The sequence below is a fragment of the Amblyraja radiata genome, chromosome 4 (assembly GCF_010909765.2).
Source record: "Amblyraja radiata isolate CabotCenter1 chromosome 4, sAmbRad1.1.pri, whole genome shotgun sequence".
Classification (NCBI taxonomy): Eukaryota; Metazoa; Chordata; class Chondrichthyes; order Rajiformes; family Rajidae; genus Amblyraja; species Amblyraja radiata.
This window is the reverse complement of record NC_045959.1, coordinates 58174611-58290657: the sequence shown is the minus strand read 5'-3', so window position 1 is coordinate 58290657 and position 116047 is coordinate 58174611. Positions and strand designations below refer to the sequence as shown.

General features: G+C 44.8%; 3 protein-coding genes across 3 annotated transcripts; 2 read left to right on the top strand and 1 right to left on the bottom strand.

The window, feature by feature from the left end:
• The first annotated feature begins 3912 nt into the window (after positions 1-3912).
• On the top strand, positions 3913-26501 carry riok3 (RIO kinase 3). The gene is made up of 13 exons (XM_033019536.1): positions 3913-4235; positions 7056-7177; positions 8864-9006; positions 9648-9755; positions 12726-12835; positions 15952-16095; positions 17390-17517; positions 17754-17936; positions 19205-19364; positions 21021-21101; positions 23103-23192; positions 24752-24859; positions 26134-26501. The coding sequence occupies exons 1-13, from the start codon at positions 4191-4193 to the stop codon at positions 26224-26226; spliced, it is 1515 nt and encodes a 504-aa protein (XP_032875427.1). The 5' UTR covers positions 3913-4190; the 3' UTR covers positions 26227-26501.
• A 2114-nt stretch (positions 26502-28615) lies between these two features.
• rmc1 (regulator of MON1-CCZ1) lies at positions 28616-70238 on the top strand. Its single transcript, XM_033019535.1, has 20 exons — positions 28616-28763; positions 37062-37138; positions 42319-42403; positions 42497-42553; positions 43657-43743; positions 45380-45520; positions 46860-46963; positions 48296-48385; positions 48937-49042; positions 49993-50104; positions 51454-51498; positions 52981-53034; positions 54767-54895; positions 55891-55997; positions 57149-57268; positions 61779-61859; positions 61942-62046; positions 64042-64110; positions 67060-67285; positions 70088-70238. The coding sequence occupies exons 1-20, from the start codon at positions 28665-28667 to the stop codon at positions 70165-70167; spliced, it is 1974 nt and encodes a 657-aa protein (XP_032875426.1). The 5' UTR covers positions 28616-28664; the 3' UTR covers positions 70168-70238.
• LOC116972149 (NPC intracellular cholesterol transporter 1-like) lies at positions 70189-107182 on the bottom strand. Its single transcript, XM_033019534.1, has 25 exons — positions 107013-107182; positions 101960-102091; positions 100466-100572; positions 98773-98933; positions 97691-97858; positions 94556-94805; positions 93089-93168; positions 91834-92204; positions 90819-91045; positions 89428-89528; positions 86957-87059; positions 86663-86852; positions 85774-85956; positions 84557-84671; positions 83106-83233; positions 82406-82540; positions 81234-81323; positions 80958-81148; positions 78104-78219; positions 77112-77241; positions 75500-75700; positions 74589-74820; positions 73829-73942; positions 72938-73100; positions 70189-70618 (listed from the first exon to the last, which is right to left on the bottom strand). Exons 1-25 carry the CDS (start codon positions 107076-107078, stop codon positions 70539-70541), a joined length of 3834 nt encoding a protein of 1277 aa, XP_032875425.1. The 5' UTR covers positions 107079-107182; the 3' UTR covers positions 70189-70538.
• Positions 107183-116047: the final 8865 nt, after the last annotated feature.

The following is a 116047-nucleotide window of genomic DNA, read 5'->3' as shown; positions in this document are numbered from 1 at the left end:
CAGCCATGATCACATCAAATGGAGGTGCTGGCTCGAAGGGCTGAATGGCCTACTGCTGCACCTATTGTCTATTGACCTTTCTCAAGTCTAGTATTTGTTGCTTAATCCATGCACCTACCAATAGAACCATCACTTGCCAGATTTTGACCCACTTTTGCAGCTCTCTCCCCCTCGACCATCAGTCTGAAGAAGAGTCTGGACCAGAAATGCAATCTCTCCATTCCCTTTACAGATGTTCCCTGACCTGCTGAGTTCCTCAGCACTTTATTTTGCTCAAGATTCCAGCATCTCTGGTTGCCAGTGCCTCCTTTTTAGTTTTAAGTACCCTTCCCTTTATAACACATGTTTCTCAAACCACAAGCTGTTTAGACACAAAGTGCAGGGGCAACGCAACGCAACGCAACAGGGCAGAAAGTATCTCTAGAGAACATGGATAGATGACTTTTCCGGTCGAATCCCTTCTTCAGACCGTTTGCAGGGCAGCAAAGAAAGTTGGAATAGGGGAGGGACAGGACAAGGCCTGGCAGGTAATAGATGATAGAAGTTAGGAATGATTTTGATAGGCAGATGGTTGGATAAAGGAGACATGAAAAGACAGAAAATATGAGACAAGGATTGAAGAATTGGAAATTAAGCTCAAGGAAGGAATAGAGGGGGAGGTGAGAAGTAGGTGCGAGCTCAGGTGGGGTCTATCAATGTGCTCCAGAGATGTTGCCTGACCCGATGTGTTACTCCAGCATTTTGTGTCTGTTGTTAACCAGCATCTGCAGTTGTTTGTTTCTACCTGTCCCCACTGACGGTCGGTCCCCCAACATGGTAGCCAACACCCCATCAGCCACTGCATACAGCACATAATCCTCCAACATTTTCATCACCTCCGACGGGATACCACCACTAGACACATCTTCCCATCTCCACCGCTTTCCGCAGAGACCGTTTCCTCCGCAACTCCCTGGTTAACTCATCCATTCCCACCCAAATCATTCCATCCCAAGGTACTTTCCCCGGCAACTGCAGGAGATGCAATACCTGTCCATATAGCTACTCCCCCGACTCCGTCCAAGGACCCCGACAGTCCTTACAGGTGAGGCAGAGGTTCACTTGCACCTCCTCCAACCTCATCTACTGTATTCGCTGTTCCAGTGTAGACTTTTATGTATTGGCAAGACCATGAATAGAATCAGTGATTGCTTCGCTGAACACCTCCGCTCAGTCCGCCTTGGCCTACGGGATCTCCTGGTTGCAAAAGTTTTATATTCCCTCCCATTTCTACACTGACCCTTCTGTCCTGGGCCTCCTCCATTGTAAGAATGAGGCCCAACACAAATTGGAGGAACAGCATCACATATTTTGCTTTGGCAGCTTACAAGCATCTAGTTCACGACTAGATTCACTGTCAAAGTGTTTAAGAAGGAACTGCAGATGCTGGAAAATCGAAGGTACACAAAAATGCTGGAGAAACTCAGCGGGTGCAGCAGCATCTATGGAGTCTGAAGAAGGGTTTCGGCCCGAAACGTTGCCTATTTCCTTCGCTCCATAGATGCTGCTGCACCCGCTGAGTTGCTTCAGCATTTTTGTGTACCTTAGATTCACTGTCATCTTGATTCATTTTACTGATTGTATGCCTCGTTGTCACCTTCCCCACAGCTAAAGAGCAGCCTACCAGAGGACTGGGAGAAATTCAGAGTCCAGCAGAGGAGGACAAAGGGCTTAATTAGGATAGGGAAAATAGATTATGAAAGAAAACTGGCAGGGAACATAAAAACTGACTGCAAAAGCTTTTATAGATATGTGAAGAGGAAAAGATTAGTTAAAACAAATGTAGGTCCCTTGCGGTCAGAAACAGGTGAATTGATCATGGGGAACAAGGACATGGCAGACCAATTGAATAACTACGTTGGTTCTGTCTTCACTAAGGAAGACATAAATAATCTGCCGGAAATAGCAGGGGACCAGGGGTCAAATGAGATGGAGGAACTGAGTGAAATCCAGGTTAGACGGGAAGTGGTGTTAGGTAAATTGAATGGATTAAAGGCCGATAAATCCCCAGGGCCAGATAGGCTGCATCCCAGAGTACTTAAGGAAGTAGCCCCAGAAATAGTGGATGCATTAGTGATAATTTTTCAAAACTCTTTAGATTCTGGAGTAGTTCCTGAGGATTGGAGGGTAGCTAATGTAACCCCACTTTTTAAAAAGGGAGGGAGACAGAAAACGGGGAATTATGGACCAGTTAGTCTAACGTCGGTAGTGGGGAAACTGCTAGAATCAGTTATTAAAGATGGGATAGCAGCACATTTGGAAAGTGGTGAATTCATTGGACAAAGTCAGCATGGATTTATGAAAGGTAAATCATGTCTGACGAATCTTATAGAATTTTTCGAGGATGTAACTAGTAGAGTGTATAAGGGAGAACCAGTGGATGTGTTATATCTGGACTTTCAGAAGGCTTTCGACAAGGTCCCACATAAGAGATTAGTATACACACTTAAAGCACACGGATTGGGGGTTCAGTATTGATGTGGATAGAGAACTGGCTGGCAGACAGGAAGCAAAGAGTAGGAGTAAACGGGTCCTTTTCACAATGGCAGGCAGTGACTAGTGGGGTACCGCAAGGCTGAGTGCTGGGACCCCAGCTATTTACGATATATATTAATGATTGGGACGAGGGAATTGAATGCAACATCTCCAAGTTTGCGGATGACACGAAGCTGGGGGGCAGTGTTAGCTGTGAGGAGGATGCTAGGAGACGGCAAGGTGACTTGGATAGGCTGGGTGAGTGGGCAAATCTAGCGAGTACAAACCATGGCAGATGCAGTATAATGTGGATAAATGTGAGGTTATCCACTTTGGTGGCAAAAACAGGAAAGTAGACTGTTATCTGAATGGTGGCCGATTAGGAAAGGGGGAGATGCAACGTGACCTGGGTGTCATGGTACACCAGTCATTAAAAGTAGGCATGCAGGTGCAGCAGGCAGTGAAGAAGGCGAACGGTATGTTAGCATTCATAGCAAAAGGATTTGAGTATAGGAGCAGGGAGGTTCTACTGCAGTTGTACAGGGTCTTGGCGAGACCACACCTGGAGTATTGCGTACAGTTTTGGTCTCCTAATCTGAGGAAAGACATTCTTGCCATAGAGGGAGTACAGAGAAGGTTCACCAGACTGATTCCTGGGATGTCAGGACTTTCATATGAAGAAAGACTGGATAGACTCGGTTTGTACTCGCTAGAATTTAGAAGATTGAGGGGGGATCTTATAGAAACTTACAAAATTCTTAAGGGGTTGGACTGGCTAGATGCAGGAAGATTGTTTCCGATGTTGGGGAAGTCCAGAACAAGGGGTCACAGTTTAAGGATAAGGGGGAAATCTTTTAGGACAGAGATGAGGAAAACATTTTTCACACAGAGTGGTGAATCTCTGGAATTCTCTGCCACAGAAGGTAGTTGAGGCCAGTTCGTTGGCTATATTTAAGAGGGAGTTAGATGTGGCCCTTGTGGCTAAAGGGATCAGGGGGTATGGAGAGAAGGCAGGTTCAGAATACTGAGTTGGATGATCAGCCATGATCATATTGAATGGTGGTGCAGGCTCGAAGGGCCGAATGGCCTACTCCTGCACCTATTTTCTATGTTTCTGACAATGAACCATTCTACCTTTCCTTATGTGTAGGAAGGAGCTGGTTTAAAACGAAGACAGACACAAAAAGCTGGAGTAACTCAGCGGGTCAAGCAGCATCTCTGGAGAGAAGGGTCTCGACCCGAAACGTCACCGATTATTTTTATTTCCCCAGAGGTGCTGCCTGACCCGCTGAGTTACACCAGCTTTGTGTGTGTGTGTGTGTGTATGGCGGCTTCCAGGGCCGCCTGTGACGTCACGGGAAAGCCCTCTATGCAGAACGATGCGGAGTGTGACCTGTGACCTGGGCGGGGACCAGCAGCCGGTCGTGTTTAGTCGTCACCGCATCGCGGCGCTTTGCCCGGACCTGTCCCGTCCCCGTCCCCGTCCCGGGCCTGTCCCATCACAGCCCCCGTCCAGCCCCGGCAGCAGACCGGGAGCCCAGGCCGCGCCCCCTCCAGTCACAGCCCCAGGCGAGTCCCGGCAAAGCCCGGGCCCGGCTCCAGACCCAGCCCGCGGTCCAGGACCATCTCCTCGGCCCTGAGCGCAGCATTAAGTTTCACCCGTCCCGCCGTGGAGGATGGAGCCCGCTGTGGCGGCGCCTTCACCGCCATGGATAGAGAAGGTACTGAGGGAGCGCCGCACTGTGGGAGTGGCGATACAGAGGGAGCGCCGCACTGAGGGCGGGGTGGTACTGGGTGCCCGGAGAGCGCTGCCAGGGGTTGTGGAGGCAGATACCATGGTGGTATTTAAGAGACTTTTAAATAGGTGCATGGATAGGGAGGGATATGGGTAATGTATAGGTAGATATGATCAGTTTAAGTTAGCATGTTCGGCACAGACATAGTGGTCCGAAGGGCCTGTTCCTCTGCTGTACTGTTCTATGTAGTACAAGGCTGATTAGGAATGTTAAGTAAATTCTAGCATTGCCATCGTGCCCAGATCCCCACAAAATGATTAAATTGATCATCTTCTGTTTTTCAGTGTTAGACAAAGTAGTTGTTTTCCTGTTCCTAAACAGATTTTAATGAGTTCCAGCGTAATACTGTATCTTAATTGTTTAGCATTGGCCTGGAAGAATGAGCTAAATGAGCAGAGAAGGAAAATTGTTAAACTTGTTGTGACAAGATGTCTTGCATATCTGCACAGCCAAGGAATTAATTGCCTTTGTAAAGTTGTCAGTCGTGGCAAATTATCAGCCATGTTCCCAAAGATGGTGGTGCTCAACAGTGAGCTATTTGATTACAGTCTGAGAAATATTTATCCCTGGAGCAGCGTGGGATTTCCCCAACTTTCACTCTGTACCCACGGCCCCAAGTGTAATCTGCTGAATCTGCCAACATGTTATTCATAGTCACGCAGCACGGTAACAGGCCCTTTGGCCCAAATCGTCCACACCGACTAAGATGCCCCATCTGCACTAGTCCCACCTGCATATCCATCTAAACTTTTGCTATCCATGTACTTGTCCAAGTATCTATTAAATGTTGTTATTGTACATGCATCAACTACGTCCTCCAGCTGCTCGTTCCATGTACCCACAACCCTCTGAATGCAAATGTTTTCTCCCCCGGGTTACTATTAAAGATATTATGGTATAATATTCCTGGAATTATGTCTTTTACAAGAGTACTATGACCACATTTCTGTTGTGCTGCTTGTCAATAAGAATTAGGGTTAAATAAAACACTCTTGATGACTCTCCACCTGTTACTCTTCCTGAGGATTGTCCAACAGGGGTCCATAAAACATAAAACATAAAACATTCAACCTCATTATTCCACTTTGGTCTTGATTCTCGTGCTGTAACTGTGGCCGTGGAATCCAGCAGAGCTCCCGCGGCCTCACTAAACTAATCACGCCGGTGTGGGTTTGTGTATAAAATCATGTCCACATGGCCTATACAACCCAACGAAAACCTGAGAGTTCATCTGATAATTACCATTGTTCCTATTTGCTGATTCCCTTGTTCCATTTGTGAACTCGACTGGCCCTTGAACTAGTATTTGAGATTTCTCTCAGTGGTGCAGCGGTGAGTGCTGTTGCCTCAAAGCGCCAGACACCCAGGTTCGATCCTGACCTCAGGTACTGTCTGTGGAGTTTGCATGTTCTCCCTGTGACTGCGTGGGTTTCCTCCGGGTGTTCCGATTTACTCACACATCTCAAAGATGTGCAGGTTTGTCGGTTAATTGGCCTCAGTAAATTTCCCCTAGTGTGTAGAGAGTGGATGGGAAACTGAGATAACATAGTACTTGTGTGAACGGGCGAGCGATGGTCGGCGTGGACTTGATTTCCACGTTCTTTCTCTAAACTAAACCTTTTTTTTGTGTTTCTCCAACCTCTGACTGTATGCAATGTTGCTTGGCTGCATAACAACTCTGAACACTGCTTCCCTCCCACTGATTTCCTTGTATTTCATCCTCGCTCTGCACCTTTCCTGTGTGTCTGTGCCATTTCTTGCCTGAGTGTTTTAATTTGCCTGAAGATTTTTGAGAGCTCTGGATAAAGTTCTGATGAAGGCCTTGTGAGTACAGCAGGCACTGCATTCTAAAGGAAGGTCCTGACCCAGAACCTTGCAGGTACTGTGCAGGTGCTGGTTTATCAAGGATAGATACAAAATACTGGAGTAACCCAGTGGGTCATCTCTGGAGAATATGGATAGGTGATGTTTCAGGTTGAGACCCTCCTTCAGACCGATGAGGGTTCCGTCTGCAGAAGGGTCACCTTTCAATGTTCTCCAGAGATATTGCTTGACCCGTTGAGTTACTCCAGCAATTTGTGTCTTAACCTTGAATACTACCCAGCTACGAGCATTAGAAATTGGTCTGATTAACACACAGGGTGATTCAAGCAGTCTTTGTATCTTCCGCAAAAGGCATGCAAGTAAACAAAATAAAATACAACATGTGTCTCCATAACAACCTTTGTGTTGCGGCGAGCCCTTTCATTGTTCAGACAGCAGGGAATACAAGGCAAAGGTAGTGATATGTTCAGGCAAGGCCATTGTGTGGCTCCGAAAAAGGAGCTGGTGTTAATCATACTATTTCACCTGCTTTATTTTAGAGATCCAGCACAGAAACAGGCCCTTCATCCCACGGAGTCCAAGCCAACCATTGATCATCCATTCATACTAATTGTATATTATCCCACTTTCGCTTCCACTCCCTCCACACAGGCCAGTTAACCTACAAACCTGTTTACAGAGGCCAATTAACCTACAAACCTGTACATCTTTGGAATGTGGGAGGAAACTGGAGCACCTGGAGGAAACTCACTCGGTCACAGGAAGAACGTGCAAACCCCACACAGACAACACCCATAGCCAGGATCGAACCTGGTTCTCTGGCACTGTAAGGCAGCAACTCTACCATCTGCGCCACTGTGCCTCCCTTTTGATTGAAACTTCCAAGGTACCCGTTTTGACACTTCCGGTCTTTTTTTGTAGTGTCCGTGGGGAGCATCTCCTCTGGCGCGAACGCCCTGCTCCCTCACCGAGGTGATGAGTGAAGAGCTAGCTAAGGAGTTGCAGCAACAGGAAGAGAATGCAGTTTTCCCTCATGTTAGCGGGTGAGTCACAGGGCATTTTGAAACATCGGTAAAAGATGACCGTTCTGTCCTGGCCTTTCCATTGCCAGAGTGAAACCACACACTAACTGGAGGAACAGCACCTTGTATTTCACTTGGGTAGCTTACAACCCAATGGCATGAACGTTGAATTCTCCAATTTCAGGTCAGTTCTATACACACCTCCCACCTAGGGTGGGAGAGCCAGTCTGCAGTTAAGAGCTGTGATTAATGGCAGATGGAGTTTAACCTGAGCAAGTGTGAGGTGTTGCACTTTGGGTGGTCAATGGTATGACCCTTAAAGCATTGACTTACAGAGGGACCTTGGGTTCCAAGTGCAGTAAGATATCTGCATCCTTTACTAAAATCTCCTTATGATAAAGGCCATTGTACGACTTGCCATTGTAGCTCCTTGCTGCACCCATTTGTTAACTTTCAGTTATTAGTTTATTATTATCACGTGTTGTAAAATATAGTGATATAGCTCTGTTTTATGTGGTACCTAATCAAATCATGCCATTAAAAAATGCTCACCGCCCAAGAGTAACTCAATGGGTCAGGCAACATCTCTGGAGATCATGGATAGACAACGTTTCAGACTGAAGAAGAGTCCTGACCTGAAATGTCACCAATCCATTGATAGGATGAGTTACTCCAAAACTTTGTATCTGTTTTTGTAAACCAGCATCCGCAGTTCCTTATTTCTGCAAATACCATACATGAGTACATCAGGTAGTGCAAATGAGAAAAATATAGCATTAATGCTACAGAGAAAGCACAGATATTGCCCCTGAATCCTCCACAGACACATCACTGTTTATTTAAGGTGCATTAAGTAAATGTCGTTGTTTGCCAGTGGGAAAACTCGAGGGTGGCACAGTGGCGCAGAGGTAGACCTGCTGCCTTTCAGCCTCAGGGACCTGGGTTCGATTCTGACCACGGTTGCTGTATGTACAGAATTTGCATGTTCTCCCTCTGACCACGTGGGTTTACCCAGGTGCTCTGGTTTCCCTCCACCCTCTAAAGACACAGGTTTGTAGGTTAATTGGCTTTGCTAAAAATTGTAAATTGTCCTTGGTGTATAGGATAGTGTTAGTGTACGGGGTGATCGCTGGTCGGAATGGACTCGGTCGGCTAAAGGGTCTGTTTTCGTGTTGTATCTCCAAACGAAATTAAGCTAAATTCAGTCGCTCTTGCAGTGATGTGGAGCATTCACACAGCCGCTCTCATTCAGCTCTGATGTGGACGCCTCGGCAAGACCTAGCGGGGTGGACCAGGCGACCGCATCACCGAACTAGCCCTCGGTCCGTAAAGGCCTGCTGAATCTCCGGTTGCTAACCATTTTAACTCCCCTTCCTGTTCCCATTCCCACATTGACCTTTCTGTCGTGGGCCTCCTACATTGCCAGCGTGAGACCACACTCAAAGTGAAGTGACAGCTCCTCATATTATGCTTGGGTACCTTACAACCTAACAGTATGATAATTGAATCCTCTGATTTCATGTAACACTCCAGCCCCTTATCTCCCCAGTATGATAACAGATAACTGTTCCTGAGAATCTTTTTCCTGACTGTCAATCTTTGTCGGGTAACACTGAGGCGCAAGGGGTATTACTGTCTGCTCACGGTGCAGCAATTGCGTGCGGTCGTTTGTCTACGGGGAAGCTCATGAGCTCCTGTGATGTGCAGCATCGACAAGGCCATTCTCATCGGGGAGGGTACGGAGACCTCCAGCGACCTGCTCTTGGCTCAGATGCTGCAGATGGAGTTTGACCGGGAGTACGACGCACAACTTCGCCGGGAAGAAATCAAGTTGAACGGTGACAGCAAAGGTAGGAGTAAAGGCCCCAGCACATCTATTGCAATCGGAGTCTTACAGCGCATGCCCAACTCGTCCAAAGCCAAAGTATTCCATATACACTAGTCCCACATGCCCGATCCTGGCCCATACCTCTCTTAACCTTTCCCATCCATAGCCCTGTCCAAATGCTCTTAAATATCATGGTACCTGCTGTAACTACCTCTTCTGGCAGCTCATTTCATATACCAACCTCTGTTTGAAAACGTGCCTATTAAATCTTTCCCCTCTCACCTTAATCCCATGGCCGCTACTTCTTTATTTCCCAGCTCTGGGGGAAATACTCTGTGCTTTCACAGAGTCTGAAGTCGGAGTCAATGTGAAGAAGAGTCTCGACCCAAAACTTCACCTATTCCTTTTTTCCAGAGAAGCTGCTTCACCCACTGAGTTACCAAGGCATTTTGTGTCTATCTTCTGTGCATTTACCCTATCTATTACCCTCGTGTTTTCATCCTTATCCGGTGATGGATTAAATTGCACGGAATTGAGGTTGGACCTGCAGTACTGTGCTCCGCAACACACAGAAGTTGGTTCTGACATACATTAATCCTCTCTTCCAATCTGATTCACTGTGAATTATTTAGATAATTTCTTTCCTTCTGTTTTTCCACTCAGTTTCCATCTCTTTTGAGAATTACCGAATGGTGCATCCGTATGAAGACAGCGAGAGCTCAGAAGATGAAGTGGATTGGCAGGACACGCGACACGATCCTTACAAACCCGGTAACGCCCAGACACGTCTAGCCCCGCATCGCACAGACGCGTCCGGCCCAGCCCCACATCGCACAGACGCGTCTGGCCCAGCCCCGCATCGCCCAGACGCGTCTGGCCCAGCCCCGCATCACCCAGACCTGTCTGGCCCAGCCCCGCATCGCACAGACGCGTCTGGCCCAGCCCCGCATCGCACAGACGCGTCTGGCCCCGCCCCGCATCGCACAGACGCGTCTGGCCCAGCCCCGCATCGCACAGACGCGACTGGCCCAGCCCCGCATCTCACAGACGCGACTGGCCCAGCCCCGCATCGCACAGACGCGTCTGGCCCAGCCCCGCATCGCACAGAGTCTGCACACACACGTCCCTGAACTCCTGGCTGTTTGTGCTTTCTGCTGTGAGGTGACTTTATCGTAAAGCTACTGTAGTAGACGTCCCCACTTTAGTTTAATATCGCATGTACTGAGATACAGTGAAAAGATTTTGTTATGTGCTAACCAGTCATGATGCATGATAAAGAGAATAATATTTAGTGCAAGGTAAAGTCTGATGATAGATAGTCCGATGGTCTCCAATGAGGTAGATAGTAGTTCAGGACTGCTCAATAGTTGTTGGTTGGATGGTTCAGTTGCTTGATAATGGCCAGTGTCTTGACATGCCAGTGGCAGGCTTGTTTACGTTTAGTATTGTCACATGTTGGGGTGCACAATGGCACTGCAGTAGAGTTGCTGTCTTACAGCACCAGAGATCCTGGTTCGATCCTGACTATGGGTGCTGTCTGTACGGAGTTTGTATGATCTTCATGTGACCGCATGGGTTTTCTCCGGGTGCTCCAGTTTCCTCCCACACTCCAAAGACGTGCAGGCTAATTGTAGCAATGTTACAAAATTTTGAGATTTAAAAAATCAAGTCTGTAATTTATCCCATCAGATAAAGCATAAAAATAAGTTTAATTCGACACCTAATTCACTTTCATATCTCAAGTATTTAAAAAGTTATGGCCATTTTCATACTCGGAAATTAGCATCTTGTTCCCTATTGATTTTCTATGGACATAACAAAAAAGCTGTGATCGTGGACAGTCAAAAGCCCATAGCCTTCTTAAAAATTAAGAGAACTGAATGAAAATTTCAGTTATCGTGGGACTTATCATCGCCCGCCTGGGGCTTGGACATCGGGAGAGACATGGAGAACAGGGGAGAGAAAAGACTTTGCCTTCCATCACAGTAGGTTCACTGTGATGGATGTTTGTGTGAACTAAATTGTGTGTATGTCTATGAATTGTCTTTGTTTGTATGGCTGTGGAAACGGAATTTCGTTTGAGCCTCACTGAGGCTCAAATGACAATAAATTGTATTGTATTGTATTGTAAGTGTAGCTAATTTCAAATTTCAATTACTAGATCTAAACATCTATCCATTTCTTAATAAATGATTAACATTTTTAAATAGCCTAAGTGTCCAAATAATATTCATAAATAATTCACAATAAAACATGATTTTTAAATCTCATTTACATTAATTTATAGGCCAAATGGAAGGAATTTATTGTTTAATTGCTGTAAATTAAAGTCCATTTTAAATCAGCTTTCTAGTGGGATCCTGTGAACGCGCTGGTTTAGAACGTTCACATTGCGCTAGATTTGTGCCCTCAAATGCCCAGAAAAATACTGCGGCATATAATGGGCCCAAAATGAGCTACTCGCAATATTAAACTTTGTATAAAGGGATCTTAAGAAGCCCTTTTTAATGTAAAAATAAGCAGCCTTTCTTCAGTTATTTGCTCTATGCGACCCTGACAGCTGCCGGTGGTCGCGGGTTTAGAGATTGATTTTTAAACTACTATAACTATTATACGAGGCCTTTAAAACTAATAATAGCTTTTGCGACGGGGTCTTCCAGCGATTTTTCGTTAATAATTAACTAGGCTGAACATCTTCGATTTGAACAGCCTATAGAAAATCGCGTTTTAAACCCGCCCCCCTCTAAATGGCGCCAAAATCGCGCACACCCGCAGCGACAGATTTTCAACGACGCTTCAGGTAGGCTTTGCAACATACCTACTAATTGGTTTCTGTAAATTGTCCTTATGATGTGTACGACCGAAGGGCCTGTTTCGACGCTTTATCTCTAAACTAAACTAAATGTAACAAGGTACAGTGAAAAGGTTTGTTTTGCATGCTATCCAAACAGATCAGATACACCAGGCATAAATACAATCGAGTCGAATGAGTATAATAGTGCAAAGAAGAAGATACAGAGTGCAGAATATAGTTCTCAGCATTGTAGTGCTTCAGTTCCAGAGATAAAGTCCACAATGGGGTAGAGGTGAATCGTACCTTGCCCATGCTGACCAACATGCCCCATCGACACTAGTTCCACCTGCCTGCATTTGGCCCATATTCCTCTAAACCTGTCCTATCCATCTACCTGTCCAAATGTTTCTTAAACGTTGCAATAGTATCTTCTTCCTCAGGCAACTCATTCCAATCACCCACCACCTTTTGTGTAAAAGAAAAGTTATCCCCTCGGGTTCCTATTAAATCTTTCTCGCTCACCTTAAATCTATTATCTCTGGTTCTCGATTCACCCACTCTGGGCAAATGACTGTGTGTTTTCCCCACTTATCCCTTGTATGATTTTGTACACATCATGTACACAACTGTGCTACTTCCAACAGTTCTATGTTCAGGAATCAAATGTCTGGAAGTGATGGTGATTAGGAAGGAGCAAGAAAAGTAGAATTAGAATGATAATGTTTGATGGTCCCATGTGAGAATGTTTGGCACAGAATGGATGAGTGAGTTCAGGACCATGAATAAGCCTCGGCTAACGCAACCCAAATGTCAGATCCCACAAAGAAGTCTTGTTTTTTATTATTAAACTGAGTAAGAACATTGTATTTCCCTTCAATGTGTCCTGAAGGTTTTCTATTCAGTATTTGTAAAACTAAATTCCTCAAACACCTTTGCTCTGCCGGTAGATAAGCCATCAACAAATCCAAAACGTGGATTTGCAGGAAAGGGGAAAGAGATTACCACCAAGCACGACGAGGTGACGTGTGGCAGGAGGAACACCGCGCGAATGGAAAACGTAAGCATTGGCCGACCATTGGTAATGTTCTACATCTCAGGCAGTGAAGGTGTTGTCAAGAATTGCAGCTGGGAACATTTAATCAGCTGGGCAAGGGGCTGAGGAATGGCAAATTGAGTTTAATGCAGATAAGTGTAATGTGTGTAGGAAGGAACTGTAGATGCTGCTTCATACTGTAGATAAACACAAAGTGTTGGGAGTAACAGCGTGTCAGGCAGTATCTCTGGAGAAAAGGGATGGGTGGCATTTCGGTTCGGAATCCTTCTTCAGACAGAAAGTAGGTGGGGGGGGGGGGGGGAACCAGAGGTAGGAAAAGGCCAGAATAAATAAGGGCCAGCAGCAGATGACCAAAGAGATGAGCATGTGAGCACTGTTTGCATCCCTATATCCATTGGTTATCACCACTTCCCAGCCAACGATGGGTCATTGTGAGCTCCACCTTTCCTTGGTCATCTATTGCCGACCCTTATTCATAATCACATAATCAGTTGCCATAATCAGACCAACCTTGAAAAAACCTGGGATAGACAAAAATACTGGAGAAACTCAGGATCTGGGGTGACGGAGGAACTGAAGGAAATCCACATTAGGCAGGAAATGGTGTTGGATAGACTGATGGGACTAAGGCTGATAAATCCCCAGGGCCTGATGGTCTGCATCCCAGGGTACTTAAGGAAGTGGCTCTAGAAATTGTGGATGCATTGGTGATAATTTTCCAATGTTCTATAGACTCAAGATCAGTTCCTGTGGATTGGAGGGTAGCTAAAGTTGTCCTACTTTTTAAGAAAGGCGGGAGAGAGAAAACGGAATTATAGACCAGTTAGCCTGACATCGGTGGTGGGAAAGATGCAGGAATCAATTAAAAAGATAAGATAGCCGAACATTTGGATAGCAGTAACAGGATCGGTCCGAGTCAGCATGGATTTACGAAGGGGAAATCATGCTTGACTAATCTTCTGGAATTTTTTGAAGATGTGATAATGAAAATGGACAAGGGAGAGCCTATGGATGTAGTGTATCTGGACTTTCAGAAAGCATTTGATAAGGTCCCACATAGGAGATTAGTGGGCAAAATTAGGGCACGTGGTATTGGGGGTAGAGTGCTGACATGGATAGAGAAGTGGTTGGCAGACAGTAAACAAAGAGTAGGGATTAACGGGTCCCTTTCAGAATGGCAGGCAGTGACTAGTGGGGTACCGCAAGGCTCGATGCTGGGACCGCAGCTATTTACAATATGCATCAATGATTTGGATAAAGGGATTCAAAGTAACATTAGCAAATTTGCAGATGACACAAAGCTGGGTGGCAGTGTGAACTGTGAGGAGGATGCTAAGAGAATGCAGGGCGACTTGGACAGGTTGGGGGAGTGGGCAGATGCATGGCAGATGAAGTTTAATGTGGATAAATGTGAGGTTATCCACTTTGGTAGCAAAAACAGGAAGGCAGATTACTTATCTAAATGGCGTAAAGTTGGGAAAAGGGGAAGTATAACGGGATCTGGGCCTCCTTGTACATCAGTCTATGAGAGTAAGCATGCAGGTACAGCAGGCAGTGAGGAAAGCGAATGTTGGCCTTTATAACAAGAGGAATCGAATATTGGAGCAAAGAGGTCTTTCTGTAGTTGTATGGGACCCTGGTGAGGCCACACCTGGAGTATTGAGTGCAGTTTTGGTCCCCTAATTTGAGGAAGGACATTCTTGCTATTGAGGGACTTCAGCGTAGGTTTACAAGGTTAATTCCCGGGATGACGGGACTGTCATATGCCGAGAGAATTGGGCAGCTGGGCTTGTACACTCTGGAGTTTAGAAGGATGAGAGGGGATCTCATTGAAACATATCAGATTGTTAAGGGTTTGGACACGCTAGAGGCAGGAAACATGTTCCCGATGTTGGGGGAGTCCAGAACCAGGGGCCACAGTTTAAGAATAGGGAGTAAGCCATTTAGAACGGAGACGAGGAAACACTTTTTCTCACAGAGTGTAGTGAGTTTGTGGAATTCTCTGCCTCATAGGGCGGTGGAGGCAGGTTCTCTGGATGCTTTCAAGAGAGAGCTAGATAGGGCTTAAAAATAGCGGAGTCAGGGGATATGGGGAGAAGGCAGGAACGGGGTACTGATTGGGGATGATCAGCCATGATCACATTGAATTGCGGTGCTGGCCCAAAGGGCCGAATGGCCTACTCGTACACTTATTGTCTATTATTCTGGCCTTTTGCTACCTCTAGTTTCTCCCCTCCCACCCCCATCTATTTTCAATTTGAAGAAGATGGAGTCACCCATTCTTTTTCTCCAGAGATGCTGCCTGACCCGCTGAGCTACTCCAGCACTTTGTGTCTATCTAAGTGTCATTTGCTGTATTTTGTGAAGTCAAACCAAGGCAAGACCTTCACATTGGCCTATAGGGCCCTGGGGAGTGTTGTAGAACTGATGGGATCTAAGAGTACAGGTATATAGCTCCCTGAAAGTGACATAGCAGGTGTGCAGGGTGGTGAAGAAGGCTTTTGGAACTCAGGAAATTGAGTTTAGACATTATGTTTCATTTGCACAGGACATTGGCGAGGCTGCATTTAGAATATTGTGTTTAGTTTGGTCACCATGCTATAGGAAAGATGTAATTAAGCTGGAAAGAGTGCAGAGAAGATTTATGAGGATGTAGCCAGGGGGCATCTTATTCACACAGGGTGATGGGTTTCTGAAGCTGCCAGAGAAGGTAGTTGAGGAGTAAAACATATAAAATACATTTGGAGAGATTCATGGATGGAAAACACAGGCACGTGTTATTGATTGGGGATGATCAGCCATGATCACAACGAATGGCGGTGCTGGCTCAAAGCTGTGTGTCTTGTGATAAATGTGAAGTTTCTGAGTGGGGTGCCTAGGGTTAGGGATGTTGGTCAGTATAGTCGTCAATGCACATATATCTAATGCAATATGTAAAAACAAAACAGATACTGAACTAACCACGGAGGTGTAGTGTAAAAACTAACGGAAGATTTGCAGTTGCCCAAGTTTAATGAGGAAGGAAGTTTCTGTTTGCTAAACCGTGGAGTCAGACTCTGTCCTATGGCACTGCCCTTGGTGGTGCTGCATAATAATCCAATACACCTTTTCCATTTCAGTTTGCTCCAGAGTTCCAGGTTGGCGATGGGATTGGAATGGATTTGAAGCTGTCCAACCGGGTTTTCAATGAACTGAAGCAGCATTCGTACTCGGAGCAGCGCCGCAGCGCCAGGATCCACGAGAAGAAAGAACACTCCACTTCCGTATGTCTCCCTGGCAGCGATTACTAACTACATCTCACCTTTGTCCTCACCTCACCTCAGTCCCAACCGTGGGCATAGGTTTATGGTTTGGCATTGTGGTGCAGCGGCAGAGTTGCTGCCTTACAGCGCCAGAGACCCAGGTTAGATCCTGTCTGTCTGATGCTGTCAGATGCTGTCTGCACAGAGTTTGTACGTTCTCCCTGTGACCTGCGTGGGTTTTCTCCAAGTGCTCCAGTTTCCTCCCACATTTCAAAGACGTACAGGTTGTAGGCTAATTGTCTCTAGTGTGTAGGATAATGCTAGTGCACAGGGTGATCGCTGGTCGGCACGCACTCGCTGGGCCAAAGAGCCTGTTTCCGCGCTGTATCTCTGAACTAAACTAAACTTGTGGTGGACTCTCAGTGTAAATAGATGATGACGATGATGATCCTTTATTGTCACGTGCCTATGAACCAAGTGAACATCTTTGTTTTGCATACAATCCAGTAAAATCATGCTGTAGATAAGCACAATCATAGATAAGTACAAAAGCGCAACGATTGTAGTGTAATAGTGGACTTCACCGAGACAGTACGCAAAGAGTCGCCACGTTTAGGAACATGAATAGATGATGTTTCGGGTCGTGACCCTTCAACGTGCAAACTCCACAGAGATAACATCCTACGTCAGGACTGAACCCCGATCTCTGGCGCTGTGAGGCAGCAGCTCTATGCTGTGCCACTGAAATGTTGACTTGAATTGTAATGTGCAGGCTTTTTCCAGTCAAACCTGTCCTGCCAGGATAAGTTCATTAGTCATAGGAGCAGAATTAGGCCATTCAGCCCATTGAGTTTACTGTGCCATTTAATCATGGCTGATCTATCTTTCCCTCTCAACCCCATTCTCCTGCCTTCTCCCCATAAACCCTGACAACCTTACTAATCAGGCAACTGAGCCATCCTATCAACAACTAGATAGCAGTCCTGAGCTAGTATCTATCTCATTGGAGACGCTTGGATTATCTTTAATCGGACTCTACTGGACTTAATCTTGCACTAAACGTTATTCCCTTTATCCTGTATCTGTACATTGTGGACGGCTCTATTGTAATCATGTATAGACTTTCTGTTGACTGGTTAGTACGCAACAAAATCTTTTCACTTTACCTTGGTACACATGTCAATAAACTAAACTAATCAAGAACCAGTCAATCTCCGCTTTAAAAATACCCAAAGATTTAGCCTCCTGCCATCTGTGGCAATCTGTTCCACTGATTCGACGCCTTCTGACTAAATAAATGTCTCCATTCCTCCAGGATCAAGCGGTGGATTCGAAAACCCGCCTGCTGCTATACAAGATGGTGAACTCTGGGCTACTGGAAAGCATCAATGGCTGCATCAGCACGGGCAAGGAGTCTGTGGTGTTCCACGCTAATGGGGGCAGGTACGTACGTCCAGAAACAAACCACCGTGTACCTGTCCACAAAGTCCGAACGAATGCACCTCTTTGTTGGAAAAGGCGGCTGAGGGACGTGGGTGGGAAGTGAACAAGAGTTAATGTATCAACTTGAACTCTTTCAGCGATTTGTTTTTCTTTCTTTTTTTTTTTCCCCCCCCATCATTTAAAGCAGGTCAATAATTTTCCCAAATTTGATATTGTGTTTGCTGCTCCCTGAACAGCTTGGGTGACAAAATGGTTCCCGCAGAGTGTGCCATCAAGGTTTTCAAGACTACTCTGAACGAGTTCAAGAACCGAGACAAGTACATCAAGGACGATTACAGGTTCAAGGATCGCTTCAGTAAGCTGAACCCACGCAAGATCATTCGCATGTGGGCCGAGAAAGAAATGCACAACTTGACCAGGTGGGCGGGAAGCAGATTTGCCCTGATATTCTGTAACCGTGCTCCTTCACTTGATTTTGTTTATTTTATTGTCATGTGTACCAAGGTACAGTGAAAAGCTTTTGTTGCGTGCTGTTTAGTCAGCAGAAAGACTAGACATGATTACAATCGAGCATCCACAGTGTAGAGATACAGGGTAAAGGGAATAACGTTTAGTGCAAGGTAAAGTCCAGTAAAGTCTGATTAAAGATAGACTGAGGGTCTCCAATGAGGTAGATGGTAGCTCAGGACCGCTTTCTAGTTGGTGATAGGATGGTTCAGTTGCCTGATGACAGCTGGAAAGAAACTGTCCCTGAATCTGGAGGTGAGCGTTTTCACACTTCTGTACCTCTTGCCTGATGGGAGAGGAGAGAAGAGGGAGTGAGACTGGTTCTCGATTATGCTGGCGGCCTTGCCGAGGCAGCGTGAAGTGTAGATAGAGTCAATGGAAAGGAGGCTGTTTTGTGTGATGGTCTGGGCTGTGCACAATTCTCTGCAATTTCTTGGGGTCCTGCATATAGCTGTTCCCATTGATCGGTGTCCCATTGACCGGTAGTGAAGACGTTATTGCCACAGTTTGTGATGCAATAATCACCAATATTGCTCAAGAACGGCTGATATCATTTCACTTTATTGCTTGACATAGTTGCCTCTGTTGTTTCCACTCTCCTATGAAAGAGGGAGGCCATTCAGCCCATTGAGTACTGGTGTGCAGAGCAAACCATTTGCCCTATCCCATCTATATCTCTCTCCTACGTAACCTTTTCTCTCCATGTTCCAGAAGCTGATATATTACAGATATATATCTGTATATACATTGGTGCTGTTAAGTGTCTTGCCATTAACTGCATACTTTCCCCTTACATTTGATTCCCAAAGTGTAGCATATCTTACATGTTTGGATTAAACTTCATCTGCCATTTCTCTGTCCATATTGTAGCTCATCTGTATCCCCTGTATCCTTTGACAGCCTTCCTCACGGTCCACAACTCCACCAATTTTGGCAACACATGTAATTGGAGATGGAATATGGGCAAAACAAAGTAGTGGAGGAACTCAGCGGGTCAGGTAGCATCTGAAGAAGGGTCCGGACCTGTTGTTTCTCCATCTGATACTGCCTGATCCACTGAGTTACTCTGGCACTCTGTGTTTTGCTACCATTTTTGGTATGCTTCTTTTTCCTTACATAAATTCATAAATTGCATTAATGCAGATGATTGAACATTTTGTTTTCCAATTTTCTTCCCCAGAATGCAGAAAGTTGGAATTTCCTGTCCATCGGTGGTTCTTCTCAAGAAGCACATTCTGGTGATGTCCTTCATTGGCCAGGATCATGTGGCTGCTCCCAAATTAAAGGATGTTCAACTAAGCAACGAGGATATGAAGCAAGCCTACCACCAGGCTTTGCATGTAAGCTCACTCCCTAACTCTCCCTCCTTCCCCCCCCACCCCCCTCCTCTCCCCTGTGTCCCACACCCCTCACCGTCCACTTCCACCTTCATTCCTTCCTCTAGCTTCACAATTTGCAACTCTTCGATCCTTTTGTCTCACACCTTCTGTCTTTTCATCGCTGACCTTTGTCCAACCATCTGCCCATCATCTGTCTCTGACATGATCCAAAAGAATTAGGTTGTACATGGACCTGAACAGTGTTACAAAACACAGAGATCTGGAAGTAGAGGTGCATGGTTCCCTGAAAGTGGCGAGGGATAGACGGGCTGGTTAAGGTGATATAAGGAACTGTGGATACAGGAATTTTAAGCAAACCGCAAGGTGTTGGAATAACTCAGCGGATCAGGTAGCATAAATGGAGGGAATGGACATCCTTCAATTGTTGGTGAAGAAGGTGTTTGGCACGCTTTCCTTCCTTGTAAGGGTATTGAGTATAGAAGTTGGGATATCATGATGCAGCTGTACAAGTCGTTGGTGAGACCACATTTGGAGTACTGTGTGTAGTTCTGATCGCCCAGCTACCAGGAAAGATGTCATTAAGATGAAAAAGGTGCAGAAGAGATTCACCGGGATGTTACCTGGGCTTGTGGGCTTGAGTTATAAGGAGAGGTTGGGTAGGAGGGTCTTTGTATTTTGGAGCATCGAAGGCTGAGGGGTGACCTTTATTTCGGTGTACAAGATTATGAGGGACATGGATAAAGTGAATGCTCCTCCAATGATAGAGGATTCTAAAACTAGAGGGCATAGGCTTAAGGTGAGAGGGGAGAAATTTAAGAGATACCTCAGTGGCAACTTTTTCACTCAGAGGTTAGTCTGTGTCTGGATTGAGCTGCCAGAGGAAGTAGGTACCTTAACAACATTTGGACATATATATGAATAGGAAAGGCTATGAGCTGAATGCAGGAAAATGGGACGCCCAGTATACTAACTTGGTTGGCAAGGACAAGGTGGGCTGAGGGGCCTGTTTCTGTGCTGTACTGCACTCTTTGAGCAGCTTTGGGCCTCATATCTGAGGAAAGATGTGCTGATTTTGGAGAGGGTCCAGATGAGGTTTACCAGAATGATCCCAGGAATGATTGGATTAACATATGAGGATAATTTGACGGCACTGGGCCTGTAAAGGCTGGAGTTTAGAAGAATGAGGCGGGGACGTCATTGAAACTTGCCGAATAGTGAAAGGCTTGGATAATGTGGATTTGGAGAGAATGTTTCCACAGAGTCTGTGACCAGAGACCATAGTCTCAGAATTAAAGATGAGGAGGAATTTCTTTAGCAGAGGATGCTGAATCTGTGGAATTCATTGCCACTGACGGCTGTGGAGGCTGGCAATGGATATTTCTAAGGTGGATATTGACAAATTCTGGATTAGTAAGTGTGTTGGGTTATGGGGAGAAGGCACGAGAATGGGGTTAGAGCGAAAGATAGATCAGCCAAGATTGAACGTCAGAGTAGACCTAATGGGCCGAATGGCCTAATACTGCTCTATAACATATGAACTTGACTATAAATGCCTCCACACTTGCAAGTCTTGATGATTTTAAGTACATGGTTTACTGTGGACCTGCTTGTCAATTGTCCTCAGTGTTGTGTTTGATGGTCTACTTTACCTTACAGATGATGCAGCAGCTCTACACTGAATGCAACCTCGTTCATGCTGACCTGAGTGCCTACAACATGCTGTGGCACATGGGGAAGGTAAGGATGCAGAACCTGGCTCTTCTGCCCATCGAGTCAGTGCCAGCCACCAACTGTGACTAGTGGGGTACCGCAAGGCTCGGTGCTGGGACCGCAGCTATTTACAATGTACATTAATGATTTAGATGAAGGGATTAAAAGTAACATTTGCAAATTTGCAGATGACACAAAGCTGGGTGGTGGAGTGAACTGTGAGGAGGATGCTAAGAGGATGTAGGGTGACTTGAACAGGTTGGGTGAGTGGGCAGATGCATGGCAGGTGCAGTTTAATGTGGATAAATGTGAGATTATCCACTTTGGTGGCAAGAACAGGAAGGCCGATTATTATCTGAATGGTGTCAGATTAGGAAGGGGAAGTGCAGCGAGACCTGGGCGTTCTTGTACATCAGTCACTGAAAGGAAGCATGCAGGTACTACAGGCAGTGAAGAAAGCTAATGGCATATTGGCCTTCATAACGAGAGGAATTGTGTATAGGAGCAAAGAGGTCCTTCTGCAGTTGTACAGGGCCCTGGTGAGATCACACCTGGTGTATTGTGTGCAGTTTTGGTCTCCAAAGTTGAGGAAGGCCATTCCTGCTATTGAGGGAGTGCAGCGTAGGTTCACGAGGTTAATTCCCGGGATGGCTGGACTGTCATATGTTGAAAGAATTGAGCGACTGGGCTTGTATACACTGTAATTTAGAAGGAAGAGAGCGGATCATATTGAAACATATAAGATTATTAAGGGATTGGACACGCTACAGGCAGGATACATGTTCCCGATGTTGGGGAAGTGCAGAACCAGGGGCCACAGTTTAAGAATAAGGGGTAGGCCATTTAGAATGGAGATGAGGAAAAATGTTTTCACCCTGAGAGTTGTGAATCTGGATTCTCTGCCTCAGAAGGCAGTGGAGGCCAATTCTCTGGATGCTTTCAAGACTGAGTTAGAGCTCTTAAAGATAGCGGAGTCAAGGGATATGGGGAGAAGGCAGGAACGGGGTACTGATTGTGGATGATCAGCCATGATCACAGCGAATGGCGGTGCTGGCTCGAAGGACCGAATGGTCTACTCCTGCATCTATTGTCTATTGCTGACTACCCATGAGGAAAACACGCAGTGCTGGAGGAACTTGGCGGCTCAGGCAGTGAGTGACCAGTCCAGATGGAGGGTCCCAACCTGAAACGTTGCCTGTCCATTCCCTATACTGATGCTGTCTAACCCACTGAGTTCCTCCAGCACTTTGTGTTTTGCTCCAGATTCCAGCTACTGCAGTCTCTTGTGTCTCCACTAGGTTGAGGTGTATTATTGTCAGGTCTGGGCAGAAGTGTTCCCAAACCAAGCTGTGATTCCATCCACCAGGTTTCTTCCTATGGTGACCTGTAGAAGTTTAAGAGTCACTGAAGACCTGCCGGATATCCTCAGTCCCGTCAGGAAGTAGAGGCATGGCTGTTGCTTCAATGTGGTCAGACCATGACAGATGGATCAGTGGTAATAATGGGCCTGTTTCCGTGCTGTTTCACTCTGACTAGTTTAGTTTAGAGATACAGCCCCTTCGGCCCATCGAGTCCATGCTGACCAGCAATCCCCATGCACTAACACTATCGTACACACACTAGGAACAATTTACAATTATACCAAGCTAATTAGTCTACAAATCTGTACGTCTTTGACGTGTGGGAGGAAATTAGAGCGCCCGGTGAAAACCCACGCAGGTCACAGGGATAACGTACAAACTCCATACAGGCAGCACCCATAGTCGGGATCGAAAGCAGGTGTCTGGCGCTGTGAGGCAGGAACTCTACTGCTGCGCCACCGTGCTGACTCTGAGAGGTTGTTGCCCTGACACCATGTCACTAAGTTCTCTACCTCCTCCCTGTACTCCCTGAATGAAAAGGTCAGTTTGGGACCGGCAGTCCTGCTGACCTTGCTCGTGACGTCCCATCTTGCGGTGACAGATCTTGGGTTGTATTTATGTGGGGGTAACCTGCAGGAGCCTGCCCATACTCTATATTCTCTTCCAGATCTGGTTGATTGACGTTAGTCAGTCTGTGGAGCCCACTCATCCACACGGCCTCGAGTTTCTCTTCAGGGACTGTAGAAATGTCTCTCAGGTAATGCAGTAAATTGCTTTTTATTGTCATCCATCCATGATAACTTGCTTCGATAACCGTGAATTCGAAATTAGCTGCTCAGAACGGGCCGTACGGCCCAATGAAAGTCACTTTCCCCATGAGCTGTTTACACCTTTCATTCAATCGGTCATTCTGCTAATCAAGTCTACTCCGCCATTCAATCTATTTACCCTCCCAACCTCATTCTCCTGCCCTCTTCCTTTAACCCCGAACACCGTACTAATCAATTCCAAACACAGGAATGCCACCTCATATTCTGCTTGGGTAGCTTACAATCCAATGGTATGAATGTTGTATTCTGCAATTTTAGGTAACCCCAACAAGTTCCCTTTCTCCCCACTTGAACTCACACCCCCTCCCCCTCCTACATTCTTTCCTCAGGCTTAACAATTCGAATCTCTTCAAACCTTGTCTCATGCGTTTGATTTTAATCTCTGGCCCCTGTTCCGAATATCTGCCTATCAACTGCCTCCATCACCTGTGCCTACCTATTACCTGCCACTCTTTCTCCTGCCTCGCCTCTCCCAGCCTCCTTCCCCCCTCCCCCCCACAATCAGTCTGAAGAAGGGTCTCGACCCGAAATGTCACCTATCCATGTTCTCCAGAGATGCTACCTTACCTGTTGAGTTACTCCAGCACTTTGTGTCTATCTCCAATATCTACAGTTCAGCTTTAGTTTATTTTGTTTAGTTTAGAGATACAGCCACTGAGTCCACGCCGATCAGCGATCCCTGCACACTATCGCTATCTGACACGCAAAGACAAGGAGAAGTTGGAGAAGCCTGCATCTTTACGTCTTTAGAGTGTGGGAGGAAACCGGAGCACCCGGAAAAACCCACGCGGTCACAGGGAGAACGTACAAATTCATAGAGAGAGCTCCCGTAGTCAGGATGGAATCTGGGTCTCTAGCGCTGTGAGGTAGCAATTCTACCGCTGCACCAATGTGCAGCAACTATGTGCAGCAACTATTCCTTCCACTATGCTCATCAGAATTGCTTCTACTATCAGATGCCACTGCAGTGAACTCCAATGATCTGGTACATTCAGCTGTGCCAGATTATTGGACTATTGGATTATTCCTACCAGTACCCCACCGTCACCTTTATAAGATCTTGCACAGTATAATATATTTTCCAGTGAACTCCCAGTTTGAAGAGGGTGGGAGATGGGGCCCTGGTGATTTAAAGGGAGCTTTGATGTGTGCCCTAGGGATGTTAAACGGGCCTCTGGTGTGTTTAAAGGTGGTTGGAAAGTGGTCCTTGGGAAGCAACTCTACCACTGGGCCACCCAAACATTGACGAGACTGTTTCATAGTCAGTCATACAGCGTGCTATAGACCTTGGCTCAACTTGTCTACACCGACAAACATGCCCCATCTACATCAGTTCGACGTGCCTGCATTTGGCCCATATCCCTCTATACCTTTCCTATCCATGTACCTGTTCAAATTATTTTTAAAGTGTGATAGTAAACGGCGCCATCAGACATTGTGTGTAGTTCTCCTCTCTGGGCCTGACATGCTCTTCTCCTTGTTGCAGTTCTTCCAGAAGGCAGGTGTTATGGATGCAATGAGTGAACGGGAGCTTTTTAACGCCGTCTCCAGTTTGGACATTACTGCCGACAATGAGGGGGACTTCCTTGCTGAAGTATGCCCATTTATTGACATATATAGGGTGTTCTTAAATTCAGCAATGTAACTGTGAAATGTTTCATCCTGTTATTAAATGCTACATAAAGTCACTGTGGGAACAAACTTGAGATTTCAGGTCAAAAATCTTTTTCAGAACAGGAAAGGAGACAAAAAGATGCTGCAGGGAGGGTTGGGGGATGGAGTATCACCAAGTAAAGTGGGTGTGATTGTGAGGTTAAGCTATAAACAAGGTATTGTTGTTGGCTTATTATTGTCACGTTACGGAGATACAATGGAAAACGGTTTGCCTGCTTCCTGGTCAATTCATACTGTACATGAGTACAATTGAGCAATACATAGGTAGTGCAATGAGAAATATACCTGAGTGCAGAATATAGCGTTAGTTACAGAGAAACTGCAGATTAAAAAAGTATAAGGTCTGCATTGAGGTAGATTGGAAGATCAGGGCGACAGCCTAGCTTACGGGAGGACTGTTTTGTAGCCTGATAACAGCGGATTCCAAGCTTTTTTTATCTTCTGTCCTACTGGAGAGAGGGACCGTTTCTACAGAAGTGCCATTGAAAGCATTCTATCGGGATGCATCAAAGTTTGGTTTGGCAATCGCTCTGCCCAAGACCGCAAGAAATTGTAGAGTTATGGATGTAGCCCAGTCCATTACACAGACCAGACTCCCCACATTCAAATTAATCTGCACTTCACGCTGCCTCGGGAGAGCAGCCAACATAATCAGGAACATTCACACCCCGATCATTCCTTCCTCTCCCTGTTCCCGTCGGGCAGAAGATACAAAAACTTGAAAGCAAGTACCACCACATTCAGGAATGGCTTCTTCCCTACTATTATCAGAGTCTTGAATGGACCTTTCATAAGCTAAACATCTCCCAAGCTACTTTATTGCATCTCTTGCACGTTTTTTATAAATGGTCTACACTTTCTCTGGAGCTGTAATACTCTTTTCTGCACACTTTGTTTATGGTCTAATCTACCTAGTAAGGCAGGTTTTCATAGTATCTCGGTACATGTGACAATAATAAACCAATACCTTAGTGGTTTCGTGGAAGTGTTCAGAGCTCCGAAGTGAATAAATTATTACCGGTGGGTCAAGAGTAATAATTTCTTGATAATCCTTCAGTACTCCAGTCACCTGGTAACTTATCTAGTATGTACAGATTTCAAAGCTAAACGTCCAGACTACTGTGATAATTTTAGCTCATGGTCCCTGGTAGAGTGAAGTACTTGCTTAATTTTGGTGTGTTTATTTATCTGCAGATCGAAGCTCTGGAAAAGATAAATGAGGATCACGTGCAGCGGCATGGGAAACGTGTTGAGTATGATTCTGACGAAAGTCCAGTGGATGATTAAAGGAGGAAAGGATTTTAAAGTAAAGGTTTGATGTAGCTGGCTGTTTGCGAGAGGGATCAGTAACCTGGAAAACTGGGATTCAACGGAGCTGGAAACGCTGATTAATCTGAATTAAAATTTAAAATGAGTGCCGGTAGATTTGTGTGATTTATATTTATTCCGTCAGAAACAGTCAAGCTACAGTTCGCTACACCCTTCACTGGTGTGATCCCTGTGTGACAATTAAATGCTGTGAGGTGTTAAAAACAAAATCTAAGTAAACTACAACAACAATATGTGTGATTTGTGTGTTGATGCATCTTAATGTTATCTCAGGTACGGATTGCTGCCCAATGTGGCATTGAAATGGAGTGAAGCCTGTGATCACTGTGAACATTACCTTGAATTCCACTGAGTAGCTTACATCCCAACGGTATGAACATTAAATTGTCCAGTTCCAAGTAATAACCCCCTATGGACCTCTTTTCCTGTCCATCCCTCTCGTGGTCACAGGTTGACCAAGCGGGTAGGGAGAGTGTTGTGTACTCAGCTTGTTTGCTTATCTGCCATCCACCACCCACACCAGCTGAAAACAGCGGACTTGAGATTGGTGCAGCATGTAGAGCTGCTGCCTCACAGCACCAGAAACCCAGGTTCGATCCTGACCTCAGGTGCTGCCTGGGTGGAGTTTGTACGTTCTCCCCTGTGACCGTGTGGGTTTTCTCCAGGTGCTCCAGTTTCCTCCCACATCACAAAGATGTGGGGGTTTGTAGGTTAATTGGCCTCTGTTGCCCGTAGTGCGTAGAGTATGGATGAGAAAGTGGGATAACATAGAACTAGTGTGAACGGGTGATCGATTAATTTGCCAAGTCATAAAAACATAAAATACATGAAACATGTAAATAAAGTGATGAGTGGTAAAGGGCCTGTGTGTCCCACTTGCCGATTTATTTCGGTGACCGCCGGCATCATATCAGTGTCGCCAAAAGATTTTGAACATTTTTGAACATTTCAAAATCTAGCGGCGCCAAAAAAAATGTTGCGACACTTGAAAAAACACCGCGAGTCATACGTCATCACGCCGCAAATTTTTCGGTGGCCTGATACGTCAGTCAATAATGCTGGCAGTCGCTGAAAAAATCGGCTAGTGGGACAGGCCCTTAAGGCTTTGGGGATGTGCAAAGATTGAGGAGATGGGGGGGGGGGGGGGTTGTCAGTCTCAGTCTACCTCAAGGAGGGGGGGAGAGAATTGTAAAGTTTGATAGCCATAGGGAAGAAGGATCTCCTGTGGCGTTCTGTCCTGCATCTTGATGGAACCAGTCTGTTGCTGAAGGTACTCCTCAGGTTGACAAGTGTGTCATGGAGGGAGTGAGCTGTATTGTCCAGGATGTTCCGCAGTTTGAGGAGCATCCTCCCCTCCAAGACCAGCTCACGTGAATCCATCTCCGCCCCCAGGATGGAGCCAGCCTTCCCGATAATGGCAGCAACTCTACTGCTGTGCGCCAAAGGGCTTGTGGGCCTGTTTCCGGGCTGCACCTTTCAATTAATTGATGATAGGGCTGGGCTATCCTTTCACGGGCTTGTGTAGGTTCTCTGTATGACAGAGCATAGGGTCTTAGAATGAAGCAGGAAGGCCACGCCGCCCATTGCGATTAACTTCCTTACCACCGATTCGACATGCAAATTAACTTTTTCAGAATCCTGCACCAGCACGCCCAATTCTCCTTGCACCTCTAAATTCTCTACCCATTTAGAAAATAGTCTACGCCTTTATTCCTACTGCCAAAATGCATGACTCCACACTTTGCCACACTGTATTCCATCTGACATTTCTATGCCCAATCTCCCAATCTGTCCAAGTCCTTCTGCAGAGTCCCTGCTTTCTCTGCACTATATGCCCCTCCACCTATCTTAGTATCATCTGCCAACTTAGCCACAAAGCCTTCAATCCCCTCATCCAAATCATTGATATATCCCGTTCTAGGGCCGGAACCCTTCGTCAGACTGAATATAGAAGAGGGGAATAAGTTGGTAAGAGAGGTGGTTGGCCTAGTAAGCCTTCTTCTTGCATATGGCATGCACAGCCTAAAGTTGTAGGTCAAGGGTAGACATCCAGGCCAGGTCAGCATCAGTTGCTGGGTGGATCCAATCCAATCCAATCCAACTTTATTTGTTAAGCACTTAAGTCTGAAGAAGGGTTTCGGCCCGAAACGTCGCCTATTTCCTTCGCTCCATAGATGCTGCTGCACCCGCTGAGTTTCCCCAGCAATTTTGTGTACCTTAGGCCGAAGGGCCTGTTGTTTTTTACTCCTTGACTGAGTTGGGCTGGGTGTGGCGTGGAGTGCGCCTGCGTGATGCCGGCGGGTGTAACAGCGAGTGCGCAGCGCCGGCAGTGTGAATGCGCCTGCGCGGTGCCGGCCGTAGCGCCTGCGTAGTGGGTGTGAAGCCGGCGGTCGGAGATGGCGCACGGACATCACCTCGCGCTGTGCCGCAGCCCCGTCACCTTCGAGAAGGTGTCCGCCCTCAACAGCGTCTTCTTCGATGAGACCAACAAACAGGTGGGGGCCCCGTCCTCACACCCACCCCTCACTCCCCACACCCACTCCTCACACCCCACACCCACTCCTCACACCCACCCGTCGCTCCCCACCCCTCACTCCCCACCTCTCACACCCACTCCTCACACCCACCTTCTCCCAACACCCTCCCCATCACCACGCCTCCTTCAGCCCATCCCCACCCTCCCTACTCGCCCCTCCTATCCCCTTTCACCCCTCCTCCTTCCTCCATCCCCACTCCCCCTCCATCCCACCTTACTCCTCCCCTCTCCCTCCTTCCCCCTCTCTCTGTTCGGCGAAACGATCGCCAAGCCTGCGCTTGGTCTCACCGATGTAGATCAGCTGACATCTAGAGCAGCGGATGCAATAGATATGGATAGGTGATGTTTTGATAAGTGATAGGACAGAATTTGATAAGTGACAGAAGCAGACCTTATAAAGCCTCAGCATTACATATAACATATAACAATTACAGCACGGAAACAGGCCATCTCGGCCCTACAAGTCCGTGCCGAACAACTTTTTTCCCTTAGTCCCACCTGCCTGCACTCATACCATAACCCTCCATTCCCTTCTCATCCATATGCCTATCCAATTTATTTTTAAATGATACCAACGAACCTGCCGCCACCACTTCCACTGGAAGCTCATTCCACACCGCTACCACTCTCTGAGTAAAGAAGTTCCCCCTCATGTTACCCCTAAACTTCTGTCCCTTAATTCTGAAGTCATGTCATCTTGTTTGAATCTTCCCTATTCTCAAAGGGAAAAGCTTGATCACATCAACTCTGTCTATCCCTCTCATCATTTTAAAGACCTCTATCAAGTCCCCCCTTAACCTTCTGCGCTCCAGAGAATAAAGACCTAACTTATTCAACCTATCTCTGTAACTTAGTTGTTGAAACCCAGGCAACATTCTAGTAAATCTCCTCTGTACTCTCTCTATTTTGTTGACATCCTTCCTATAATTGGGCGACCAAAATTGTACACCATACTCCAGATTTGGTCTCACCAATGCCTTGTACAAATTTAACAATTACATCCCTGTTTTTGTATTCTAGTCCTCTCGAAACAAATGCTACCATTGCGATTAACTTCCTTACCACCGATTCGACATGCAAATTAACTTTTTCAGAATCCTGCACCAGCACGCCCAATTCTCCTTGCACCTCTAAATTCTCTACCCATTTAGAAAATAGTCTACGCCTTTATTCCTACTGCCAAAATGCATGACTCCACACTTTGCCACACTGTATTCCATCTGACATTTCTATGCCCAATCTCCCAATCTGTCCAAGTCCTTCTGCAGAGTCCCTGCTTTCTCTGCACTATATGCCCCTCCACCTATCTTAGTATCATCTGCCAACTTAGCCACAAAGCCTTCAATCCCCTCATCCAAATCATTGATATATCCTGTTCTAGGGCCGGAACCCTTCGTCAGACTGAATATAGAAGAGGGGAAAAAGTTGGTAAGAGAGGTGGTTGGCCTAGTAAGCCTTCTTCTTGCATATGGCATGCACAGCCTAAAGTTGTAGGTCAAGGGTAGACATCCAGGCCAGGTCAGCATCAGTTGCTGGGTGGATCCAATCCAATCCAATCCAACTTTATTTGTTAAGCACTTTAAAACAACCAATGTTGACCAAAGTGCTGTACATAAGACATCATAAACAGACAACATAACAGAACATAACATAACAGCTCACATAAGGCGCAAAAATTACATATGAAATGCAACAATAAATTAAAAGACATAAAACATGAGTAAAAATAATAGGCACGCAGTAAAAGCAATCAAAATAAGAAATTAAATCAAGTAAATAAAGTCGACATCTTACTGGGTATCAAAGGCCACGGAGAAGAGATGGGTTTTAAGAAGTGATTTAAAAACAGACAGAGAAGAGGCCTGTTTAATGTGGAGAGGCAGATCGTTCCATAATTTGGGTGCCGACACAGCAAAGGATGGATGACTTTGATGCCACCAGGGAAAAGCATCAGTGAGCAGTCATTCATAATGTGTGGGATGGTCTGCTCTGGATGTCCGCAGTCGCAAGCAGGGCAGTCTGTCATCCCCCACATGCAGGTGATGGGCTGTTCTTGCATGGCGGGTTCGGATTCTGTTCAGTGTTAGCCATTGCTTGCGATGGAGGTCAAATCCCGGAGGTTTCACTGTGGGGTCTGTGATGACCTCTCCGTTGTTGGTGTTGGTATATTTCCAGGCTCTGCGCTATTCAGTCTTGGAGTCAAAGTCTTCCAGGAATTTGACTGAAGACCAGAAGGGTTTGCGGGACTTCAGGCGCATGTTGGGCAGATGGTTCAAGTCAGCATGGATGGGAAGGGACTTTCAACGTCCTCTCCCTTCTGTATATGCTGGGAGGGGCTATATGAGAGAGGACAGGGAGCCACTGCAAAGGTGTTGACTTAAGCGTCCCTGTGATTACCCGCATTATATAGTTAAGGACGGTCAACTCGTTTGGTGTGGCAGCTATTAGACCAAGCTACCACCCTCATCAGGTGTTCACGATAGGCGAGGGTGTGATCCAGGATGACTCCGAGGTTGGGGAATTTTTCATTCTTTACTGGCTTATCACAATAGGACACTCGGAGCTTGGCATTGACGAGCCGATTGCAGAGGTGAAAGGCAGTGACAGTTCTCTTAGATGGGTTGGGGCAAAGTCGCCAGAAGGTGAAGTACTCCTCCATCCCCTTCATGGGGGGCGTCATCCGGTATGGTATGGCTGCCCAGCCTGCAGCTGTCCGTTTTTTCAACTCTTCTTTACTTTTAGTGAGTTTTAGTGTTTTGTTTCTGGAGCTCTAGTCATTTTTATGTGGGGGGGGGGGGGGGGGGGGGGGAGCGGGGGGGGGGGGGGAGCGGGGGAGGGGGAAACTGCTTTCAGGGTCCCTACCTGGTCGGAGAGGCAGCTTTTCTCCGGGCAGCACCTTCGACCCGTCCTCACGGCCTACCAGCGAGCCTGGAGCGGCGTTTCCCGAGGGGACCGGCCAGACCTCGGCTTTGGCGGCGGCACAGCACTGGAGCGCTATCGCAGAGCGGGCGATGCCTTGCCCGGTTCGCCGCGCTGGGACTCCGGTTTGCTGGGACCGCCGATGAAACATCACGGAGCTGCGGGTCCGTGGAGTGGCCAGCTGCGGGCGGTGGCGCTGAACTTTACATCGGGAGCCTGGGATCTCTCGCTGAGATCGCCAGTGGTGGAGCTCCATCCAGCGTGGCCTGTCGGCTTCAGAAGCCGCGATCTCCGGTAAGGAAGCGGCCGTTCCAGGTTTCCCATGCCGCTGTGAGGATTCTCCCGATGCCGGAGCACCATCATCCGGCGAGAAGGGCCTGGAACACCGGGCCTCCGTAAAGGCGACTGCGGAGGTCATAATAGGCCCGACTATGGGTGGACATGGGACATTGTGCCTTCCCTCATAATGGGAACCATTGTGGGGGGATGTTTTTTATGTTTAAATCTCTTTATTATTGTTGTGTCTGTATTCTTTTTTATGTGCTGCATTGGCAATAAGCATTTCACTACACCTATGGTGTATGTGACTAATAAATAACCTTTGAAGTCTTGGGTTAGCGAAGGAGAATTTGGGTAATAATAATAATAATAATAATAATATCTTTTATTGTCATTGATCATAAGCGCAACGAGATTTGGTATGCAGCTTCCATCCGATGTCATAACATAAATAACTAATAAAATTTAGATTTAGATATCCCCAGAACATGGATTGTAAAGAGAACAGTAAAATAGTCAAAACAGTTCATACAGACTAAAGTGCAGATGTGTCTGTGCGACGTGACCATCCGAGGTATGTGCCCCACCTGGGTTTTCACCCATTACTCCTTCACCCTATCCTCACCCCCACCTCCCCCCATCCCTGCCTGATCCACTGAGTTACTCCAGCACTTTTTTTTGCTCAAGATGTTAGCTCCGGCAGTTCCCTGTGTTCTCTTCCCCCACCCTCCTGTGGCCTGTAACGTTGGTGTAGTAGTGACACCAGGCATCGGAGATTTAATAGCCTCACCATGGCTGAATCTCCCATCATCAGTGCTCAGCGGTCACCACTTGGAATACAGCGCAGAAACAGACCCTTCGGCCCAACTCGTCCATACCAACCAAGATGCCCCATCTAAACTAGTCAAGAGTGTTTAATTGTCATATGAACAGAACAATGAAATTCTTGCTTGCAGCAGCTTAACTGGCCTTTCACACCAATAATATATAATAATTATTGGCTACCTCGAATGGCCGAATGGACTACTGCACCCATTGTCTATAATCACCAGTTAAAAAAATTGATGGCCCCAACACGAATGATTCCAGGAATGAGTGGGTTAGCAAATGATGAGCGTTTGACAGCACTGGGCCTCTACTCGCTAGAGTTTAGAATGCTTAGGGGGGACCTCATTGAAACTTACAGAATAATGAAAAGCATAGATAGAGTGGATGTGGAATGGATGTTTCCACAGGTAGGAGTTTAGGACCAGAGGTCATAGCCGCTAAATTAAAAGGTTATCTTTTAGAAAGGAAGTGAAGAGGAACTTCTTCAGTCAGAGGGTAGCTAATCAGTGAACATTGCCATAGAGGGCTGTGGAGGCCAAGTCAGTGGATATTTTTAAGGCAGAGATAGACAAATTCTTGATTAGAACGTGTGTCAAGGGTTATGGGGACAAGGCAGGAAACTGGGATTAGGAGGCAGAGATCAGCTATGAGTGAATGGCGGTGCTGGCTCGAAGGGCCGAATGGCCTACTCCTGCACCTATTGTCTATTGTCTAATTCTACTCCTATAACGTGAACACGGGTGCCAAAGTCCTTAGTGCAACCAAAAACAGTCTACAGTTCAGTCTTAACTGGTTATGCCAAAAGTTGCTCCATATACCTGCCTATTGTACCTGTGTTTGAACTGATTGTACCTGATCTGTGTGCAGTGCATGTAAAACAAAACCTGTCTGCAAAACAAAACTTTACACCTCGGTACATGTGCCACTAATAAATCCTCTGTTGTAACAGCATCAAGAGATAAGTAGACCCAAGCGCAGAGAAGAGATGGGGAGTAAGAGAAGGAGTAAGTTAAACTCAAAAAGGGTTTGTCTAGAATCCTGATAAACAGGAGTAAGACACAGCATGAGAACATCCAAAACTGAACAAAGACAGAGACAAACATCTGCATTTAAATAGGGAACTCAATAAGGGACACAAATGTTAATGACACAGAGCTGAAAATACTTAAATATAATTGAACAAAAGAACAACAGAACACAGGTACACAAAATTGCTGGAGGAACTCAGCGGGTGCAGCAGCATCTATGGAGCGAAGGAAATAGGCGACGTTTCGGGCCGAAACGTCTGATGAAGGGTTTCGGCCCGAAACGTCGCCTATTTCCTTCGCTCCATAGATGCTGCTGCACCCGCTGAGTTCCTCCAGCAATTTTGTGTACCTTCGATATTCCAGCATCTGCAGTTCCCTTTTGAACAGAACACAGTCTGTTCCGCTCTCAGTGACCAGCAGAGGGATCAACAGGCACAGTGACATTCGTGTGTGTGTGTAAAAAAAACACTGACAATTCAGACGGAACAGTGGTGCAGCTGGTAGAGCCGCTGCCTCAAAGCGCCAGAGACCTGGGCTCGATCCTGACCTCGTGGTGCTGTCTATGTATGGAGTTTGCATGTTCTCCCTGTGACCACGTGGGTTTCCTCCTGGGCTCTGGTTTCCTCCCACATCCAAAATACGATAAGTTACAATACGATAGAACTTTATTATCGCAGGAGGGAAATTGATCCACTAGGGGTGTCGCATTGATCCATTAGGGGCGCCACCTCTGCCTACAGTCTGTCTGTTTTTCTATTTTTTTAATTTTTAGCCAGTTTTAAAGTTTGTTTTGGAGATTTCTTTAGCTTTTCTATGTGGGGGAGGGGGGTAGGGTAAGGGTGATACCGTTTCCCAGTCACTTCCTGGCGAGGACGCGACTATTCTTCGAGTCGCGTCCTCGCCCCCCTCCTCGCGGCCTACCACCTGGATTAGAATGGCCTTTCCTGCCGGGGACCGGACCAGAGCTTCAGCAGCAGCGGCGCAGCGCTGGATACATCGCGGAGTGGGCGATTGCTTACCTGGATCGCCGTTGAAGCTCCGGAGTGCTGAGCCTGCTGCTTCAACATCGGAACTGTGGTTTGCAGAGCTTCCAGCGTGGCTGGCGCTGACTTCAACATCGCGAAGTCCTGGGGCCCTTTGCTGAGAGCCGTGAGCGTTGAATCTCCGCCCAGCGCGGCCTGTGGACTTCGGGAGCCGCGGACTCCGGTAGGAGGTGGCCGATTCGGATGTCCAAGCCGCTGAGGATGTCCTCCAGTCCCGACGTCGGACTTCCATCACCCCGGCGAGCGGGCCTGAACCTCGGGCTGCCCGTAGCGGCGATAGCGGGGGGTTCTGGGGGCCCCCGACCACTGGAGGACACCAGAGGAGGATGACAAAATTTGGAGCCTTCCCTCACGGTGGGAAACTTTGATCCCGCTGTGTGGGGATGTCTGTGTTAAGACTATCGTGTTCTGTGCTCTATTATTCGTATGGCTGTATGGCGACCACACATTTCACTGGACCAATTGGTACATGTGACAAATAAATGTATCTTGTATCTTGATCTGCCAACAGTCATAAAACACAAAATACATGAAACATGAAATTAAAGTGACGAGTGGAAAGGATTGGGGATGTGCAAAGATTGGGGGGGGGGGGAAGAGTCGGTCTCAGTCTACCTCATGACAGAAGGGGGAGGAGTTATACAGTTTGATAGCCACAGGGAAGAAGGATCTCAGTGCAGGTTTGTAGGTTGATTGCCCCAGTGTGTTGGGAGTGGATGAGAAAGTGGGATAACATGGAACAAGTGATCGATGGTCGGCATGGGCCGAAGGGCCTGTTTCCATGCTGTATTTATAAAACTAAAAAACAATGTACGTTTATTCCAGTCAGAAATGTGGCAATTTGCAAAGGGGAACAATGAAATGGCAAAACATTTTTTAAAAAAGCCTGGTATCTGTCTTCACAGAATATACTTCGGGGAACTTGCTAGAATTGATAGGGAACTAAGAGTTTAACGGGAAGGAGGAATTAAAGAAAATTGATATTCATTTAAGAAAATACACCCTTGAATACTTAGTCATGAAATTAGTGGAAACATGTTGTTGTCATCCAAAACCCAGTGGATTATTGATTAATTCGAGCAGATTGGAGAATGACCTTTGTACCCTCACTATTGAACAGTTGAGGGAGGGGGAAGGGGAAACTCAGACCTGCAGGGAAAATGCTAGGGTCTGTTGTAAAAGAGTTAGGAAAGACGTCAACAAAGCTTTTCACTGTATCTAGTACACGTGACAAAAGGTAACATTTGTTGTCTAGCGCTCTTGGGATCTTGCATTTTGTCCTACAGATTAGCCTACCTCGTCTTTTGCCTCTTTTTCACCTCTAACCTTTGTCCACCCACCCATCTACCATTCAAAACGCACCCTCCGCTCACCCATATCCATCTATTACATGTAGAAAGGAATTGTGGATGCTGTTTTATGTTGAAGATAGACACAAACTGCTGGAGTAACACAGTAGGTCAGGATTCGGTGATGTTTTGGGTCAAAACCCTTCTTCAGACTGAAAAACGGTCCTGACCCGGTCACTATCCTTTTTCTCTAGAGATGCTGCCTGACCCGCTGAGTTACTCCAGCACTTAGTGTCTTTCCCCACCTATTACTTGCCAGGCTTTGTCTCGCCTCCTCCCGCTCCCATTCTTTTATAGCTTTCCCCCCCACGGCAATTTACATCTGTCCATTCCCTCCACAGTTACTCCAGCTCTTTGTGCTTCACTCAAGATTCCAGCATCTGTTATTCCTTGTGTCTCCATTATGTCACTTCATAAGATCAGGAGACAGAGGTGCAGAATTAGGACATTCGCCTCGTCAAGTGTGTTCTGCCATTCGATCACAGCTGATCTATTTTTTGCCTTCTCCCCGTAACCTGTCAAGAACTTGTCATTCCCCTCTTTAAAAATACCGAATGATTTGGCCTCTACAGCCGTCTGTGACAATAAAATGCACAGATTCACCACCCTCTGGCTAAAGAAATTCCTCCTCATCCCTATTCTAAAGGTATGTCCTTTTACAGGCACACCACCGATTTTCCAGCACCCTTGATTCCAGAGCGGTCGGTGGTGGATCTGTATTCGGTGGAGGATCTATATTCTGAGGCTGCCCCCTAGACTCTCGCACTTAAGCTGGTTGGACAATAGAGGATCTTCCATTTTGCATTTACAGGTGTTTGCTGTTCGCTCCGGGGGTGCAACAGGTGTGGTGGCCAAAGGTCTGGATGACAAGGCCTCCATCTCTTTCAGGTAATACGTGCTGTGTGATCTTACATGACAGAAAAACTATTGTACTTTGTAGAACAACAATGGTCATAATAATATGGTACTTTGGTTCTGTCTTCACTAAGGAAGACACAAACAATCTCCAAGAAAAACTAGGGGACCGAGGGTCTAGTAGGAGGGAGGAACTGAAGGGAATTCACATTAGTCAGGAAATTGAGTTAGGTAAACTGTTGGGACTGAAGGCAGATAAATCCACAGGGCCTGATGGTCAGAGTACTCAAGGAGGAGGCTCTAGAAATGCATTGGTAATCATTTTCCAATGTTCTATAGACTGGATCAGTTCCTGTGGACTGGAGGGTAGGTAATGTAACTCAATTTTTTAAGAAAGGAGGTAGCGAAAACAGAGAATTATACACCGGTTAGCCTTACATCGGTCATGGGGAAGATGCTTGAGCCGATTATTAAAGATGTAATAGCAGCGCATTTGGAAAGCAATGACAGGATCGGTCAAAGTCAGCATGAATTTATGAAGGGGAAATCATGCTTGTCTAATGTTCTGGAATTTTTTGAAGATGTTACAAGTGGAATGGATAAGGGAGAGCCAGTGGATGTGGTGTATCTGGACTTTCAAAAAGCCTTTGACAAGGTCCCACACAAGAGATGAGTGTGCAAAAGTAGAGCACATGGTATTAGGGGTAGGGTATTGACATGGATAGAGAACTGGTTGGCAGACAGGAAGCAAAGAGTAAGAATTAACGGGTCCTTTTCAGAATGGCAGGTAGTGACGTGGGGTGCCGCAAGGCTCAGTGTTGGGACCCCAGTTATTTACAATATATATTAACGATTTAGACATTGGAATTAAAGATAACATCTCCAAGTTTGCGGAGGACGCAAAACTGGGTGGCAGTGTGAGCTGCGAGGAGGATGCTATGAGCTGCAGGGTGACTTGAATAGGTAAGGTGAGTGGGCAGATGCAGTTTAATGTGGGTGTCATATGTGAGGTTATCCACTTTGGTGGCAAGAACTGGAAGGCAGATTATCTAAATGGTGTCAGATTAGGAAAAGGGGAGGTGCAACGAGACTTGGGTGTGCTTGTACATCAGTCACTGAAAGTAAGCATGCAGGTACAGCAGGCAGTGAAGAAAGCTAATTGCGCATTCATTCGCAAGTTGGCCTTCATTGCGAGAGGATTTGAGTCACAGTTTAAGAATAAGGGCTAGGCTATTTAGGACTGAGATGAAGAAAAACGTTTTTACCCAGAGAGTTTTGAATCTGTGGAATTCTCTGCCACAGAAGGCAGTGGAGGCTAATTCATTGGATGTTTTCAAGAGAGAGTTAGATTTAGCTGTGTAAGAAGGAACTGCAGCTGCTTTAACCGAAGATAAACACACAAACCTGGAGTAACTCAGCGGGAAGGCAGCATCTCTGGAGAGAAGGAATGGGTGACGTTTCGGGTTAAGAACCTAGATGTAGCTCGGGGGGGGGGAAACGCAGGAACGGGGTACTGATTTTGGATGATCAGCCATGATCATATTGAATGGCGGTGCTGGCTCAAAGGGCCAAATGGCCTACTCCTGTACCTATTTTCTATGTTTCTATGGGAGGGGAATCGAGAACCAGAGGACATAGATTTAAAGTGAGTGAGGAAAGATTTAATCGGAACTTTAGGTCCAACTTTTTCACCCAGAGGGTGGTGGGTATATGGAACAAGATAGTCGAGGCAAGTACAATTACAATATTTAAAAGACATTTGGACAGGTGGATGGATAGGAAAGGTTTTGAAGGATGTGGGTAGACACAAAATGCTGGAGTAGCTCAGTGGGACGGGCAGCATTTCTGGAGAGAAGGAATGCTTGATGTTTTGGGTCGAGACCCTTCTTCAGAGGTTTTAGAGGGATGTGGGCCAGGTTCAGTAAATGGGGCCGAATGGCCTGTTTTTGTGCTGTACGACACTGTGACCCTATGGTGACACTCTGTTACACATGCCACTCTTTGCCATATGATTTACTGGCTACCAAAGTATCTATGCTGCATTTCGCTCAGCATTGTGGATTTGAGAAATTTTGCTTTTAGCAAAGTTTTTCAGGAACAGAACTCTTCTGTAAATTGAGGAATTACTGCATAGATTCACTTGAAATTGTTATCCTTAAGCGTAACTGAATGCTGTTTCGCATTTAATGACCTTCCTTATTTTAAACATGAAGATTAGCTGTGTTCTATTTTAGTCAGTTTTTTTTTGAGGAGTTGGGGAAATTCTGCATTTTGGGTAAAAGTGCAGGACAGAAATCCCCCATAATCGCAGATACATAAAACTGGTGTTAAAATGACTTTTTTTTCCCACACGAGCAGTTGGCCACATTTGTGGAGAGGGAGGGAAACTTTAGAATAATTTGCCAGAGAATTTAGGAACCTGGTGGTGGAAGAACAAAGGGTCAAGGCCAAGTCATGAGTGTCTAATTACCATATTTACCGACCATACAACAATTAAATTATTACTGGCAGCAGCTTTTAGGTTTAGATATGTCATTGTCACGTGCACTGAGGTACAGTGAAAAGCTTTGTTTTACATGCTATCCCAACAGATCAGATAATACCGTACATAGATACAATCAAATCAAACTCGAGTACAATAGAGGAAAGGGGAAGATACAGAGTGCAGAATATAGTTCTCAGCATTGTAGCACATCAGTGCAATGTCCGCAATGGGGTAGAGGTTTAGTTTAGTTCAGAGATACAGCATGGAAACAGGCCCTTCGGCCCACTGAATCCGCACCAACCAGTGATCATCCCATACACTAACACTATCCCACACAGTAGGGACAATTTACAATTTTTACTGAAGCCAGATTAATCTACAAACCTGTACGTCTTTGGAAAACGGGAGGAAACCAGAGCACTCGGAGAAAACCCACGCGGTCACGGGGAGTACGTACAAACTCCGTACAGACAGTCCCCTTAGTCAGGTTCTAACCCGGGTCTGGCGCTGTAAGGCAGCAGCTCTACCGCTGCGCCACCCTGCTAAGGTGAATCAGACAGTATCCTAGCTTATGGAAGGACCGTTCAGAGTTACAGGTCCATTAATGCAATAACTAAAATATAAGTATACAATAATTAATAAATACGACAAATAATTACTGCATAGGTAACCATAATAGTACATAAATGGAAGTCCATATTGCAACCAAAGACACAGTCCACAGATGATCACAGTTGCAGAGGTTAATGTTGTGCAGTGTGCAAGAGCCTGATGGTTGCTGGGAAGAAGCTGTTTTTGAACCTGGAGGTCACGGTTCTAGGGCTCCTGTACTTTCTTCCCGATGGTAGCAGTGAGATGAGAGCGTGCTTTCAACTTTTGTACCTTCTGCCTGACAGGAGAGGGGAGAAGAGTGCAGGTGTGGGTCTGTGATGATGCTGGCTGCCTTTTTGAGGCAGTGCTGCCTTTAGGTTCCCTCAGGTGTGGGGAAGTCATTACCTGTGATGGACTGGGCAGTGCCTATAACTATCTGATCTCCTTGGTTCCTGGGCATTTGAGTTGCCAATCCAGGCTTGATGTAACCAGTCAGTGTGCACTCTACCGTATATCTGTAATAGTTAGGTAGAGTACTCAAGGGAAGATAGTGATGGGTCAGAGGGTAGAAGTGAATAAATGTCTGGAGCGGGGAAGAAGTTGTTCCTGAATCTGGTGGTACATGCTTTCAAGCTTTTGTATCATCCTGGTTAGCACGCAGCAAGGGCTTTTCACTGTACCTCGATACACGTGACAATAAACTAAACTCAACTCACAGGGGTGGAACAGGTCTTTGATTATCCTGTTGCAAAGGGAGCTGACGGACTGGTGGCGCAGCTGTGATTGTGTTAGTTGAAGGCAGCAGTTTATCCTCCGCAGAGAAATACTTAGCGACATGGGATAGAAACCTAGCGGTTCCTGGTTGTGGTGGTGTGTTGCAGCTGGACTCCACGCTGGTTGACAGAAAAATGATAGAAATAGTTCAACTTCATTCTCTCGAACCTTCATTTCACTTTTTGCTTTAAGCTATGAATAAAATGGAGAAGTGGTCTTGTTCTGACCTTCTTAAAAAGTCCCTTAACTAATCTGTGACAATATGGGTTGTCTTGGAACGAAGCTATTGCTACGAAGTAGACACATATAGTATTTATATCACCTTCAATGTACTGGGTTCATGAAGTGATCAGTGGTTAGGGTTTGACAATAAGCCAGTGAGGGAAAATGTCCAGAAGCTTGCTGAGTTTTGACACACAGCCATTTGAGGACCAATAGTTTTCAGGGCTGTGCGGCGAGGCTGGAGGGGAACGGGGCGATGAGATTACTCCAGAGTGAGCTGGAATGGCCTCCATTGCTATGTTACAGAGGACAGGAATGGTGGAGATTTGAATGATCTTGAGTTGACAGGGAATTCGAAACAGCTAGTGTGGAAGTTGGGCGGTGCAGTGGCGTTGTGGTAGAGTTGCAGCCTTAAAGCGCCAGAGAACCAGGTTCGATCCTGACTAAGAGTCCTGTCTGTACGGAGTTTGTACGTTCTCCCTGTGACCGCGTGGTTTTCTCCAGGTGCTCCGGTTTCCACCTATACTCCACGGTTTGTAGGTTAATTGACGTTGGTAAAGTTGTTCCTAGTGTGTAGTATAGTGTTTGTGTACAGGGTGATTGCTGGTCAGTGAAGAGTCGGTGGGCCGTAGGCCATGTTTCAGCACTGGTTAAAAATGCCAGTCACATTCACTTTACATTTTAAATTTGTTTTATTTAAGTTTCTGGCACTCCATGGTTCTTTAGAGCCATGGAGGGGAGTCATTAGCGGGTCAGGGGTATATTGTTGTTTTATTATCAAGTGACCGCTGTTAGTCCAGAAAAACGGATAATCCAGAAAAGCTCTGGTACCGCTGGTGCCAGAAAATTGGTATTCAACCTGTAGATAGAGTGATAAAGGTGTACGGTATGCTTGCTTTTATATGTCGGGGCATTGAGTTTATGAGTCAGGATGTCATAACACAGTCTTATAGACCATAAGACATAGGAACAGAATGGGGCAACTTGTCTATAGCGCCTGCTCTGTCAAGTTGGTCTCAACAAACAGTCCCTAATTTGGGTACACTAATTCTACTGGGAATTCCAGGCCTCGCCACAGAATGGTACGTGATGATAATAAACTCATACCAGCAAAAATCTTTTTTTGTTGTTCATTTCAAAGAATGGAAGACAAAGGAGAAGTGAAATGCATCAAATTTTCATTTGGGAACAAGATTTTAGCCGTGCAGCGAACACCAAAGGCCGTGGTAAGGAAGGATGCACTACCTGTTTCTTTAAAGGTCGGTTTTGAACGAGTGGACCTGTCATGGTGCAGACTAACATCTCTCATCTTTTTGTAGGATTTTATCAACTTCATTCCTGATCTGCCTCAAACAGAATACTCACAAGAATGCAAGGTAATGGAGGTACAGAGGGATACAGAACAGAATCAGGCCCTTCGGGCCATCAAGGCCATGCTGACCACAATCAAGAATTGGTCCCATTTAAAGATGCTGGTCCTTTTTTTGGATGTGATGTGTTCAGTAGCAATCGTTGGAATTGTACAACACAGAAATAAGCCCTTCGGCCCATCATGTCCATAGTGACCCTTTTGCCCATCTATAAGTAGCCCATCATCAGATCTGCATCCTTCAACTCTTTGCTCATTGACGTGCCCACCTAAATGATTGTTAAACGTGGTGATTGTATCTGATTCCACCATCTCTGGCAGTGAGTTTCAGATATTAAACTCTCTCTGTGGAAAACTTACCCCCCAGATCCCGTTGCGAACTCCTTCCTCCCACAATTCCCTCTTGTTTTTTGATGCCCCTGTCATGGGAAATATATTCTAACGATCTACCCCATCTACTTTCATTTTATATACCTCCATCTAATCACCCTCAGCCTATTTCACTCCAGGAAATACAATCCTTGCTTATCCAATCTCTCCTCCAATTCAGGCAACATCCTGGTGAATCTCCCCTGCACTCTCTCCAGCACAATCACATCCTTCCTATAGCGTGACGACCAGAACTACGCTCACTACTCCCAAGTGCGGACTAACCAGTGGTTGGTAAAGTTGCAACATATTGCCCTTAACCTTGTATTCTGTGGCCTGAAGACAAGCATGCCAGTATAATCAGTATAATATAATGCCTAATTATAATGCCTATATAGCCTAATTAGTGCCTATATAACCCCCCCACCCGCCCTCCTCCTGGCCTGCATCCCTCTCTGTCACATCTGAATCCTGTACCCTGGAAAATCAACCTGCCTTCCCATGGTCATGCGCTGTGATTTCAATAATGATGTAATTCCAAGTGCTGGCAATCAGTGGTTTTAATTAATACCTTGTGTAGAAAGGAACTGCAGAGGCTGGTTTATACCGAAGGTATAATCACAAAATGCCAGAGTAACTCAGCGGCTTATTATCTTAATCAATATTTTCTTCTTCAGTCTAAAATGCAACTTTTCGTGTTCCCAGATTAAAATACATTATTTCATTCTATTCCTTCTTTAGACCAAAAATGCCAACATGCTGGGCTTCTGTTGGACTAGTACGAGTGAAATAGTGTTTATCACTGACCAAGGAATTGAACTTTATCAGGCAAGTAAGATCTGTGCAAGCTACCAGTTTTCCAAATACTATTTCATCCCTTCCCCACCGTCTCTCGCCGATCCACTAGGCATGTCTTTGATTATGTTAGTTTAGTTTGGAGATACAGCGCATAAACATGCCCAATGTTTATGCCCAATGAATCTGCGCCGACCAACGATCCCTGCACACTAGCACTGTGCTATCCACCAGGGACAATTTTTACTGAAGCCAATTAACCTACAAACCTGTACATCTTTGGATTGTGGGAGGAAACAGGAGTGTCAGGGAAAACCCACACAGACATGGAGAGAATGTACAAACTTCGTACAGACTGCACCCTTAGTCAAGATTGAACCCGGGTCTCTGGTGCTGTAAGGCAGCGCCACTGTCCCACCCGTGGTATTGTCTGCTCTTCCGAGGCAGCGTGAAATGTAGATGAGAATGATGGAGAGTCTGGTCTGTATGATGGACTGGGCTACATCCACAACTCTGCAATTTCTTGGGCAGAGCTGTTCCCTAACCAAACTGTGATGCAACTCGACAGTATACTTTCTACTGTGCACCTGTAGAAGTTTGCAAAGGTCATTGGAGACATGCCAAATTTCCTCAGCCTCCTAAGGAAGTGGAGGCGTTGGTGTGCCTTCTTGGCTGTTGTATCAATGTGGTTGGTCCACGACAGATCATTGGTAAAATTAAAAGGCACTTGAAGCACGCAACTATTTGCGCTATAGTACCATTGATGCTGATTGGAGCATGTACTCCAAGCTTCCTGACTTCGCTAACTATCTCCTTCATCTTGCTGACATTGGGGGAGAGATTGTTGTCCCGACACCATATTAGTAAGTGGCCTAACATTGCATGCCTTGGTTACACCTGTTCGGTTGTGGCATTATAGAACATAGTTCAAGAATAGGCCCTTCGGCCCATAATGTCCATGTTGAACATGATGCCAAGACTAATTCTTATCTGTCTGCACATAATCCATATCCCTCCATTCCATGCATAACCATGTTCCTATACAAAGTCTCTTCCATGCCACTATCGTATCTGCCTCCATCACCACTCCCGGCAACATGTTCCAGGCACCCATCACTCAGTGTAAAAAAAAAATGTGCCCCATACATCTCCCTTAAACTTTGTCCTCTCATTGTCTTTGATATTTCCATCCTGGGGAAAAATGTTATGACTGTCTACCCTATCTATGCCTCTCATAATTTTATACACTTCTTTCAGTTTAGAGATACAACGTGGAAACAGGCCCTTCGTCCTGCCAAATCCACTGATCACCCAAACACTAGTTCTACGTCATCCTGCACACTAAGGGCAATTCACAGAAGCCAATTAATCTGCAAATCCACACGTCTTTGGGAAGTGGGGAGACACAGGAGCACCTGGAGAAAATCCATGTGGACACAAAGATAATGTGCAAACTCCACAGTCAGCACCCGAGGTCAGGATCGAACCCAGGTCTCTAAAGCTGTGAGGCAGCGGCTCCACCAGCTGTTCGCCCTAACCCTGTCTCCCGCAACCTCTGGTATTCCAGCGAATATAATCCAAGTTTGTCCAGCCTTTCTCTGCAGCTAATACCCCCTAATCCAGGCAATGTTCTGTTAAATTCAGTGCTTGTCGTTTCTGTTGTTCCCAGGTACTCCCTGACAAACGTGCTTTAAAACAACTCAAGACACACAGCATCAATGTCAACTGGTACATGTACTGTCCCGAGACGGCAGTGCTCCTCCTGTCCACCACCGTGCAGGGTAATGTCTTACAGCCCTTTACATTCAGGGTAAGTTGGGTGCTGTGCTCCAATCAAGTCCCCATCATCACTCCACACTGCTCACAGATGAGAAAAGGATGCACAGGCACTGGTTTTTATTGTCATATGCACTGAGATACAGTGAAAATATTTGTGTTATGTGCTATACAGTTAAATCATACTTGTTCTGAACCTTTTTATGTCTCTAGTTTTCCTCACCCCATCTCTCAGTCTGAAGAAGGGTCTCGACCCGAAACGTCACCTATCCATGTTCTCCAGAGATGCTGCCTGATCCGCTGAGTTACTCCAGCATTTTGTGTCTGTGTTGGTGTAAACCAGTATAAGCAGTTCCTTCCGACACATACTATAGAGTCGTAGAAAGACATAAGTGCTGGAGTAACTCAGCAGGTCAGGCAGCATCTCTGGAGAACATGTATAGGAAGGAACTGCAGATGCTGGTTTAAACTGGAGATAGGCACAAAAAGCTAGAGTAACTCAGCAGGTCAGATGCTGCCTGACGTGCTAAGCTAGTCCAGCTATTTTTGTCTATCTCTGGAGAACATGAATAGATGTTTCAAGTCGGTACCCCTCAGACTGATTGTAAGGGGGGGACGGGGGGGGTTGGGGAAGAAAGCTAGAAGAGGGGTGAGGCAGGACAAAGTGTGGCAGGTTATAGCAGTAGTAATCACAGAGGTAGAGCAGTGAGAGAGGTTCTCACAGAACTCCCATTGAACGAAGAAGAGAACTTCTTCAAATTAGGCATACCTTGTGGAGATTTTACATTGGAGCAGTCAAAATATAGATTCAAGGAACTGCAGGTAGACACAAAAAGCTGGGGTAACTCAGCAGGTCAGACAGCCTATCTGGAGAAAAAGAATATGTGTCTTAAAGTTATCCACTTCTATCACTTCCTCTGGCAGCTCATTCCAGATACGGACAATGAGTGACAAAGTTACTCCTGAGGTCCCTCTTAAATCTCTCCCCTCTCTCGTTCAGCCTATGCCCTCTAGTTTTAGAATCCTCCAACCTGGAAAAAAATTCTGTTTGTGTATCGTATCACCTTCATCCTCCTGTGCTCCACAGAATAGTCCCAACCTGCCCTTCCTCTCCCTATAGCTCCTGACAACATCCTCGTAAAATCTTCTCTGCACCCTTCCCAAAATAATGGCATCCTTCCTATAGCAGGGAGACCAAAACTAAACACAATACTCCCAAGTGCGGCCGTACTAGTGTCTTGTACAACTAAGAGAGATTGATCCCGACAGATTGATCTTCCGTTCAGACGGACAAGCTCCCCTTATGTTGTGAGAAATTGTATAATGTGTTTAGTTGTGCAGCATGATCCAATGACTTTAATTTTACTTGCCAGAGCGGAACAATGACAAAAATGCCAAAGTTTGAAATCGAATTGCCCACCAGTCCCAAGTCTGGAAACCCCATTCTCTCTGACAGAGATATAATTATGGCCATCGTGTAAGTACGATACGATAGAACTTTATTTATCCCAGGAGGGAAATTGATCTGCCAACAGTCATAAAACACAAAATACATGAAACATGAAATTAAAGTGATGAGTGGAAAGGATTTGGGATGTGCAGAGATGTGGGGGGGGGGGGGGGGGGTCAGCCTACTCCACGACAGAAGGGGGAGGGGTTGTACAGTTTGATAGCCACAGGGAAGAAGGATCTCCTGTGGCGTTCTGTACTGCATCTTGGTGGAACCAGTCTTGCTGAAGGTGCTCCTCAGGTTGACCAGTGTGTCTTGTGTAGTACACATAGTCTACGTAACACACTGATGGTATATACAACAGCCTCAGCTGTGAGGGAGCTAGCTTTATTATAGTCATACAGCAGGGAAACGGGCCCTTTGGCCCAACTTGCCCACACCAACCAACATGTCACATCTACACTAGTCCCACCTTCCTGCATTGGCCCATATCCCTCCAACCCTATCCTGTCCATGTACCTGTCTAAATGTTTCCTAAATGTTGCCATAGTACCTGTCTCAACTACCTCCTCCGGCAGCCCGTTCCATACACCCATCACCCTTTGTGTATAAAAAAGGTTATCCCTCGAGTTCCTTGTAAATTTATCCCCCCTCACCTTAAACCTATGTCCTTTGGTTCTCTATTCCCCTACTCTGGGCAAAAGACTGCGCGTTTACTCGATCTATTCCTCTCATGATTTTATACACCTTGATAAGATCACTCCTCGTCCTCCTGCGCTTCAGGGAGTAAGGTCCTGGCCTGCTCAACCTCTCCCTACAGCTCAGACCTTGAAGTCCTGGCAACATCCTCGTAAATCTTCTCTACTCCCTTTCCAGCTTGGCAACATCATGTTGCCCAAAACTGAACACAATACTCTTGTTGTGGCCTCACCAATGTCTTATACAACTGCAGCATGATCTCCCAACTTCTATACTCAATACCCCGACTGATGAAGGCCAATGTGCCGAAAGCCTTTTTTGACCATCCTATCTACCTGCGACGCCACTTTCAAGGAACTATGTACCTGCACTCCTAGATCCCTGTGCTCTACAACACCTCCTGGAGCCTTCACCATTCACTGTGTAGATCCTGCCCTTGTTAAACATCCCAAAATTCAACACCTCACATTTCACTGTGTTAAATTCCATCAACCATTTCTCTGCCCACCTGCCCAACCGATTAAGATCCTGCTGCAATTATTGATGAAATAGTAATACCCAGCCCCTTGTTCTGTAAGCTCGCCCTTTTTTGCAATGTTTCCTAAAGCATTGATTAATTAAGAAGGTCAATAACCTTTAACCATTGCTTTTTCTCACAAGGTATGGCCAACTGTACGTCCTCTACTTGAAACATCAGCCAAGGGCTCCCAACAACCCTGGAGCAGAAGTCATCTTGTATTATTTACCCAAGTAAGACATGGTTGTTGGATTCACAATCAGTTAGCACTGTACCTTGAGGAGATTTGAACTTTACTTCAGACTTTGGAAAACAGTGTGGAAACAGGCTCTTCAGTCCACCGAGTTCGTGCCGACCAGCGATCACCCTGTGCACTACCACTATCCTACACACAGGGGACATAGAAACATAGAAATTAGGTGCAGGAGTAGGCCATTCGGCCCTTTGAGCCTGCACCGCCATTCAATATGATCATGGCTGATCAAACAACTCAGTATCCTGTACCTGCCTTCTCTCCATACCCCCTGACCCCTTTAGCCACAAGGGCCACATCTAACTCTTATTTACAGCAGCCAATTAATGTACAAATCTGCATGTCTTTGGAGTGTGGGAAGAAACCAGAGCACCTGCAGAAAACCCAGATGGTCACAGGGAGAATGTGCAAACTCCACACAGACAGCACCCGCAAGGATCGAACCCGGGTCTCTGGCGCTGGAAGGCAGCAACTCTACTGTTGTGCCACTGTGCCACCCTGGTCCCTGAATGTGTTGTATTTTATTTGCAGAGAAGGACAGTGTAAGAAAATGCATATATTGAAACTAAACACCATCGGAAAATTTGCGTTGAATGTGGTTGATAACTTAGTGGTGGTGCATCATCAGAGTTCTCAGGTAAGATGTGTATTTCCCAATTACTAACCTCACATGGTATAGTTCCAGGATTTACCTCGCAGCAATAAAGGATCAAGAATCAGGAGCAATAGTCGGAATTGAAAGGGTGAATTTTCCCAGAGTAGTGGAATCCTTGGAGCAGGAGGCTGAAGAGTGATCTTATAGAGATGTATAAAATCACGAGTGGAATAGATAGGGTGGATATACAAAGTCACGGTGTAGGGAGATCAAGAATTAGAGGGCCTCAGTGCAACCAAAAACAGCAAATAGTAGATTGTTGCTGAGGTAAAACTGTTAGCGTTGTGCAATGTTTAAGAGCCTGATGATTGCTGGGAAGAAGCTGTTCTTGAATCTGGAAGTCACGGTTCTCAGGCTCATGTACCTTCTTCCCTGTGGTAGCAGTGAAATGAGGGGGTGGCCAGGGTGGTGGTGTGGGTCTCTGATAATGCTGGCTGCCTTTTTGGGGCTGTGCCTCCTGCAGATCCCTTCGATGGTGGGGAGTTCAATACCTGTGACGGACCGGGCGGTGTTCACCATTCTCTGTAGTCTCCTTCGTTTCTGGGCGTCTGAGTTACAGAGTCATGCAACCAGTCAGTATGCTCTCTACCGTACACCTGTTACCGCATTCAATCCATAGAAGATCACAGATGCTGAGGTCAGTGTTGTGCAGTGTTCAAGAGCTTGATGTTTCCTGGGAAGATGTTCTTGAACTTGGAGGACACTGTTCGCAGGATCCTGTACCTTGTTGCCAATGGTAGCGGTGAGATGAGGTCGTGGTCAGGGTGGTGTGGGTCTACTGCATGTTCTCCTTCAGGTGTTCTTTAGGTAGATGTAAAGGGGGTTCCTAAGTACCCACGGGTGATCCTGCCGTGTGCTTGTCCAGACGAGTGTTAGGGCATGTGGATCTGCAGGTGGTTGATTAGTCCCTACGTGTGATCCTGTGTTTACAGACCTCCATGATATTCGATATCAAACTGCGAGCAGAATTTGATGGTGCGGTCACGATTCATCAGCAAGTCCTGTTACCTCTGTCCATTCAACCCTGTAAGATCCCCCGAGCAGGTGGGTGATTTCAGAGCCGTCATTTGCAGTCAACCCGCTGACTCCGAGCACAGCGTCTGTCATTGTGGAGAGGATGTTTCCACTAGTGGGAGAGTCTAGGACCAGAGGCCACAGCCTCAGAATAAAAGGACGTTCCTTTAGAAAGGAGATGAGAAGGAATTTCTTTAGCTGGAGAGTGGTGAATCTGTGGAATTCATTACCAAAGACGGCTGTGGAGGCTGTCAAAGGGTATTTTTTAAGGCGGAGATTGACCGATTTTTGATTAGTACAGGTCTAATTCTGCTCCTGGAACTTATGAAAGCTATCCAGTTTTACTAATATTGATTCTTCTTTAGACTGTCCCCCACTTTCACCCATCCCCACCACTGAGCTAAACAGACTTGAACAACGAGCAGATGTAGGACAGTCCATGAGTGTTGTGTCTGGGAGGAGAGGGATGTGTGGGAGATGGAGGTGTGGGAGATGGAGTAAGGCACGGTGCAGGGGAGTGTAATAGTTCACCCACTCTCCCCATTCACACCCCCACGCTCAGGCTGGCGGAGATTGAGTGCATGGTTGGCATCTGCTCTCATGCCCACTGTACATAAGTTTAGTCCATAAGATGGAGGAGCAGAATTAGGCCATTCAGCCCATCGACTCTACTCCATCATTCAATCGTGGCTGATCTACCTTTCCCTCTCAACACCATTTTCCTGCCATCTCTCCCATAATGTTTGACACCCTTACTAATCAAGAACCTGTCAATCTCTGCTTTAAGAATCCCAATGACGGCTTCCACAGCTGTCTGTACAGCTCAGGAACAGGCCCTTTGGCCCACAATGCCCGTGCTCACCATGATGCTAAATTAAGGTGATCTCTGCCAGGACCTGATCCATTTCCCGCATATCCATGTATCTATCTAAAAGCCTATTAAGCACTACTATCCTATCTCCCTCCACCACCACCCCTGGCAGCACATTCCAGGCACTCACCAGCCTCTATGTTATGTGCTTCACACATCTCATCGAAGCTTTTCTGCTCTGACCTTAAAACTATGCCCTCTAGTCTTCCCAACCTCTCCCCATAGTTCAGGTGCTCAAGTTCTCTGCACTCTTTCCAGTTTAATGACTTCCTTCCCACGGCAGGGTGATCAAAACGGAATGCAATACTCCAAGTGCAGCCTCACTAACGCTTTGTGCAAGATCTAAACCTCCCAGAATGTACAACGTTTACTGTCGTCATTTTATCTTTGTTTTTTTATCAATAGCTTTGAATATATTTTTTCCTCTGTTTAGTCCTGCAGTGGAAACGGTCTCAGCCAGAGTTTTAAAAACGTCTAATGTGCTAATGTCTTGAAATTGTTTCCCCAGGTCCGGCAGCTGTGACAACTCAAAGCCCCATTCCGTGTGAACTTTGTATCCTTCGCATCAACAGTCTTTAGCAATTAAAAGCTCTTTTTTGAAAATGTCATGATTAAAAGGCAAGCTAAGTATTATTGGTAACTCATCGGGTCAGGCGGCATCTCTGGAGAACATATTTTGTGACATGGATTTTGGGTCAGGAACCTTGCTAACCCTAACCCAAGGCCACCAGCATAATCAAGGACCAGTCTCATCCCAGTCTCTCTCTTCTCCCCTCTCCCATCAGGCAAGAGGTACAGAAGTGTGAAAATGCATAACTCCAGATTCAGCAACAGTTTCTTCCCAGCTGTTAACAGGCAACTGAACTATCCTACCAACAACTAGAGAACGGTCCTGAGCTCCCATCTATCTTCGGACTATCTTCAATCGGAGTTTAATGGGCTTTATCTTGCACTAAACATTATTCCCTGATTCCGTACACTGGATTGCATGATTGTAATCATGTATAGTCTTTCTGCTGACCGGTTAGCACGCAGCAAAAAGCTTTTCACTGTACCTCAGTACACTATAAATTAACCTAATCATGACCTGAAACATCACCTAGACATGTTCTCCAGGGACACAGAAAGATGCACTGAGTCACTCCTGCACTTTGTTTGTCAACACTTTTTATGTAAACCAGCATCTGCAGTTCCTTGTGTCTCCACAGTATTTCGAGTGTTGTAATCTATGGAAAATTAAAATGGTGGAAATACTCGCAAGTCAGGCAGCGGCTATGGTGAGGTTTACCCTGGGTAGAAATATCACAGACTAAAGAACATAGATTTAAGGTGATAAAGAAGATGTGCGGGGCAAGTTTTTACACAGAGGGCGGTGTTAGGATGGGGAGGGGTTGTTGCGGACTCTGAGAGTGCAGGGAATGAATAAATGATACTTTATTGTCACATGTGACCTGACACAGTGTAGATTCTTTGTTTTGCATACCCAAGGTATGCACAGTCGCCCCGTATAGGGCACCGACTAAGTTACACAAGTATTTCATTTAGTCTCCAATGGTCCCCCTTTGATCTCGGCAGCCCCCTCACGCCGGGTCCCGTTTTGTTTTCGGCAGTGTCCAGCACCCTCCATGCACCCGTCCGACCTCCAGCACCGTCCACCAACCCAGCTTCCTTGTACTCGCCCTCAATCTTCGGCCGAGGGAAGGGGGAAGCGAGTGAATGTGCTGCCAGTGGTGGGTGTGTTGAGGAAGACTGAACGTTACCATTTCTCAGCGAGTGTGGGTCTGTCAGACATGGATGCCATGGTGGGATGTGGGTCTATTCTTAGGAGGGCGATTGACGCTCCTGTTGGGAAAGTGAGGACTGGAGGGGTTGTAAAAGTGAGTGTTAGATGCACAAGGTATACGTGGAAGAGTAAAACAGTTAGGGCAGCATTAATGCTTGATGGTAAACACGGACTTGGTGGGTTGAAGGGCCTGTTTCCATGCTTCTTTGACTTTATCTTTTTGATGGCTTCCATGCTTTCCTTAATTTGGAGATTCTTCATCCTGGAGTGTGTTTCAGCCTGATATTATAATTAATGCGAGCGAAGGTGAGTGCAACTCGTGGAGACATTTATTGGTTTAACTTATCACTGCCGGCAGTTATACTATATTGTGCATTTCCATAACGTGAATTGCATATAATGCGATTGGTGAATTAGGGAGTACCATTATACAGGACAAATCGGTTAACCTTCCTGCAGTAATCACATACCATTGTCTTAAGAACACGTCATAAGTTCATGTCAGAGGAGCAGAATTAGGCCATTTGGCCTATTGGGTCTATTCCGCCATTCATTCATGGCTGATCTATCTACCTCTCAAACCCATTTTGCCTTCTCCCCACAACCCCTGACACCCATGCTAATCAAGAACCTGTCAATATCCACTTTCAATATGCCCTATGGCGTGGCCTCCACAGCTGTCTGTGGCAATGAATTTCACAGATTCACCCCCTCTGGCTAAAGAAATTCCTCTTCATCCCTTTTCTAAAGCAACATCCTTTTATTTTGAGGCTCTGCTCTCTGATCCTAGATTCTCCATTACTGGAAACATCCTCTCTACATCCATTCTATCCAGACCTTTCACTAATGGGTAAGTTTCAACGTGGTCCCCCTCATCCTTCTATACTTCTATATGAGTACAGGCTCAGAGCCGTCAAAAGCTCCATCTACCTCCAACCAGAGACAAAAGCTCAGCATTAAATCTGTCTGAAGATCTGAAGAATGATCCTGTCCCAAAACATCATCTGTCCATCCACTCCACATATGCTGCCTCACCTGCTGAGTTTCTCCAGTGTTGGATAAACAAGGAACTGCAGATGCTTGTTTACAAAAAAAGACACAAAGTGCTGAGGTAACTCAACGGTTCAGGCAGCATCTCTAGAGAACATGGACAGGTGGCATTTCATGTTGGGACCGATTCAGACTGATCAGTTGATTCAGACTGATTGTAATTAGTGGAGAGAAAGCTAGAAGAGAGGTGGGCATGGGACAAAGCCTGGCGAGTGATAGGTGGATACTGGTGAGGGCAGTTTTTGATAGGTGGATGGTTGGAAAAAGGCCAGAGATTAAAAGACAAAAGGTGTGAAATAGAGATAGCGGTACCTTGGTGCAGCAGTAGAGTTACAACCCCAGAGATCCGGGTTCGATCCTGACTACGGGTGTTGTCTGTACGGACTTTGTAACTTCTCCCCATGGGTTTTCTCCGGGTGCTCTGGCTTCCTCCCACACTCCAAAGACGTACTAATTTGTAGGTTAATTGGCTTCGGTAAAAATTGTTAATTGTCCCTAGTGTGTAGGATAGTGCTAGTGTGTGGAGGTGATTGCTGGTCAGCGTGGACTTGGTGGGCCGAAGGGCCCGTTTCCTTGGCGTATGTCTAAAGTCATAGAGTCGTACAGCATGGAACCAGGACCTTTTCCCTTTGCCCCAATGCCCTTGCCAGCCAAGATGCTCCATCCACACTAGTCCCACCTGCCCATGTTTGGCCCATATCCCTCTAAACCATTCTTATCCATGTACCTGTCCAAATGTCTTTTAAGTGTTGTCATAGTACTTGCCTCAGCTATCCCCTCTGGCAGCTAGTTTCACATACTCACCTCCATCATCTGTGTGAAAAATGGGAAATATGTGTATGAAGTTGGAACCAGGAAACCCTGACCCTCTCCCAAAGCTGGAGGAAGGATATAGGATCTAGAATATAGAATATAGATGTGTTTGCATCAAATCTTTCCTATCCCTCACTGGAGGGTTTTAATTAATTGGTTTTGTGCTCTCTGACAGGTTACTTGTGGTGCCTCCAGATAACGCTGCAGCCGATAGTCCACATGCTTCATGACCGGGGACGGTTGATGGACTTCTTACTGCAGAGGAAGGACTGCAAAATGGTCATCTTGTCTGTGTGCTCCGACAGTGAGTAGTCTAGTTTCGAGATAAAGCACGGAAACAGGCTCGTCGGCCCACCGAGTCCGCGCCGACCAGTGATCTCCGCACATTAACACTATCCTACACGCACTAGGGACAATTTATGATAATAGCAATCCAATTAACCTACAAACCCGTACATCTTTGTAGTGTTGGGAGAAAACCGGAACACCTGGAGAAAACCCAAGCTGGTCACGGGGAGAACGTACAGAGAAGCACCCGTAATCAGAATCGAACCCAGGTCTCTGGCGCTGTAAGGCAGCAACTCTACCGCTACGCTACTGTGCCACCCTGTAGTAGTGAGCTGCTTGTGTCCGCTCCACTTACGCTCCATATTTTCAGCACCGACACTGTGGGCCAAAGGACCTCTTCCTGTGGTGTACTGCTCTATGTTCAGCACAGACACTGTGTTCCTGTGCTTGACTGTTCCATATGCAGTGTAGACATTGTTTGCTGAAGGGCCGGTTCCTGTGCTGTACTGTTCCATGCTCAGCACAGACATTGTGTGATGATGGGTATTGTCCTGGTCATTGAGTCATAGCGTGGAAATAGGCCCTTCGGCCCAACATGCCCACACAGACCAACATGCCCCATCAACACTATTCCCACTTGCCTGTGTTTGCCTATCTTCCTCTAAACCTGTGCTATCCATGTACCTGTCTAAATGTTTCATAAACGTTGTGATAGTACCTGCCTCAACTTCCTCCCCCGGCAGCTCGTTCCATACACCCACCACCCTTTGCGTGAAAAAGTTACTGCTCAGTTTCCTATTAAATCTTTCCCCCCCTCACCTTAAACCTATGTCCTCCAGCTCTTGATTCTCCTACTCAGGGCAAAACACTCTGTGCGTTTACCCGATGTATTCCTCTCATGATTTTGAATGAGCTGGTCCTGGACTCTCCCACTGTTGGAAACCTCCTCTCGACCTCCACACTGTGTTGACCTGCATCCACTCACTAATGCGACTGCACCTTTTATTGCAGTGCTGGGTGCAACAGAACGGGCGAGTCTGCCCGTCATTGCCACCGTGTTTGATAAACTTAATCAAGTCTACAAGGAATACCTGGAAGCTGACCAGAACTATATCTTGGTGAGTGATGTTGCAGGAACACTTTTTGACAGGGTTTGAGGAACTTGCTGTTTTGTGGCTTTTCTTAAGAAAAAAATATCTTGCCATTTGTTCTGTAGATTCATAGAACTGTACAGCATGGAAACAGGCCTTTCAGCCCACCTTGTCCCATTTGTGAGCACTAGGCCCATATCCCTCTAAACCCTTCCTATCCATTTATCTGTCCTAATGTCTTTTGAAAGTCGTTACTGTATCCGCTTCTCTTGCTTGTCCCACATTTCCTCCCACACTCCAAAGACGTACAGGTTTGTAGGTTAATTTGGCTTGGGTAGAAATTGTAAATTGTCCCTAGTGTGTAGAATAGTGCTAGTCTATGGCGATCGTTGGTCGGTGCGGACTTGGTGGACCGAAGGGCCTGTTTCCAACTAAACTAAACTAAGGGTAACCAAAACTGAACACAATACTCCAAAGGAACCTCAACGATGCCTTGTACAACCGTAACGTGAGCTTCCCACTCAATACTCTAACCTCTTCTTCTTGCGTATGGCGTGCACAGCCTAAAGTTGTAGGTCAACTTGTTCTATTTGATCTATTTGTTTGTGCATGTCGGGTTGGTTGCATTAGTCGAAACAGAGTGGACAACGTGAAGGTTGCAATCTCCCACCCCTTTACTCTAACTGATGAAGGCCACTTGACCACACAGCCTACCTGTGACGTCACTCTCAAGGAACTATGTACCTGCACTCCTAGATCTTTCTGCTCTACAACATTCCCCAGGACCCTACCATTCACTGTGAAGGCCCTGCCCTGGTGCACTCAGCAACGACTTGTATAATCTTTTCACACTGAAGAAGGGATCCGACCCGAAACGTCACCTATTCCTTTTCTCCAGATAAGCTGCCTGACCCGCTGAGTTATCCAGCATTTTGTGTCTATCATTGGTATAAACCAGCATCTGCAGTTCCTTCCTAAACAATTTGTACAACAATGTCCCAACTTCTATACTCAGTACCCTGACTGCTGAAGGTTGCCAAAAACCTTCAGGCATGCCAAAAACTTTCGTCACAGCCCTGTCTACATGCGACGCCACGTTCAGGGAATTGTGTACTTGAGTTGAATGTTAACATGAGATGACATGCTCTGCAGTAATTGGGGTATATCTCCACGTGTAGGCCATGGAGTCGGGAGCAAGCCGTGGCAGTTCAACACAGAAGAGGCCGGTGCGTACACAGGCTGTCATAGACCAGTCAGATATGTACACGCATGTCCTGTCTGTGTTCACTGAGAAAAAGGTAAGCAGCACTCCTGGCCCGAAATGTCGTGTGTCCATCCACTCCACAGATGTTGCCTGACCCACTGAGTCCCTCTAGCACTTGTGTTTTGCTCAAGATTCAAGCATCTGTAGTTCCTTGTCTCTCCCTTAATGAAAGTGGGGATTATGGAATTGATTATGGAAAAGGGAATAGCAGGTAAAATCAGAGGGAGCAGAATGCGTGTGTAATGCAAAGGGAAAAGCAGGATGAGAGTCAGAGAGCAGTGCAGCACGGAAAAACAGGCCCTTCGGCCCACCTTGTCCAGGCTGACCAAGTTGACAAAGTGGGGTCCCGGCTAGATGGGGTGGTGAAGGCTTTCGGCACACTGATCTTCAGGTCTGAAGAATGGTCCCATCCATGTTTTCCAGAGATGGTGCCTGAGCCGCTTAGTTATTCCAGCACTTGGTGACTTGTGTGAAGAAGATTTCTTTAAGGATCTTGGGGCTTCAGAACTCTGTTCTTCCGGGGTGTGGGGAGCCGACTATTTTAAGGCAGGTATAGAAAGAGATGATGTGCAGGAGGAAGAGAGGATATCAGGTATGGTGCTGGCACGGGGGAGTGCGGGGAAATGACAGCCAGTACGACACAGGCCTGGACTTAACTCCTGTGAACGGATAATTGATGGTGAACATGGACTTGGTGGGCCGAAGGGCCAGTGTCCATGCTGTACCTCTAAAGTAAAACTAAAGGCTCTGCTCTGGTTGTTTCCTCTGCACTGTGGGTGCTTTGTGAAGGAGTCAATCCTAAACTAATGTCGACCTCTGCTCACGGAAAGAAATTCACAGGAGATTTATGGCACACAAGGCCACTTGGCCCGTCAGCTCTGCTCCTGAATCCCATCCGTCCACCGGCCCTAGGAAGGAGCTCCACATTGCGGCTGTTTATATGTGTTGAGGGCTTCTGGCATTTCACGTCCAAAGAAGGTGGCGCAGCGGTAAAGTTGCACCCTTACAGTGCCAGAGACCCGGGCTTGATCCTGACTACAGATGCTGTGTGTACAGAGTTTGTACGTTCTCCCCGTGACCGCATGCTTTTACCCCTGGTGCTCCCACTCTACAAAGACATGCAGGTTTGTAGGCAAATTGGTTTCAGTAAAAATCCTAAATTATCCTTAGTGTGTAGGATTGTGTTAGTGTATGGGGATCGCTGGTCGGCGTGGACTCGGTAGGCCTAAGGGCCTGTTTCTGCGCTGTATCTCTAAACTAAGCATAAGGGTCTTAATCTGAAGCATCACCTATCCATGTTCTCCAGGGATGCTGCCTGACTCGCTGAGTTATTCCTACAACTTGTATCTTTTTACAGTAAGATGCTTTTTGCATACAACCCAACAAAACCATGCTATTCACAAGCACAATCACCCATAAGTAAAAGAGTGCAACAATTGAGTAAATGTTTTCTGAGACATATATTCCCAGCCCCATCTTGTAGCTTTCAAATATTCTTAGCCTTGGAAACATAGAAAATAGGTGCAGGAGTAGGCCACGGCTCTTCGAGCCATTCAATATGATCATGGCTGATCATCCAAAATCAGATTCCGATTCAGATTCAATTTTAATTGTCATTGTCAGTGTACAGTACAGAGACAACGAAATGCATTTAGCATCTCCCTGGAAGAGCGACATAGCAAATGATTTGAATAAATAATAATAAGTGTCCGGGGGGTGGGGTGATTGGCAGTCACCGAGGTACGTTGTTGAGTAGAGTGACAGCCGCCGGGAAGAAGCTGTTTCTGGACCTGCTGGTCCGGCAACGGAGAGACCTGTAGCGCCTCCCGGATGGTAGGAGGGTAAACAGTCCATGGTTGGGGTGAGAGCAGTCCTTGGCGATGCTGAGCGCCCTCCGCAGACAACGCTTGCTTTGGACAGACTCAATGGAGGGGAGCGAGGAACCGGTGATGCGTTGGGCAATTTTCACCACCCTCTGCAATGCCTTCCGGTCGGAGACAGAGCAGTTGCCATACCATACTGTGATGCAGTTGGTAAGGATGCTCTCGATGGTGCAGCGGTAGAAGTTCACCAGGATCTGAGGAGACAGATGGACCTTCTTCAGTCTCCTCAGGAAGAAGAGACGCTGGTGAGTCTTCTTGATCAGAGTTGAGGTATTGTGGGTCCAAGAGAGGTCATCGGAGATGTTGACTCCCAGGATACTGAAGCTAGAAACACGTTCCACCTCCGCCCCGTTAATGTGGATGAGGGTGTGCGTGCCGCCCCTGGACTTCCTGAAGTCTACAATGAGCTCCTTGGTCTTCTTGGAGTTAAGGACCAGGTTGTTGTCAGCGCACCATGCTGCTAAGTGCTGGACCTCCTCCCTGTAGGCCGACTCATCGTTGTTGCTGATGAGGCCAATCACCGTTGTATCATCTGCATACTTGATGATGGTGTTAGTACCATGTACAGGTGTGCAGTCATAGGTGAAGAGGGAGTAGAGGAGGGGGCTCAGCACACAGCCCTGTGGAACGCCGGTGTTCAGGGTGAGGGTTGAAGGGTTGTGCTTGTCTAACCTAACAGACGGGTCTGTTGGTTAGAAAGTCCAGTATCCAGTTGCAGAGGGAGGGGTCGATGCCCAGGTTACCGAGTTTGGTGATCAGTTTTGATGGTATAATGGTGTTGAATGCTGAGCTGTAATCGATGAACAGCATTCTTACGTAAGTGTCTCTGTTGTCGAGGTGGGAGAGGGTGGAGTGAAGTGCCGTTGAGATGGCATCCTCCGTACTCCTGTTCTTGCGGTAGGCAAACTGATAGGGATCCAGTGTGGGGGGTAGGCAGCTTTTGAGGTGTGCCAGGACCAGCCTCTCGAAGCACTTGGTGATGATGGGGGTAAGTGCAACTGGGCGGAAGTCGTTGAGGCTTGCCGCAGTGGAGTGTTTTGGCACTGGCACGATGGAGGTGGTTTTAAGGCACGTGGGGACAACTGCTTGGGCAAGTGACAGGTTGAAGATGTCAGTCCAGACGTCTGTCAGCTGCGCAGCAGTACCCCGTTCCTGCTATATCGGGTACACACACACAAAGGCTGCTGCCCAGAGTAGGTGAATTCAGAACTAGAGGATATAGGTGAGGAGGGACAGATTTAATAGGAATCTGAGGGGTGACCATTTCACACCGAGGATGGTGGGAGTATGGAACAAGCTGCCAGAGGAGGTTATTGAGGCAGGTACTATTGCAACGTTTAAGAAACAATTAAACAGCTACATGGATAGGACAAGTTTGGAGGGATATAGGCCAAACGCAGGTAGGTGGGACAAGTGTAGATGGAGCATATCGGTGTAGGCAAGGTGGGTCGCAGGGTCTGTTTCCACGCTGTATGACTATGACTCTTAAAGGCCGGTTGTCCTGGTGGCAGCACTGGATTGGTGATGCAGGGATTCTCTGCAATGTGGAGAATGCCTCAGGGAATAACTCACACGTAAAGTTACATTTGGGAGCTGGAGGTGGTTGAGCACTGATTATTATCATGCCAGTAAAAATGTATATGTTCCTGCATGTGATGCGGGATCTCTAACCATGGACAGACTCCTCCACTGGAGTCTGTTAGTAAGTACAGTCACAGGTCAGCTTGAGTGAACAGCATCTCCTGAATGTGTGCAGTCATTCAGCACCGAAACAGGCCCTTCGGCCCAACCTGTCTATGCCATTCAAGATTTGGTAAATACAGAAGAGAAATACTAATTGAGGACCTTGCCCATCTCCTGTGGCTCCTACCCAGGTTTGGCCCATATATATCTCTCTAAATCTTCCCTATCCATGTACCTGTCCCAGTGTCTGTTAAATGTTGTTATGGTGAATGAATTTGTTATATTAGCATTGTGCCTATGAACACACATCGTGGATTTGGAAAACTACTGTTCTCTTTACTCTGAAATCTGAAGAAGGGTTCTGACCCAAAACATTGTCTGTCCATTCTCTCCACAGATGCTGCCTGGTCTGCTGAGGTCCTCTCGCACTTTGTGTTTTGCTCAATTCCAGCACCTGCAGTTCCTTGCCTTGATTACCTTGCTCAGTTTCATAAAACCCACTCCAGGCGTCAGTGTGTTCAGATTGTGATGCTGGGGTTGTTGCTGGTGAGAATGTGGGCAAGTTTCACGCGGGCAGACTTACTGGTTATGTACAGCAGATTAGCAATGCATTCATGGTTTTGTCGCATTAGTTTAGTGTCATTTTAAGATGCAGCGCGGAAACAGGGCCTTCGGTCCACCGAGTCCGCGCCGACCATTGATCACTCCGTACACTAACACTATCCTGCACGCAATTTAGATTATACTGAAGCCAATTAACCTACGTCTTTGGAATGTGGAAAGAAACCGGAGCACCCGGAGAAAACCCACATGGTCACATGCGGAGAACGTCCAAACTCCGTACAGACAGCACCCATAGTCAGGATTGAACCCAGGCCTCCGGCACTGAGGCGGCAGCTCTACCCGCTGCACCACCGTGCCTCCCTTGGTGTGCACAGTTACTTGTGTTCTGACACTGTTTAACCTTGTGAATTGCAGCAGGATCTCCCACACAAGTTTATCAGTGCCGTTCTGATGGAATACATCCGCTCTCTCAATCAGTTCCAGATCACAGTCCAGGTAACCACTCCCTTTACTTCAATGCAAATCCAGATGTTGTTGATGCTGTGATTTTGTCTTAAAAACTATGTTTTCATTGCAGCATTACCTGTATGAGTTGGTCATCAAAACCCTTGTCCAGCACAGCATGTTCTACATGCTGCACCAATTCCTCCAGTATCATGTACTCAGTGACTCCAAACCACTGGTGAGTTATCCCTCTGCAGAATTCATCATTGGTTTATTATTGTTATCGGTGGCACAGCGGTAGAGTTGCTACTTCACAGCGCCAGAGACCCAGATTCAATCCTGACTACAGGTACCGTCTGCACGGAGATTGCACATTCCCCCTGTGACCGCGTGGGTTTTCTCCGGGTGCTCCGGTTTCCTCCCACACTCCAAAGACGTGCAGGTTTGTAGGTTCATAGGCTTGTACGTTAATAATTTGTAATTTGTCGCGAGTGTATGTTGGGTAGTGCAAGTTGTATAGGGATTGCTGGGCGGCACGGACTCAGTGGGCCAAAGGGCCTGTTTCCGTGCTGTATCTCTAAACTAAATTAAATTCACTATCAGCTGTTTGCTTGCAAGATTTTTATAGGAAGGCATGAGAATTCTTTAAAATAATTCTGATCAAAAAAATATATAAGCATATTGATTCTGAAGTATTTTTAGACGCTCATCAGTATTTACTAAGAAGGTCATGAAAGCAAAAGAATTAAGAAAAATAAGTAGCAATGTGTGGGACCACACTGAATGACAAGAGGAAGTGTGTCAATCCTCCCTGCCTCTTTCCTCTCCAACAGTCAGATCGCCAGTTTCTCCGGGTGCTCCAGTTTCCTCCCATATCCCAAAGATGTGCAGGTTTGTAGATTAGTTGGCTTCTGTAAATTCCCCCTAGTGTGTAGGATGCTAAACTAGAATAACACAGAACTAGTGTGTGAACAGGTGATTAATGGTCAGTGCAGACTCATTGGGCTCTAAACTAAACAATCCTTCACTCTCACCTTCCTCCAAGCTAATTTTGAATCCACTTGGCAAGCTCATCCTCGATCCCATGTGATCTAACCTTCAGGGCTAGCATACCATGCAATACCTTGTCAATAGCCTTGCTAAAAGTCCACGTAGATAATGTCCACTGCCTTGGCCTCCTCAAATCTTGGTGACATCTTCAAATCATCAGCAGATTTGTGACACAAGATTTCCCACACACAGACAGATAATCTATAACTCCCTTAAAGTGGCAACTCCAAGTAGAAATAGTGGCAAAGAAGACATGGTATGCTTGCTTTCATAGGTTGGGGCATTGATTATAACAGTCCAGAACTTTGGTCAGTCTCTGTATTGCGTGCAGTTCTGGTAGCCTCACAGCAGGAAGGATGTGGAGGCTGCTTTGGAAAGGGTGCCGAGGTTTACTAGGATGTCACTGGATTACTAGGATGATGTCTGGATTATGGAGTGTTAGCGACAGGGTTGGACAGACTTGGATTATTTTCTCTGGAATACCAGAGGTTGTGGGGAGGCCTGATGGAAGTAAAAACAACTATGGCATAGATAGGGTGAGCAGTCAGATTTTATTCCCCACAGGATGAAAAAAAAATCAAGTACGAGATAATGTGAGGGGGCAGTGTTTAAAGGAAATGTGTGAAGCAAGTTTAAAGGAGAGGTTTTCTTCAAACAGAGAGTGACTGGAATACACTGCCAGGGTTGGTGGTTGAGGCAGATATGATAGTGGTATTTAAGAGACTTTGGGCTATGGACTTGGATAGTCACGGTGGCGCAGCGGTAGAGTTGCTGCCTTACAGCAAAATGCAGCAGCAGAGATCCGGGTTCGATCCCGACTAATGGTGCTGTCTGTATGGAGTTTGTACGTTCTCCCCGTGATCGGCGTGGGTTTTCTCCGAGATCTTCGGTTTCCTCCCACACTCCAAAGATGTACAGGTTAATTGGCTTGATAAAAATGTAAAATTTGGCGATATGCAGAGTACTGCCTTGCCGACTACACAATTCAGAAGGAATGGAGGGAGATGGATTATGTGCAGGCAGGTAATAGTCTTGGTATCAGGTGGGCCTCACACATTGGACCTGTAATTCTACTGTACTGTTCTATATTCTGTAGCTATGCTGACTATCCTTAACACATCATGTTTCCATGTTGGGTGACTCCATGACTCTCTCTGTACCTCATCCATGATCTATCTTTCAGGCCTGCCTGCTGCTGTCACTGGAGAGTACCTATCCACCCGCTCATCAGTTGTCTCTGGACATGCTGAAGGTAAGTCCATTGTTCGACAGCATTCTCCTCGAGCCTTACTTACCCAAAACTCGGACATTAACCTCTACCTCCAACAAAGCATTTCTGAGGACTGCCGAGGAGGGGTCTCTTTTCCAGGCAATATTATGAAGTACGTTATCATCTGTACAAGTACAGTGCAGTGAGCTACAGGTACAATGGAAGCTCAGGATATGTACGTCCCCGTTAGAGTGAAGGGCCAAGCAGGCAAACGTAAGGAAACTTGGCTGACGAGGGAAATTGAGGCATGGGTCAAAAACAAGAAGGATGCACGGGACAGATATATAGGCAGCTGGGATCGGGTGTATCCGTGGAGGAGTTTCGGGAACTAAGGAGTAAACTGAAAAAGGAGATCAGAAAGGCAAAAAGGGGCAAGGAGATAACTCTGGCATTAAGGACAATCCCAAAAGATTTTATAAATACATAAGGGGGAAAAGGGTAACTACAGAGACAGTGGGACCTCTCAGGAATCAAAGCGGTCACCTCCGTGTGGTGCCACCGGAGATGGGCAAGGTCCTCAATGAGTATTTCTCTTCTCTATTTACCGAGGAGAGAGTAAGACAGAGGAACTTGGGGCAGTCAGTGGAAGCATCTTGAGATCTGTCTGTGTTACAGTCGAAGTACTAAAGATACTATCATGTATGAAGGTAGACAAATCTCCAGGGCCTGATCAGATATATCCAAGGACATTGGGAAATCAGAGAGGAAATTGCAGGAGCCCTGGTTGAAATTTACGAGTCATCCTTGAATACAGGAGGGGTGTTGGAGGACTGGAAGGTGGCAAATGTTGTGCCTCTTTTCAAGACGAGCTACAGGGAAAATGCTTGGAACTATAGGCCAGTGACCTTAACAGCTGTAGTTGGAAAGTTACTAGAGAATATTCTGAGGGATAGGTTGGACGAGCAAGGGCTGATTAGGGATAGTCAGCATGGTTTTGTAGGTGGGAGGTCGTGTCTCACAAATCTGATTAATTTTTTTGAAGATGTGATCAAAAAGGTTGATGAGGGCAGAGCTGTAGATGTTTTATACATGGATTTCAGTAAGGCATTCAACAAGGTTCCGCAACGTAGGCTGCTCTCGAAGGTTACATCGCATGGGATCCAAGGAGAGATAGCTGAATGGATAGCAAATTGGCTTCATGGAAGGAAGCAGAGGGTGATGCTGGAAGGTTGCTTCTGGGACTGGAGGCCTGTGACTAGTGGTGTGCCTCAGGGTTCAGTGCTGGGCCCGTTACTGTTTGTCATCTACATCAATGATTTGGATTAGAACATACGGGGCAAGATTAGTAAGTTTGCAAATGATACAAAAGTGGGTGGTTTTTCAGATAATGAAGATGGTGGTGAAAGATTGCAGCAGGATTTGGATCAATTGGCCAGGTGCGCTGAGGAATGGTTGATGGAATTTAATACAGAGAAGTGTGAGGTGTTGCATTTTGGAACGTCTAACAAGGGCCTCTGGGGAGTGTTGTGGAGCAGAGGGATCTAGGAGTGCAGTTGCATGGTTCCTTTAAGATCGAGTCGCAGGTAGATAAGGTGGTCAAAAAAGGTTTTTGGCAAATTGGCCTTCAATAGACAATAGGTGCAAGAGTAGGCCATTCGGCCCTTTGAGCCAGCACCACCATTCAATGTGATCATGGCTGATCATCCCCAATCAGTACCCTGTTCCCGTCTTCTCCCCATAACCCCTGACTCTGCTATCTTTAAGAGCCCTATCTAGCACTCTCTTGAAAGTATCCAGAGAACCGGCCTCCACCGCCCTCTGAAGAAGAGAATTCCACACTCACAACTCTGTGTGAAAAAGTGTTTCCTCATCTCCTTTTTAAATGGCCTGCCCCTTATTCATCAATCAGAGTATTGAGTATAGAAGTTGGGAGGTCATGTGCAGTTGTTTAAGATGTTGGTGAGACCGCTTTTAGAGTATTGTGTTCAGTTCAGGGCGCCATGTTATAGGAAAGATATTGTCAAGCTTGAAAGGGTTCAGAGAAGATTTACGAGGATGTTGCCAGGACTAGAGGGTGTGAGCTATAGGGAGAGGAGGTTGAGTAGGCTGGGTCTCTATTCCTTTGAGCACAGAAGGATGAGGGGTGATCTTATAGAGGTGTATAAGATCATGAGAGGAATAGATCGGGTACTTGCCTAGAGTCGGGGAATCGAGGACCCGTGATTTTAGATTCAAGGTGAAGGGGAAAATATTTAACAGAAATCTGAGGGGTAACTTTTTCAGTATGGTGGGTGAATGGACAAGCTGCCAGAAGAGGTAGTTGAGGCTGGGACTATCCCGATGTTTAAGAAACAGTTGGACAGGTGCATTGATAGCACAGATTTGGAGGGATATGGACTAAGTGCAGGCAGGTGGGGCTAGTGTAGCTGGGACATGTTGGCCAGTGTGGGCAAGCTGGGCTGAAGGGCCTGTTTCCACACTGTATCACTCTCTGACAAAGTCTTGCTTGCAACAGCATCACACAAAAAATAAATTATACATAACATTTTGAAAAGACTGCAAAAAAACCAAGAAATTAGTAAAAAAACATAATTAGAAGAATAAACAGATCCACGGTAGTACGAGAGGTGATCCGTAGTGTTCCATTGCCGGGGTAGGATTAGGGTTGTGCAGGTCAGTTCAAGAACCTGATAGTTGTAGGAAAGTGGCTGTTCCTGAACCTAGTGGTGTGGGACTTCAGCCTTCTACCCGATGGTAGCAGTGAAAAGAGGGCATGGCCCAGATGGTGGGGATCCTTGATAGATGCCGCTTTCTTGTTGATGCTTTCAATGGTGGGAGGGCTGAGTCCACCACTTTGCAGCCTCTTGCGTTGCTCTAATTCGAATTGCCGTACCAGTCAAGATACTTTCCTGTTGAAGTCAGCGGAGCAGAGGGAACAGCCCAGCCCTGTCTACCCGGCTGGTCATTGACAAGCTCTGTTGGTGCTTACAGCGGCTGTCTACAGCCAATGACGAGATCGTGGAAGTGTTGCTGTCCAAGCACCAGGTCCTGGGGGCTCTCCGCTTCATCCGCAGCGTCGGTAGCCATGACAACATCTCCGCCCGCAAGTTCTTGGATGCGGCGAAGCAGACGGGAGACACGCTGCTCTTCTACACTACCTTCCGCTTCTTTGAGCAGAGGAATCAAAGGCTACGAGGAAGCTCACACTTCACCCCAGGTGAGCATTGACCACGTGTGGCCTGACCAGCACAGCAACTCATTACAGAGTATTAGTAGATTCATACAAAAACAGAACAGTAGGCAGCATAGTGGTCGAGCAGTCCGAAGAAGTGTCTGAGTTGGAAGAAGGGTCTCAACCTGAAACTTCACCTATTCCTTTTCTTGAGATGCTACCTGACCTGCTGAGTTACTCCAACATTGTGTGTTTAGTTCAGTGTAAACCAGCGTCTGCAGTTCCTTCCTACAGTGGTAGAGCTGCTGCCTTAGCAGGTGTGGTACTGACCGCAGGTGCTCCCTGTATGGAAGTTATATGTTCTCTGTGACTGTGTGGGTTTTCTCCAGGTGCTCCAGTTTCCTCCCACATTCCAAAGATGTGCAGGGTTGTGGGTTAATTGACCGGTAAAAAAATGTTAATTGTCCCTTGTGTATAGGATAGTGCTAGTGTACGGGGCGATTGTTGGTCGGTGCGAACTCGGTGGGCCTGTTTCCACGCTGTATCTAGTCTAATGAACAGGCTCTTCAATCTACACCATCGGCCACACATCTTGTTAGGCTGCACCTCTTGTCAATGACAACATGCTCAATGTTCACCCTGCAGCCTCATTAATGCTTTGGATTCTGTCCCTCTGCCAACCTTGTTTAAACCTACCTGTGTAGCACTAGAAAATATGTCCCTAGGATATTGGTTCCCCTCTAGTTTAGGTGCCACCCGCCCCTGATACAAGTCATCTCTGCCCCAGAACTGAACCAATGATAGAGCATGATGTCTGGCACATTGCGGCCCAGAGTCTGTTCCTGTGCTGCACTATTTTGAGGTTAAATACCATCTAAATTTCCTCTACTGTGTGGCTGTAGGGCAGCAGCTCTAGAAGAGAATAGGGCCGTTATATTTCAATGCAACTAAGCACATCTTTCCAGCCTCTGGACATTCAATCTAATAAACAACATTCATCTCAGGAGAGAATAAAAACTGCAGCTGCTGGAAATCTACAACTCACAAATACTGGAAGTGCTCTCAGGTCGTGTGGGAAGAGAAACAAAATGTTTTGGTTGAAGACTGAAGGAAGAAACAAGTTTATCTGAAGGGGAAAAAGGCAGAGGGGAATTTGATGGCAAAACTGGGATGACGACAGGGATAAGTGGTGTACAAGGTTCTGGTCAGTGGGTGAATGGGATGGTAGGAGAATTCAGGAATTGGGAACTGCAGAGCAGGAAGACATTTGACTGAACTATTTCAGAGAGAAAAGCCAATAAATCATTGATCAAAGTGGGACAGGTTGGGCAGTATAGATTCCAATCATTCTGAAGGGCCACAACCCAAAATGTCATCTGTCCATTCCTTCCCCAGATGCTGCCTGAACAGGTTCCTCCAGCACTGTTTTAACTTGGAATTTGCTCATCCTTCTAGTAAAGTGGAAGATTTTGCAGAGACAGCATTGGTGGCATTTCCCCCTGTAACCTTGGTAGCATTTCTTTTTTTTTTAAAGCCTCTAACAGAACATGAAAACAGGCACTATTCTAAATGGTTTTTCCTTAAAATTGTTCCCCTGAGCTTAACAGGCACTATTCTGTTAATCCTCACAATTGTTATTTGGAAAGTTGAAAGGAGACCTGATATATAAACTGAGAGGCATGGATAGGGTAGACTGAATCTTTTTCCCAGTGTGGGAATGTCAAGGACTAGAGGACATAGCTTTAGTCAGCAGGGTAAGCTTAATGAAGATGTGCAGAGCAAGTGTGAAGAAGTGTCTCACCCTGAAACATCACCCATCCATTTTCTCCAGTGATGCTCTAGCATTTTGTCTTTTTAGAGCATGGCAAGCATTTTATTTTTTTGAAAACACAACTTGGGGTAGCACATTGGTACTGTTGTAGAGTTGCTGCCTTACAGCGCCAGTCCCAGTTTCAATTCTGACTATGGGTGCTGTCTGTCCAAGAGTTTATATGTTCTCCCTGTGACAGTGTGGCTTTTCTCCAGGTGCTCTGGTTTCCTCCCACACTCCAAAGATGTACAGCTTTGTAGGTTAATTGGCTTTGGTTAAAAAATTGTCCCTAGTGTGTTGGGATAGTGCTAGTGTACAGGGTGATTGCTGGTCAGCCCAGACTCGGGCCAAAGGGCCTGTTTCTGTGCTTTATCTGTAAAGTCTAAAAGGCCTGTCCCACTTACGCGACCTTGGCTTGCAAATTACACTACCTCGTGGTCACTTGAGGCGTACGGGCACCGTATGGCCGCGCGGGGCTGGTCCCACTTAGAAGCGCTGAGTTGTGCGTGGCTGGTCGTGACATCGCGCAGGGCTCTAAAATTCTTGCAGTGGCCGAAATCTTCGCGCACCAACGGCCTGTCGGCACACAGGTGCATTGCGGTCGTACGCAGCCTCTTGACGGCGTACGCCTAGCGCGTGGTGATCCGCGATGACGTCACCGCCCGGTGTGGCGTTGCGTGATGACATCACCGCCCGACGCCCAAATTCAGTAGGCCCGCCTCCTGCCCAGCTGATTGGTAAGCATGACGCAAATACGTCACGCACGAACTCCGCTTCCGTTTGGTCGCGCCAAACGCACACAATCGCATGCAAGTGGGACAGGCCCTTAAGGTCAAGACAATAGTGGGCATGTGAAAGGCTTTTAGACAGGCATGTGGATATGCAGGGAATGGAATACAGATCACATGCAGGCAAAGTAGATTAGTGTATATTGATATCCTATTTGCCACAGACATTGTGTGCTGTATGGTCTATAGAAATGTAACCCTGAAACTAATGCATAAACATTGTAACACTGATTTTTCTCTACATTTCAGGAGAGCACTGTGAAGAACACGTCGTCCACTTTAAAAGTCTTTTTGGAGAAGAAGCACTTTTGACAGCACTGGCTGTGTGAACTTGGGACCAGGCAATGAACTTGTGAATGTTTGACTTTATTAAATAAAAAGACCATAAAAATTAGCTATACAATTGGCATATATTAAAATTCATTAGTGCCACTTTCCAGCATCATTCCTTGCACAACTTGTCAACTGGAAACACTTGCATTGTAATTGGCAATTCACCAGATCCACTTCAGCTAAACTGTCAGGTTACAAACCAGTAAAACAGTTACCTTGAATTAATAAATAGTCATTTGTGAAATAGCAAACGGACTAATTTCCTGAGTTTGGAAGACATTCTGCATTAAACTGCAAAGAGCTCAGATTCCAAGGGGATCTGCAAGTTATCATTAGCAGTCCTTGTTTCATAGCATCCGCTTGGACCCTACTGCAATAATCTCTCCCGCTCTGTACCCTTGTAGTGATTGTGCAGAACAGAAAGCTTTCCTTTGTTTACGGATGGACCTAAACGACAAAATAAATTAAAGTCAGTTGTTGGGCAAATTCTTCCAATTATACATTCAATTGCATCAACACTTGTACAAGACAGGGTGGCACAGCAGTAGAGCTGCTGCCTCACAGCACCAGAGACCTAGGTTCAATGCTTATTACCGGTGTTGAATACACAGGTATACACAGGAGTTTGCAGGTTCTCCTTGCGATCACGAGGGTTTTCTCCAGGTGCTCCAGTTTCCGCCTACATCCCAAAGGCGTGTAGGTTAATTGGCTTCTGCAAATTGTCCCTAGTGTGTAGGATTATGCTAGTGATTAGTTGATCCATTAATAAAGTATTTATACCATTAATAAAGTATCTATCTATCTATCTATCTATCTATCTATCTATCTATCCTGGTGAGCACAGACTTGGACAGTTTCTTTGCTGTATATCTAATCTAAAATTACATAGAAAATAGGTGCAGAAGGCCATTCAATATGATCACAGATGATCATCCAAAATCAGTATCCCGTTCCCCATATCGCTTGATTCCTTTAGTCCCAAGAGCTAAATCTAAATCTCTTGAAAACATCCAGAGAATTGGCCTCTACTTCCTTCTGTGGCAGAGAATTCCACAGATTTAGAACTCTGGGTGAAAAAGTTTTTCCTCATCTCAGTCCTAAATGGCCTACCGTTATTCTTAAACCGTGATCCCTGGTTCTGGACTCCCCCAACCTGCATCTAGCCTGTCCAATCCCTTAAGAATGTTATATGTTTCTATAAGATACCCTCTCATCCTTCTAAATTCCAGTAAATACAAGCCCAGTTGACCCATTCCTTCGTCATATGTCAGTCCTACCATTCCTGGAACTAACCTGGTGAACCTACGCTGCACTCCCTCAATAGCAAGAATGTCCTTCTTCAAATTAAGAGATGCAAAACTGCACACAATACTCCAGGTGTGGTCTCACTAGGGCCCTGTACAACTGCAGTAGGACCTCCTTGCTCCTATATTCAAATCCTCTTGCTATGAAGGCCAACATGCCATTTGCTTTCTTCATTGCTTGCTGTACCTGCATGCTTACTTTCAGTGATTGATGTACAAGGACACCCAGGTCTCATTGCACCACCCCTTTTCCTAATCTGACACCATTCAGATAATTATCTGCCTTCTTGTTCAAGACCATGACAAGGAACTGCAGATGGTTTCACCAAAAGGCCTCAGTAACTCAGTGGGTCAGGCAGCATCTCTAGAGGACATCCATAGCTGACATTTCAGATCAGGACTCTTCTTCAGAATGAAGAGTGAAATAGGCCCTGTAAATACCATCCCAAGAACGTGGAACTGTCTACGAATCTGCACCCTACACATTTACCCCCTCCCTCGTTCCCTACAGCTTCTACCATTCACCCCTCACCTGTACTAGGAGCAAATTTACAATGCAATTAATCTGCCAAGCAGCAAGTCTTGGGATGTGGGACATAACCAAAAGACTTGGCAGAAACTCGCATGGGGAACGTGTAGACTCCACACACTGATCCAGGTTTGGTCCTGACCTCATTGAACTGACAGGTGATTTATTGACATTAGACAATGTGGTGGGTGACAGGGTAATGGGTATATGGAACAAGCTGCTGGATGAGATAGTTGAGGCAGGTATAATAACAATGTTTAAATGACACAACGTGCTGGAGTAAGTGTCAGGCAGCTTCTCTGGAGAACATAGATAATGTTTCGGTAGCATTTCACCTATCCATATTCTCCAGAGATGCTACCTGATCAATCAAGTTACTCCAGCATCTGCAGTTCCTTGTGTCAGCATTTTAAAGACTTGGACAGGTACATGGATAGAAGGTTTAGAGGGATATGGGCCAAATGGGAACATGTTCAGAGGGGCATCTTGGTAAGCATGGACAAGATGGGCTGAAGAACCCGTGTCCCTGCTGTACGACTCAATTCAATGGACAAGTAATATCCAGGTGCTGCAACACATTGCGATTCAAAAGGCTAGGGAGGAACTACAGATGCTGGTTGAAATCAAAGGGAGACACAAAAAGCTGGAGTAGCTCAGTGGGACAGGCAGCATCTCTAGAGAAAAGAAATAACGTTTTGGGTCGAGACCCTTTCAGATGGAGAGTCGGGAAAGGGAAACGAGAGGTAGAAGACAAATGGAATATTGCATTTTGTATTGTGCTTCAAATGTTGGTCAGGCTACTCATGTGAAGTGTAGTCTCATTCACAAGGTGCAGTGCCAGGCCAGGGCTGGTGAAATGTAACTCAGCCAATGTGCATTTAATGCCCCAGTCCTGGTAAACAAGTCTCCAGTTTCCCGACGAGCGGATCTTACCAATATAACTCAGCATAACTGGAAGGAAGATCAGGCCGTGAGCTGCACCCAAGAGGACAATTGCCACATACATCCTGAAGTAGAAGATCTGGAAAATCTGAGACTTGGCAAATGCCAGGACCACAATCCCACCAAACTTGGTCAGCGTGATGCCACTGAATACCTGGATGTAGAGGAGAGAGAAATGAACTCCAATAGCAACCCCAAGTCTCACTACAAGCAGCTACTAACAAGGCAGTTATTTTTCAGACCAACATCAGTACAAGTTCTAACTCCTCCTTGGAGTAAAAAGTTGGGACATGATGCAGCTATACAAGTCATTGGTAAAACCATACTGAGTATTGCACACAGTTCCGATCACCCAGCTACAGGGAGGATGTCATTAAGTTGGAAAGGGTGCAGAAGAGATTCACCAGGATGTTACCTGGGCTCGAATTATGGGAGAGGCTGGGATATTTTCCCACTGGAGCGTAAGAGGCAGAGGGGCAATTTTAGAGGTGTACAAAATCATAAGAAATATAGTTAAAGACAAATGCTCACATTTTGATTCCTAAAGTGGAGGATTCTACAACTAGAAGACATAGACTTAAGGTGAGGGGAGAAAGGTTTAAGAGCGATCCAAGGAGCAACTTTTTTCCACTCTCGTTAGTCTATTTCCGGAATGAGCTGCCAGGGGAAGCTATAAAAGCAGATACAGATTAAGATTAAAACACTTTTGGACAAATAAAAATAGGAAGGGTTGAGAGTTATGGACCAAATTAAGCAAGCCCAACATGCCCTGGACAAGGTATGCCAATGGTCTAGTTTCTGTTGCGTACACCTCTGAACACTTAACTGATGTAGTCAGTAAGCCTTGGTCCAGGTGAGCTGTCTGAAGCTACCATTACTTACCGAGCTGCCCATATTTGCCAGCGCTTCCTCTGCACGGCCCACTCTGGTTTTCTTTGTACTGACAGAGAATGCCCGCACTATGTGGCTACAGAACTCCACCGAAATACCACAACACTGGAAGGGAATCAAATGAATTACTGTTTGTTCTTCTAGGAACATTCTCCCCACCCATACCATCCAACTGTGCACCGATCTTCAGTCACACCACAAATCAAATGGGAAACTTACAAGAGACAGGCTGGATACGACCGAATTTTCTAATTTCAGGTATTCCTTTCAGAAAATACTTCCACCTACATTCTTTCCTCTAGCTTCACAATTCACTCCTCTATCCTTCTCATCATTTGTCTTCATCTCTGGCTTTAGTTGAACCATTCACCTGTCCAAACACCCCCCTCACCACTATCCACCTATCACTTGCCAGGCTTCGTCCTGCACCTCTTCCAGCTTTTAACGGCCCCAACCCAAAACATCACCCATCATTGTTCTCCAGAGAAGCTGCCTGACCCGCTGAGTACTCCAGGTTTTGTGTTTAAGAAGGAACTGCAGATGCTGGAAAATCGAAGGTACACAAAAATGCTGGAGAAACTCAGCGGTTGCAGCAGCATCTATGGAGCGAAGGAAATAGGCAACGTTTCTGGCCGAAACCCAAGGGTTTCGGCCCGAAAAACGTTGCCCATTTCCTTCGCTCCATAGATGCTGCTGCACTCCAGATTCTGTCATTGGAGGACAACTGTCGTTAAGGAGATAGCCAACTCACCATGACCAGATTGACGAGCGATATAGCATTCAGACTGATGTTCCAGAGCCACATCACTCCAAACATGTTGGTGATGATCATGGCTATGGTGATGCACACCATCACCGCAGACCAGACCTCGTAGCCCAGCAGAACCGTCGTCACGATAAACACCGCTCCCAGTGACATGCACAGGTTGAAAATAGTGTCGTTCACAATTGTGAAATACTGCTCATAAAATACGTAGAACACACTGCAGAACAAAAATAGTTGGCAGTTTACTTTAGTTTATTATTGTCACATGTATTGAGGTACAATTAAAAGTACATTGTAGCATGCTATCCAATCAGCAAGAATACTATACATGATTACAATCAATGTGTAGGAAGGAACTGCAGATGCTGGTTTACATCAAAGATAGTAGACACTAAATACAGGAGTAACTCAGCGGGACAGGCAGCATCTCTTTTGGTTCTGAAAAAGCATCTACTTAAAACGTCACCTATTCCTTTTCTCCAGAGATGCTGCCTCACCCACCGATCTTCAGTCACCACAGACAAAATCAAAAGGGAAAGTTGCAATTTATGTTTAAATTTGATGATTACAATCAAGCCGTCAACAATGTAAAGCCGTCAACAAGATAAAGGATAAAATATTTAGTGCAAGATATGACATTGAAGCATGATTAACATGATTAAAGATAGTTGGAAGGTCTCCAATGAGGTAGGTGAGAGGTCAGGACTGTTCTCTAGCTGTTCTCTAGCTGATGAGAGGACAGTTCAGTTGCCTGATAACAGCTGGAAAGACTCCATTCTTTCTTTAGTCCCTCGTAAACCAGCATCTGCAGTTCCTTCTACATATACTAAATGAGCAGATTCCAGGTTCAGTCCCAGGATGGGAGGCTGATGTGTGGAAGGAAGGGGTGCCGTTACCTGTACGGAAAGACGCGATAGCCTTTCCCCGAGATCCCCATTGCCTGGGTTATGTTTTGGCCAATGATTCGTGCCTCCTTTGCAGCAGCAATGAAGTCTGCAGATGTCTTCAGCACCGTGTGGTAAGTCATGAAATAAGTGGCTCCCACACCGGTGTTATTGTCGATCAGGTTCACGGCAGAGCCGTACGCTGCATGGCCACTGCAGAGAGAGAGAGGGTGCTTAATGGTTAGACACATCTTCCAAACATTAGGCAGGTTTCCCTTCCCAGTCCCTGCACATTCTACTCTGCTACAACTCCCAGGAGGGAACCTTCCCTGGGCATTGGTAATGCTTCCTGGGATGAACAAATCAGGAGGAAAATTACGAGGTGCTTCGGGCTAGACCTACTAGCTAGGCCTACTACCCCCGGCACAAGGTAGAGAGGGAAGGGGTTAGCAAATTTAGAGATAGTGTGGAAACAAAAGTCGAATAGGTGCCGACCAACTATCACCCCGGACACTTAACACTATCCTACACACAAGGGACAATTTACCTACAAACTTTTACGTCTGGAGTGTGGGAGGGAACCGGAGCACCCAGAGAAAAGCCAGGCGGTCACAGGGAGAGCGTCCAAACTCTGTACAGACAGCACCCGTAGTCAAGATCGAACCGGTGAATCTGGCGATGTAAAGGCAGCAACTCTACGGCTCTGGTGTTAACCATGTTGAATCAACACCAGCATATGTCTGGTCAACCCTGGGACAATTGCGTGGTTTGCCAGAAATTATTTCTGTGCAGAGATGGGCAGTGTTTGCACCTGGTTAAGGGGACAGAGGAGATGATGGAGATCAGGCCAGTATGAAGTCAAATGTGGAAGCAGATGAGAGGCCTTCTCCTCCTAGTGTTCCTGGAATGACTTTAATCAAGCTCAGACAAAGTCAAACAGGCCATTCAGCCCTATTGCCCCATTCTGTTATGTTGAACAGAGCATTGTGATCAATGTAGCAACAGTTTACCAGATATAAAATTGAAACAAGCTCTTTGGCCCACCGAGTCCACGCTGACTATCAATCCTTTCATCTCATTGTTCACTCCGGTTTCATGTTATCCCCCTTTCTCATCCACTCCTTACATACTAAGGGCATTTTACAGAGACCAATTAACCAAACCTACATCTTTGGGAGGAAATCAGAGGAATGGATCGGACCCAAGTCTCTAGTGCTGTTAGTCAGCTGTACTACCTGCTGCACAACACCCCCCCTCCCCCCTCCCCTCCCCCCTTTTCCACTGGTTGAGCAGAAATTTGGAATCAGCATCAGTGTAGAAGCACTTACCAACCAGCACCTCAAGGTCAGTTTAAGATGGCACCACACATGCAACCCCAGGATGTTTACCAACTCCGTGTCTGAAGGGTGCCGACCCAAAATGGGGCCTATTCGTGTTCTCTAGAGGTGCTGCCTGACCTGCTGTATTACTCTAGCATTTTGTTCTATGCATATTTACAAACTCGCTCAACATTAACCTGGGGCACAGGCACCGGTAAGGGAACAAGTCGTGAAATTCAAGTCTAAAGGATGTTACGTAGTGACTTGGGACAATAGAAGTTTTTCTTCTGAAGGTTACTCCTTACCCTTTGCCACACTTGGGGTTGGGATTGTCAGACAGGAACATGGGGAGGAAGGTCATGAAGTCTTCACCGTAGGGCCTCTGCTTCCCCTCTTGAGTCAGTGGTCGGCACCGGACACATGCTGGATTGTGAACTAGAAGGGAATGGAGCGGTAGTCAATCCTTCAACAAGTGCTAGGTAGCGACAACACACACCTGGGCTGCCAGGTAAACTACAATCCTACAGCATCAGTCAAACACCCACAGGACGCACATTGTCCATAGACAACCCTAGTGCACTGGATTTTATCCAAACTGCTGCACTTGCTGATGTAGGGTCTCAACCCAAAACGTCACCTATTCTTTTCTCCAGAGATATTGCCTGACCCCGCTGACCAGCATCTGCAGTTCCTTCTTACACATCTTTTCTGCTACATTTTGTCCCAGCACAGGGAAGTACTGGGACACACACAGAGCCCGAGTCATACAGCACAGAAAAAGACCCTTCAGCCCAACTTACCGAAGTTGACCAAGATGCCCCATATCCCTCCAGCAGATCCATCAGCTTACTCTGCTGCCATCCTGGATCGTTCTGCTGGTGTGCAAGGCACACAAGGGCAGGAAATGATGCATGATGGAAGGAAGGACTGCCAGAAATTGGCACAAACCACACGCTGGCAGGGTTGGATTTGTAGCTACAGGCACGTGGCTCTCCAATTTAATTTCTTGGTGCTGGAAGGCAGTGACTCTACCTCTGCGCTAATCCTATCCTTCTCCCTTTGCATTCACCTCCCCCCCCACTCAAATCAGCCCAAGGTTTGACAAGTCACTACCGTTCAGAAGGTGGGAATGTCACTTGAGATTATGGGACTAAAGTTTTTCCTCAATGTTGGGAAGTCGCAATCATCTGGACATTTTCCTGCTGTGGTCAGTGCAAGAATGATCCCACTTCACTAGTTAAACGCTCCCGTGGTTTCATTAACCTTGGTGGAGTGCTGGATCCCCACACTGCTTTACCTGTTGCGTTGCAGAAGGTCTCCGTGTTGTTGTAGACTCTGCAGCAGGTTGACTGGGGCTTCACCCAGTCAAAGTAATCGTCAATCCAGGAGGATGGCGGGAAGCCCACTCTTGTGCTGAGGGAGATGCAAAGGGAAATGTTTCAGTCACATCGTTGGCAAAACCAATGTTTACAAAACCACGGGGGGCAGAAATCTCGGCAAGTAGACAGGAGGGTTAGAGGAACGTCATTTGAAAATGAGATGGAAAACTTTACATTTAAAAATTGTTCAAGTAAATAAAGAGCAGTTAACCAGCAGAACAGACCAAGGAAAAGGTGCAGGTCAAAGCAGTCTGCACAAAGGTGACTTCTACACTACAAACTCAAACACCATTAATTAGTTAGAGCCATAGTCATACAGCGTGGAAACAGACCAAGTGGCCTAACTTACCCACACCAACCAACCTGTCCCACCTACACTAATCACACCTGCCTGCGTTGGGCCCATATCCCTCTCAACCTGTCCTATCCACGTACGTCTATCAGTTTCTTAAACATTGGGAAAGTTCCTGCCTCAGCTACCTCGTCTGGCAGCTCGTTCCACACACCCACCCTTTGAGAGAAAAAGTTACCCCTCAGATTCATATTAAAACTTTTCCCCTTTGTCTTAAAGCTATGTCCTCTGGTTCTCGATTTCCCTACTCTAGGCAAGAAATTTTATGTCTACCTGATCTATTCCTCTCATGATGTTATACATTTCTATAAGATAACCCCTCTTCCCCCTGCACTGCAAGAATAGAGTCCCAGCCTATTCAACCTCTCCCTATGTCACAGACCCTCGAGTCCTGGCAACATCCTCATAAATCTTCTCTGTATCCTTTCCAGCTTGACAACATCTTTCTTGTAACATGGCGCCCAGAAGTGAACACAATACTCTAAACCCGGCCTCACCAATGTCATACAACTGCAACATGACCTGCCCATTTCTATATTTTTGTTGAAGAGGGCTTCAAGACCACAAAACATCGGTAGGAGCAGAATTAGGTCATTTGGCTCCTCGAGCCAATTCCGCTATTTGATTATGGCTGATCTATCTATCCCTCTCAACCCCATTCTCCTGCCTTCTTCCCGTAACCTTTGACATCCGTACTAATCAAGAATCTGTCTCAGCTTTAAAAATGGCATTGAATTTCACAGATTCTCTTCCTTCTGGCTAAATAAATTTCTCCTCATCTCCATTCTAAACACATGTCCTTTTATTCCGAGGCTATGAACTTTAATTTCTAGATTCTCCCATTAGTGGAAACATCCTCTCCACATTCACTCTATCCAGGCTTTTGAAGGCTTCCCCTTCACATGGAACCTCGAACCAAGGTAGGTTTAACTTTCATCCCACCCAAGTACCTGTCCAAATGCCTTTAAAGTATGTCATTGACCCATTTCTGGCAGTTTGTTCCACCTGCCCACCACCCCTTGAAAACCTGCCCCTCTCCCCCCTACCCCCTAACCCATGCTCTCCAGTTCTAGGCTTCCCATCCTGGGAAAGGTCAAATTTCCACCCAATGATCCTCAATTTTATAAACCTTTTAAGTCAGCCTCCTTTGGTTTAGGGGAAAGCAGTCCCTTGTATCCTTGCATTTCAAGCCTTCCAATTTAAGAATGGAATGACAGCAGAACTGGTCTCTTGGCCAAACTCACCCATGCCGACCAAGATGCCTACTGAAGCTAGTGCCATTTGAATGTGTTTGGCCTATTTTCCTCTAAACCTTTACAATCCATGTACTGTCCAAGTGTCTTTTAAATGTTATACCCCAACTCAACTACCTCTGGCAGCTTGTTCCAAATACCCACCACCCTCTGGAAAAAAGTTGCCTTTCAGGTTCCCTTTAAACTTTTCCTTTCAATTTAGACAATTTAGCCCTTTAGTTTAAACTTATGCTCTTTAGTTCTCGATTCCCCTGCGTTTGGTCCTGGAAACATTCCCGTGAATCTTTTCTGTATCCTCTCTAGCTTAACCACATCCTTCCTGTAGCAGTGAACCAGACAATACTCTAAAACTGGTCTAACCACCGTTTTCTATAACCGTAGAACTCAATGCCTTGGCCGATTACGAAATGGTTTCCCTATCCACAGAAGCTGCCAGACCCCGTTCATTCAGCTTTTCTGCTCTAATCCAGATTCCAATACCTGGAATTTATTTGCTGTAGTTTACAGAGCACAAGTTAAGCCATTATCTTGCCAAGAGTCCAGAGTGTTTTATTGTCCAATGTCCCAGACAGAACAATGAAATTATTGAAGCAGCACAACAGAATGTAGCAATACCACATGGAAACAGGCCCTTTGGCCCACCAAATCCGTGCCAAACAGCAAATCTTACACAATAACACTATCCTCACACACCAGGGACAATTTACAATTATACCAGGCCAATTAACCTACAAACCTGTACGTCTTTGGAGTATGGAAGGAAACCAGAGATTCCAGAAAAAACCCACGCAGGTCACAGGAGGAACATACAAACATCGTACAGACAACACCCGCAGTCAGGACCAAACCTGGGACTCTGACACTGTAAGACAGCAAACATGGCATGGTGGTGCAGCAGTAGAGTTGCCATCTTCCAGTGCCAGAGACCCGGGTTCGATCCTGACTACAGGTGCTTGTCTGTACATTATTTATATATACAAAAAATTCACATTTATTATATTGTTTACAGAGTACTATATTTACATATTCTCTCGTGCTGCAGTGAGAAATAGATATATACTATATTACACACACACAAACAAACAAAAAGACAAAAGCAATGCCTCCAAGCAAGCCTATGTAGTTCAGAGCTGAACTGACACAGATACGGTAGTTGTTTAGACTTACTAGTTGCTCAGAAGAGCTGCATTGTAAACTTCTTGGACGAGAGAGTCATTGTTGCAGCCAACACCACCACACACGGCGTTCTGCCCTTCAGGAGAGGTGTAATTATGACCTTCCTCTATCACAAAGTAAACGGGAGGGCCGGCATGAAAGTACTTGTTCATTGATGCAAAGTAATCCAGGAGGTAAGAGTCCTGGGGAGGGGAAATTCACTCCATTATATGTGTGAACCGGTGTAACGAGAGGCTATCATGTGTTGTTCAGTCACTCGGTACTTACATCAGGCATTGAATAGCTCTGGTTCAACCCAATCTCAACTTTGTTTACGACTGCAATGCTGAATGACAAGACTGCAACAAATACTGATATCTAGGAGCAAAAAGTGTACACATGGCATCAGGCAAGAACGATGACCATCTTAAACTATAAACTGAATAAACAGCATCTTTAAAGTCAATGTTAGAAGCCTGTAGACAGTTACAACAGGAGCCACATGACAAGCTGAGCCAGTGATTTTCACTCTGGAATATGCAATGACGATATAAACCGATTTTCATGTGTATGGAGATATTGGAAAAACGTTGCACCCTTTCCAGGCAAATCAAACCATGCACAAATGCAACAGGTAGTGCAAAAAGGTGCCTAATAGTGTTACAGCTACAGGGAGAGTGCCGATACGGTGCAAGGGTTGCACCAAGGTAGATTAATTTCCCCTCAACCTGCTCATAGAAACATGAAAACACCTCATCTTTAATTGAAAGACGATTCTGGAAGGGATTTCATCTCAACTGAACAGCTCATAGTCAAAGTGTTCTGACAATTAGCAAATGTTTAAGATTTCTATTGTTAGATAGTCATGAGCATCCAGAATTGATACTTATTACATTATACACAATCAATATCTTGATCAAAAGTAAAATGCTCGAGGAACTCAGCGAGTCAGGTAGCAATGGAGAAAATAGATACTCAATTCAGTCTGAAGGGTTTAGACTTTAGAGATACAGTGCAGAAACAAGCCCATCAGCCCACCGGGTCCGTGATGCCCAATGATCAACCAGCACACCATCACTATCCTAGGAACAATTTACAATTTGACCAAAGTCAATTAACCTACAAACCTATACGCCTCGAGTGTGGAAGGAAACCGGAGCACCCAGAGAAAACCCACGTGGTCACAGGGAGACCGTGCAAACTATGTACAGACAGCACCCGTAGTCAGGATCCAACCCAGGTCCCTGGTGCTTTAAGGCAGCAACTACTGTTGCACCACTCTGCCTCCCCCTGGTTGTGACCAGAATCTTTGTCTATTCCCTCCACAGATCCTGCCTGACCCACAGAGTTCCTCCAGCCCTTTGTTTGACTCCAGGATTTGCAGCGTCTCGTGTCTCTACAATGATCATTTGCACTTTTGCTCAGCGGCATTCCGTCAAAGGTCTGAACTCCGTACTTACCACAATAGGGCGCATCCAGTTTTTTAATAAAAATGGAGCATAGATATATTTGAAGCATCTGAACAGCAATTCTTCAGAATGATCTGCATCAACCTTCTCTTGTTTCACACAGCACACGATATCCATACGATTACTCTGCAAATGATAAACAAGTTTAGTGCCTCAGCAAGTTGCAAACCAAGTAATGCTCAGGTAGTTCAAATATAATGGTACAGTACAGGGATAAGCCCTTCGGCCCACAATGTCTGTGCTGATCATGATGCCTGGGTAAACCAATCTCATCTGTGTGCCCAAGATCCATATCTCCATTCTCCGCATATCCATATACCCATTAGAAAGCCTCAACCACTACTATTGTATCTACATGGCAGTGCTTTCCAGGCACCACCACCCTATAAAAAAAATCCATACACGTATATTTTAAACTTTGCCTCTCTCACCTTAAAGCTATGCCCTCTAGCCTCTGGCATTCCCACCTTGGAAAATAGTTCTGACCGTATGCCCGATTTATGCCTCTCAGAATGTTATAAACTTCTATCAGTTTCCCCTCAGCCAGAGGTGTTATAGAAAAGAGATAGATCAACAGATTCAAAGCTAGAGATCAATAGCTGATCAGAGACCAGTTAGGACACCAATAGCTTGGTGGTAGAGGGCAACTTGGAGTTAGTGCTCCATTGCCAGGTTCCACGGATCTGCTCACCTCTTGTCGCTTGATATCCAGCCCGAAGAGACTTACAAAGCACGATATCTGGAGCAGGAAGTCTATGAACACAGCCATTCCGGCAAAGAGGGAGAAGGTTCGGACTGCCGGCATTGTGGACAAGGAACCTGGAAAGGGAACGTCAAAATATTTGAAAAATTTAAAGATTTTGCCCATTTATAGTGATGTTCATGCCCCATCTCAGCACCAGATTAAATCCACTATACAGGGAGGTTGCCACGCAGGGGAACAGTGTCAGCTGCAATAAAGTTTCGAAAATCGCTAAATGCACTGGAGGGTGTCCGTACTTGTCGGGTTAGGCATAGATAGGTGGTGTTTTGGGTTAGGACCTTCTCCTCAACCCGAAACGTCACTTATCCATGTCCTCAGGTGATAGACAAAAAAAAATGCTGGAGTAACTCAGTAGGTCAGACAGCATCACTGGAGGAAAGGAATAAGGGACAGAATGTTGACTGACCTGCTGAATTACTCTGGTACTTTAGTAAACTAGCATCACCACTTCCTTGTATCTCCATTTTACAGCAATCATGCCAGTCTAATGCAAGTTGTAATATCTGCCTCCACCACTCGAGTGTATTCCAACCACTCACTGCATAAACAAGTTTGTAGTTTTTTTTGTCAACCTCTTGTGATTTTTGTGCTCCTAATCATAGTGCGGAAATAGGCAATTGGCCCAACTTACCCATACTGACCATCATACCCCATTTACACTAGCCCCATTTGCCTGCATTTGGGCCACATCCCTATAAACTATCCCATCCATGTACTAAGAATTGTGCCTTAATGATTGTTGCTACTGTGGAGTCCAAATGTAGTCTTGAGACAGCACGAAAACAGGCCGTTAGGCCCACCAAGTCTGTGCCGACCAAAGATCACCCCGTAAACACTAGCACTATCCTACACACTAGGGACAATTTAACCAAAGCCAATTAATCTACAAGCATGCACATAAAAACATAGAACATAGAAAAATAGGTGCAGGAGTAGGCCATTCGGCACTTCGAGCCAGCAAGGCCATTCAATATGATCATGGCTGATCATCTAAAATCAGTACCCCGTTCTATGCTTTCCCCCCCCATATATCTTGATTCCTTTAGCCCCAAGAGCTAAATCTAACTCTCTTGAAGTCTTGAGTGCAGGAGAAAACTGGAGCACCTAAAGAAAACCCAAGCGGTCACGAGGAGAACGTACAAATTCTGTACAGACAGCACCCGAGGTCAGGATCGAACCAGAATATCTGGCGCTAAGGCAGCAACTCTACCACTGCACTGCCCTAAAATGTTTAGCTATAGGGTGAGGGGGGGGGAGTTTCTGGTTGCTGATCAAGTTCCCACATTAACTTAGTTTGTATAAAGTTTGCAAAAGAACAAAATCTCATGCAATTCTCCCCCTCAGGCAGCCCACATTAAATGCAAAAGCACAGTACATACCCAGAAAGAATGCCACAGTCTCAGAGAAGGACGACAGGAAGATACTTGGTGCCACCTCGCCCAGAACCCTGCCAATCTGTTGGTCAATCGACTCGTTGAGCAGCCGTTTGTCTCTCTGCAGGGAGGAGAGAAGTGTAAAAAATAAACTGTAGCGTGACCAGAGCAAAACAATGCTGGAGGAACTCAGCGGGTCAGCCAGCATCTCTGGAGTAAATGGGCAGATGTTGTTTCACGTCAGAATCCGTCTTCAGACTGTAGTGGTGAGAAAACTGGAAAAGATATGTTGGGGATGGGATAAAGCCTGGCAAATGATAGGTGGATACAGGCGAGCGGGCGATTGGCAAGATGGGTGGAGATAGAGATTCTGGGTCAGAACATCGGTGAACAGCAGGAATCAGAGGGGGGACAGTGAGAGTGTGTTAGAACTACCGGAGAGAGCAGGGAAAGAAAGGTACAGGAACAGGCCCTTTGGCCCACAATGTCAATACTGAACATGTCAAACTATCCTCGTCTCCCAGTGCATGATTGAGGATGAAGCAGAGGAGGAAGACTTCAAAGTAGGATGCAAAGTGCTAGTAACTCAGCAGGTTAGGCAGCATCTCTGGAGAAGGGTTCCAACCCAAAACGTCAGCTCATGTTCTCCAAAGATATTGCTCGACCTGCTGAGCTACTCCAGCATCCGCAGTTCCTTGTGTCGTCATACAAAGTAGGCAGAACTTGAGAATTTGCAGTGGAGCTCAGCAAGTTGAGCAGCATTGGGGGATAGAGATTGTTGACCTTTCAGATCAAGATCTGCATCAGGACTGAATGAGAGAGGAAAGTGGTGCAAAGGAGGGGAGAAGAATCAGGGGCCAGTAGGTGGTTGATAGACCAAGGAGGAGTGAAGAATGATGGGCGGATGGAGAAGGGAAGTGAGTGTTGGGTGGAAGCAGGCAAGGAGAGAGGCAGGTGGAGCAAGGTGGGAAGAGAGAGGTGAAGGCGGAGACACAGGCTGGAGTATGACAACAAGGAACTAAGGCGACCAGTGCTGGAATCTGACAATTATGGATATCAGGAGCAATTATTGGAGAGGATAACGGCAGATGGAGCTGGATGGAGAGGGGATCTGGTGGGTGAAGTGTGTCAGTACTGTGCGGATGGAGCCAGAATGGGAAGGGAATGAGTGTCATCAGGAACAATCAAGTTAACTGCATGAAAAGCAGTGATAACGTGCATACCCTGAAGGTCTGCACAATGATGAAGATATTGTCCACACCGACTGCCAGCACCAGGAAGGGAATGACTTCAATGACGATCAGAGTGATGGGGATTCCAGCGTAACTAAAGATGCCGAGGGAACAGGCCACTGAGCTCAGGACTATCACAATGCCGGATATTCCCAGAGAGATCTTGGAGTCCACCTGCAAAAGACACAAAAAAAATTGGCACAGGGCACAATGCTAAAATCAAGGCGGCTGATATATTATCTAGAAAATGTGAACAAGATCCCCCTCATACCCTACACCCTGTGCGGAAAAGATTGTTCCTCAGGTCCCCATTAAATCTATTTCCTCGCACCTTAACCCATGTTCTCTAGTTCTTCATTCCTTACTCCAGGAAAGATTGCATGCACCCCATCATTTTCTCTCCTGATTTTTTACACGTCTATAAGATTACCCCTTAGGCTCCTACGCTCCAAAGAATAACATCCTGTAGGAAGTAACTGCAGATGCTGGTTTACGACAAAAACCCGAGTAACTCAGCGGGACCAGCAGCATCTCCGAAGAGAAGCAATGAGTGATGTTTTGGGTCGAGACCCTTCTTCAGACTCAGGCCCACAAGTCCTGGCAACACCCTTGTAAATCTTCTCCGCACTTTTTTCCAGCTTAATGGCATCTTTCCTTTAGCAGGCTGACCAAAACTGAACACAATGTTCTAAGTGCACCATCACCGACATCTTGTGCAAATGTAAAATAATGTCCCAACTTCTATATTTAGTTCCTGGATTCAAGGCCAACATGCCAAATACTTTCTTCACACCATCTACATCTGACACTACTGTCAGAGAAATGGCATAATTTTCTTCCTTCCTCTCGTTAAAGTGGTGGGTATACCTGCTTTACCTACCAGGCAGTTCGCACAGCTCCTTATGTGTCCCAACGCAATGGAGATGTACAAGAACATGATAATGTAGCTGATAAGAATAGTTTTGACGTCACTGTTACTTTCACGATTTATTTCATCTTCAATACTCCGTTCAGACGAGAATGAAATGCTCAAGTTGGAATTATTATAACTTTTCAGAAAATCCACAAATCTGGAGGAAGAAGCGAAGAGTGTTAAATTGTTCCAAGGAATCTGCATGACAGAAAACAATACAAGAATTAAACTAGTAAATGGGTTCCATTAGGCATTACTTACACTTTCTCCCAAGCCAAAACTTTGTTTAGTTTTTCAGTGTCATTGTGATAATTAATTACAGGGAATGTGATCACCAGTGCTGTTGCATTATTATAATCTTCATCTGTGGGATTTAAAGATGTCAGCATTATACAAGGAACAGGACAGAGTATTAGATTAGATTAGACTGTAGTCTGGGATTCACTGAAAATTGTTTATCTTTTGCCATGCCTTCTCTTCCTCCCACACATCTGCTAACAAATCTGCGTACAGCACAAGAACAGTCTCTTTGGCCCATAATGTCTGTGCCAAACATGATGCCAACTCTCATCTTATCCATATGTCCCCATACCCATGCTTCAATCCAAAAGTCTCTTAAATGTCACCATTTGTATTTGCCTCAACCACCAGTAGCGTTCCAGGACTCGCCATCCTGTGTAAAAAGCTTTCCCAGCACATCCCTTTAAACTTCGCCCCTTTCACCTTAAAGTTATGCACTTTAGTGATTATTTTCCCACCTTGCGGGGGGGAGAGGAGGGAAGAAAAAAAATGTTCTGATCATCTACTCAATCTATACCTCAATTTTACATTCTTCGATAGGTCTCCCCACAACCTCTGGCATTCCAGAGAATACAATCCAAGTCTGTCCAACTCTCCTGTAGTTCATACCCTCTGACCCAGGCATCATTCTGGTAAACCACCTCTGCAACCTTTCTTAACCCTCCACATCCTTCTGGAATGAGGTGACCAGAAAGGCAGGTAATACTCCAACTGTAGAATAACCAAAGTCCAATAACACTATCATAACTTCCTGACTCTTATACTCAATGCCCTGACCGGGAACTAGTGAGCGCTGGAATATTGCGTTGGGGGAGCAGACCCGATGGGTCTGCATTTGGTCTAATTACTATTAAACGTCATGCCATTAATTGTATTTTCCCCTTCCCCTTACCTCCCAAAGTGCAACACCTCACACTTGCTTGGATTAAAATCCATCTGCCATTTCTGTAGCTGATCTCTATCCCGCTGTTTACCTTGACAGCCTCCCTCAGTTTGTGACCCCAGATAATCTTGGTTATCAACTGGATCCAAGTTCCACAGCCATCTCCAGCTTGCAATTCCTAGTCCTGGATTAAAGTCCAACATGGATAAGTCCCAAAATGTTGCTCATCAATGTTGGGCCCAAAATGTCACAATGTTCTGCAGAGATAGTGCTTGAGCCACTGAGTTACTCCAGCATTGTCTTTCTGGATTGTCCAGTAGAGTATCTGTTGTGCCACCACCATCTCACCATTTAATCTGACCGAGCTCACATTAAATGAACATGAAATGGTGCATTAAAAGTCCAAAGGGAGCATTCCAAGTGGTATGGAGACAACTCAATGTGGCACTTCATTCAAGTTACTACCAGTGGAGATCAGCTCAAGTTTCCCACACTTAGTTAGATTGCTTTAAACAAAATAAAGCTAGTGTGACAGCATTCGCACTGCAGGCGAGATAGACAATCCACAATTCAACACATCACAGGCTTGGCAGAATTAGACTCATGGCATTTGTGGAAACAGTGAAGAATTGCTGTCTTACAGCGCCAGAGACCCGGGTTCCACCCCAACTACAGGTGCTGTCTGTATGGAGTTTGTACGCTCTCTCCGTGACCTGCGGGGTTTTCTCCGGGTGCTCCGGTTTCCTCTCACACTCCCAAGACGAACCGTTTTGTTGGTTAATTGTCTCGGTAAAATTGTCCCTAGTGTGTGTAGGATAGTGCTAGTGTACGGGGCAGTCTCAGTGGGTCGAAGAGCCCATTTCCGTGCTGTATCATTAAACTAAAAATGTTGTAGCTGTCTGGTATATAATACAATTGTAGCAAATTTTATTACACAACGTTGACATTTTGACATTTAAGTAGATTAGGAAAAAAGAATGAATTGACGAATGGGCAGACATTTTTCTGGTTACATTTGAGGAATGCTTAATCCTCAGTGACATTTCTGAAGTTACTGGTTCAATTAGACATTTAAATACTCCACCACTAGCCTTGGTCACAGAAATGGATCTGAATTTGTGAAACTGAGGAAAGCAATGGAGAAAAACATTGCTCTCCATAGACACCACCCACCTTACTGACCATTTATCCATTTGGGTATGAAGGGTCCCGATCCAAAACATTACCTATCCATTCTCGCAGATGCTGCCTGACCTGCAGTTACTCCAGCACTATTGCTGATCATTTACCCATTTCAACAATTCCGAGTCTACACAGTTTTTTTATTTTAGATTGTAGATTTAGATTATGATAGGAGATACGAGGCAAGTTTATTTTTAAATGGAGGGATACGAGTTATGTGCAGGTGGATAAGTGATGGTCTTGGCATCATGTTAGATACAGACATTGTGGGCTGAAGGGCAAGCTCTCACTCTGTACTGTTCTATGTTCCAACTCATCCAATGAGACCCTTTACTTGCAAACATAAATATGCTTTTAAAGTACTTACCATTGTAACCCCCTACAACCAACCATGGGAAAACAGGTCCACCAAATGTTCCCAAACACGGGTCATGAAGCATTGTTGTGTCATTAAGTGAAGCAGGAGCCCTGTAAAGCCAATTTTGATCGTCTCAGATGCAATATATCGATTCTAATACTATCAAGTAAAATAGCCAAACTTTGAAATTACAGTGCACCAAAACAAAAAAGTAACTTTTGCCAACTGGTTTAGCAAGAGTTCTGGAGACAAGAGACTGTAGATGTTGGAATCTTAAGCAAGATACAAGGAACTTTTCTTCCAAGATACATATTCCTTCCACAGATGTTGCCTGACCCACTGAGTTCCTCCAGCACACAGAATCCATTGCATGCACACCGCCCAGCACCTCCCCCTCCCCCACCCCACCATTATCTTGAGTTTCTGAACAAAATGAAAATTTAAAGTAATTAGCGAAAGGATTGAGATCACCCCCCCCCCCCCCCTCCAAAGGAATGTCCTGGAACTCGCTGCCTGAAAGTGCATGTTAATTGTCAAATGCACAAATGGAAATGGGATTAGTTTGGGGTGATGGTGGTGGGTACGTCGAATCAGCAGTCAAAGAAAGTGGTAGAGACAGGTACAATTACAACATTTGCAAGTCACTTCGACAAGTACACGGATAGCAAAGGTTTGGAGGGAATTGAGACTAGTTTACTTAAGCAACTTTGACAGGACTAGTTTAGTTAAGCAACTTTGTTGGCATGGACAAGTTGCCAAAGACCCATTTTGTGTTGTATAGGTTATCGATTCTACAAAGCTTCTTCCCCACTTGAATCTCAAGAGGAGAAATGTACCCAGGATAGGGGAACCAGAGAATATTGGTTTAAGGTGAGGGGGGAAGAGAGGGAGACATTTTAATAGGAACCCAAGGGGCAACTTTCACTGCAGATGGTAGCGGGTATATAGAACGAGATGCCAGAGGCAGGTACAGCAACATTCAAGACACTTGGACAGGTGGATAGGAGAACGGTCTCAATACAAAATGCCACCTATCCATGTTCTCCAGAGATGCTGCCTGATCTGCTGAGTTACTCCAGCACTTTGTGTCCTTTTGTACATAGATAGGTATGGTTTAGAGGGATATGGACCAAGTGCAGGCAAATGAGACTAGCTTAGATGAGACATTTGGTTGGCATAGACAACTTAGGACGAATGGTCTGTTTCTGTGCTGTATGACCCGACTAAATAAATACTGACAGCTTGCAATTAACCAAACCAAACTTCAAGGTATCAAAGCAGATCCAGGGAACAATTAACAAGTGGCACTGTGTTTAATGCCTTGGATTTGCATTGGAAACAGCAGGAAAATAAACACCAAAATCACTTTGAAATTAGCTTCCATCTCAATGGTCACATACTTGGAGCAATAGAGGAAGTGGCTGTGGTAGTCCGCATACACAAACCAGAAGTCACCCACAGAATGATCAAGGACGGCGTGACTGTTCTGGAAGTAGTTGAGGACACTGAGGATGGTGCAGTTATTGTTATATGGAGACAGAGGTGCCAGGCAAATGTCCTGCAGCTGCACACTTTCATTCTTGTAAGAAGCTTCTAAATCCTGGATTGCATCCTGCAGGTCTAGCACCTAAAGTCAAAAGTTTCAACACGTGAGCTAATGGAATCTTGCCTCCAGCAGATTGTCAACTGGAGGAGAAGCAACCAAGGACAATATTCAGTGAGACATTTCTACAATAGTTGGTATAGAAAATAACATTTGTTACATAGCCTGCTAGGTTTAGTTCATAAGTTCATAAATTCTGGGAGCAGAATTAGGGCATTCAGCCAATCAAATCTACTCTACCATTCAATCATGGCTGATCTATCTTTCCCTCTCAACCCCATTCTCCTCATAACCCCCGACATCTGTACTAATCAAATTTATTATTGTCATGTGCTACAGAGAAAAGCTTTGTGCTACAAAGAAATGCTATCAAAATTAGATAATATTTCTGCATAACAAAAGTACTAATCAAGTACAGCAGGTAGAGCAAAGGGGAAGATAGAGTGCAGAATATAGAACAGAATTTCAGCATTGTAGTGCATCGGGCCAATCTCTTCAATACGAGAGAGGTGAATAGATAGAGCAAAGGGAAAGATAAAATGCTCTTAAAATATTCCCAGATGTATGCCCAAGTCCTCAACCTTCGACAAGCCCCACCTTACACTGGGTCGCCTCTAGCTGTTGCACCCGCTTGCTAAATTTTGCAACCCAACTTTGATGCTTTGTCAGCCACCTAGTGGAACCCCACTGCAGACTCCCTTTACCAATCCTCATCTCCACCAAAACCCCAACCCCCAATTGGTTTAGTCCCTGCAACTCTTGCCACTATGCCAGGTTCATCCAAAGCAAGGTAATTTAGAAACAGGACGTACCTGGTGTAATATATCTTTGCTCAATGGTGGGCCGAAAGGCACATCCGATCCTGACGGATAAGGGGAGAACGTTGACCAGTTGGTGTGTGGGGCTGTAATAATCAGCTGCTCAGTGCGAAAGAAAGGTCCAAAGTGAGTGTCAAAATAATATTTTTCCTTGCGGGCTTGACTGGAAGGGGCAGACCAGATTTCCACGGGATCAGTGGTTATCCTCATGAACACCAAGCCTGAAGAGCAGACTGCGATGGCGATGATGGTGAAGATGATAACTGGAGCAGGGTTTCTCACACAGAAGGACCCCCACTTTGAGAATATGTCGCGCAAGAAAGCTTCAGATTTTGCACCAAGCTGTTCACAACAGGACATCTTATCTGGAGGGCAGAACAGGCGAGGTGAACAGACTGGGAAATGATCAATGTAATCAGCATTCCATCCCCTACCTCACTCCACAATGTGGTGGACATAGACCCTGCTAGTACAGGCCTTTTGGCCACAATGATCAAAGACTAATCTTCTCTGGCTGCATGTAATCTGCATCCCTTCATATCCATGTGCCTATCTAAAACGCCAAGGGCCACAGTGATATCTGCTTCCACTACCACCCCTCGCAGCACATTCCAGGAACCTACTACTCTCTGGATAAAAAACCTTTCCCCACACAACTCCTTTAAACTTCTCCTTGCACCTTATAACTTAAAGCCACGTCCTCCAGTATTGGACATTTCCATCCTGGGAAAGAGGCTCTGACTGTCTACACTATCTATGCCTCAATCTTATACACTTCTCAAGTCTCCCTCAACTTTAGATGTTCCAGGCATCCAAGTTGCCAACATCCTCTTATACCCAACACTCCCTGATCAGGCAGCATTCCAGTGATCTCCTGCACCCTCGTCAAAGCTTCCTCATTCTTCCTGTAATGGGGTGACCAGAACTGCACAATATTCCAAATGCTGCCTAACCAAAGTCTTAGAGCTGCAATAGGACTTCTTACTCAAGCCCTAATCCCTGAAGGCAACACACTAAATGCCATTCATCACCTTATCCACAGACATTGCCACTTGCAGGGAGCTATGGACTTGGAGCCCAAGGTCCCTCTGAAAACCTATGCTGTTAAAGCCAACACCTTTACATTTGCCCTCCCAAAGTTAAACACCTCAATAAAAAGCTATTAATATAATCAAAATTATTACTTCAAGTAACTTTAGCCACAGATTTTATTTCACAATTCAGATTGCTAAGAAAAAAGTGAACCTACCAAGATCATGATTGACGCTGACGGAATGGCTCGTGCTGGCATCCATAATCGGTGCATATTCAGAAACTACACGCTGCTTCCTGAAGCAGAATGAAGAGATTCAGAACAAGCAGACACAGAAAGAGATACTTTATATACGTTGCAGCCAGCTCTCAGGTCTGCGGCTTGTGTTACTTTAAATGGCTGCACATAGATTCAAACAGTTAGAACAAGGATGTCTGTATTAGCAACCAATAAATTACCATGTCTGTGCACTCTATTACATGGGAGCCCACAAACATCCATTGCAGGCCAATAGAACAGGCCCTTCCTCAATCTCTATGCAGACAGAAGACAGTGAGGTCAGGAAGAGGGGTGAGGGTGGGATCAGTATGCCCCTGTCCCACTTAGGAAACCTGAACGGAAACCTCTGGAGACTTTGTGCCCCACCCAAGGTTTCCGTGCGGTTCCCGGAGGTTTTTGTGAGTCTCCCTATCTGCTTCCACTACCTGCAACCTCCGGAAACCGCACGGAAACCTTGGGTGGGGCCCAAAGTCTCCAGAGGTTTCCGTTCAGGTTTCCTAAGTGGGACAGGGGCATTAGTAACATTTATAGTAAAAATGTATGGAATTCCCTGCCACAGAGGGCAGTGGAGGCCAAATCACTGGATGGATTTAAGAGAGTTAGATAGAGCTCTAGGGGCTAGTGGAGTCAAGGGATATGGGGAGAAGGCAGGCACGGGTTATTGATAGGGGACGATCAGCCATGATCACAATAAATGGCAGTGCTGGCTCGAAGGGCTGAATGGCCTCCTCCTGCACCTAGTTTCTATGTCTATCTATGTAACATGGAAAGTTAGATATGGTAGTAGACATAAGGAACTGAAGATGCTGGTTGATAAGAGACAAAGTGTTAGAGATACAGTAACTAGGCAGCATTTCAGACTCAAGTCGGAACAGTCTCAACCCAAAACGTCATTTCTCCAGAGATGTTGCCAGATGCACCGAGTTGTTACAGCACTTAGTCTTTTTAAATTAGTTAGTAACTGGGTAATTGATACCACTGATGGCAGTAAAGCCAGACTTGGCATTGACCCCAAGATTCGCTTCTATATTTCTTAAGTTGCAATTCAACCCATCGTGTCAATGCTGGCTTCAATCATTCCCATTCCCCCACATTTCCCTGCAACATTCCCCACTTTCACACAACCATCACCCCCCACCCACCTACACAAGGAAAGATTTAGTGCTCAGTTAACCAACCAGCAGGATTTGATTATGCAAGAAGAAACCCACACAGTCAGCGAGAACACCACACAGCACCCAAGCTCAGAGTTGAATGCAGATCTCTGGAATGTAGCTGTTTGAAACATTTTCCATGTCTTCTCTAATGGCTTCCACAATGGAAGCACCTTTTTGTCTATAAAGAGATGTCTTGTTTAGCTCGGATGCAAAATAGACATACATTTTCCAGCTTGAAGATAATTACCTGCAAAACCACACACCAATGACTGCTCCCCCAAAGGAGAGCAGAAAGAACAGATAGAAGATCCACATTATGACTGCCATAGCGTCCAAACCAAAGATGGTCCATGGTATAGGTGGTGGTGGCAGCACTGGCTTTGGGCCACAAACAAGGGTGCAATCCTGACAGCTGCACGGTAGTGAGCCATCTTCTAACGACTCATTGCAGCCTTTGGTTTTGTTGTTCATGGGGATCATTGCACCAACAGGAAGATCTAGGAAAAGAGTCATAGAATCATACAGCGTGGAAACAGGTCCAACTTGCCCATGCCGACCAACATGCCTCATCTACAGTACACTTGCCTGCATTTGGCTCGTATCCCTCTAAGCATGGTCCTATCCATGTACCTGTCCAAATGATTCTTAAACATTGCACTGTTTCACCCCTTCTGCACGTTATGGGACTGCACCTGGTATATCCCACGTATAATGTGATTTGACTGGATAGTAAAGCTTTCCATTATATCTCAGTGCACGTAACAACATTTAGAGCAGCTCCTCGATCGAAGGTCAAGGTAGTGGGAGCACAAACGTTTTTTCGTTGCATCTCTACCCAAGATGATAAACCAACACCATTGGGATATAGATTTTTAATTGAATTAGTTTTCTGGGAGAACAGATTTTTCTTATATTGAATTTTAACCAATACATTGTATGCAAATCCTCAAGCTTGGTGGATTTTAATGTTTCAGAGGTTTAGCGCATAATAGTGCAGAAAGTGCTCAGGACAGGGCAGCATCTTTGGAGAATCCCGATTATGGCAGGATTCCACTTTTGTGAACCATATTCTCGTAGGAAACAGGGCTGCGGACAGTTTCCACCCAGCAGAAGATGCCTGCGGCGGGCAGCAAACCTATCCCTCAGGTCTCCCAACAGCTTGTTTGTATATACAGGTTGTACACAAGTTGGGCATTTGTTGCCTGGAAACAACCTGTAATTAGAGATCTAGTGCGGAGGTAGACCCTTCAGCCCACACTGACCAGCGATCACCCCATACACTATCCTAGCACTATCCTACATACTAGGGACAATTTACAATTTTAGCGAAGCCAATCAACCTACAAACCTGCACGTCTTTTGAGTGTGGGAGAAAACCCGAGCAGCCGGAGAAAATTCACATGGTCACATCGAGAACGTACAAACTCTGTACAGTCGGCACTCGTAGTCAGGATCAAACCCGGGTGCCTGGCACAGTACAGTAGTAACTCGACTGCTGTGCCATAGTTTCAGCTTAATAAAATCTTTAATAGAAACTCAGACCCAAGGTACAGCTCCCCACAGGTCCTACCCAACCAGCTGAATATTTGAAGCTGCAATTTCTCTTTCGAGTGCCAGAATGCAGATATGGCATACAAGGCAGTTGTTTTATTATTCATCTTATTTGTCTTCATGATGAACCAGTGCAGCCCATTTAGTGAAGTTGTTCCCAATGCTGTTGGAGGAGGAGTTTTAGGAACTAGACAAAATGAAGGAACAGCTGTACTGCCAAGTCAGGTTGGAGTTCTCAAGAGGAACTTTAGGGGATTGTGCTCCAACCCTGACATTCAATCAAGGAGCTGCTTTCAAAGTATAGGCATGTTATTGTCATGTGTACAGCGAAGAGCAATCTAGTCAAATCGTATTGTGCACAAGTACAATTAAGCCATACAAATGAACAGGTAGCGCAAGGAGAAATAAATACTAGAGTACAGAATGTAGCATTGAAGCATTGCAGTTACAGAAAAAAAAAATCTATCGTCTGCAATAAAAGAGGTTTGATGAATTGCTGCATAGCTTTTAAATTACAACACAATTGAGAAAAATATCAACCTTATGCTCTAGCCTCAAACAGAACAGACAAACAATAATACAATCCTGGGCCTCTGCTTAGACAATACATTTCACTATCTTATCTATTCAAGATTTGTTCTTGAAACCTTTCTCCTCCTCACATGGGAGTCTGCTGAAATATATTATTTTCCCTCATGGCAGCTTTCCAACTACTGAAATAACTCCCAATTTAGATGTTGATCTCAAGCAGAACGTGCAGTCAGTTTTGAGAAAGATAAAATATTAACTTAGTCAATACTCAAGCACCACATCATTCAACTTATTATTCTTTCGTTGCACCAAAAGATGACCTATCAAGATACTCAATTTGATCACGAGTTTAAATTAAAATAATTTTTTAGTTTAGAGATACACCATTGAAATAGGCCCTTCGGCCCGCCGAGTCCACGCCGACCAGTGATCCCCACACACTAACACTATCCTACACACACTAGGGACAATTTACAATTATACCAAGCCAATTAACAAACAAACGTGTACGTCTTTGGAGTGTGGGAAGAAACTGGAGATCCCAGAGAAAACCAACGCAGTCACGAGGAGAAAGCATAAACTCCGTACATGTAACACTCGTAGTCAGGGCCGTACCAGAGTCTCTGGCGTTGTAAGGCAGCAACTCGAACGCTGCGCCACTGGGCCACCCTAAATGATACTCATGATCAAGTGCAAGGATTTTGCTCAGCAAACATCACACCCGATGTTAACTCAAACTCAAAGCCTCAATGGGACATTCAGAGCAATTAATACTTGACATTTTTCTTGACAGGAGATACAACATTTACCACTACTCTTATCGCTAGGCAAATACTTGACATTTTTCTCCTGCTCATTATAATTTAACATAGAAACATAGAAAATAGGTGCACTAGTAGGCCATTCGAGCCAGCACCGCCATTCAATATGATCATGGGTGATCATCCAAAATCAGTACCCCATTCCCACTTTCTCCTCATATCCCTTGATTCCATTAGCCTAAAAGAGCTAAATCTTGTAGGTCATCTTGAAAACATCCAGTGAATTGACCTCAACTGCTTTCTGTGGCAGAGAATTCCACAGATTCACAACTCTCTGGGCAAAAAAGTTTGTCCTCATCTCAGTCCGAAATGGCTTACCCCTTATTCTTGAACATCAATTGCAGAGTGGTTTCTGTAATTTTTCATCCAGGAAGGACACTGTTGCATTGAACAAATACCACACTGACAAGCTATAATAAAGTCAGTGTTCAAATAACATCTTTGTACAAAGTCAAAATAGTGGAATAAATTAAGCTTACCGCCAAAAATAGGAATAATGTTGAAGGGAGTCTGGGCATTCTGTGTGGTACTCATGTACTGAATCCAGTTGGTAGCATTGCAGTCCTTTGCATCTTTTCCACAAAGTAACCCCAGAGCTTTTTCATTACTTGAGGGAGACTGAACATCTTTGCAGGCATTGTACATGGCTGAATGAAGAAATAACCATCAGCATCATCAGTACCAGCTAGTCTCAAGATAAAATATGGAGTTGACAAGTTATTCATTATCCATAAAGCAACTTAGATTCTTTGGCAAGTGGATTTGTGTTGCTGGCTTTACACCCACAGAGTGTGGTTTACAGAGCACTACATTTATATATTCTGTTGCGCTGCTGCAAGTAAGAATTTAATCGTTCTGTTTGGGACATATGACAATAAAACACTCTTGACTCTTGAAGTGGGATGAAGTGGGATGAAGTTGGGCAATAGATTTCACAGCCAAGAACTCCAAAGTGCAAAATCCCTAACGTGGCAATGATCTGATCTGACAAAGATGCTACAGACCCACTATTGCTGCAACTGCAAGGCTTGTAACAGTATTTAGTTTAGAAATGTGTTTAAACACATTAGTATAAATTGCAGACATGATCAAATGAATATCCTGGTGTCATTCTACCTTGGCGATGTGGTATGAGAGTAATGGAGCAATCCTCTGGGAAAGGGCACACACACAGGGTGGAAATGTCCAAGACTCAAGGGCATAGCTATAAGGTGAAAGGAGCAGTTTAAAGGAGATGTGAATGGCAAGTTTTAAAACAGTGTTGGATGCCTGGAATGTACTTCCAGAGATGGTGGTGGTGACAGCTATGATAGCAGTGTTTAAGAGGGTTTTAGATGAGGCATATAGATATGCAGGTAACAGATAACGTGCAGGCAGAAGAGTTTATTTAACTTGGCATCATGTTTGGCACAAACAATGTGGGCTGAAGGGCCTGTTCTTGTGCTATGTGGAACTAGTTACTGACAAAGAAGGTTACTGAAGATAATGCTCATCTTCTTGACCATCCTGGTGCCGTTCCTTCTCCAGCAAATGACAAATGTTGCATTAAAAGAAGTCTCACCATTTGCAAAGCTTGATCCAATGTAGTATTCCACTTCTGTGATGCTGGTTTGATTCTGAATGTACGGTTCAAACTTGGTGGCATTGACAAACAAGCTCTGAACGGGACTGCAAGTCAGTTCACAGTAAAAGGTCATGAAGTTATGAAAACAAGATGGGCACCTGCAAGATAAGTGTCAAGGACAGGTGAGCGTCAGGCTTTAAAGAAAACAAGTGCTCAGAATGCCAGAGTTCTTTTCCCAAAACATTCAGTACAGCAATACTCAATTTGTTGAGCAATTGTCAGACAATACAAAAGCTATCACCTTCCAATCTGTCTGGTATGCAGTTGTATGAACCAATGTATCTTAAACCCCATCACTTTCCTTAGTTTAGAGCCTCAATGCTCTTCCTAACAAAACTGGTTGTTTTTATACTGCCTGAACCCCTCCCCAGTTTTATATCTTTATTAAGGCAATTTGTTTTGGACTATGAGCATGTGCAGAAATGCATTTTGACATTTTTATTTTTTCCCCCCAAAAGCTGGCTCCAAAAGAAATATACTCCAAAAGCACTAGGAGCAGAATTAGGCCATTCGATCCACCATTCAATCATGGCTGATCTATCTTTCCCTCTCAACCCCATTCTGCTTCCTTCTCCCCATAACTCGTGACACCCATACTAATGAAGAATTACTTATCTCTTGGACTACCAAAGAAACTTTAAAAGCATCTCAATGTTTCACATTTGAGGAACAAAGGATTAGTCAACGCAACCTGTGCTCTTCAATCCTTTCACTAAGCAGGCATATTACCATGGCTGCACATCATTCTCAAGTGCAGAATGATGAAGATCAGGATACAGACCACACATGTCCATCAAACCCAATGGTTAATTATGCATTTGCACTGTGGTTTCTGTAATTTTCATTCATCCAGTATGTACATGACTGCACTGAAAAATTATTATGCTGACAAGCGATCTGAAGAAGGATCTCGACCCAAAACGTCACCTATTCCTTTTCTCCAGACATGCTGTCTAACCCGCTGTTATGAGCTTTGTGTCTATCTTCAGTTTAAACCAGCATCTACAGTGTCTTCATACACATTACTATTTATAAAGCAGACCAGCAACCAAGGTGACCTGTAGGCAGGTACAAGGAAGGGTCTGGGTGAGACAGATCCTCATTAACTGTCTGGTAGGATGGACAATGACAGGAGATACAACATTTACCACTACTCTTATCGCTAGGCAAAGACAAATAAGTTTTGTTTGGTTTAGAGCTACAGAGCGGAAACAGGCCCTTCCTCCCACCAAGTCCTCACCGACCAGCAATCCCCGCACATTAACACTATCCCACACACACTAGGGACAATTTTCGATTATACCAAGCCAACGAACCTACAAACCTGCAAGTCCTTGAGTGTAAGAGGAAACGGAACATCTCGGAGAAAACCCATGCGGTCACGGGGAAAACGTATACACTCCGTAGTCGGGATGGAACCCGTGTCTCTGGCGCGGCAAGTGCTGTAAGTCAGCAACTCTACCGTTGCACCACCGCGCCCATTGTCCGGTTAAAATAAATTTGGAATTACCAAAGCTACAGAATATTTACCGGAGATACTGCAAGCTTCGGTGCACCAGAGGGAGGAATGGCCTCCGGAGAATATAGAACTTAGGTTGGATTATAGCTTTAAAGAACATAACATGGGTACCTGGACAGGAACTGAAGTGGCAGCTGTATATTGTCTTTAAGTGTTTGTAGCTGTTGAACATCACAGCAGAGATCGACATCCCCATACAGAAAATTTGGGCACAATTCCTGCAAGGCACAAAAACATCCAAATGAATATATACACAAATATCTAGAATCTGACAACAGGCAAGGCTAATCAAACTAGTTTTAGCTTTGAAGTACCAGGAAGTTGCATATTAAATATTTTCTTCCAGATTTAGAAAAATGGCAATCAAATTTTAGATAAAAATTGCTTGAATTAAAATTTTTGCTGCTATTAGTATTGGTTTATTATTGCCACATGTATGGAGATCAGTGAAAAGCCTGGTCATCTTTCAAAATAGGATTACAAATGAAATGCAGGACGGTCATATACAGGGACTTTATTTTGAAAAAGCATATTTGGGCAGCAGAGACAGGGCTGCTATCAGAATGCCAGTGACCTAGGTTCAGTCCAGATCTTCAGTGTTGCCCATGTGCAGTTTGCATGTTCTCCCTGTGACCACTTTGTTTCATTGCTGGCTGGGTGGAGTTTGCACCTTTTCCGTGACGCTGTGGGTTTCCTCCAGATGCCCGAGTTTCATAGAAACATAGAAAATAGGTGCAAGAGGCGGCCATTCAGCCCTTCGAGCCAGCACCGCCATTCAATATGATCATGGCTGATCGTCCCCAATCAATAACCCGTGCCTGCCTTCTCCCCATATCCCTCGATTCCACTAGCCCCTAGAGCTCTATCTAACTCTCTCTTAAATCCATCCAGTGATTTGGCCTCCACTGCCCTCTGTGGCAGGGAATTCCATAAATTCACAACTCTCTGGGTGGAAAAGTTTTTTCTAACCTCAGTCTTAAATGGCCTCCCCTTTATTCGAAGACTGTGGCCCCTGGTTCTGGACTCACCCAAGATTGGGAACATTTTTCCTGCATCTAGCTTGTCCGGTCCTTTTATAATTTTATATGTTTCTATAAGATCCCCCTCATCCTCCTAAACTCCAGTGAATACAAGCCTAGTATTTTCAAATTTTCCTCATATGACAGTCCCGCCATCCCAGGGATCAATCTTGTGAACCTACGCTGCATTGCCTCAATCACAAGGATGTCCTTCCTCAAATTAGGAGACCAGTTTCCTTCCACATCCCAAAGACGTGTGGATTTGTAATTTAACTGGCCACTGTAAATCACCCCTAGTTTGTAGGAAGTGGATGATAAAGTAGGATACCAGCTATTGTGAAATGTTGTTTGATGGTCGGCATGGATTTAGTGGGATGAAGGGCCTTTTTTATTTTCATGCTTCATCTAAATTAAACAGAGCTGCCATTCACACCAACCTCTAAAGTATTTCAATAATTATTAGATATTAATGGATGGTTCTTTTAGCTGAAACATTGCAGAGCCCGACACAGTGTTTGGTCTGGAAATATCGTCAGGGCAGATTCAGTGTTAATATCAGGGTTTAAGCATCAAGCCAACCACTTACTTGAATGAGTTCATGTCCTTCTTTGGGCAATGGTTTGGGCAGGCCCTCATATTTGCAGTTGTATTTCTTCTGTGTAGCTTTATCTGTCCCACATTCTCCATACCAAATGCATGTTGTATTTTCTGCAAATACCTGGAGAGTCAAGAGTGTTTAATTGTCATGTTCTTGCTTGCTCAAGCTCACAACAAATATGTAATAATACAATAAATTAATAACAGTTATACCAGCTGAGCAAGAGTGCAACATACGGGGTATGTTTGCAACTGCAGATAATCATAACTGAGTTTAGTGATTTTAAAATCCAGTTGAAGTGCAGTTTTCTCAGCATTTACACATTAAACTGCCCTTCGAGGACAATGGCAAATCTTAATTTTCCACAGTATACTTCCTTCATGGGGTCAGGCCACAAGCATTCACTTCTCATGGGGAAGATGTGTTAATGTGGAAGTTGTCACCACGGAGGGTTTCAGGTGAACAGGTGCAGGCAGGGGGGGGGGGTTGGGACCCAAGGAGAGAAGTGATGGCAAGAGGAATGGACACTGCAAAGAGGGCAGCTAACATACAGCTGGCACCTACAACTACCCATTGGTGAAAGAGCCCTGCGTTCTCCTAAAAGGTACCAGGCCAAGGAAGAAATGTAAACACCAACCAATCTAATGTAGGATGCAATTATAGCATGTACTGAAACTACAATGAAAAATAACTGATGGAAGAACTCAGATTAGGCAACATCTGTGCAGGGAATACAACAGATGACATTTCAGGTGTGGACCCTTGCTTCAAGACTGGTGGAGAGGGGAGAGCCAGCAAGTGATAGGTGGGATCCAGTCCATGACAAATCAAGAGCAGGAGAAAGCATGGAGATGACAACAAAATAAACTGCAGATGCCGACACCTTGAGCAAAACAAAATGCCTGGAGGAAAGATGACAAAGTGTTGGAGTAACTCAGTGGGTCAGGCAGCATCTCTGGAAAACGTGGATGGTGACATTATGGATCGAGCCCTTGCAATCCTAAACATCACCTATCCATGTCCTTCAGAGATGCTGCCTGACCTGCTGAATTACTCCAGCACTCCAATATACAATCAACTCCTACAGGTCTGCAATAATTGAAACTTTTACAGCCACAATATTGAGCTAATAAGCATCTTCCTACAAATGCATCACTCATTCCACAAATGATAACAAGCAGTATCTAGATAATTGTTGAAAGGTCCTTATCCTCTTTGTAGACATTTTATAAACAGCAGCAAGCCAATCAAAACTGGACTGGGAGGGATCATCAGCCATAAGTGTAATGGGAATACAAATGTTATCTTGTGATTGGTGAGCAGAAGGCAAGGGTGGGCCTTAAAATGTCTGATTACTGATCATCTAAAATAAATCAGCAGATTCTTCACCAATGTTCTCTCCCTTTTATTCACCAAAAGGCACCATTTTGTAAATGACAGATCATTTGAACAATTGTATAAATCACCGAGAAACAGGGTGGACAAACTCAAATAGCCAGTTTCCTGCGTAGAAATTGGCTTAGTCAAAGGTAAAAAGGACGTTAGTATCGTTAGAGATGTGCATGCCAATTTTTTTTTTTAAGTGGTGGTGTCCTGCAACCCATTTTCACTGGTGGCTGCTTAGTGGTGTTTAAGAGGCTTTTTTTATAGGCACCTGAAGGTGAGGGATCCTCGAGGGTTTTGGATCATGTTCAAGCAGACAAGATCAATTGAACTTGGTATCATGCTTGGCACAATCAACATTCCTGTGCTGTTCTATGTTCTAATAAAAATCAGTGAGTGCAGACAACATTTATTGAAGCTGTATACAGTCTCCAAATATTAATAGCAATGCTGGTCATGGTAAAAATAAGGAGGTAATACATGGGAACTTCAATCCACAGACAGGACAAACCCTATTAGTATGAACAGGGAGATGTACAAGTTGTAGAAACAAAGAACTGCAGATACTTGTTAATGCATAAAAGGACACAACTTTACCTGCTCGGGCACTTTGCGTCCTTTTGCATATCCTAGATGTACACGTACCAAACTTGATGTACATTTCAAATCAGCAAACAGGGCATTACATTTACAATAAATAGTAAATGCTGAAAAATATCCAGGCCAGGCAACATCCCTGGGAGAGGAACAGTTCGTGGTTCAGGTTCAAGATCCTTCAGAGTTCATTTCCGCAAATCGATAAATCACGTGAATTTATTTCCCGTGTCTGCAGTCTTACCATTTAATCTAAACCAAGGAGTTTGAATAAAGCACTAGTTTTACAGCATGGAAGCAAGACGTCCAGCCCATCTTGTTTATGCCAAGCGAGATGTCCAACCAACTAGACCCAATGCTCGTGTTTGGCCCAGATCCCTCCAAACATTCTGTGTACCTGTCCAAATGACTTCCAAACTATTGTATCCTCCTCTACAGCTTCCACTGGCAACTCATTCCATTTACCCATCACCCTTGAAAATGTTGTCCCTCGGTTCTCTTTCAAGTCTTCCTCCCTCTCACCTTAAACTACAGGACAAGGTAGATTTGGAATTCAGGACAGGTATGGCAGTGGACAGGCAACAGCTAGCTATCGAAGTAACAGCTTGTAATACATCCTTTTAGGCCCTACACCAACATGATCCATCCATAGACTTTAATGTATGCTGTAATCCAAGGAAAAGGCATAAATGTAGTAAGAAATGCAAACAGGAGCCCTATTGTTGCTTGGACAAGAACAGAATTAGCAATGCAGACAGGCAAGTTAATAGACCACGCAAAAAGATGCAAATACTGGAATCTGGAGCAACAAAACAACAGTGCTGGAGAAACTCAGCAGGTCAGGCAGCATCTGAGGGAATGGACAGATGTTTCAGGTCCAGACCTATCAATCTGAAGATCCTGACCCAAAATGTCAGGTGTCATTGCCTCCACAGATGCTGCCTGACCCTACAAGTTCCTCCAACCTTTTATCTTTTACTCAATAAATGGACCACAGTAGATAAACAGCTGCTGCCTAACAAATACCTAACAGAAGCAAATCAAACACCAATTCTTAGAATTAAATATTTTCAGTGTTAAAAAAATAGCAGCAGAAAGCTGAAAAACAGATCTTAAAAAATCACAAGAACCCAACTGTCTCACACAGAGGTATGGGATGAGCTGTCAGAGGGGGTGGTTGAAACAGGTACTATAATAACAATTAAAATATACTGGAACAGGTACGTCGATAGGAAAGGTTTAGAGGGATATGTGGCAAGCATAAATGGGGCATGTTGGTCAGCATGGGCAATTTGGGACGTGGGGTCAGTTTATGTGCTGTACGAGTCCAGGCCACAACCACATTCAAGTCAACAAGGCAAGAGCCAACTTTCTTTTAATAAATTGGCAGCACGGCAGGACTAGATTCAAAGGACACCACAACAAAGGACACCATTCAACAGAGTCAAAGCACGAGTACTTAATTGTCATATGCATCAGAAACAGAATAATTAATTCCTTACTTGCTACAGCATTACAGGCACATTAACATAAATTAATATACAATTATTAATAATGCAATAAATTATTAGTAACACTATTCATTCAAGCCATGTCTCAGAAGGGTGGTGACTAATTGGATAGCTCTTAATAGAAGCATCTGGGAATAAATTAGAACTATTTTACAAGATTGTGTGACTCATGTAGAACATAAAAAGGTTGAACAGCACACCAGTCATTTCAGGCCAAATGCACAAGCCATTTTGCTGACTTGCACTTGTATTGTTTGCACACACAATCTCGTTCCAGACAACTGTGTATGCAACAAATTGCATTAGATTAAGATTTATTATTTGTCACATATACCAAGATAGTGAAATGCTTTTTTTTGCATGCTATCCAATCAGACCAGATAATGTTATACATTAAAGCCAAATTCAATTAGTATATGCAACAAAGGGAAAGAATGTAGAATGTTTTATTGTCATGTCCCAAAACAGAACAAATAAATTCTTGCAGCAGCACAGTAGTTTAGTTTATTGTCACAAGCACCAAGTTGCAGTGCACAATAGTTAGAGTTCAGTATGTAAAAAACAAAAATAATAATAGTGTAGACAGCTGTGCACACAACAAATTGCATTAGGTTTATTATTCAGCACATGTGGCAATATAGTGAAATACCTTGTGTAGGAAGGGACTGCAGATGCTGGTTTACACCAAAGGCAGACACAAAAAAAACTTGAGTAACTCAGTGGGTCAGGCAGCAAAAGAATAGGTGACATTTCAGGTCAAGAACCTCCAGACTGAATTGTACCCTATTCATTTTCCTCAGAAATGCTGCCTGACCCAGAGTTATCCAGTTCTTTTGTGTCTATCTTTAGTGAAATGTTTTGCATATAGTGAAACGTTTTGTACAACAGCTGCATAGGCAAAGTCAAATTATATTGCAAAAAGATGTTATGAAGTGAGGGCAACCCTCCCATTCCCTCCATTAGCTGTTCAAAAAGGAACTGCAGATGCTGGAAGATCGAAGGTACACAAAATTGCTGGGGAAACTCAGCGGGTGCAGCAGCATCTATGGAGCGAAGGAAATAGGCGACGTTTCGGGCCGAAACCCTTCATTAGCTGTTGCATTGGGCAATGTTCCTACTTAGGACAAGATGGTCACAAGTAAAGTAGTCTTTGGTCACAAGCAAAGATCCTATATATAGGATCTTTGGTCACAAGGTTTCGGCCGGGGCCGCGCAGGCGCAGTAAGCAGAGTTGCTCGGGCACGGTGACAGATGAACTGGCCACGTGGGGGGCACCGGCCAATCCACCGCCGGTGGGGGCGTGGCTGACGTCATGCTGCCTAAAGACCCCTCGCACCTGAAGTAAGAGTTCCTGAAACCCTCCCTCCCTCCCCATCCATGGAGAGTCCCAACGGTCTCTCGCCCGCTGCATGGCGCCCGCCGACGCCACAAGGCGTCCGGTCAGTAAAGGGGGAATACTCTCCTCCTCAGCCTCCACATCCAACATTTTGCCCGGCTCGACGCTCCAGAGGCTAGACGGCCGTTGCGGGGGCCGCTCGATTCTAAACACTCACCAAGCGCTCGGGAAGATTCAGCGTCGTCGCCAGCAGTAGAAGCAAGGGCGCGACGATAACACTCATGGCCGTCGCCGTCAAACCCGGTTTGTATGACTAACTGTACGCGCGGCTTCACACAGGATTTTATAACCGATCCCGCCCAGAGGGCGGGGCGACAGCGGCTCCTCAGTACGTCACGCCTCCATCGCCATGCGTAGGCACGTTGGGGGTGGTGCCGGATAGCCGATCAGCTCTGTAATTGGCGGAGTCTGGTGACACCACCAGTGAGAGACGGTATCATTGAAGCATTTCCTTGTCAATCCTCTTCCTTAAGTTTTTTAAAGAAGCTTTTTTTTAAATGGCTCATGTGCTGTGTTTGAGTTTGAATTGATTTTTGTATTACTCATGCACTCTGTAATTCATCTAATCACACTATTCACAACTGCGGTATTTGGAAAATAATAGCAATATGAAGATTCCAGTTGCTCTGTTCTTGGAATGTTCCTTAATGTTCATGTTTTTTTGTGTCTATGGAATTGTTTTTCAACAATAAAATGGGTCTGGTCTTCCCAATAGCCAGAGAGTGAAATGAGATCTGTCTGAAATGGTGGGGTTATCTAAATGAAGTTTATAAATAAATAAAATTTGTTTTGAGCTAGATTAAAAAACGATGTATAACTTAAGGATGGTTTTATTCAGCGACTGAGGCCCTTCGAGACAGCACCGCCATTCAATGTGATCATGGCTGATCATTCCCAATCTGGACCCCGTTCCTGCCTTCTCCCCATATCCCCTGACTCCGCTATCTTTAAGAGCCCTATCTAGCTCTCTCTTGAAAGTATCCAGAGAACCAGCCTCCACCGCCCTCTGAGGCAGAGAATTCCACAGACTCACCACTTTCTGTGAGAAAAAGTGTTTCCTTGTCCCCGTTCCAAATGGCGTACCCATTATCCTTAAACTGTGGCCCCTGGTTCTTGACTCTCCCAACATCGGGACCATGTCTCCTGCCTCTAGCGCGTCCAAACCCTTAACAATCTTATATATTCAATAAGATCTCCTCTCATCCTTCTAAACTCCAGTGTACAAACCCAGCCGCTCCATTCTCTCAGCATATGACAGTCCCGCCATCCCGGGAATTAACCTTGTAATCCTACGCTGCACTCCTTCAATAGCAAGAATGTCCTCGATCAAATTATGGGGGCCAAAACTGCACACAATACTCCAGGTGTGGTCTCACTAGGGCCCTGTACAATTGCAGAAGGACCTCTTTGCTCCTATACTCGACTCCTCTTGTTATAAAGGCCAACATGCCATTCGCTTTCTCCACTGCCTGCTGTACCTGCATGTTTACTTTCAAAGACTGATGAACAAGGACCCCCAGATCCCGTTGTACTTCCCCCTTTTCCCAACTTGACACCATTTAGATGGTAATCTGCCTTCCTGTTTTTTATACCGAAGTGGATAACCTTACATTTATCCACATTAAACTTAATCTACCATTCATCTGCCCTGTCCGTCACCCTGCATTCTCATAGCATCCTCCTCATAGTTCACACTGCCACCCAGCTTTGTGTGATCTGCAAATTTGCTAATGTTACTGTCACTGCCTGCCATTCTGAAAGGGACCCGTTAATCCCTACTCTTTGTTTCCTGTCTGCCAACCACTTCTTTATCCATGTCAGCACTCTACCCCCAATACCACGTGCCCTAATTTTGCCCAATAGTCTCCTATGTGGGGCCTTATCAAATGCCTTCTCAAAGTCCAGGTACACTACATCCATAGGCTCTCCTTGTCCATTCTCCTAGTTACATCCTCAAAAAATTCCAGAAGATTAGTCAAGCATGATTTCCCCTTCGTAAATCCATGCTGACTCGGACTGATCCTGTTACTGCTATCCAAATGTGCGGCTATTTCATCTTTTATAATTGACTCCAGCATCTTCCCCACCACCGATGTCAGGCTAACTGGTCTATAATTCCCTGTTTTCTCTCTCCCGCCTTTCTTAAAAAGTGGGATAACATTAGCTACCCTCCAAGCCACAGGAACTGATCCTGAGTCTATAGAACATTGGAAAATTATCACCAATGCATCCAAGATTTCTTTTTTTTTTTTTTAATATATTTTTTTATTAAAGGTAATCAATTACAATGCTTCAAACAACTTTATATCAAATTAATTCAATTTGCATTAAGTAAAACACTAGTAATACTTCTCTACTGTTTTTTTAGAAATAATGATAGAGAAAGAATAGAGAAAGAATAAATCATTAAGAGAGGGATTAAATAATAATTTGATTATATATAAGAAAGAAAAGAGAAACGAAAAAAAAAAAAAAAAGAAAAAAAAAAAAAAAAAAACATTTTTAGTAACCACAATATGTATTATTAATAACACTACTACAAGTGATAGTATCAATAAAGACATATATGTAATTCCAATATAAAAATGAATTATTCTCACCAAATCCCGCAGGGTGCACGTCGAGCTGTGTTGCCAAGAACAGCTACTTCTCTAAATACTGTATATATGGAGACCATATCTGTTCAAAAGAATTATACTTGTCCAATAGGACAAATCTAATTCTTTCCAGATGTAACGTCTCCATCATCTCTGTTGCCCACATTTTGGTTGTGGGGGATAATGTTCCCTTCCAAAATTTCAATATGATTTTTTTTCCAATTATTAAACAGTAATCAAAGAAATTTCTTTGATTTACTGTAAGTGATAGATGTAAATCCGGAATTCCAAATATTATTAGCTTTGGGTTAGGGTCCAATTTAACTTTGATGACTTCAGAAATAACTTTAAAGATTTCTGTCCAGTAATAATTCAATTTAGGACATGTAACGAAACTATGTATTAAATTTGCCTCTGCTTTCTTGCACTTATCACAAATAGCGGAGAGATTCGGAAAAATACTATTTAATTTAGTTTTCGAATAATGTAACCTATATAATACTTTAAATTGTATCAGTATATGTCTGGCGTTTAATGAACACCGGTGTATTCGTTGTAGACTTTCTTCCCAGTTTTCTTTTGTTATAGCCAATCCCATTTCATTTTCCCATGCTTGACGATATACTTCCGTTATTGGATTCTCCTTATCCAAAATGATGTTATATATATAGGCTATTAATTTTTCTGTATTTGGATATAAATTAAACAGTTCATCTAACAATCCTGCTTCTTTATTTTTATAATCTTGTGTATTGGATTTAATATAATCTCTAATTTGTAAATACCTAAACAAATGTTGTGGAGACAATCCATAAATATCTTGTAACTCCTGGAATAAAAGAAATTTTCCTTTTCTATACAGATGTTCTATCCTTGTAATTCCTAAATCATCCCATTGTTTAAACCCCCCATCTAATATAGCAGGTTTAAACGATGGATTATTCATAATTGGTAATCTAAATGAGAGATTATCCAAGTGTAGAGTCTTAACTATTTGTTTCCAAATACGTCTATTATTATATATTATTAGGTTGTCTTTATAATATTTTTTTTGTACTTCCGTTGGTGCAAAAATTATCGAACCTACATTGAAAGGTAGACAGTCCTCCTTTTCTATATTTAACCATGTCGGTTCATGATCCATATTTACCCACCAGAAATTCATATTCTTAATCTGAACAGCCCAAAAATAATATAAAAAGTTTGGAAGTGCTAATCCTCCATTTATCTTAGCTTTGCATAGATGTTTTTTATTTATTCTGTGATTTTTATAATCCCAAATAAAGCTATTGACAATATTATCAATTTTTTAAAAAAAAGTTTTCGGAAGAAAAAAAGGAATAGCCTGAAACAAATATAACAACTGCGGTAGAAATACCATCTTTATGGCACTTATTCTACCAATCATGGATATAGGCAGTGTTTTCCAATATAAAATATTTTTTCTAAGTTTATCTAATAGTTGAGGATAGTTGGATTTTATTAATGAGTTATGAGTTTTAGTTACGTTAATCCCTAAATATTTAAGTTTGTCTGTAACTACTTTTAATGGGTATTGTTGTAATGTATTAAGATTTATTCCTGTTATTGGCATAATCTCGCTTTTATCCCAATTAATCCTATACCCAGAAAATGCACCAAACTTAGTTATAATGTTTAGCAGGTTGGGAATACTAATTTCCGGTTTTGTAATATAAATCAAAACATCATCTGCATATAAAGAAATTTTATTAATTGTTGTATCAGTATTATAGCCATATATTTCAGGTTCAGATCTAATTTTTTCCGCCAATGGTTCTATCACCAATGCGAACAATAAGGGTGATAACGGACATCCCTGTCTGCATCCCCTAGAGAGTTTGAATTTGGCTGATAAAATTTGGTTAGTCAAAATTCTTGCCATAGGATTCGAGTATAAAATTCTTACCCATTTACAAAATCTATCCCCCAATTGAAACTTTTCCATTATATTAAATAAATACATCCATTCCACCTGATCAAACGCTTTTTCTGCATCTAGTGATATAACCGCTAGTTCCGTATCTCGTATTCTTTTTGAATATATAATATTAAACAAACGTCTGAGATTATGGGATGAGTAACGTTTTGGGATAAAACCTGTTTGATCATAATGTATTAATTTAGAGATCACTAAACTTAATCTCCTAGATAAGACCTTAGTTAATATTTTTTGGTCTGTATTTAAAAGGGCAATCGCTCTATATGATCCAGGATCTTCCAAATCCTTATCTACTTTAGGGATGAGTGTAATTGTGGATTCATTTAAAGATTCTGGTAATTTTCCTTGGTCATATGCATATCTATACATTATTTGTAATCTTGGGGAAATCAGATCTTGAAATTTTTTATAAAATTCTGCACTCAGGCCATCTGGTCCCGCTGCTTTTCCGTTCTTAAGCGAACTAATTGATTCTATAATATCTTTTACTGTTATTTCAGCATTTAACAATTCTCTACCTTCCTGATCTAAGCTATTGATTTGACATTCTTGTAAAAATATTTCCATACTATCTGTTTGTCCTGTTAGTTTTGACGAATAAAGATTTTTATAATATTGTAAAAATCTATCATTAATATCTTTTGGAGTAATTAATATATTTCCATACTCAGATCTAATTCCGTGTATCATCTTCTCATCTTCTAATTTTCTAAGCTGTCGTGCTAGTAATTTTTGTGGCTTATCTCCAAATTCAAAATACACTTGCTTAGTTTGTTGAAAAAGTTTAATCACTTGATTAGAATATATTTTATTTAATCTATATTTTACTGATGCAATTTTATTACTTAACTCTTTGGAAGGCTGTTTTATATTTTCATTATCTAGACGTTTTATCTCATTTTCTAAATTTTGTTCTATTTTTCGATTTTCTTTATTGAGATGTGCTTGTGCGGATATTATTGCGCCACGCATGAATGCCTTAAATGTGTCCCAAAATAGTGATGGAGAAGTTTCAGGATTATCATTAGTTTCAAAAAATAATTTAATCTGATCCATCACATATTTACAACAGTCATTGTCCTTTAATATCTGAGGGTTAAATCTCCAGGTAGTAGTTTTATTAGATATATCTTTTAATTTTATCTTAAATGTTAATGGCGCATGATCCGAGATGATAATATTATGATATTTTGCATCATACGTAAAAGGAAGTAATTTAGAATCTATTAAAAAATAATCTATCCTCGAATAGGTTCCATGTACGGGCGAGAAAAAAGAATATTCTCGTCCGGATGGGTTATCTAACCTCCAGATGTCTTTAATATTAGATGTATTGATAAAAGCATTTATGAATTTACTTGATTTCGAGGCAGCTTTCCTTTTTGCGGATGATCTATCTAGATAATTATCTAAAGTACAATTTAAATCACCTCCAATTATTAAATTGTGTTGAGTGGATATAGGAATATTATTAAATATTTTCTTAAAAAATAATGGATTATCAAAATTAGGGGCATATATATTCATTAAAATTACCTTTTTTGAATATAATTCCCCTGTAATTATTACATATCTGCCTTCTTTATCCTCTATAATAGAACTTTGTATGAAAGGTATACCTTTGCGAATAATTATTGCAACTCCTCTAGATTTATGAATAAATGTAGAATGATACACCTTAGAAATCCATTTAGCTGTTAATCTATGTTGAGCATCTTTTTTAAGATGAGTCTCTTGAAGGAAAATGACATCTGTCTTCAATCTGTTCAACTGAGCTAATACCTTTCCCCTTTTAATTGGTTCATTAATTCCTTTTACATTCCAACTGCAGAAGGTTACTCCATCACCCCCAGTCTTCACCTTTATATCATGCATTTTACTATTAGGGCGGCTTTTTTTGGAGTAGCCTTCTTGACTCACCCAGCTCCCCGTTGCACCCGGACATCAATCCAATGAGAATTTCTTTCCACCTTAATCCACATCTATGTCTTCTTAAACTAAATACACAATATCCTTCACATCTACATTCAAATAATATATAATATAAGATCAATAAAAAACAAAAACAATAAGAAATATCAATAATAAAAAAAAAGTAAAGGGTGTTAATAGGGTGCTCAGAAAAAAAAGAAACTACACTTGTATAGTGTGTAGTATGTGAAGGTGAAAGCCACACTAACGTGGCCATTAATCTAAAGACTTCCGTTTTTTTAATTAAAAAAAGATGTTGATTATACCAGCTCCTATCTCAAATGCTATATATATTGGGGTGGGGTACTAACTTTATATACTTAGTACTTAGTAATTATTTCTATTATTCATATTACTATTTGCTAATTACTAATATCAATTGTATTTAATACTATAATATGTAATACTATTATCATGGAATAATTAAATATTTTCTAATAATTAATACAGAACTACTACTAAATGCCCATTATTCCACTTCCTTCTAAGTGAGTATTTCATAACCACAGGTCGATGATAAAAGTTCAGTCCTCTCCTTCTCCCTCGGGTTCTTCCTCCGCATCTTCTCTCTCTTCATCTTCTGGCTTCTGCTGTATGCCTCGGGCGAATTTCAATGCTTCAGTATGCTTAACGAAACGATATTCCTTGTCATCATAAGTTATTCTCAGTATTGCTGGGTACATCAAGCCATATCTCAGATTCTTAGTATTCTGTACATTCCTCAGGATACCTTTTGTTTCTTTAAATAGAGCTCTTTTCTTGGCCACTTCTGCTGGGAAGTCTCTAAAAATACTGATGTTGTCTCCCTCGTATTTCAGGTTTCTCTTTTTTATTATTATCTTCATCATTTCTTCGAAGACATGGTCAAAGGCCACTTTTACAATCATTTGTCTGGGCGATGAACCTATCCCAGGGGCCCGTCTTAGAGCCCTATGTGCACGGCTCAACAGGGGTTCATGATCCAAATTCAAAATATCCATTAAAAGTTTTGCAACAAATTTTCGAGGATCTTGACTCCCCTCACGACCTTCGCTCAGACCAACTATACGCAAATTTTTACGGCGTTGGCGTCCCTCCAGATCGATACATTTCTCGTTTGTTTTATGTAATAATTCTAAGAGGCGTTTGTTCTCGGCACGGAGTTTTTCGGTCTCCTTAGTATTCACTTCAGCAATTTTAGTTAGCTCTTTAATTGCTTCGCCTTGTTGGTCTAGCGAAATTATAGTAGGATCTATCTTGTCATCCAGCTTTCTTTCCATCCCAGCAGCTATTTCCTTTACATCCTCAATTTGAGTTTGTAACTCGGCATTAGCCTTTTCCTTCCACTCATCCATCATACTTTTTACCGTCGTTATAACTTGTTTTATTAAGTCTTCTTTATCTTCTTTATTTTTCTCGTGAGACACCAGCATATCCGCTTTTAAACTTTTATCTCCTCCATATACTCCTTCCTCTGCTTCTTTATCTCCTCCATATACTCCTTCCTCTGCTTCTTTATCTCACCTAGAATGGTAGTCTTAAGTTCCTCCATTTCAGCTTTCCTCTGTGAGACATCTTCTTGTGAAGCAGAAGCAGCACCCGAGCTGAGGCCAGTTTCCCTTCTCGTAGCTTTTTTTCCAGCGGTGGGGGTGGGGGAGCGCTGGGTCATAATTTCTTCTTAAATCGCGCGCCTGATGACGTCACGCACCTTTTAAACGCTGCCGGAGCCGTTCACAATCGATCTCCTGTGGTAAGTGCGTTTGTTTGACCCTTTTACCCCCGTTTTAAATACAGTTTTTTTCGGAGCTGTAATGGCGCGATTCCACTCACATCGTGGCGCCAACCGGAAGTCGCATCCAAGATTTCTAGAGCCACTTCCTTAAGTACCCTGGGATGCAGACCATCAGGCCCAGGGCGATGTAAGGCCCTGCTCCGGGTCGATTTAAACCCCTTGATTCGGGCGGGCGAATTTGCCATTGTGGGAGCTCCGAAAAGCGGTCTCCCACCAGGGACCCGCGAGCTCCCGATGTTACTGTCCACAGGGCCTGCAGCCGAAGCTCCGAAGTCGGGGCGTAGCCGCGCGCCACCACAGTGATCCACGCTCCGAAGTCAGCCAGCTCCGCGATGGTGAGTCCACAGGCTCTGCGACTGGAGCCCCAGGTCGATTCCGGTTGGAGGCCGCCGGCTCCACGATGTTAGGCCCCAACGACAACGGAGACTAGACGGAAACGGTCGCGTCCCCGTTCAGGGAAGAGATTAAAAAGTTTCCCCCCACATATACACAGCTAAAAATAAAGTAAAACTAAAACCAAAAACATACACCTAACAGGACAAAAATAAAAAACTTAGGCGACTGAAGACAACTCAGTCGCCGGTTGACGTAGGTAGTCGCCAATGGAATTCACCAAAGTCAGCACCCGGCGACAACCAACAACACCGGGCCACAACCTGCCTCATCCTGGCTACAACCGGTGACAGCACATACGACAGGAGAAGATAAGCTACATCAAGCCCACTGTCGCCGAAAGGTTTTGAACATTTCAAAATCCTGCGGCGACCAGAAAAACATTACGACTCTTTAGGCGACTTGAGGAGACTACTCACGACCATACAAGCAACACCCCAGCGACCATGTGTCGACAGCCTAGTTGCCTGTAGTCACCAAAAAAATCACCTAAGTGGGAC

Excerpts from the sequence above, each read along its gene's own strand:
- riok3 (XM_033019536.1), top strand. The coding sequence starts at position 4,191 with ATGGAGCCCGCTGTGGCGGCGCCTTCACCGCCATGGATAGAGAAG. Across the intron at positions 12,836-15,951 it reads ACACCGCGCGAATGGAAAAC|TTTGCTCCAGAGTTCCAGGT; the intron begins GTAAGCATTGGC and ends TTTCCATTTCAG. Across the intron at positions 24,860-26,133 it reads AGGGGGACTTCCTTGCTGAA|ATCGAAGCTCTGGAAAAGAT; the intron begins GTATGCCCATTT and ends ATTTATCTGCAG.
- LOC116972149 (XM_033019534.1), bottom strand. The coding sequence starts at position 107,078 with ATGAGTGTTATCGTCGCGCCCTTGCTTCTACTGCTGGCGACGACGCTG. Across the intron at positions 77,242-78,103 it reads GACCTTCTGCAACGCAACAG|TTCACAATCCAGCATGTGTC; the intron begins GTAAAGCAGTGT and ends ATTCCCTTCTAG. Across the intron at positions 73,943-74,588 it reads CGCTCGTCAATCTGGTCATG|TGTTGTGGTATTTCGGTGGA; the intron begins GTGAGTTGGCTA and ends ATTCCCTTCCAG.
- rmc1 (XM_033019535.1), top strand. The coding sequence starts at position 28,665 with ATGGCGCACGGACATCACCTCGCGCTGTGCCGCAGCCCCGTCACCTTC. Across the intron at positions 50,105-51,453 it reads CTGTAAGATCCCCCGAGCAG|GTCCGGCAGCTGTGACAACT; the intron begins GTGGGTGATTTC and ends TTGTTTCCCCAG. Across the intron at positions 62,047-64,041 it reads TCAGTGACTCCAAACCACTG|GCCTGCCTGCTGCTGTCACT; the intron begins GTGAGTTATCCC and ends TCTATCTTTCAG.